Source organism: Cyanistes caeruleus, chromosome 4, assembly GCF_971803275.1.
Source record: "Cyanistes caeruleus chromosome 4, bCyaCae1.hap1.1, whole genome shotgun sequence".
NCBI lineage: Eukaryota > Metazoa > Chordata > Aves > Passeriformes > Paridae > Cyanistes > Cyanistes caeruleus.
In genome coordinates this window covers 47157911-47302089 of record NC_141704.1, presented here as the reverse complement: position 1 = coordinate 47302089, position 144179 = coordinate 47157911, and the positions used below count along the sequence as shown (strand labels likewise).

Genomic DNA, 144179 nt, shown 5'->3' with positions numbered 1-144179 from the left:
GGGGAGGGCTGCCAAGCTGAACTGTGGCGTACGCTACGCTTATTATTTGAGGCTCTTCTACTGTTGCTTGGAGTGATTTTGGTTACACCAGTACTGCTCACGCTCTCCCAAAACAAATTAATCAGATGGAGTCTGTGATCCTCCACAATTTTTAAAAGCCATGCTGCAGGTGATGTGAAACTGGGTAAAGGAAACTGTGATCACTTGTTCAAAGACTTTTCAGCTGTCCAATTTATTTAAGATCCCTCCTTGCAAAATAGGGGAACCAAGGAAAAAAACCTTTGGTAAAGCAAGTTAAAGCCTGCAGACAAAAAATGTTTAGGTATTGTAAGACTTAGCTCTCAATGAAGAATTTCCTTCCTTCTGAGTGAGATTGCTGTGCCATCCCATCTAGATTGCCATCATTACTTTTCTCTCCTGTACTTTCCTGCTTTTGACATATTTTTTACTATTTTTGAGAGTAGAAAAGACCTTACAGTGACCTCTTTACAAGGATATTAATAATTTAAACTCTCTGAGAATGAAACTCCTTTTGTCACTTATCCTCAGCCTCACATAAAGGACTTTCTTAGGATTTGCAATTTGATCTCCCCTTAGTCTCTTCTTGTGGCCTGAATTTCCTCTTTCATGTCCTCTCTTGCATTTTAACACTGGGGATTGTTTGAAGCCAGCAACAACCTACAGAAGTTTTTTGCTGCTAGAATTTCTTTTTCAAAGAAGCCTTGCTATGGCCACTCCAGTCTCTATTAGCAGAGAAGGCCTTTGAAATGCATGAGGCTCCACAGCGTGGTGGCAGTAATGATGAGCATACATGCACACACAGACACACACACACATACACAAACCCCAAACAAAAACCAAACACACACATAAAAAAAGAACTGTTTGTTTTAACTGTTGGTAGCCACCATATAATTAAAGTGATGAGAAGGTCTGGAGTCTGTTTGTCTTTTAAAGGAAGGTTACTCATACAGTGGTTTCTGCTTTACTACAGTTGGGTCAGCTATAGCCCTGCAACTCATGCTGTGACTGTCTTGTTATTTATTGTTCCCCAGATGGATTTGGCTCTTGCATCTTGTCACAGCCTCAGTGTTTCCCCATTAACCTGTGACTGTCTCCTGCCCAGTAAATGTGAGGTTACCCGTGCAGTGCAATGGACTGGGAGTCTTCCACTGACCTTAGGGGCCAACAGAGACAGGACAGACCCAGAGGTGCTTTGGCCCTGGCCCCAAGGGAGTTTCTGTCCTTCAGCAAAGCAGGTACAAGCTACAAATACCCCCCTGGGTGCTCAGAAGCCATGTGATGGGCACAGAGTGAGGAGGGCAAGGGCCCTAGTATGTGGGCAAGGTCCTGGAGAGGTGCTTCACTTCTTGGCCCGGTGTCCTGCCAGTGGCCACCCCACCCTGTGCAGGAGCAGGCAGGTGCTGGCAGCAAGGGACTGACTGGAGATGTAGTTAGAACATATTTGTTTCTCTTGATGAGCCTTCAGCTACTGAACCTGGCTGACAGACCCCTCCAGGGGGTGAGACCTCACCACAGCCTCAAGCCAACACTGAAGACCATAGGTGTAAGTCCCGGGAGAAATAATTTCCAACAAAGTAATGCAAGGAGAACAACGAAAAGAGTCAATCTGTTTCATCCTATCTGTAAGCACACAAAAGTACTCAGTTACTCTGGCAGGTAATCCTGGCCTGGATAGAATTAAGTTTGTTAGTCCCTTCAGTGAAGCAGCATTAGCTAAAATGAGAGCGCATTATATTCAAGCTATCAAGCTAATCTGCTGTGCTAATGCGATAATCTTGGGAAGACAATTTGTGGGAGATCTCTAGGAAGCTGGGGGTTACTTTTGTTTTTCTTCTTGCCATTTTTATGAGAGTTCTAGGGTAAACATGTGAAACAACCACCTACTGAGAAGGTATTGGAGTTAAAAAGGATTAGTAGGAAACAATATAGCTCCATCCATGGAATGACAAATAACTTCATCATTGCAAAATAAGCATTTTGTTACCACTGTGGGAATGCTTTTTTATTGTCCATTTCAGGATGTAGCCATGAAAAATTAGACCAATATACTAATAAGAGAGCAAAATATGAGATTTTACATGAGTGTAGAAGAAAAAAAGCAGCGTGGATTAAACAAACACCGTCTTTCTTGCTCACCCAGGTTAGGCTCTCCACAGCATCTGCCCTGCCCTGTGAAACTCAGCAATAAAGATAGCAAAGCTCACATTTGGAGGTGTCAAGCTTTTTAACTTTGTGGAATTAGGATCAGGCCTGGAGGATCACAGGGCACAAAATGACCTTAACAGAACACTAAGGCATTTTAGAGTTTAATGACATCTGGAGGGAATCACTTCCATGACAAAATGAACCATGATGATACCTCACCGATCCATCTTTGTCGGAGACAGGCAAACACCGTGCTCTGCTTGGCAAACTCAAGGTCTTTTCAATTTCTTCTCATGACCAGGAGACCTGTAGCCAGCACCCACAGCAGTGTCACCCATGTTAGCCTGCCCCTTAATTGTTACCCATAAACTCTTGACTCATCATTCATCTACCCCTAGGCAGTGCTCCACACATTCCAATCGCTCTTTCACATAAGGAGTAGCTCCACCGTTTTATCTTGCTATCCAGTCTTACCTAAAAGGTCTGTGACCATCCATGGCAGCACTCCCACCCTGTGAACTGTGCCACCATATCCCTGTAATTGCAATGAGATTGTGGCACTGTGACTGCACACAGGTCTCTAATTATTCCTGTTTATTCCCTGGGCTGTGTGTCTTGGTGTACAGGCATTTCAGAGAGGTAATCAAGCATCCAGACTTCCCAGGAGGAGTGCAAGAGCATCCACCACACCTGTATACACCCTTGAGGTGGTCTACCCTCTGGCTCCCTTCTAGGGAGGTAGCTAATGAATATTTGTCGCTGCTCTGGCTGGCCTGGCTTATTCCCCAAAAAGCCGCTTTGCATTATTCCCCAGAAATTCCTCAAAACCATTTTGGTAGAGCTGTGCTTCTGTCAGATTATTTAAGCTAGTGTATCCCTATTTGAAGGGACATCTCCAATCCAATATGCTGGGGCTGGAAAACCTGTGTGTGACGTAATCACCTTGAATTCAGTATAGCTGCAGGTGCTCTATACATGTAGCCTATAGCTTTCATGAATCCAACTAGATGGATATGTGAAAATACTTGTATTTTATTCACCAGTGGTATCTGGAACTTGCCGAAATTTTTATTTTCATTAAACATGCAAGAACACTATGTACTGTGGTGTGATTTGAATGTATAATTTAGAGGGAAAATTATTTCTTTATATTTTATGAGGTTATTTGCTGCCATTTCTGCCTAGAGTTTATTAAATCAGATTTTTTTTGTAAAACCAGTTACATATAATGTAATAGAGGATGCAGCATTGCATTTATAGATTCTTTTGCCAAAAGCGATACTAATCACGTACTTACAAAACTTTAAAAATATTTTTGTCCAGCTAAAATCTGTGTTTTTTAGCAAAAAAGAATCTAAAGACTACAAAATGTTGACAAGTAATTCCTGTATAATGCATTCACCAGGTCAAAGTAATATAATAAATACGGATCGCCTGCCCAGATTTTGGCATATGAAATCTCTGAGTCACTTCTGCCTTTACAACTGCAAAGGTTATTTGGTTGGATCCCACATTTTTAGTCTCCCCATTCATCTGAACTTGGGACATTGTTCTGTTGCTTTCTTCTACAATGAAACCCAGCAGAAAATTTCATAGGCCTGTATTGGTTTTGAAATAATCCCATCAGCTGCACTCAATCACATACTGCTCCAGACACTCTAAAAAGCCTTTTTTATCAGGTCACTTACTAGTAGAGTTTACTTTAAGATGAGTGTGCTCACTATGCAGAGACCAGATTGTGAATATTATTATCACTGTATATAATTGCAGTGTTTAGTGTGAAATTCGAAATGCAGGTACAGATATGCACCATAAATCTCTTGCTTCCACAAAGTCCACTGAAGGAAAAAATAATTTTGAAGCTGAGCAAGGCATGATCAAATAAAATCCCCTGACTGATACTCTGGATTTTCAAACTTGCTGAAGTTTTATATGCCTTAGTCAAGTAATTTTCTACAGTTCACAAAATACTAACAGCAACACAGCTGAAAAATATGATCTAAATATGATTTTAAAGGTCTTTCAAATTTTCAGGAAAATACATCACCATGTCATATCTGTTACAATGCACTAACATTGGTGACTATTTTGTTTTGTTTGTTGGATGAACTACCTTATCTAAACTACATTACAATAGCAGAATTTCTACTCTCCTCATTAAGAGGAGAGTATTTTGATTGCAAAAATTTTTGATTACAAAAATTTTTACTAGAAAAAAATAGGACTTAAATTGAGAGGAGGGGGAAAATACCCCTCTATTTTCTTTCAAATTCCATTTTAAAAAGGTAGAAAAGGACAGAAGAAGGTGAAAATAGTGGGAAGGCAAATAGCTTAGCTATCTGTATCTATAGCTATAGCTATAGCTATATCTTTGCTGGAAATGCTGTGTATCACCATGGAGTGCTTGTAGCATTCACTTTTACAAACCTTAACAGAGGAAAAAAATTCTGTTTGGTGTGCAGAGCTAGAGAGGCGATGTAGAACTTGACTTGGTCAAGGGCTTAACTTCAAATGTTTTTTATCTCTTTGAAGATCAGGGAGGATATCCTGGGCCAGATGCAGATGGACATTTTGTCCCAGGACTCAGTATGGTATGCTGAGCACAAGCACCTGGACCTAGCGGGGTCAGGCAGCAGCAGGCAGGGGAGGCAGTGTCCATGGACATCCTCCGGTGTCCTCCCAGGATGTCACACTGCCGCTCAGTCAGCCATGCTCCATGTTCTCACTTGGCAAACAGACCCTTAAATCTGACATGACAGATGACATTTTCCATTTTCCTACTTTTAAGCTCTGCTCTGTCTTTGCTGAACCTTCACTGATGCCAGACCATGGGCTCCTTAAAGGTTTTCTATGATATCACCAAGGTGTTGCCACCAAGCTCTATTGTGCCTAACTGTTGTGTCATGGACAGCCAAATTTAGCTATGTTTATCAAGTGATGCATGATGGGTTGTATTTGTCATTCCCATGCTTTAACATGCGCTGTCATAGCATTAGCAGAACGAGGATTTATTTTGTAGTAACTTTCATGAGGAGGCACTAGAACAGATCCATGTGAGGGGATGCAAAATGCTGTTAAGAGCTGGAAGGATGCCTGAAATTATCTCACTAATACTTCCCATTAGAACGTGGTAATCACAGGGGACTGGGATTATTTATAGATGACTGGATGGGGAGTCTCAGAAATTGTTTTACATCCATGGGGGAAAGTATTCAGGCTGTTTCTGGTTTCAAGATGCTCAAGGAACATGAAAAAGAGCTAATCATTTGGCGAGAAATGATTAAGAACAGACAAATGAGTCGTTTTGAGGCAGCTGACATGATTCAGCAGCTAGAGGCAGTGGCCATGTGATCTCAAACTTAGAACCAAGCTGGAAAGCCCAAAGGCCACCCCTGGCTTTCCCTCGTACCTCCAGCCTCGTGTCCTGCTGTCACCAACGTGTGTCCCTCCCATCTTCCTCCCGGGAGGGAAAGCAGTGTGAAAGGAGAGTGAGGCCACCTGGATGCCTGCTCAGCATGGATGCCCACCCTAATTTGAAGAAGAACATGCCCTTAGCTACCGACAGAGCTGGGTAGCGCAGAGCAGCGGCGGCTGCGGCAGCAGCATCCCTCTGTGTGCGCTGCCAGGCTGTTGGGAGGGATGCTCTGTACTTGCAGCATGTAACTAGAAGGAAACAGACTCGCTTCGGCCCAGCTTACTGCGAGAAGCCATCTCAGCACACGGACGGCATCTCTGGTGGCCAGAGAAACAGCGAGAGGGCCACTAGAGGGCTCAGAAGCTGCTCCTGAGGAGACATCCAAATCCCATAGAGCTGCCACGCACTGCCACTCAGTCATCACTGCTGCCCACACGCCGGTGTGATTTACTGCCGTGTTTACTGCCTGACCACTATCAGGGATAAATGGCATCTGCAAAATATCTTCTTGTGCCTTTGGCTGTTTACCCAGTGATGCATGTCAGCGTCATCGAGCCCTGTCTGCAAGTGCAGGGCATTAATTGTTACTGAAACTGTGTCTTCAGAAGTTGAAAGCAGTTACTTAAGGAGTGAATGAATTCCAAATTTCCACCTACAGGGGATTTCCCATTTTGGAAAAATTTTTACTTTCATCTCCCTGGGAAAAAAAAAAAAAAAAAAAAAAAAAGATAATAATTTGCTGAATACTTCAAAGGTAATACAACAGGGAATTATGTCACAGTTTCGGGTTATATTGTGTGCAGTTTATCTGTTTCTGTTTATCTGTTTCTCAATTACTGAATAAAAAGGCAAGCTGTTGCTCATGTTGAAATTACTGATTTCTGCAATATTTTTTTTTACATCACCTGTGAAAGCTGTTGAAAAGCATTTTGGCTGAACTGTGTTCTGTCATTAAAATATAAATATTTTGCAGGAGTGCTTCAATTTAAAGAAAATAATAGATGAAATTAAAGTCTTACATAAGATTTCATCACATCAAATTTTAATTTTTTTTTATGTTGATTACTAGCTCACTGACAGTACCAGAACATCTCCATTGAATAGCTAAAACTAACTGCTTTTTCTGGGATTCTTCATGGCTCCTAATCTGCTGAGTCCAGACATATAATAATGTGAAGTAATATACCTTTAAAATGCAAAAAAAATATTTCACACAAGGAAATTGCATGACTTGATGTACTCTTATTTATTTTTGCTATTGAAGTAGTAAGTTTAAAGTACAGAGCTCACAGTTCATGTTCTTATTGTCACCTATCCACCTACAAAACAAAGCATTGTCTAAACATCATCAAATTCCTGCTTAATTCTGCAGTCAGGGTGCTTGTGTTTATGTTCATTTTAAATATAGCACAGTGAGCTTTATCAGGAAGACATCATGACATAGTTAAAGAATGTCAAGAGACCCAAGTTTATCAGTGTAAGTAATGTGATTTATTTTATTGCACTTAAAATAAACAGTGACATGTGTGATGGCTTCCATTTCACTTCTTACTATGAAGTGTGTAGGTAGGCATAACACTTTTATTAAATTAGCTGAATTTAATGAACCTACTGTCAGACAAACAGCTCTTATCTCAGTCTAGCAATATTACATCAAAAAACATATTTCCAGCTCTGGGGATTTGGCCCTTATTTGTTAGACCTGCTGGGGATACTGTGTGCTCAAAAGTTTCTCCTAGTTTTTGCAGATGGTTCAACAAAAATATTAGCTCTTTCTGCAAGCATTGGCTTCTACCAGATTTTGGAGCATCATGCTTAAAACACTAGTATGATAGGTATAGTATATAACTAAAACACTGATTTTTTAGTGTTTTAGATAAATAAAACAAAATTTGCTTTCAATATTAATTAAAAAATCCATTTTTGTGCATAATTGATTATTTCTTGTTCACTACTAGTAAATATCCATTTCAGCATTTATATCATCAAAGAAGTGTACTGTGGAATTTTATTTTCTTAGACCTGGGAAGGTTCTTCTCGTGTATAGAGGTCTGAGTACAGAGGTCTGAGTTACAGCCCCTTTTCGTTCATACCAGTAAATTGCACTTCCTTCCCATTATTAAATACTTCACTGAAGTAGCTAAAAATCTAGGACATAATATAAGTAAATTCCAGAGCTTCAATACTGAAAAAACTCAGAGCAAAACTCAGCAGATTCCAGGATTTAACCCTGGTGGAAGGTGCCTACTGCATCACCCCAAGTTATTGCACAATGGCTGTTGACTACAAGACCCTGCTGTGAGCTGCCAACACCAGAGACCTACAGGGACCTAAGCATGGTGCAGAGAATAAAGACAGTCCGTTCTGAGAGGGGTGCTCATGTTAGAGAAAAATTGTGCCATTCCCCTCTGTTTTCTTTCTTGGTCAGCCAGTGAGTGCTGAAGAACCTCACAGTCAACAAGTGACTTTTTTGTTGGTTGCAGGAGAGAAGACAGGCCCTGTGATGCCTCTCAGCATCCTTACAGGGCATTGATTCTATAGTGACTCAGAAGGAAATGTGTCACATAATGAGTCACCTGCATTGCTACTCACAACACCTCTGCTCTAGCAATTTAGGTCTCCCTGTAAACTGACAGTGACCTCATCTTACTTGTGATTCCTTGGGATGGAGAAAGCAAGAGATGTCAGCACTATAAGGCAAAATTATCATGGAGATTGCTCAGCTGTTACTCTGGAGTTTGACATCTGTAGTCCTTTTCACTCTTTTTCCTTTTTTTTTTTTTTTTTTTTTTTTTTTTTTTGGTTTTGTTTTGTTTTTGATAAGGATGAACAACTGCTCAGGTTTTCAAGAAATGAAAACCCAGGACAGCATTTTCAGTACACTGTGGCTACTATCAGGGTAAGAATAAATATTACTTTTGATAAATCATCATACACTTTAGATTATGGATATCTAACTCTGATCCACAGCTGGATAAAAATTGGAAAATACTTCCTTTATTTTTTTCTTTTTTAAAATCTATTAAAAGCATTACTACAAGGAAGAACCAGTTCACTTAAAAAGTAATCTGGAAATTAAAAAGGCTGGGCCATTACAGGAACCTGAATGTGCCCCAAAGAAGCACATATTATTTATTATTATCCTAAATAATATATACTCTTTTGGGGGGAGGACCTAATACAGTAAACAATCTCTTACTTTGCTTCCGTTTAGATAAAGGTTTTGAGTTTTACTATTTAATTTTTTTATTATACTTTTAAATTTAGTATTCCATTTATTTAAAAAAACCCAAAAAACATAAAACCAAACAATCTAAATTTAATTAATTTTAAATTTACATGGGTGGTTTGTTTCCCGTGCTAGTGTTTTTAGCAATTACTCCACCCTCTCTAGTCTGGCTACTCAGAAAACACAAGAAGATACAGTAGCACACTGTTCAGGGAAAGATACTTCTCTAAAAGCTGGTATTTCTAGTAGTAAAATACCATAAAATGTTTTTGCTTCTGCATCTCTTACCAGAAGTGGATCACATTCCCCTGAAGATCTTAAATGTCCTTATTTGAAAAAGCACCAAACCCATTAAGGGCACCTGAAAAATGAGAGCCTGCCATAAGGCGCTGTGTGACCTTTGCCTTGTCACTCCAGACCCCAACCTGGGTGCCACAGAGCAATGACCACTGATGTCTAAAAGATAGCTGAAGTCAAAGAGCATGACCAGAGGTGCTGCTGTGCTGGCATCAGGCATCCTTGCAGAATTTAATCTCCCGATTAAAACACCTCACATAATCAATGAGTTGCACTGTATGAGACAGAATTTCTGAAACATCAGCAGTTTGGTGATGTGCTTTTATGAGACCTCTTATCAGCTACTATGCATATAAAGGCTTTTGATTTTCTAATCAAAAGGATGAATTTATCTTGATTCCCCATATGCTAAGTGAGATTGATTAGTGAAAGATTTAATACATTATAACTTCAGCTGATTAAGACTAAATTATTCATGGCAAAGAAGTTATTTGACAAGTTGGACATTATCCTGTTTCTGAACCAATCAAAAACCAATCTAACATTCTCAAGCTGTATTTTGCAAGTTATTTCCAAGTACTGACAACACAGGACAAAAACATTTCAGAAGATAAACATGTGCACTTATGTTGATTGTCCATCAACTGAAGATGGGTAAGTCTGGGTAACTTGGACTGCTCCTAACAGTTTTACTGAATGTCTGAAAAAATATACAGATACATCTTATGCATCTTCCAGTACAACACTCTTACATATGAATTTTCTGTATCTTACTAGAAGTATTTAGTTATTAAGGAACTTGTTTTTTGTTAGAGGAGGGGCACAGTGAGGCATTTACTAGTGTATTTTTCTGCTTCTGAAGAGGTGTGTCTGAACAGCTGCAGGATGGACAATGGTGGTCAAGACCTTATGGCCTTTTCCAGGTTTTTCATTGACTGCAAGGCTACAATAACCCCTTTCTCTTTTATAAAACCAGATTTACACACAGTAATAGTGAGTTTTTTTCTACCTATAACATCCCAAAGCCTCCTGCTGCTTTCAAAGGATCAATTTAGCAAATGCTTTCTGTATTTCAGACTGACTGGCTCCTAAGGAAGCAGTGTAACATACCAGCTTGCCATGGCCTTGACATACCAGTGGGATGTGGCCCTGGCTTCACCTGCAGAGCTGGGACCAGTAGCCTGCCAACAGCTCTCCAGCTGCCCCCAGCTTCCTTCAGGGCTCGGTAGCCACTAGCTAGGTAACTCTGCTGGAAGGAAACCCAGGAGAGTGAGCAAAGGCCTTTGTAACCCGAAAAGCTACTATTTATTGTGGGGTACCAGGTGTTCTGCAATGCCTGTGTGCTCGAACAACCCCCTGGACCAGCAGCCTGGATGCAGTGGTGCCTGCGATGGAGACAAAGATATCTATGCCTATATTATGACACTGGTTGGTGGCTAAGGCTGGCACAAGCCCTTGCCAGTGGGCTGGATGCCAATGGACAGATGAAAATCAGCAGAGCCGTGCCAGGGATCTGGCTGATTTCATCCCAGGAGCAGCAGCACCGGGGTCAGCAGCATCACACCTGCAAGTTCTTGGTGCCAATGTGCTTGGCTAAAGATGTTAGACTGAGGTTAATAATGCATGGGCCACACGGACAGAGAAGCATGTTTGTGTCACTCCAGGCCAGAAGCAGATTATCCCAGAAATTTTAAGTAGGAGTTTAATGGCTGCATGTGAGAAACTGTTGGATTGAGTTCTTAAACGAACAAAGAAGAAGCAATTATTTGCAAGGAAGGTTTGGGCAGGGGTTTTGTCTCTTGGAGGGTTTTCAGGCTGTCACATTTTTTGCATTTTGGAGTCATCAAATTAGAAATCCTGTTTGAATTCTTCACACTAGAAGATGACTAGTATGATTGGTGTCTGAATTTTGATCAGGTTTTTGAACATTTTTCTTCTTTCAAACCAAAACACCTACATAAATGCATCTTTCAAGGAAAAATGTCACCCAGTTTGTTCATAATTAGAAGGATGTTTCAGGAAAGCAAAAGCTTTTATCTGCCTTTTAAACATGAATGCCATATTTCCATCTGACTAGGAGGGTCATTAGAGTTTGAAACCAAGGTGCATAAAATGCACTTCCAGGAAAAAAACTGCTGTGTTATTGGGCAAGGCTACAGTTATTTAGACCAAATCCTCCTGTCACAGTTCTTTCAGACAGAAAGAAGTAAAGGAGCCACCTACTGTGTATTATGTCTTTTTTATTCTGTCTTTTTCCAGTCTCCTTTTGCAAGAGGAGTGGTTTAAGAGGAGCATAACTGGAAGAGAATTGTGCTCCTCTAAGTATTACGTATCTAGGCTTGCCAAACTCATGTGTGAGGAGCCACTAATAGCAATGCCAGACTTTTTTCTAATCCGAGCACTTTTTTTAGCTGCAGTCCTTCTCACTTCTATGACACAACTTCATGTGTGACACCAAAGCATGGCTGTCAGCAAAGCCAAGGCTGGGGACAGCTGGAGTACATGATGGGCAGCATCCTCGTAAGCCTGAAGCTGCACTCCAGACACCATTGCCTTTGACAGTGAGAGATTTCATGAAGAATAGTCATGGTTGCCACAACCTTGGCCTTGGAGGTGATCCTCCACGATGTGTCATTGTTGGAAAGAAGCAGTTGCCTCTGAGGTGGGGTTCCCAGATGCAAAGGCTTGTTTTGGCATGGCGGGGGACGAGTACAGCCCCTGACATATCAGTGTGCTTGGATGGCACTGAAGAAATCTGTGTACTATACCTTCCCTCTGAGAGCAGCATCATAGCTAAAGGCTCATAAAAATCCTGTCATGCAAAAGAGTAAATAGGAGCTAAAAAGGTCACTAAGACTTCACACTGAGAAGAGAAGGGGGGGATGCTAAAGAAAGTGCTGGATGGAGGCAAGGGTAGAACGCAGAACTACACCAAGCAGGGAACACAAAACAAAGGTCCAAGGAAGCATCCAGGCTAGCAGAGTGTTTGCCAAAATTTGAGACATAGAGAGCCTCTGTCTAAAAGAGGTTTATGGGCAAGAATGCCCTTTTCCACTGGTGAGCCAAATGGAGCTGAAGAAATCATCAAAGGCCAGAGGGAGAAAATAAAAAGAGTCCCTGATAAGATGAAGAGAGCAACCTAGAAGGGAATCCCAGAAGAAGGGGGACGAGGTATGACGAATGGCATCATGAACAATAAAAGTTTATTGACCTAAATCCCAAATAACATTAAAATGCAGTAGGGAAATCAAGCAGAGATTTATATGCTAAATTTCTTATGCTGCTTAAAATGAAATTCAGTTGAACATATTTAATTAATAATTAGTGTTTCCACAAGATTTGCATTCTGGGACAACACAAACCAAACTAGTCGTGTGTATTCAGCGGTTATCACTGCTCCAGTGATGTTCATCACAGCTGTACGGGAGCATCCCACACACAGTTAATAGATCATGATATAGAGATCTATATATCATAAACCTTTACTATCTACACTGACACAGGGTTCCAGAGAGTGGCCTGAAGGGACCAATGGCAGAGGCAGCGCTATGGGTTACCCAGGCCAGGAGAGGCTGGCAACTGCACAGGTCAGTGCTGGCACACAGCACCTAGACACGCAGTGCATGTCCAGCACGGACTTTTGTGTGAGCTTATGACACTCTCCAGCCATTTCATGCAGGATCAGAATTACATTTTGAAAGGTAGATTTAGAATAATTCAATGTTGAATTTATGATTTAGAGAGTACCAATGGATGAAAAAATGTTTCTTTTATAAGACACGAAAAGAAAATCACTTCAGGTCACTCTGTTGAGGAGGTAAACAGGACAATATTTTTATATGTAAGCTATAAACAAAACAGTAATGTATCTACAGTAGAAGCAGAGGTGAGTATCTCTGACATTTTTGTTATGGCATTTTGGTTCATTCTGTATGTGAAGTGGATTTAATTTTTCTGGCAATTTTAACTTAGTGTAAAAGTAGTATTTCAATACTTCCACCACTGACATACAATAATCAGGGTACATCCCCTCTGGAAAAGTTCACAGTCTAAAATAAACAAGAACTTGGACTTGAGAAGTATGTCTGTTGGCCAATGAGTGCAAATGCCAGCTATATCTTGCAGACAAGAGAAATCAGAATGCATTTTTAATATTTTGATTTTACCATTTTTTTCCAGTTAATTGCTATACCAGAATTTCAGGCTGGGAATTTTTGTGTGAAAATTATAACTGAACATCTCTTTTTCTCCATAAACCCAAAAGAAAAAGAAAGAAATGTGGTGTGCAGCATCAAGGATGACTAGTGAGCTTTTGTTTCCATCCCAGGAGATGGGTTTAGAAAGTAGGATCCACAAATTCTCTTTTTTCTCCAGAGAAATGTAACAGTACAGTATTCACACACAAGACACACATGCATGTGACACAGCCCTTAAAACACAATTCTTAGTTATTTTCCTTGCTCTGGGTGGGTAAAGCCTCAATGCTCTTATAAAGAAACGAAAGACTGTTTGCCCAGTTTGTAGAATACAAATGAGGAATTATTCTAAACTAATTCAATAGCTTTTCTTTTCCCCAAACTGCCATAAATTGTAAAATATTTGATAACACTGTAAACAAAGACACCATTGTTTGGACTTTTCCAGATTAATTTGTACAAATTATTGCTATATAATAAATCCACAGGGATTTTAATTATATGTTACAAATTATAAATTCTTTAATGCCTTAGATATGATTAAACTTATGAAAATGCTCAGTGGTGGTAAAAAAAAACCATGTAAAGATACATTTTTATGAGTAGGGTTAATTCCTTCCTCCAACTTAATTTTATCTATAGCATCAGGAACATCTTCTATGGAAACTACTGCGAGGCCAAGACCATTCTCAAGATATTTACTTCCTGATAACTACTGAAAATTTCATCAAATCACGCATTTCTTTTATTTCCAATGGCAACGGATAATGGATGGAAAAGCTGAGGATGGACACTTGCAACAGAGCAACCATCTGGAGAAATGCAGACTTCCGGGGGCAGGGCTAAGTGATCTAGGTGAGGCTTTGCTGAAAAATTATAACCTTGGCTCCATGGCAGCTGGTTGCTTTCAGGGAACCTTTCAGGGCAGGTCCTGACCTAACACACTGCAACCTGTGTTCAGTTTAACACAAATCTTCCACAGGTAATTAGCAATTATAACAATTATAGTACCAATAACAATACCAATAATAGTATTGAATCTTGTCTCCCCAAATCCTGCTTATGAAAGCCTATGGGAATTGCAAGGGCATCTATAAATCTCCTTAGGAAATGTGAATTTACTCATGAAGAGACAAGCCAGCAGAGGTTAATGCCTAGCAATCAGTGTTTTAGTCACAGCTCACACCCAGATGATTTTGGCAATGAGTGTCCTATAATTCATTCCCTTTTATTACTTTGTTGGTTCAACAGCTGGAATTGATGGATACAGATACTGCTTCAATGGTTGATGGGACAGTGAACCCCACATCTGCACCAGAGGAAAGAGCAATGCCACCTCAAGCACCCCAAAGGTTGTTATGATGGCTGACTCAATGCACTTCACACAAGAAAAGGGGGAAGAAGCACAAAGACCAAACTTCCTAGTCCTTCCCTGCACAGCAGAGCAATGCAAGGCAGTGCTCTCAGGGTGGGTCCAGTTGATGTTTTGCAGACAGATGCGAGGCCTCTCCCACAGCTCATCCTCCCTGAAAACAACACAACTTTGTTAGCTGAGCACAGAGATGTGATTATTAGGGTTCCTTGGCTAAGCAGCTTTTCATCAGTTCGCAGTGTGACTAGCTGTGGAAAAAAAGCCCCAACCCAAGACACAGCTATCTACCCTCAGGCTGTGATGTCATCATGCTCATGCTGGATCTATAGATCTATACACTGCTGGATCACTGCACACTCTGGTCCACCCCAGAATGGACTTACTGACCCACACAGAGCCAGTTCAAAGCTTTTCCTGATTTTATGTCGATGGCTGAAGAATGGGACAGTACATGGTCTGGCATGAAGATGGGCTCTTGATTTGGCACAAGGCCAGCTGCCACAAAACTATTCTGTTTACATTTTTCTAAGTAAATATGAACCAACAGAAGAAAGGCCGTTGTCTTTGAGAAATTATATTGGGAATGATGAAGTCAGATTTATTTTCTGACCAAATCTCAGCTGGTTTCAGGGCTCAGAGTACCAACTATCCTTTCACTGGTTGAGCATGAGAAATATCCGTAAGTGTCCTCAATAAAGAAGAGGAGGCTGAGTGGGGAATGTGGCACAGGGCCAGAGTATATCTGGTCCACTGAAGACAGTTCAAATTATCTCATATTTGTACACTTTAAAAAAAAAATAATCATATTTATCAGCCTTTGTTTAGTAGTTTACCTGGGTGCTTGTGCAGATTTCTAACAAGGATGCAGCAACCACAAAATTCCTCCCAAAATCTTTAGCCATTCTAACAATACTAAAAAGAATTAAATTCTTCCTCATTATATTAATTTCTCGTTATTTGATATGTTTGAATATAACTCTGATTTGTCATATTGTTTTTCTCCCAAGGGAACACTTGAGCTGAAAAGGCCAAGCAAACTGTAGGGTAATCTAGTCCATCTGAAGTTCCAGTGACCAGCTTTACCTCCTCACTGGAGCTTGGGAGAGGATACTGTTACATGAATTTTAGCAAGCCACTTCAGTCCTTTTTCATCATCTCCATTTCTGTCTTGTCTGTTTTGACAGTAAGCGCTCAGAAAAGATTGTCCAGCTATGTATTTATAACACTAGAACCTTGATCTCTGGAGCTTGTAATTTAAAATAAATATGTCCTCATGCTAAAAAACCAGACATAACTTAATCAACATGAAAGCAGTGGATGTTTGAGTTGATGCCTACATTTTAAGAAGTAAATAACATTTTCATGTTAAGAAATCATTTTCCTGCAGACGAATTTTCCAGTCCTAAAAAAGGCAGGGTCCTTTTGAAATTTTTTTAGGAACACACATCAGGATTACATTATTTTATATCTAGGATCTTTCTACTAGATTCAATCTTTCAATCAAGAGAATATTTATGATTTTCTTATGCCAATATAGTATTTCACCATATATTTTACCTTATAGTGTACAAAAGAGAGACCTTTGTGCATACTTTCCAAACGTAGGCCTGAGCAACAGTTCTTTGTATTCATGCACAAACTTACTTTTTAGGAAACACTTCCTGAATATACAGAAAAAAAGTAATATTTAGGCTTTTCATTTGAGGAAACAGACTGTACAATTTCTCCCAGCTAGCACCAGCCATCCAAGTGCCTCACACCCAACCTATGTCAGACCCCAGCAGGGACACCCACCTGCAGGAGGTAGCAGAAGGAGTAAAAATTCCCCTCTCTCCCCACTGATTTGCAAGGAGACTGGATTAATAGCTTGGATCACCTTTAGCACCTTCTCAGACAGCTAAAGGTGGTGAGATGAATTGTATCCCTAGCTTTCCAGTTCATCTGACTTCACATCAAAAGAAAATATAAAATAATATAAAATATAAAATATAAAATATAAAATATAAATTAAAAAAAATAAAAAAAAAATAAAATATATTTGTGTACATGACATACATGAATCCTGTCAGTATGTGATACTGTGTCCTTTCAGGTACCATTGGGAACCAGCCTTACTCCATTGGATGGTTAGAAGGGAAAGCACCTGTGCCCAGGCATACCCCACCTGCCACAGGTAGGTATTGTCACATTCTGCCTGAGAAACTGCTGCAGAAATGGGGCTTTAATGTTTCCATTTCTAGCTATCACAATCCATAATGAAACATCCTGGATGCAGATATCATAACCATAAGTTTTACACAATATGAGCCTTGTGTTTCAGGCCTGTAGCAAAATCTGTAGGGGTCCCCAATAGGCACAGAAGTTTGTTTTCTCAGGAGCTACAGCTGGAATGAGGTTAGTCTCTTGTACTAGAAGGATTTGCTGCTTACTGCAAGAATATTTATACCACTGTGCAAGTGATCTCTAAAAGACAGCAACATGAGAGAAAGAGATAAATTGAGAGAGAGAAAGAGAAGGAGAGACAGAGGGAGAAAGAGAGGATCTCTTTGGATCTTCATCTCTGAAGATGCTGCCACTTTCTTCAGTGCCAACCCAAGCAAGAAGCAGAGCTAGGCAAGGAACATGGCTGCAATAGAAACCCTGGGCTCTGCTGGTGGTGATGGGAGCATGGCAGGCCTCTGAATTTAAAATTCTGTACTTCTGCTAAGACCTGTCTGATTGAGGAAGCAGCAAACTGCCTTGGTGAGTTGATCTCCACATGCAGAGCAACTCCTTGCTCTTGGATGTAAGCAGTTCTTCCACTAAAAGTACTGAAAATCACGAGAAGGATTGGAGTGGGAAGAAGTGTGAGAAGTTCAAATATTTATGCATACAATATTTACAGCTGAATTTCTGTATCATGAGACTTCACATTTGGCTTCATAGGAAATGAAAGGCTGAATTTATGGTCCTGAATGGGACCAGAGTAGGGAACCATGTTGGTACGTTGCTGAGGGACATTAAATGATTCACACAAACACTTCTCAGTGTTAGAACAGGAAAGAAGTAACCTTTATTCTCTGACTTCAGTATTTATGGATTCTCAACAATGACCAGGGATTGGACAACTAAGTTACCACCTTCCCATGCATGCAAAATGTCCATCAAAAGACATTTCTTAGAAGGAATGTGAGAAACAACCTATATTTATAGAACTTTCACGGGAAAACAACTAGAACTATGAAAACATTATCAGAAGGCTTTAGTTTTCAGGGTGACACTGGTATCCAAGGTGTTTGGGATAGTTTTAGAAAACACCAGCAACCAATCAGCTGCGGCAAAACTCAGACCCAGGAAACTTTTGGAGGGTTCTGATGTGCACATATTTATATATCTTCTTGGGCAGAGTAATGAAGGTGAATAAGAGGTCAAAAGTAACTGCTGTTTCTCCATTAGAGACCACTATAATCCATGATTGAGTGGTGCTGCTCAGCTGGAAAGGCTCAGTCACAGCCCTGTGATGGTAACGGCTACTGGAGTTTCCCAGAAATGCCAGGGTTTGGGTTTATGTAAGCCAGACTAGAATGTAATACAATTCAGTGTGCTGGCTGCAGACAGAGATCAGCTTTGATGCAGCAAGTTCCCTCTCTCATCAGCCCAGCAACATGTTGCTGGTTGAATTAGCTAAGGAGGTAAGCAACAGCTCTGGACTTAGGATCTGTGTTTCAGCCTTCACTGGCTTTCACAGCCTTCACGCAAGATACACCAGACTGCTGATGTTCAGAGTCAACCAATGTGATGATCAGCATCCCAGCAAAGCTTTCAAAGTAGCTTCATAGATGACTCTCCTTTTCAAGAAAGCACAAAGCTCAGACAAATACTTCTGCAGACAAGTACCCTGTGTCTGTCCACACTTGAAACTATCTGCAGGCTGTGGGGCCAGCATGAGACACTTAAAAGGTACTTAAGAGCACCACTGGGGGGCTCAGGAACCTTTCCCCAAGCATGACCAATCTTCTAATAAAGAAATGAGTTGGCTAATTTGGGCTGTTCAGGCAGCAGTCCCTTGGGGTCTTCTGTAGCTTCATACTCACTACTCACTTGAACAGGGCAGGGGCCATGGGCTCACCAAGCTGCCCAGTGGGACTGTGATACTGGAGTCCTCTGCCTTCTGGTGGGATGGCAGACTATCGTCAGCTGGTGTAGTTAGAGTTCATTTGTTGTGCTCATTAACACTTATTTAGAGGAGAGCACATTTTTTGGAAATAGTCCTGACTGTCAATCTTGAAAAACTGTCAAAAAGCAAGAACTAGAATTCAGCACTTTCCAGCCCCCCAGGCTGTTCCCTTCCCCAGCCGAGACCTGTCATAAGGGAAACTAATCATTCTTTTGCCTTAGATACTCTGATGGCTTTCCTCAGGCTGCTGGTAATATATTTGGCCATCATTTTTAAAAGGACTGCTGCAATAACTCTTTATTCCTAGCTAAACTTTTAATTATGACCATCTTAAACACTTAAGTTTATGTTTTTACAATAGACACTGCAACTTAATGGAGAGAATGTCCTATGTGGCTCCTATTCATTGTAACTATATCAGTTAGTCACATGGGAAAGTCATGCCAGGGAGACCCCAACACCTGAAATAAAATATTGCCTGTCTTTTGACATGATCACAAGTGATGTTCCCTAGGGCTCAGTACTGGGGCCAGTTCTGTTTAATATCTTTATTAATGGTCTGAAGGAGGGGATTGAATGCAGTTTCAGTAAGTTGAATGACACTATGCTGGGTGGGTGTGTTGATCTGCTGAAGGGTAGGAAGGGTCTGCAGAGGAATTTGGGCAGGATGGATCAATGGGCTAAGGCCAATTGTATGAGATTCAACAAGGCAAAATGCCAGGTCCAGCACCTGGGTCACAACGACCCCATGCAGAGGTGCAGGCTGGGAGCAGAGCAGATGGAAAGCTGGTAATGAGAAAAGGTCCTGGATCAACAGCTGGCTGAACATGAGCCAGTGTATGCCCAGGTGGCCAAGAAGGCCAATGGCATCCTGGCCTGTATAAGCAATAATAAGGCCAGCAGGACCAGGGCAGTGACTTGGCACTGGTGAAGACACACCCTGAATCTTGTGTTCAGTTCTGGGCCCCTCACTGCAGGAAGGACCTTAAGGCTCTGGAGCAAGTCTAGAGAAGGGCAACAGAACAGGTGAAGGGTCTGGGTCTGATGAGCAGCAGTTGATAGAGGCGGGGTTGTTTTATCTGGATAAAAGCATGCTTAAGAGAGACCTCACTCCTCTCTACGACTACCTGGAAGGAGTTTGTAGCCAGGTGGAGATTGGTCTCTTCTCCCAAGTAACATGCACCAGGACAAGAGGAAATGGCCTTGAGATGCAACAGGGGAGATTTAGATTGGGTATTATGAAAAATTTCTTTGCTGACAGTCTGGTCAAGCATTGGATCAGATTAATCCAATCTCCCCAATTTCCAATCCAATCCAATTTCCCCAACCAGGGAAATTATCATGGCATTATCTTCCATGAAAGTGTTCAAAGAATGTGAGGAGGTGGCACTTGGGGACACAGGTTAGTGATGAACCTGGCAGTACTGGGTTAACAATTAGACTTTCTGATCTTAAAGGTCTTTTCCAACTTAAGCAATCCTATGATTCCATGATTCAATAATTTCAAAAGAGAAATAGCACTTCTGACCAGGCAGCTCTCCAGTGACCACCAGCTGACTGCAATCTTGAGTACTAAGATAAGAAGGGTTTCTCTTTCACCACTGTCATAACTCCCATCTCTTTGGGGACAATGTTGTTCAGGAATGTCAGTCAGCACCTACTCTAGTACTCGCTTGTGCCTCTAGTGCTTCTCTCTCCCAGAAAACGTATTTCCATCTGCATCATTATTCTTCTCTTTGTCTGAACAAACACTTGAAACTGCTATCTCTAATTCTTGATTTATCCTCTCATTTACTAGCACTCTGGCAGACTTCTTACTTGCTATACAGCAATGTGAAGCATCTTATTTTGAGAAAATGCTACATTTTATCTCCTCTTTGGGGTCATATTATTTTCCAGAATTGGCAGACTTCTTTTTAAACTTGGTATTTTTTTCCCCCTGATACTCTGTTATAATTAGCACTAAATCAGACACTGAAGGCACTAGAGCAGAAGGCTGAGAAAGGGTTTCCTGGTAGTAAAAATATGAAAGACTGAGATAAAGATACTTCTGCTCCCAATATTCCCTCCTGGAAACTACAAATCCAGCAGATGAGAAGCCATCTGTGTGGATACCTTGTGATGCATTTTAACGCTAAAATAGTAATTGAGCTGCACTTCTAGGGCTTCCCTTGCCAGCAGCCATCCCTGGAAATCCCCTGTAGGAGTGAAAGGATAGATAAGGACAGTGCCATGGAAACAGCTGATACTTCCCCTACCTTTCCTAAATACACTATCAACTGGTGACTAACTTGCTAACTAACTAACTAACCAAACCAAAGTCTAACTAACTAACCAAATCTGCACAAATCTCTATATTTAATGTTCAATTTCAGTGTAACAGTTAAAAACTATGAGAAAATACACAAAGAAAATGTGAGGTCTCAGTGCTTTTATTCTTGAAAAAATATGTGTTGTCAACACCTCTTTATGGTGAGATCTCTAATATTAGATTTGGTGTACATTTTGACACACCTTTATACTTGTGTTTTAGAAATATTTAAAAAATCACATAGGCTATACAAATGAAAAAAATCTGCTACGTTCTTCTAGGGAAAAGATTAATGCAAAGATGTGCTGTAACCCCTACAACCTTCCAAAAAACGCAATGGAGAGCCTTTTGAACATCATTCAGTAAGAAAGACATTAGGGAGAAGCTGCAGCTTCAAATTGCAGCTTGAAATGTGAGTCTCACACTCACATTTGTAAGTCCAGCAGAAAACAGAAAACCTGCTCTGTCTTCTGCCAAAGTGGTATTTCACTGTTTTAGCTGATCAAATGCACTTTGCAATCAAGGGGCAGTGTCTTCTGGTTCAAGCTGTTTCTTCCAAGGGGAAGAATCCCTAATCTGGGAAAGAAAAATACAACTTGTTTCACCACTGCTGAAAAGCTGCCAACTCTTGCTCTAGGTGATTGCACTGTATTTGTTTTTCCTGAAGAATATAGTAGGTGGGAGAAAGAAAGAACCCTGATGTGTTGCAATTAACTTTTTTTTGTTCTATTTAGAAACTACTTATTAGGTTGGTAATTCACCATGTTCAGCTTCCACCGATAACTAAGGATGGTGGTCTTGCTATGGTTAATTTAATTTCATGTTTTGGTGAAGTGGAACATTCTAACCCTGCCCTACACACACTCTGGGCAATTTTCCTGACTTCTGTGACTGCCTTGCCCCCATCTGTTGGTGATACTTTGAGTCACCAAACCTACAAACTCTCTGGAGCTAGGCCTCAGAAAAACTGCAGAGAATTCTGAACGAACACTGAGATCCATAAAGCTTTTGGGAATTCTAAGCACACCTGCCTCTCTTGATGACCTCTTCCCAAACTTTCCAGCAAAGTGCTGCAGGCCTTTAGCCTTCTGTAGGTATTAGCAGAAGCATTTAGCCAGTGAAGTCCAAATGGCTGGTAGACAAGTGTTGTGACTGTTTCAGAACACGCGCATTCAGGGCCCAGCTCTCAGGAACATTAGGTAGAAGGCTATGTCAATGGCACCACATAGACTGTTGACTGCTGGGGCCTGCAAACATGGTCACATGCAGGACAGGTTTTCTGTAATCATGCCTTATAGCTCCTTCACCTGTGCTGCTATAGACAAAAGCTTTCAGATTGACTCCTACAGGCATTCTTACACTGATTTCAGATGAATTTGTATCAGCCTAGCCTGTGAAATAAGTCAAAACAAAGAGACCAATGATTAAATTGGAATAAAAATAACAGATGCATATCAGTTTGTAGACAAAGACTTAAAGAAGGAGGTAAAACTGTGCCATCCACGTTACAAAATGGATTACGTCTGTCCACACAAATTAGCAGTCCTTGTATTAAATGAGCTCAGGGCACTTTAATAAAGCAGATTCAAGTATGGGAAACAGGCCTCACCTTTGTAGCAAAATGTATTGAGTCAAGACTAAAAGCAGCAAATGCATGTACACATACTTGACAATACACCTTCTTTATTGGTGGCCTTGAATGTTATTTTAACACATTAAAATACTAAATGCTTTCACTTTCTTTAAGAAAACAAAAGAGGAAGTAGAATACACAACTACTACAGCTTGAGTAACGAACTTCCTCGACTAAACACAGTCCTAGGCAGGACAGGTTAAATTTTTTCAATTAACAGAATTTAAATCACAATTTACACACATTGTGAGTGCTGGTGAGGTTGTTTATAGTAAGCTAACCAGTCTAACCCAAGATAACACACTTTTTTTTCCCATTACCTAGCTCTGTTGAGCTATTCAGGCTTCTTGTCCTGTAAATGTTAATTGATTTGCATGTAAACTGTAATTTTGTAATGGACAGAGAGATCAGTCCATGTAGATGCAATGACATATGAGGTTCCTAAGTTTACTTGCATCATACTGTTGGGTACTGTTGGGTTTCTCTTTTGGAAAATTGAATGAAAATCAGCTTTTGAAAAAGAAACTCAGACCACTGAAGTGTGAAATGAAACACAATGAAGCAAAATGTTTATAAACAGATATAAAAGAATCAGACTACCTAAACACTTACTTAGTATCACTGAAGATTAATAACATTGCTTGTATTTTTCAGTCTAAAAGTACTGCTTTTATATTTGATTTGTGGTAAGAGGAAATGTTTGATTTTTCAGACCGAACAACAAAAGTAGTCCAGAAGTTCATCCTCTAAATAGCATGTCACTTTTGGTACTTTTTAATGATTTGATCCTAGCAAATGCATGAATGTTTGAGTCACAAAAGAAAGGTTTATGATTAGAATAATAAACTGCAGTGCTTTCCTGGATGGTATATATACACATTCATTTCAATGACGTGGCAGCCATGCTCATCACACAATTAAAGCTGGTGGCATTAAGAAACTGGTCTCCTGGCTTAAAAGGAAGACTGCTCTTCTATCTTCAAAGCATATTTATGTTGTGAGACATGTTACTGTAGTACCAATGTTTCTATAAGACATTAGTGCTGTGTAACCTACAGAATTCTTCAGTAATTCTAAATCAAATCTGAGAATAAAGCATACATGTGAAACTATTGGAAGAAACCTGCTATTTCTGCTCATCTCGTTGCTTGAAAATTTAAACTTTATGATGATTTTACAACCAAAGTGTCAGTGCCACTGCTTTTCTCGACGGAGCAGAGAAGCCAGTTCACAAACGATGTTTGCCTTCATCCTGTAAACACTTGTGGACAGGCTTAATTTTATACCATTGACAGTCTCATTGAATTCAAGGGGATTATTTGCATGAGTGTTTTGTGCACCAGTGCTTGCTGCGTTTAAACCATTACTGTAACATACATGTTTTGAGGGTCAATAAATTAGAAGTCCACTTGTGTCGTCTTGTAAATGCTTTCCCACTTTATTAAAAGACAAAGCTGATAGCAGGACCTGTCTCTCCACTGCTACCACACAGCAGACAAAACAGGAACTTTCACACAATTTACCCCATTGTCGGGTCGTTCCAGACCTGAAACCTCCACAGGATAACACACAGCCTGCAGAGAGGCCAGGCCGCTCCTTCTGCGCTCTGCAACCCAAAAGGAGTTGACAGAGCAGGGCCACGGGGGATGGGATATCCCCTCTGGAAGCTGGAGCGCTTCCCAAGGGAGCGCGTCCACGCGGGGTAGGGTAGGTCTCCACAGGCCCCCGGCAGCCCCGGGGGTGCAGGGGAGAGGGGAGGATCGGGGAGCCCCGCTGCGCCCTGACCCTGCTCACCCCCACGCCCCGATCTGGCCCGGCGCTCCAGGCCTGCGCGCCGCCCTCTCCCCTCACAGAACGGGATCGCAGCCGGGCGCGTCCCCAGCCAGCAGCGTCTCAGTGGGGCCGGCGGAGAGCGGCAGCATCCAGCAGCCCCGCGGCCTGCGGGCCCTGCCCCCAGCACTGGGCCGCGTCTCCCGCGGGAGGCGGAGGGAGCGTAGCCGAGAGAGCCTCGTTGCTCCTTCCTCCTCCCCTTCCTCCCCGTCCCCCTCAGCCCCTCCGCAGGGCCGGGCCGTTGCGGGCGGTGCAGCGGCGCTGCCCCCGCCCCTCGGCGCTGGCGGCCGGGCCGAGCGGCGGCGGGGTCACGGCGGCGGCCGGGTCAGAGGGTAAAGGTTGCTCCCCCAGCATCCTCCGTGCTGGATACTCAGCCATCTTGGATTCGCGGGACAAGAAAATTCATGCGGTGAGTCCGGCCCCGGCCGCCCCTCCCCGGCCCCGCCGCCGACCCGGGCCTTGCCGCCGTCTCGGCCGCGGCCCGATGTGGGAGGCCCGGGCGGCGGCGCGGCCCTCGGCGGGGCTCGGTGGGCCTGGGGCCGCCCTGCCGGGTTTCCGTTTGCTTTTGTCTCCGAGGGGGAGCGGGGGGGACGCGCGGCGCCCGAGCCGGGGGCGCAGCCGCAGGCCCGGCCCGGCCTGCCGCCCCCCGCCCTCCTCCGCGGCCGCGGGCGGCGGCGGCCCCTGGGCGCCGCTCTGGGGCCGGGCGAGGCCGCGGCCCGGCGGTGTCCGGGCCCCGCATCCTTGCGGCCGCCGTTGGCAGCTCGCCCTGCGGCCCGCTCGGCCCGCCCGGCCCGCCCGAACGGCTTCTTCCCGCCGCCGCCCCGGCGGCTGCTACCGGGCCTTCCCCGTCCCACCGAGCCCGGCCCTGCGGGGCCGCACGGCCGCCCTCCCCGGGCCCGGCGCCGGGGCAGCGGAACCTGCCGCCCACGGCCGGGGCTACGCCGGCCCCGGGCTCCGCCGAGCGGCCGTGCGGCCTGCGCCGCGGGCCCCGGGCGGAGAAAGGGGGTGAGACGGGGCTGCTGCTGGCTAGCTTTCGGTTGAATTTTAAATTATTTTTTTTTTATTTTTGCCGGCGCCTGTTTCATTCTCCTCCTGGCGGCGGTTAAGGCGGTGTGTAAACAGGTTCTGGCTTTCCCTCGGACGTGTTTGTAAAACAAACTTGAAAGGAGATAGAGCGCGGTCGCCGGAGGAAGGAACCAGCCTTCCCCTGCCCGCCTGAGAGGCAGTGACAAGGTCTGGCGTGAAACTGACCTGTACTGGCAGAGGAGGTGGCACAGGGTGACAGGTTAGGGATAAGAGCGGGGATAGTAGGGCGGTGGGGAAAGATACGAGGGCCAGTGATAGCAGTCTAGTTAATATATGTATGTTCCCGGTGAAAACAAGGTACCAGTTAGTGGATATTCTCGGTTTTAGGCTGTTTTTTTCTTTGTGAAGTTACAGGTAACTTTGTTTTGGAAGCTCTGTAATGTGGGAAAATGAAAATATGCTTGTATAAGGTGTTAGTTGCTTCTGGTGCTGGGTCACATCTAACACAAGCATGTTTAATTTCTGCTGTCTCTTTTATCAGAGAAAAAGTTGTTTCCAACTTTGCACTGTTCTATCCCCAGGGGAGGAGGAGAACTTTCTGTGTATCTTTCGTAAATATATATGTGTGTGTGACTTGAATGTGTGAAGGAGACGCTCCTGTGTGCCTGCACAGCAGCAACATCTGCTGCTGGTGACTGGCTGCTAGTCTTAACTCTTCAGCTGGGGAAAGATAGATTAAGATGATCAAACCTGCTGTCATATCTGTTATTGGAAAACTTTATGTTTTGGGAAAGTTGGATTTGTTTCAGACTGTTAGGACTTGTGAAGACCTGCAAGAGCAAAATAATTGTAGAAGTTTATATTGCAAAGGCATCTTATTTTGGACCTGGAAGAATGGTTGCGTATGTGTTGATGTACTTTGAGTTCTCTTACAAAGACATTAATAGAACATAGCTCACAGGATCAAGTTTTGTGATCCTGAGCATGATGTATCTGTCCCATGCCTGTTTTGCTCTTCTTTTTGCCCCCAACTTCCACTGTTGTTGATGTTGAGTATTCAGCTGGTATGCTAAACTTCAAGGCGTTGACTGCTTCTGATTTTAGAAAGGGATTTGAATACTCACTTATCAAGAGCTGACTGACTTGACTTGCAAGTGTATTTCCGTTTTATTTTCAGGAAGTTGTTGATAAAGCTAAGAGTGTAGTAGTAGATAAACCTTGTCTACATATCTCTTCTAGAAACTTAATACTGCTGTCAAAGTAGTCATTGTTATTGCAACCTATTTGTGTGTCAGTTCCATCAAGAAATGAGAGAAAAGCCCTTGGCTAAACTGAAAATAAAGAAACCCCATAAATTTATAATAAAAAATGGATTTGAATTCTCTTTAAAAGAACCTAATTTTAGATAATTGTTATTTAGTGGAAAAAATAGGACAGTTGGTGTGTCCTGAAGTTTGATGCTAAAAAATTGTCCCTTAAGTGGATGTTTCCACCTGGAAATCTTGGTCTTTACCTCAGTTGTTTCACATGAAAATTTTATGTGCCTGCAGTGGACTAGTAGATCTCAGAAAGTATTTCTTTTTATTTTTTTAAATTTCTAAATCCATTTCTGTCTAGATAAAGATTAACTCTGAAATCAGGAACATTATTGCTTTTTTAGCCTCTGTTGTAGTTTTCTTAAAAATTATCCTAATATTCATGTTGATGCAAGGTCTGTTGTGTAGTAATTGCTAAGTTGTAACCTTATTATGGTTTTAAAGGGACTGTGTATCATAAGTTCCTTTATTCAAAAATATCTTCCACCTCCTTTTTATGACCTCAAGAAGTGAATAGAACTTAAAAATGCACCATAGTTGAATTAAAACAGAGGTGTCTATCACCTGACTTTCTAACTTTATTTGGAAACTGAAGAGAAATATTGAATGGCTTGTTTTCCTATGAGATAGTATAGAAAGTGCACCAAGTACAGAATTTTATTCTGAAGGAAGTAAACCCCTGTATCTAACTTTTTAAAATTGTCTTCTCTTAAAGCTATAATATGCTTGAATAAAAGGCACCTTAAAAAATGTGTTATTTAAAAAAAAATAAATTCTTTAATTCTTGGCAGAATATTTGCCACATTTGTTGTGTGTGCTTATAAATGTTAGCTTAAATAGAAAGCCCTTTACCAGTTTCTATGGAAGTACAGTACTTTTAGGAAGTCAAATCAATATTTTTACTACAGATTTAAATGATTGCTCTGTAAATGATACAGTTTTTCTCATTTTAAATTACTGTTAGTACAGTATGTATGTAAATTTCAAGTATTGACAAAAGCATAGAAGTTGAAGTTAGGTTAACTTCAATTTATCTGAGCTTTTGAGACATAAATAAGTAAAAAAATGTATGTCAGCATTTTACTATACAGAAGAAAGCTGCTAATATATTTATATATTTGCTTGAAATTTATTTTTATGTCTCAGTTGCATTGCACTGAACAGTTCAATACAGCTTGTTTCAGTTGTCCTTTTTGAGTAGAATTGGCCTTTTTTTCCCCCTTGGTTTTTTTTGTTTGTTTGTTGTTTTTTTTCCTTTACAGATGTGCTTTAGCACATAGGTGCTGTGTTTGTTGGTCTCTTGACCTGGAAAAGCATATGAATACCTGAAAGTTTGTGTGTAGTCTCTTTTGACTTAAAAGCACCTGCTTAAATGCTGACAGTGAACTTTGTGCATGAGTTTTCAGGATGGATGGTGTATTTTGACAGCTAACTATGCTTTTATTGGGCATTGTAATAGCGTAGGAAGAATTGTGTCAAATGAAAATGCTACACAGTAGGATATTTTAAATTGTCCTTGTGGAATTATTTTGGTTTTGGAGCAGGTGTGTATATACCAAGCATAGTCTGTGCTAATCAACAGGAGATTCTTACATAGGATTGAAGATATTTTTGTGTTTGTATATGCAAAAATGGAACACAAAAACCTAACCAAAAACCCAGCCATAAAATGTTCATATTGCTTATAATATGTATTTTATCTTTCATTTTTAATACTTCATAAAATAGAATATTTTTGTTGTGGTGGTGTGCACTAGCTCATCTTCTGGTCTGTGTAATAGGCTCTAAGTCAAGGTGTAAGTGGTTCTTGCCTAAAGGGGTTACTGAGAAACCCTTAACTTGTCTTGCTGTAGCATTGGTTATCAGTAGCATTACAGAAAAATGTGGATTATTTTTTCCCCTGACTTGGTTACTCTGCCATCTGATTGCTTTTTGCAGTGCTAATATGTATAATTTCACAACTCTACATATTTCCTAGGAGGATTCCTTTCAAATTATGCTGGTAGGTTAAGATTTGATTATAATGAAGACTTTTTTGAGATACATCCTTCTCTTGTTAAATTGCAGTGCAAGAGTTGTTAATATTGAAATTCAGTAGTAAGTAACCCATTGTTTTTTCCTGTTTTCCTTTTGATTTGGGATAATTTATGGGGGGATATTTTTAGGAATTATTTTTTACCCCATGTCACTTGGGATTTTTTTCCTGATTGTTTTTTTTTGTTTACTGAACTTCAGAAGCATTTTTAAAATCCTGCTTTCAGATTTTTTTGTGCTTGAGATTGATCAATGATGTTTGATTATAGGTGGCTGAAGTCAAGTTATTCATCATAAGGTGTAGTTTATTTAAACTGAAAACTGGTATAAAATGCTGCTGTATTTGTGGTAGATCAAATGGAAACTCTTACTTTGCATTGCTGTTGCTGAGCAGAGAGTAATCCATTGGGCTGAATTGGACTGTGTTTCTGTGTGAGTTACCTACTGAAGTGGTGGGTTACTCTGGGTAAGTCATTTAACCAATTCATGGCCAAGTTCTACTCTGTGGTGGGAGGATAATGGGTTCCTGTGTTTCACTTGCCTGGTTCATGGCTTCTGTGGAACCATGTACCAGTAGCGGTTACTACATATAGTTAGCCAAAACAATGTTAACCCCCCAAAAAGATGGCTCTGTACCAAGTTCAATAGGTGGCAATTGTCTTGTTTGTCCTTATGTGTTTCAGAATGGCATGTCCACAATATTTTCATTACACTCTAAATATGTGTGCATTTGGAAACAATAGCAGGGAGTTATCAGGCACCAAAAAGAGGTGGCCAACTATTTTTAAGATGTTAATATTTAGATTTGTAGGCAATATCTTGGCAAACAAGTTTTTCTGAAGCTGTCTTTGTAACACAGATAATGATATTGTAATATCATATCTTTTCTGTCAGAGGGTTGTAGGAAACGCCTGTTTTGGTGTAAAATGAGCAACTAATGCTTGTGTCAGTGGACTGTGTACTTGTCTTGCAGTCTATACGACTGTGAGTTTTTGCTTTGAGCTTCAATGGAATAGTATTTTTCCCCTTCCAGCTTATGAAAATTGCATTGTTTGGGGCAGAATGACTGTTCCCTGTAAGCATTTTTTACTCGAATTTTGAAAACTATTCTTGCAAAGGAAATGTTGCCAGAGAATTGTAATGATGGAAAAAATGTTTGCCAATGTTCCTTCTGTTGCACTGCTGTGTAGGGGACTTGTTTGGGTATATGCTTGAAGTCTTTTACCATTCAGTAGTGATGAGGTTTGTGAGGAAGTACTTGTTGCATATAAATATTTATTTTTTGGATAAGTTTTAAAAACAGGAAAACATGTGTGAAGCAGGTATTTTATGTAATGACCGAGCAGGCTAAAAAAAATGTATGGAAGAAGGTCATCTCTTGAATGTTTGTACTGTGTGTTGTGATGTGGAGAAGTGGAAATCTGAAAGGTTTTCAAATAGAAATCAGCTGTAAGCAGTGTCAACTTTTGAAAGACTGACAAGGTGATGAGCAGTTCTGAATGTTAAAGTACCTTGTGATGCTGTGTCCAACTGTGAAATGGTTTTACACAAAAAATCATTTTAATGAGATGTTTATTTATTGCAGCATTGGTACTATAGGTCTTGATACTTTGCTGTCTGATGTACTTTTCCTAACATGTCAAAAGCACCATTGTAAGATAGAAGGGTACTTTATGTTGAAATCTTAATTTGTTGGGTTATTTTCTGGATGTGGATGCACATTTCCAGTCAGATCAAATTGATTAAGATCAGCGTTACACATGACAGTAAGTCAGTATCAGTTTTTATTTTATGGTGGAAGTTAAAGTAAATTCAGGAATTCAGGTTCCTTTGCTGCTGTGGTATGGAGTTGGTTTTTTTTTGTTTGTTTGGGTTTTTTTGGGTTTTCTTTTGTGTGTGTTTTGTTTTTTGTTTTTGGAAACTTTGGCATTTTTAGGATGATATGTTTTGGTCAATAAATACATGTTTTGTTTCCCTCAATTTCCTGGAAGTTTAGTTAGGCAAGAGCATAAATGTTGTGAGACATCTATGATGGAGCAGGGACTACAAAAATTTCTTGCAAGGATAAAATTTCATTTTCAGGAATATTGTGGTCTTCTGAGCTTACCTTAGGTTAGTGTATGTTGTGAATACCAGCAGGATATGATTGATGGCAAGTAGTAGTTTCATTGGTATTAGTATTTTAATTAGGAATTGCAAACTCTTAATATTAGATGTGATCCTAATCTTTTATTGTCTCTGAAAGACACAACTAGTTTAAATGTTTTTTGTTTTTTTTTAAAGCAATTGGCTGTTCTTCTATGGTCCACAGGGTAGAGTCAGTTTTTAATCTGAATTAGGTTTTATAGCAAGAGATCAGCAAAGTCTTGAAAACTAGGATGACCAAATGTAGGTCTGGTTGGTAACCAGGAGTGACTCACTAAGAGCAGCATCTTTAACTCCCCCTTAACAATGTGTTCCAGTGTACAGCTGCTGGCCTCTTCTATAGTAATGAATACCTGCTTCTGCTGAGTCCAGTTATTAAAGCAAAACCATTTTGAGCAGTGTATTTTAAAACTTAGTAGACTAAAGGTACTTCACAGGCCCTGGTGTTAATGCTACTTAGGAGGGAGCCTGGAGAAGAGTAACAGAGGCTGAAAATGACTAAACATTGGTAGTAAATGAATAAACAGATAGTAGATATGTTGATATCTAGTAGATAGTAGATATAGTTGATAGTAGAATGTGCTTCATGGATTATTTTATGTTTTTACAAACATAAAAATTTCAAGAAACATAAAAAATTAAAATACAAGAAACAAAAATTTTAAATAAATATATAGGTAACCCAGCTTTTGAGTTAACTCAAAAGTTAAGCATTTAACTGAATTTACATAAATATGCTTCTATATGGAAACTGAAATCAGAAGGAGAAGTTAAGATTCGAATTATGGTCCTACAGACCTCATAAAATCGTGTCTAGGTGAAGGAAGGAATTTCAAATTAGTGCACCCTTTTGGAAAAGAAATAGTCAGACATGATCTGGTATGTATTCGGTAGGATGGCAGCTGATTAAGCTGGTGTAAACACATGCAGACTTTCAGTGTCTGTACCACAACTCTTTTCCTGGATATAGGGGGAAAGTCACAAAGAGACGTGGAAAAGAAGGAAGTTAAGGGTAATCATGGTTTAAGTGTTAAGAAACAGAACAAATATTTAAGAAACTAATTTTTATTAATTCTGCTGCTCATAGCAAAGATTTGTGTGATTAATAGTGTTTTCTTGTGTTTTGGTTTGTTTTTTTCTTTATCTACTGAATGTAAATTAAATTTTATAGTCTCAGATGGTTCAGTATTTTTGTGGCTGTCAGGAGAGAACTTCAGTCTGGATCAAATCTAGTATTGTGCTCCAACTGAGCAATTGTTCTTTGTGCATATTGATGTAACTGTCCATGGCTCTGCAACAGATTCCAGTGCAGTACTTAATTTTGTAATGTGATTCTAAAAATAAGTGCATAGTCTTATGTAACACATCTTGTATTGTTAGCACCTAGAGGCTTCATCCCCACTGGTATGAAGTGGAACACAGCCTACATAATTTTTGATTGTGGGTATTTACATCTGAAATACTTTCTCTGTCAGTGTCTTATGGGCAAAGAGTAGCTTTGTTTTGGGAATCATGTAGTAGTTTTAGGAATATCAGATATCTCATTTGCATGGTGAAGTATGTTACTGCTTTGCCTATCTGAGCAAAACAACAGTTGGAAAGGTACTGTGTAGTTCAGTAGACATTTGTTTCCCTAAAGCAGCTCTGTGGATTCCTGCTTACAGGTATGTGTGCCTTCTCAGAGCCCTCACTTAAAATTGACTCTGCACTGGAACTGTAAGAGTTCTGAAAGTCTGTGGATGCTTCAGACATGAAAATGAGATGTTAATCATATTAGTGCAGCTTTGAGGGCAAACTTGAAATCAGCTTGAAAAGAAGGGTGACATTTATGATCAAATTACACTATTCTGTTAGTTTTTGTACACCGCTTACTGTAGTATTAGCAATGTTTTGATCTCTTTAATGTGGCTTTTCTCATGCTTTTTGAATTCGGGCTGCAAATAACATGTTAAATTAAATGATAAAGTGCCTCATGTCTTGCTGATAGGATGACACCTGTACAGAGCAAATGTATCGTATGTAAATAATTTAAGGGACAGAAATCAAATTTATCAAGAATTACAGCTTTATCTGAGGAACTTGGTTTTTATTTTTCACCACTTCTTGAAGTAGGTGCTGTGCTTTTACATTAAGGGCACAGCTGAAATTTCAGAGGAGAGGATTGAAAGTTCATCTCAAAGTCTGAGGCCTAAACAGAGGCAACCATTCTTTATTCTGTTGGTGTCCCTCTGAAAGTTAATTTTCTATAGTATTGTTTACTGATATCCCAAATGCTTCACTTTACAAGGTCCTTCTCTTCCCCTGAGAGGTCTGATACTTCAGTGGAGAATGAATGCAAAGGGATCTGAGGAAATAGATACTTGTAAAATGAAACAAACAGGTAATCTCTTGATTTGGTTGCATCTTTAACAATAAATGAGATGTTTTTAGATGCTTTTAATGATTGTTTGATCTGAACAATTCAAATTATTCAATTTTCTAGCAATATCTAGGCTAGGTAGATGTAACTTTGGCTAGGTGGATATAACTTTGGGGCAGGGGGAGTGCTGTCCACCCTCAGACTTTCTTGTCAACTATGGGAGTAATCTGGAAAGACTGAAAATATAAAGCTTGATATTTATGACACCAGAAGCCCAAGCTTCAGTGTTAGGATTACCCTTGGCAAAGTATGGGTTACTTCTGTCCATCCTGAGGCCCAACAGCACATATACATATTCAGGTAGTTAGATAGGTGCTATTTCTAGAAGTGTAGGTTTTGTTCTCTTTGTAGAAAGGCTGAGACTGTTCCCCAGCCCCGGTGGAGCAGGCATGCACGATAGGTAAGGAGAAGGTGGGTGAAGGAAGAGGCCTGTGTGCAGACCATGCCATGTTGTTCTGATCCTGGTGTGTCAGCCCAGGCCTAGCCTGTCACTTCATACTGTGCTTGTAGAGAAGAAATGCAGTATTGTTATAGCAAATATGTTTTTCTGCTCCGTCTGGTATTATTTCCTCTTTTTCTGGAGTAAGTGTCCAGGGAGCCAAATGCAAGAATAATGCATTGGTTGTGTATTTCAGCATTTTTGTGCACAGTCTTTTTAAGAGTGTATCCCAGAGTTTGCTCACCACAGCTGTCTGTCATCTGTTTGTTCACTGGTAAGAGAAGACTGCTAATGTGAAGTAGGTCCTGCACTGAGCTGTCTTGGCCTGGTTTGAGTAGGGCTGTGTCAGGAAAATGTTGGTATCACCAGGTTCATGAGGGATTGTTAAGTGAGAGGAGTTTAATGAAAAGAATGTGCCATTTATTTTTGTGTGGAGAATCCGTACACACTATTTTTATTTTAAACACTTAGTTGTCCTGTTAATATAATTTATCATTGTAAAGTTAGTGTGTTATCCCTCACTCATCATATAACTTGATATTTATGAAAAGCTTCAGAGTTTTGTGGAAGATGGCATAACCTCCCTTTCCTGTCTAATTAAGCAAAACTTTGAAGTTTTATGTGAGGTTTATTCAATATCTGCCTTTTCGACTTGCAGCTTATAGAATGAATGGATAGTTATTTAATTGATTAACACAGGGTCAGAATGAGCTCACATCCCTCTAATGTTGCCCTTGCCATGGCATGCTATAAAATTGTGTGGGTATGTTTTGATCTTTCTGAGATATTAATATTTTGGTGATGAACATGTTTTCTGTGAAAACTTTCAGTCACTAATAATTGTAGTGACACTCTAAAGTATCTGTTACTGTTTTTACTGGAAAAGCAAGAAATGCATAACATCACAAGAGAATGACACATTTTGCGTAGAAGGTAAGCTTCTGAGATTGTTATGCATGAAGACCATTCAAAATAATTCAGTTGTCATTAAACTAATGCTGAAGCAGGAAAAAAAGTGAAAATGGTCTTGCTTAATTAGTTGCCTTCATGCTTTGTAGTGTCAAACCCAGAAGACATACCAAGTTTTGCTTTGGTTTGCAGAAGAAAGTTCCCTTTCGTGGTGTGTTTCTTCTGTATGAATGCAATTTCCACAGTTTTGCCCACAGTGTAATTCTCTCATTTTTTCTCTCTCTTCTCTATTTTCCTCTCAGAGGTGAGAGTCCCATGGTGGTAGGGGTGCTGTCTTAGAACAAGACAGACAGCTGCTAATAGAATGGGTTCCACTGCAAGGCCTTGTCGTTCCTGGGAAACATCACCAGGTCCTGCGCCTGTCAGCAGTCTGACTTCTGTGGAAACTGCCAAACTGGCAAAGTAAAATGGGAAAAATCAGAATTATAAATGGCAAGGTTACAGATAAAAACGTGTCCCTTGAGTAAGAACTGGACTCCTAGTGATACCTTGTAATTACACATCCATTATGAGAATCTAATCTAAATTTGAGGTTTGAAGCGATAGAAATCTATGCAACACTGCTGAGATGGTCATATTCTTCACATATTGCTTCTTTAATGTGAATTATGATTTACAGTCTTAGCTAGTAGAAGTTTAAATTTTTTTTCATTTTGTGTGAGAAGCTTTGAGTTGGGTTAGTACATAAACCTGGAGAGCTTGGTTCCATCCAGTCATGAAGGCTTCCCAGTGTTAATACAGGCACATTATGGTGAGGAGTAAAGTTTTGTCTGAAGACAGGGATTTAGGTAAATGCAGGATACTCCAGGTAGCCTTTTTTTGTCTCCTGTACTCCCAGATTGCCTCTCTTTTTTTTGCCTTAGGTATGCTTATGATTTGTTAGTTTGTTTTTGTTTGAGGTTTTTTTGTGCTTTTCTTACTCTTCCATCACTTCTTTTCACTGGGTTTCATTTCTTCCCCTGCAATTTAAGATGGAAAAGTAAAGTTTTGGATCACCTCATTGTTCTTCCTGATGCTTTGTTTTTGTATTGCAGTGTCAGACTTGTCTCATTTTCAGTTCATAAACTGTGAGGGATATAGGTCACTGTTTAAATGACAGTTAGAAGTTTTCTTGCAAACAAACCCCTCCCTTAGTACATAAAACCCTGCTTCAGTGGCCATTAAAATTGCTAACTCAAGGGAATCCGAATTCAGGGAATTCTGGAATGAAGGTTTTCTTTCCCATCTTAACTCAGGTTCCATCTGCATGTCAGTTACACATCAAATTTTGATTTTGATCAAATAGTGTTTTCCCCAGAGCACTCTAATCTCATTGATTAGAGAGGTTTTATGGTGTTCTCACGCTGTGGTTTTTCTTTTTTAATCCCATTGTTCAGATCATGCTATCCAAAATTTTAGGCAAATACAGTATTGTTTTCTCTCCAATTTCTTCATTACAGTTTCATGGAAGTGCTTTATAATATGTTTTTGAAAAGTTATATTTTTATATTGCCTCACTGAAGTGACAGCCATACATTACAAATGGAGAAACTGAGATACTGGCTTAGTATTTCATAACAGAAATACCTTCATTTAATTTGCGGCTGTAAATAGTTAATGCTTCTCCATGGACTCATGAAATATTTCAGGCAGAAGGCACTTGTGAAAATCTGTGTGTGGCTCCTTCAGCATATTTAAAAAAAAAAAAATAAAATACAAACCTTAATGGACAGAAATGAAATTGGTGTACATATGTGGCATTTAAACATCTTAGCTGGACATGTTTTTTTTCTATAGTCTCTGTGTCATTAATTAGCAGAGGATAAAGGTGGATCTTGACAGTGGTCCCTGGTCCATTGGCCAAAAGAATGGGAAAATCCAGAAGGGGTGGGTGCAGGATCTGAGGCTCTGCATGCTGTAGTGTCTGGGTCTTTGGGATTCTCTGCCTACCCATCAGCATCTTACACATCTCTTTCTTCAGTTTCTGTTTCTGTTCCGAACTTCAGTTCTCTTCTGGTTTCTTCCTCCCCTGTGTTATAGCTATTCTCCAGATAGCACCCAAGTGGTATTTAAGACAATGACAAGCATTTCTCAGTCCTAGGATGACTGGTCCTTAGCTATCTCGTGGCTAAGCCTACATCCACACCATCGCACAGCAGTCCTGTGAGGAAGGGGAAGTGTGTTGTAGAACAGCAGAGAGCCTGCGCCGCACGATCTCGGTGTAGCATGTGAGCAGGGTGGTGCAGAGCCTTGCAGCTGAAGCAGATTTGAGGAGGTCTTCATTGGGGTGGTACACAGTGGCTTCCTAAGGAGAGAACATACTGTACTTGTCACTGTTGCACAGCATTCAAGTGCTAGAGCATCCCAACATACTAGATTTTAAAATGTTTCCAGCTGGAGGGGGGTATTTTTCTGTTGAAAAACATTGAACTCTCTTAGCTGCTCTAAAAAATAATAAATTTGATCAGTTGGCCTGTAAGATGGTTAAAGGTTGTGTTTGTTTCTAAAAGGCTTATGCATTCTGTAGTTTGGCCAAGTGAATGAATATGGGGTCATAATGACTACTGTTATACAATACAATATTACTACCTGTGCTTTCTCTAACATTTTAAGTTGGTCTTAATTTAGTTAAGACTGAATTGATATGTTTTCATAGCTTTTTCTTCTTTCAAAGTAGTGCATTTGAAGGTGATTTTAAACAAGGTCCATATTAAAGTGCATTTTGTGTGCATGCAATTTATTGTGCTGTTCTGAACATGAAGCATGAGATGAGCTATAGAAAATTTCTTGAAAATCCTTAGTTTAGAAATGTTTGCTTAAACTTTAAATTACAGGATTTTGTTCAGAATTCCTAACTTTAAAATACACAGTTTTCAGAGGGGGCTATCTGCCCAAGATTTCTTTCGAAAATGGCTCTGGAGTTAAATGCTTAAAAAAATATTTTTTGTTTTTGTTTTATTTTCTGAAAGGAAGTGTCACTTAAGGAGATAAGTTATGTCCATAGGAAAGTTTTTGATATTTTTAGAAATGGATTGGAAAGCAGTTAGCTGTAACTTCATAGTTAAGGAATGAATGCTATTGTTTGTGTTGTAAAATAAAATACTTTCTCTGTAAGGATATAGGAGGATTATGTCATGAGAAAAAGGATGAAGCAATTAAAAGTGAAAGTGTTACAAGATGAGTGAATGTTCTCAGGTGAGGTGAAGATTTTAGTTTTATTTCGTGTGTTCACCTGCATTAAAACCTACTGTGAAAATAGTAAAGATGTTTATTTAACGAATATATGACTCATTTTCTCCACTTTTGTGTTTTACAAGTGAGACCTAATACCCAGACTCAGCTGTAAGTCCTTGGGTGTCAGCTATAAATCCAGATCTGTCCCACATCTTTCTCCACTTAGTTTATTGCTTTATTGCTGTTGAGTCTTCTGGCTTCAGCTGGCTAACGGGTAGGCATGTAGGCCTCTGCAAATCCAGGTGAAGAAGCACGAGAACTTGGGTATCCTTGAAAATGCATGCATACAGAAGTGAGCATTTGCTCTGTTAGTGAACGTGCGTAACTGAAAGAGTGCGTGTTATGGCAATGTGTATAACAGGTCACAGAGACATCATGAATATTGCTGTACCCTTGTCTTCCTTTTCAGACTGTGCTTGTGCCAATACACATGCAGCCAGTCTTAATGTTGTGCAGATAAGCTGCAAATAATCAGGGATTTTCACTAGGATGGACTTAAAGCGTGTGAGTTGCTGAAATAAAACTTCCTTTTTGTGCTTCAGTTTCCAGATGGGTATTTTTTTGTTATTATGCAGGTCTTGTTTTCTGTGTGTAACCCAAGATTTTGGTAAGAATCTTCTATGTAAATAGGCAGTAGAGCTGTTAGACCTGTGCTAAAGCATAAGAACCCTAATAAACCTGGTATCATTATAGCAATTACAGTATAATAATGATTGAGAAACCTTTGAATGATCTTAGAAAAACCCTGCAAAAACCCAAAACCAAACCCTGTACAACAGTGTATAGTCAGTAGGATCCCTATGGGATTGCACATTTTTTGAAGACTTCCTCTAATGTGCCTGTGTGAGTAGTGATTATCAAAATGTCAAATGAGAATTTGGTTAGCATATTTTCCTGTTAGGGATCAGTTCTTGACTTGTATTTTCGTCTCCCCCACTCTGTCGTCCTTCCTGTGTTATGGTGCTTGTCCTTCTTGGTGAAGGGCCTGTATTGAATTATGGTTTGTTTACAGACTCTTCACAGGCTGCTTACTGCCTGCTTTTTAGGTACAGTGCCTCTGGGATCCTTGCTCTTCAACCTTCTTTGTCTGGCAAAACCAGAGTTTGTACTTCAGAAAATTTATTTAGATTCTTTTGGTTGAGAGATAATTTTTTAATGTATAATTTTATAAGGATGTGCAGTGTTGCTTTTGCAATGTGTGCTTCCTCTTTCAGATGCATATATGAATGTTTACCAGTTCTGACTAAAAAATGTGTTTCAGTTTCATGCTTTTTTTAAAGAAAAATTAATCAGAACGGTATAAATTGGATTAGGAGTAGAACATTCAGAATAAAAAGTATGCAATATATAATTTTTGCTCAATGACTCAGTGTCCTCTCTAATTGTGCACTTCTCTTGAGATCTATTGTGAGAAGGTCCCTACTGGGCCACCATGCTGTCAAGTACAAAGTTAACTCAAGGTGCAGTGTTTGCTTGCAAAAACCTCCTTAAAATATGAGCTGTACTATTTGCCACCAGTTTGTGTGTCCTAAGAAAGTTCAAAATCAGGCTACATTGTTTTCCAGGTTTTTTCAGTGCTTTTTTTATTGTGTTTTTTATTTTATTTTTATTATTTTATTGGGGTTTTTTTTTCTAAGTATGTAATGTATTCAAGAATTATATTACATTACATTATGAATTTTTTCAGTGGTAATTTATCTTTCTGATGTTTTTGTTCTTTAAAATGTCCATTAAGCTTTCTAACTGTAAAAATTATGCTTGATACTGATGGGCTTACATAAACTGGTGGACTTGCATATAAAGAGGTACTTGATTTTGTTTTAAAAAAAGAGTCCTGGATCATTAATAAATGTAATGGAAAAAATCAAATTTTCTGAAAAGAGCTGCATAAATGGTTAAGGGAGCATCCATTAGGGCAGCAGACATACATTATTCCCTTTTACATCACGTAACTGACACATGTTAATCATGGTGTGCTTCAAAGGAGTAAACTACTGATACAACTTCTTTCATTTGGGCTTTTATCTAACTAAACCAGTTAGAAAATATGACACTCTTTCATACTTTATTTAAAACTTAGGTTTCATGTGGTTTTCAAGATTCTTGAAGGGTCAATTCCTTTAAAAGGTGAAATTTCTGTTGTATTACGTGTCAGCCTTGCTGAATTTAATTTCAGTATTTAAACCAATAGTTTCTCAATGTTTAGTTAGCAGTTAATAAATTTAGTTGTGAAGATTCCTTTTGTGTGTGCATGTGTCTTCATCCTCTTACAGAGAAGTTTTGAGATTTCTGGATTTTTTTTTTTCTATTTTTGCTGATTCTTTAGTGAAAAGTATGTGTTAACTCTTAATTTGCAACTGTGAGTTGCAGTCTCCAAATTGATATGCCATCAGGTATATATTCCAAAATTGGACAGTTAGGTTTTTACATACAGATTTTTTTTTTGACGGATTATACAGCCTTAGGTTATGGATATGGTACATTTTCTTTTTTGTAGAATTAAGTAAGCAGTTCTCAAGTGAACATCTTCCTTAGAGAACCTTCTTATGGGAAATACACCAAAATTAAAAGCATGATGCCCATTTAAAAATACCTTTAGCTTGTGTCCAGATAGGAGACAGAGAGTAGTGCCTTCTATTTGTTTCAAAGTATGCCTTTGTTAAGTGAACAGTTTGGATTATTAGGATGCTTAAAATGACCTGATGGACTTTCAAAGTAAGGTTTTGTCTCTAATGTCTCTGTTAACCCATTAAGTAAATAAGGTCTCTGTTAAAGGGTTAACACAGATATTATGTAGGTATTAAGTCTAGGTTTCCTCAGTTAACTTCAAGGAACTTGCCGTAAGTTTGCTGTGAAAAGCAAATGTCCAGAGCCAGGGATTCCACTGTTGTGGCTAAATTAGGAGCAGGAGAACAGATTTGGAATCTCCTGATTTGGCTTTCAGTGTCCTGGGAGGTACTAGCATATACTAGCAGATACCATTAAAGACTGTAAGAAGGGTGTCCCCTGAAAGCTATTTAAGGGTTTATAAAGTGGAATTATTATTATTAATATGTTCTTTATTTATGTGATTTCTCTGATTCTTTGGAGCTGGTCTTGCAGCTCACAATTCCAAGGGCAGAGTGGAGTAAGCTCTTTTAGTATTATTTTTGCTTACCTGTCATATCTTGAGAATGCTGGTTTTAACCATTCATAGTCTGCAAAAGGTACTTTCTACAGGCAGTTGTATTGGGTTTGGCTGAGATGAATTTATTTTCCCACAGCAGCCCTCACAGTGCTGTGCTTTGTATCAGTGGCTGGAAAGGGGCTGATAACACACCAGTGTTTTGGCTACAGCTGAGCAGCTCTGGCACAACATCAGTGCTGTATCTCCAACTTTTCCCCCACATCAGTAGGCTGGGGGTGGGCAAAAAACAGCTGACCCAAAATAATGAAGAGATATTTCATACCATATGAAGTCAGCTCAGATGTAAAAGCTAAGACAAAGAGGAGGAAGGGAGGCGATGGTACTTGTTATTTTACAAAGTTTGCCTTCTGCAGCAGTTGTTACAGGTGCTGAAGCCCTGCTTCCCGGGAAGTGGCTTGCTGATGGGAAGTGGAGAATTAACCATTTTTTTCCTCTTTACTTGTGCACGTGTAAACTTTTGGTTTTGCGTTAATAAACTGAAACTCTAGAGTTGTTTTCCATCTTACTTTCTCTCCCCTGTGAATGTGGGAAGGGAGAGCAACAGAGCAGGTTGGTGGGCACCTGGTATAAAACATATTCTGTGGTGTCAGCCTTCTGACAACGTCTTCCATTGCAGAGGAATGGCTTTGATGCAGCCATGTCTGAGCAAGCTATTTATGATCATTACCAGCACAAAAAGCTTTGTGCTTCCATTTTTCTCTGCCTTCATAAATGCTTCCCGGCGAACAACAGTGTGCCAGCACAGGTACCTGTATGACAGGAAAATGAGCAACTAAACAAACCCAGAAGATCCACCCAGTCAGTAAGCTGGCTAGAAAGTTGCTGTGAGAACCAATGAAGAAGTTGCTTGACAGAGCCTGCTCTGATAAATGAGGAAAGTAAGGGGAAAGTAAATTTTAAACTGTTCCGTGCTAGACAGGCTTGCAAGCACTGCCTCAGGCTATAACAATTATCTCTGTTTTCCAGCAAGGCAGCTGAATTAAAGAGAGCTGCTACATCAGGAAAAGAGGTGCAAGTTTCTAAGAGATACTTGAGGTAGTTTGCTGTGTTTTTTTCCATCTTAAGCATGATCTAGGAAGCTATTACTGTTCTTGGGGGTTCTCACAGAATAAGGCTTTGGAGGTCGTAACTGGGACTGTTCTATAGATGGAACAAGATTGACTCAGCAATTAATTTAAACATATTGAACTAACATGTTTTCGGTCTGCTCGTGGTGTGACTAATGTGATATTTCACAGAGTATCCATTGGAAATTGGCTGAGTTGAAGTGAAGTCCAAGATTCATTCTATATAGGATGCCCTTTTCTGTAACTGTCTGTAGCAAGTATACTTCTTTTGCATATCATTCCCAAAATAAGTTCAGCTTTTTACAAACATCACTTAGTAAACTACTAACCCAAAATAGAATAGTTAAGTTGGGATGAATTTGCAAAATGAGTTATGGCAAAATTAAACTTTATGGAGGAAAATCTTCAAATCTGCCATCTTACATGCCGCTAGTGTTTTTTTAGTTTGGTTTTGTTCAGGTTTTATCTGTATGCATGTCTTATCCAAAGGTAATTTTCTGATACTTTCCTAACAATGAAATTAATTTTCATCTTCAAGTGTGTCTGTTTCCAGGAGCCAAACCTCTGTAGCAGCAAGTCCTAAGTTGAGCTCTTGGCTGCTGTAGCCTGAGTATCCATTATAATAGACTTACAGAATTTATTTTGCTAAGAATAGCAGTTTTTATAGTAAGTTCTGTTTGTCTCTCTTCTCAAACTTTAAATGGAGACAGAAGCTGCATTCTTTGCATTCTATCCATAGTGAGGGAATGAAGGAGGGAACTCATGCCTTTCAGTAAAGACTATAAACCTGGGATTTGCTCTTCTGCATGGCTGCAAAATATTCTAATAATTCCCTGAAACTTTGTTTGTGCTTCTACACTCAGCTGGTTAAGATCTGTCCAGTACTAAAAAAAATCCAGTGCAGAACTTTAGCTTTAGAGACTCTTTGATAATATGCAAAGGAAGGAAAAAACAACTCCTATCGTGTTAAATCTCTTTCCCATCTTAAGGGCTTACAGTATTACCAATCTGTTGCTCTTGGTGTTTAAATGGTACTGTCTGAGATCTTTGAGGTTTCCTCCCTGGTCTCAGTTGCTCTTTATGCTCTTGTCAAAGTGAGCAAAAATGAATATAAGAATGTTCAATTCAACTAAAAGCAAACTCAAAAATAAACGTATTATTTAACCATTTTCTTAATTAAACATGAACTGTTACATTATGCTTTTTTCAAATCTTTTGATTTGTTCTGGTTTTTTTGTTTTTTTTTGTTTTAAGAGTCTGTTGAACTTTCAAAAATAATTTTGCATATTGGTATTGTAACTTAAAACATACCTCAGGGTCCAGATAAGTATAAGAGCAGCGATTATACCAGCGGGTTTTTTTTAATTGATTTGCCATGGAAGGGTTTTGAATACTTATTTGGTTATTGTATTGTTATAGCAGCTATTTTTAAGGGACAAAATGCTGACAAATAGGTAGGAAGAAGTTATTGGAATGTGAGGTAGCTGGGGATGAAAGTATTGGGAAAGCTTCTTGAAAATACTATACATTTTTATATTTAAATTTGTGTAAATATCATAATCTCTAGCCTTGACTTTGGAGCATTATTTGGGTGCTTTTGGATGGTACATACCTTTTAATCTTAATTACAAACAGTCAAGATAATCTCTGGGTGCTCATTTCTAAATGCTTAATTAAAAACTGCAGGGGAAGGATTTAGCATACATAGTAACATTTGTCATAATGAAATTTGACTTAGTCTTAAATATTCTAGTGTATCTTACCTTAAAAGAATGGTTCTTAATATAAAATAAAGGAGTGCTCAGTATAGCTCCGTTTATAAGAGGGCCTGTGTAATGCCACAATTTTAATTACAAGGTCATTGTGCTTTCAGATGTATCTGTGCTTACATTAAAAAGTTTTTTTTTTCTTTAGCTGCCATTTGAATGTTACTAGTGCCTTATGAACTAGTGAGTGGAATTACTGTTCTGGTCCATCAAGAAATTACATGTGGGGTAGCATAGACAATACTGAAGCAATAATTAGACTCAAAGAGTTCTCACATGATCACGTGCAATACATCAAAGAGAAGTTTGCTATTTAGCTATTCCAATTTAAAGAGCAAAAGGCTGAATTGTTCACTGACTTTAGAACTGAGCAGTTTTATGAGAGATTAAATGAATAAACTTCATGTTGTTTCTAGGTACTTTGGATTTAGCAATCAGGAATAAAAAGTTGTTTTCTAATCACAGGCAAAATAACCTGGACACTGATCAGCTGGAAGAGATGTGCAGTTTGCTTGTCAGTACTACTTTGCTCCATTTTATTAAATGAGTGTAAAATCTGGATGGGCCCTGGAAGGAGATAGGCTTATTTTTCATGTTAAGTGCAGTTAGAATTTTTGATTTTTTGATGGAGAATTACAAGTCCTCTGCGAAGACTAAATTGTTTTACCTGTTAACCAGTGCTAAATATAATCAGAAAGTCTAAATTGTAACTATACCTGGCCAAAGACACTTTTCAGTTAAACATTCACTTACAAGAGACAGTGCTGTGATAGTTCATGTGAAACACAACTTTTTTCAAAATTCCCATATTAAGGATATGTTATTACGGGGCAGTTATATATCATGGTGCCTTTTTTTGTATTTTTCTCCTTGATTTTTTCTCCCTTGCTGTCTCTTTAAAACAAGAGGAGGAAAAAATGAAGGGAAAGGTGAAAGTCTCTTCTGCAACCCTCTTTCCTCCCTTAAAAACAAAGGGATGTGGATACAACTTAATTTTCAGACCCTAATTTAAAATAGTCTGGGCCCTGTTGGTATCAGTAAAATTCCCTGTGTGTAAAAGCACTTGCTTTGGGGAAGGCATTGGCCCCAATCCCAAACAAAACATAGCTTGATTTAAGTCATGATTTCTTATTTGACTTCAGTGAGGCTCGTTGTGTATATAGCATTTCCACTTAAGAGTATATTGTGTAAAAATAAAGTAAAAGAGTGATTGAAAGGACACTGCTGATTTGTTTTAAGTTGAGATTTTCCAATAATGCATTTTGAATACTTTACCATAAGATCTTTTTATTTATTAAAATACGCGGTTTTCCCCCTTGCATATCACTTGCTGATTGACAAATAGCTGCAGAAACCTTTGCTGGTCAGCAGAGGTATCTTGCTGTTCTGTTCTCCTGGAGAACCTTGTGCTGTCTCTTCAGGGGCAGGGTTGTTGCCCTTGTTTGTTGCTCTTGTACACTGGTTGGTCTGGGCAGGTGGGAGTGCATGAGGAGAGCACAGCATCCATGGATGAACCACAAAGGGCCTGTAAGAATTAAACCAGTGATCTGCAAAGTGCTCTCAAGCCAAACAAGCAAAAAGGCTAATGATATTTTAAGTTAACTGTCCTCAATGATTTGCATTTGTTTGTTAGCAGGGCTGACAAGAGCATAAACCACTGTTTGATGGTTTAATAAAGCCCATGAGGGGTATTTAGTGAAGTCATGTGCTCTTGATTCTCTACAGATGATGTGTATATTAAGGGTGAAGGCATTATCACCTTGTCTTTGTGTTCCTGAGTCCTACTTAGGGCATATGTAGCTGTTTATCATGAATTGCACTTTTATTTTGCTGTTTCTACTGCATTACTGTAAAGTTGCTCTACTAACAACCTAAAAATAAGGACATTTTGGAGTTAAATTAATGTCCACTTAAACATCAGTGGATAAAATTCTTGAATGCACATGGGATACAACTGTGGTGTTGAGTTAAATGGAGCGATTGGAGAAAAAAAATACACTCGTGTCTGGACTGTGTTGTTCATATAAATTAAACAGAATGGATCTTCATCAGTGCCTGACTGGGCTAGACTAGCACAGGTGTGTGCTTATAGCTCCACATAAATATATGATGCTTGAAGAATTAAATGGGAGAAGAACTGGAGAAGTCAGAATCTATTAGATGAAATAGAATGAAATTCAGTTTCAGTGTATGAATTAGCTTAGCTGCAATGGTGTATAGTGACCAACTCCAAACAAAAAAGCAGGAATATTGCGTATGTGCTCAGATGTGTGCTGAACTCCCAGTGTTCAGGGACTGGATTGTTGCTGCTGGGACTGTCTTGGTTCTGTTTCTGGACAAGTTACGCCAAAGCCTATGTGCTCTTAAGCTGGAGCTTGGATCCTGCATACAACAGTTGGACAAATACTTAGTTAACCTGTCAACTTATTTGCTAAACATCTAATTGAATGTAATACTCCTTTAACTATACTAAACAAACAAAGGAAATATTTTTGCAGGTTTTTAACAGATGTGAAGATTGCTTTGGCTTTGAGGCATGAGTCATCTAGGTGTTCACACTTGTATGCTCACAGCTATTTGAATATTTGACCTCTTCTATTTGTAACGGGTATTTAGCTGGAGTATTCTTGGTGCCTTCCCGTTTGCTGACAACACTTGGCTATTTTTGTTTTCCCCTGAGCTGCGCAGTTTTTTACTTAGAGTTTCTGGCCTTTAAATCTACTTGCTCTTCTTGTCGTTGGCATCTGTGGTAGTGGCTTTGTGGTCTCTTCAAGCTCTGTGTATTGTAGGGCACGGCCTAAAGATGGTGGCAAGGTGTAAAAGCTTCTCAACAGCAGGTGAGATGGATGCTTAGCATGTGCTCCAGGCTGTGGATTTGTGGGGCACAGTAGTGGATCTCTTTCCCACATCATCTGGGAATGAAATAACTCTGTAATACAATACAGGTCTGCAGTCATCTTTGTCTATCAGAGAGAGTTCACAATCTATAGGTGTTAGTAAGATAATGGCTTTGCTTCAAGGATTTAGCTGAAGGCATAGTGATGGCCTGTGTATTAGAAATGGAAGAGGGAAGGGAAGCATCCTACAGCCTCACAGATGCTGGGTGGTAGCTAGATTGGTCTTACCTGCAGGTGTGGCCGAAGCACAGCTCTGCTTCATATCTGATTTCTGTTTCCCTGGCTGTAGGAAAGAAAGGTCAAGAGTTCTAGCCTTCTGGGGGGATGTTTTTGGTGTTGCCTTCATTTCTGGCTGTTTTGACACAACCAGAGAAATTTTAATATAGGGCAGCAATATACCTGTGTTCTGCCAGAGCCCTCATATCTGTTGTAGAGGATCTGCCTATGCTATTTGACCTGAAAACAGATGGTCTCTCATGTTGTCAGGTTTTTCTAGCTGACAGCATCCTTTCTTTTGCCTCTTATTTTTCACTTTTTTTTTTTTCCCAAATAAGACGGCTTTTACACTGCTTGGAGACTTTGGCTTCGGGTTTTCCTTGCTCTCTTTTCAGACATGAAGAAAAATAGTCACAGTTGAAGGCTTTATAAGCTTTACCTCCAGCTCTAGTGACCTCTTTGTATTCACTCTGTTGCTGTCACTGTAGGTGTCCCAGCAAGTTCATATTGCCCACTTCGTCCACCCTGCTTGCAGTTCCCTTTCTCTAAAGTGAAAAAAACCCCAAACCGAACAATCAACCCAAACTCACAACAAACCTACACTCTCTCTCCTGTTCTTGATGCACTTAGCCACTAGTCTTACAGTCATACGTATCCTACAGTTTGTCACTACCTTTATCTTTTTGGAGTCACTGTGGAATTGTGCTGTATCAAATTTCATCACACTACAGAGAGAAAGGATTTTTTGCAGCCTGTTTGTATAATAGCAAAACGGAGGAGAAAGATGAAATAATTTTATCCTGAAGCATTCATCTTCTCTCCCCTTTCCTTCAGGCTTTGTGACTTGCTGTTCTCTTGGCCATTCAGGAAATTAATTGGTGTCTCTATTGATTTCAAGACACTACAGTGGAAATATGAAAGCGAATGACGCAGAGGAAGTACCTTTATTTTTTTAGTGATGCATATCTGCTAACAGTAAAATACCTGATTGATTGGCTTCTTTAAGACACTAAGATATATGGTGATCATGGGAATAAAACAGGGTTCTCTTAACTGGGACTCCAGAAACTGTATTTTTGACTTGAAGCATCCTTAAATTTTTCTTTTTGTCTCAGTGGAAGACTAAACTTCAGGCCCAGTGCCCAGAAATTTTGCCTGTCCTATTCCTCCCCAGATGAAATCTTCAGTGTATGTATGCTCTTCCACATAGTGAGAAAGACATGTGTTTGTGCACAGATCAGAGGTGTTGATTTTAGTTACCTTGTCAGAGGTGCAATATGTGGAGGAATTGAAATTGTAAGTTGTGAAGTCATACAGGCTAATGAAGAATTTTGAAAGGAGTGGTTGAGAAATGCAATTGAATGTCAATATGGTTAGCCAGAAACTGAATATTGTCTTAGGCTTTATGAACTTGAATATTCTTCCATTGCTCTTTGTGATCTTTTCAGGACAGGAAGGATAAAATAAAGCTTACATTATAAGAGTTTTATATTAAAAAAAGTTTTTAAAAATCCTACCAATTGGTAAAGCTTTTGAAATCTGTAGTCTCTTGGGAGATCTTTTTATTGAGGTCTGCATGTACAGACGTGTGTGTGTGTTTTGTTTATATCTTTATATCTCTATCTGTGGATTGTTATGCCCTTGTCCCCTAAGTTTGGTGAAACGAGAATCTTTGTTCTGCTGGGATTGTTAAGTTGTCTGTGTGGCGCAAGTGAACAAGAATGTGTTGTAAGGTACCAAGTTAAGTGGTTCATTTTTGTTTACAAGTATACTTGACAGAAAAGTATACAGAAATGTGCATGGTTTAGGATTATTGCTCCATTAATATGTCAAAGCTATGTTACTTCATAATTATCAGATGTTGACTCTTTCTGAATGGAAACTGTTGTCGTAATTTGGATTTACGTATACAAAGAAAGACAATGGTGATATTATATCATGAAGTGGTTAAAGGGGAAACGGATGCTAGAACAAACTCCAAGCATTTCTTTTTCCCTCCTTGATTTTACCTGGATAGTTAGAAGATTAACTTGGATATTTCTTGCATCTGTACTTGCTAAATGTGACTCTCAAGTCTTGGAGGTAAACTTCTCTGCAGAGTAATGGTGGTTCTGCTTTGAGAGCTGGCTTCCATTCAAGTTAATAGTGGTAGTATCTGTAGTAAAAGATCATTCAAGATGACTGGTCCTTTGTGCTTAATATTTGTTTTCTGTTAGCTGTCTTTTGTGTAGTTATTTTGTGCTCTTGCAAAGTTCTGCATGTTTGAGCAGTTTATAAATAATTTTTGATTGTCCTAAGTGCAGTTCATTGATGCCTGTTCTACTTTAGGCTACAAGTGCTGCATCCTGAGATGCTAATGTCAATGTAGAGCTGTCTTAGGTGACTGTAAGATGCAGTTGAAATAGAATATGGGAGAGAATTAACAAACGAGCTGCAGATAAATAAAGTAAGTGTAAACTTGTAGTTTATTGTGTATGGTTGTTATTCATTTTAGAGGCTTTTTGCATATCTGTGTGACAAATAAAATTATTGTATTCTCTTCAGCATGAGCCGTTAGAACTCTGGTGTGACAAATTTAGTATTATTGGCTTTGTTCCAATCAGTAACATCGGAGGAAACGTGAGGTATGTTCCACTAGATGCAGTGACTAGGTCCACCTCACTTATGTTTAACTACTGCTAACAAGTTGGAAATCTGATTCAGCTGCCTCTTCAGACATCTTTTACAGGCAGTGGCTTGAGATCACTTCAGGTGCAATTCCTTCCCTGGCACTTCTCTTTCCTGTTGGTAAGGCAAACCTAGGTGTTACTTTTGAAAGCAGGATTCTTAATGCAGCTGTTTCTGAGTTCTTCAATTACTGGCAAACAACCTGTACGGCAGACTTGGTTGGTTTGGTGGAGCATACAAAAAGGCCTTATTACCTAGAGAAACCTTTTTTTTTTTATTTATTTATGCATTAGTACACACAGGAGAACAGTGTTATTTTTCTGTAAGGGGAAAAAAAATAATTCTCTGGACAGTTTGTTCCTGAAAATGACCTGAAGTAATTGGGATTAGGATCACTGATCAGATGAAGATTTTTCAGGTGTTTAAAGTCAAAGTAGTATAAGAATATTTGAATTTAAAGAACAGTGGTGGAATAAAATTTATATTCAACTATGGCAAATGCAAATCAAAATTAAAAATAATGAAATTGTCCATCAGTCAAGACTATTGAGTCTGAATCTACAGAGAAAACAGATTTTGAAGTAATTCTTCTACAGGGAAAAATGTAGGCAGTATTCAAAAGGCAAATATTAAACTAATGTATCTCAAATAGAAGCAGACTATAAAAAGCTGTATCTTGAGTTTAGCATAGAGGAAAGTTTGCAAAATGACATGCATATTTTAATGTTCTTCAGTATAAACACTGTTTTGACTGGAATTTTTACGGGAATTTGAAAATTAAATAATGAAATCTTTCCAATAGTGAAATACTTCCTGTTGTCTTTGCTCTGTGTGGACTAAGGTTTTAATGTCAAAAGCATCTTTGTTTTGGCTTTGCATTAATCTGTATTAAAGTTTGAATGCTTGAAGAAACACTTCAGTTTTTCTGGCCCTTATAATGTGGGGTTTTTATTGAGATTTCTTTGTATTGAGACAGTTGTCCAAACTGTATGGTCTGAGATTCAAAGTAAGGCTTGTCAGTGTGAATACTGCATAGTTTTTCTGAAAATCAAATGGAGGAGGGAGGAAGAGGAGCTGTTCTTTGAGAAAATGTTTTAATTTTTTGTTTTATCAAATCTAATGTTAATAGCCATTTTTTCTTTTTATTTTTTATAGATTTTTATTTTATTTTTTTCTATGACCTCTACTCTGTCTTACTTTCTTATAAAGTAAGATGGTTTTTAGGGTGTGTTGTCTTTTTTGGGGTTGTTTTTTTTTGTTTGTTTCTTTGTTTCTTTTTATAATGTTATTGTTAAGATTTTTAAACACCTAGCAATGTTTTTTCTGTGTTAGTTAAAATGGAGGGTGAGTTGCTTGGTTATGGTTTGTAAAGCTAAAGCCAAAACTTCAGTTGCAGTTGGAGTCAGGGTGTTACTCTTGAAGCTTGTTTAGAAAGGTTTTGTACAAAACCAAACTGCTGAAACAATTATGCGTTCTCCAGTGGTGGAGTGAGTGTTTGAGTAGAGAAGCAGTAGATCCTGTATATTTCAACAAGAGCTTTTGGCATAAACTGGTGTAGTCTACATAACTTAGTTAAGGAATTGTGTCATAGACTGAAGCTTTTATAAGTTGTTTGGAAAACTGTAGTATGAATATTTCGCTATGAAACTGTAGAGAAATTCCAGGTTTCGTATGTTTTTCTTGAGCCTAGTACTTTTCAGTACTTTTCCTGAATTATTGGCTGATAGAATAGAAGGTAAATGTATGCACTTTGCATGAAAAGACAAATAGAGAAATGCCAAGCAGTAAAAATGTATGATGAGGAGTACTGCTCAGTTAGCAGGAAAGGAGGCAGTGCTTGCACTGAGCAGTAAGATGTTCAAACCTGCAGTATATTGTGGAGGGAAAGAGGGGAGCTGACACTGTTCTGGGATGTATTCATAGGAGTGCCTGTGTCCAAACACTAGTGAAATACAGTGGCTGCATTCAGTGATGTTAGGACCTCACATGGAACACTGTACAAGAAGTATGTTAACTGTTACAAGGACTGCATTGGAATGATTCTAGCAATTTGGACCAGAAATGGAGAGAGGAAGAACTGGAACTGTGCAAAAGGGAAGTGAGAGGAAAATGTAATGGACAAGATTGTTATAATGCTTTGAATTAAAAGGGTTTTTAGGAAGCTGGAGAGAATTTGGATAGGTGTGTTGAGATGCTGAGGATAGGCACCTCAGGAAGGTTGTATAAGGGCTCTCATGGGTTTGAGAGCCATGGTGTTACCAGTAGATACTGGCTACCTTCTAGAGAACTAAAAGCTCAGGGGCCAGAAACTACCGTGAAGGATATGGCAGCAACTGTTCCTCTTGAGTATGAGGTATTTCTTTGCTAGGGAGAATCTCACATTTCCTGCAAAATTTTTAATCAAGTTAATATCTAAGTTGGAAAAGACAATACAGTTTGATGCACAGCCTTCGGACTGAAGAATTCTCATTTTCTGTAAAACACAGAAAATCAGGCGAAATTAGGGTGATTTTAATGAGACTAGAGTTTTTGTTTGTATAGGTGAAATAGACTAATATTTGGATAAGCAGCTTGTCTTCTTAATATAATATGATTTACATATGTAACAAAATAATGAAGATTGGCATTTTCTCATTCAAAAGGTATTTATTTCCAATTTACTTCGGCTATAGTGCTCTCAAGGCTTATCTATTTTGTTACTTGGAGTAGAGTCCCACTCATGCTTTATCAATCCCTATCGTAGGGATGGTGAGACTGGAGTGTTGTGGAATTTCAACAGTACTGTTTTAATTAGTCTGGTAACATTCACACTGTAATGGTGTGAGATGCCTTTCTTCCATTGGAACTGAACAAAAGGCTGCTTTAGTGTAGTTGTTTGATGCTGTAAAGTGAGGAGAAGGAGGAGCTCCCTGAAACCCAACTCCTGCTGTGACTGCCTAGAGAGGCTTTGCTACCCAAGCCCTTTCCCTTTCTGTAAGACAAATCTAGTTTTGTGTTGAAATTATGACACTTTAGGGATAATACCCCCTTGATACCAGTTGCTTATGCTGTGATTGTTTGCTGTGTCTGTTCAGGGAAATAATATAAGCCTTTCTCTCTAATTTCTCTTACAACTTTATTATTAGTTGCATGCCAGCTATGGTGCATGCTTCCATCAGTAGGTTTATAAGACTCGTTGACAGGAGCAATTCCATGTGTAGCAGGTCTGAACTTAATATAAAAAAGTAAGTAATACAGTCTTAATGATTACAGTGTTAGAAGAAATGCTTAATACTGTTAAGTATAGGGATGCTAGAATTGAAATCATAACATTTTAAGGCAAGTAAAGAAAGCTGCATTAGAGAGTGTGAAGTGAATTTAGGATCTCTCCAGAAGGGAGTTGTGGAAGCTTGAAGTTTTATGTCCTAAATGTTGAAGCTCCTGAAGGATCCAGTCCCTTTCCAGGCAGCAGGAATTGTTCCTGTAAGATTTAAGTGGTATAATTTGTACTTTTTTATAGCCAATGAAATTGTTGTAGAAATATCTTCCCCAAAAAAAGAATCTGATAGGTTTTCCACAGTATTTAATACCACCTCCATTTTTTCAGACAAAGACCCAGCTGTCAGACACATCCTTGTATCCAGCAGTGCCAAGTCCTACTTGCTTTGTGCAGCAGTACTGCTCTTTACTAGTGCTGGTGAAGGGAGAGTGTCTCCGGATCATGTGGTTACAAAACTTGGGAGGCCAGGCTCGTTTGCAGAACCAGGGGCATCTGAAACTTTCTGCAGGCTTTTTTGGTGGTGTACATTGACTTTGCAGCTTTTGTAGGTGGAGGGAGGAAGACAGCAATTTGCCTGCTGTGCTGCTGTTTCTTTGCCGAATGCGATGAGGCTGAGTGTGCTATACATTGGAGACAGCAGCCTGTCCTGCTTTGCTTCCTCCCATTGCCCCACCATTGCCAAGCTGGGTTGTGTTGCATGGTGCACTGGACCTGGGGCTGCAATTGAATTGCTCAGGAGCCACAGGGCTGACTGCTGTGGACCTGGACAACTTGGTTGCTTTCTTCAGGCTTTCTTCTAGGCTGTGTTTGGTGGTAGCCTCCTTGAATAGGTCCTCTACAGTTGTTAGTACTTAGGGAATAATTTCACTGCAGTGTTTTGGTTGAATGCCTTAAAAAATTTTGCAGAATAGCGAATGTTCTTTGAAATGTTGCCACTTTACTGAGGGAAAGTATTGTGAGAAGGGATGATGCAAAATATTTGGTGGAGTTCTACTGTTGAGTGAGCTGCAGGACCCACACTGTTGTGTTATGCCTCTTCTGTGCATCACTCTTACAGGGTGGCTATGCTATTTGGCTTTCAGGTGAAAAAAAATCACAACTTTGTGATTGTGTACAATAGCAGGTTCCTCCTTCAACACCCTGAAAGGTCACCGGCTGCTTTCCCAATTCCTTTTTGGTGATGTTTTGTTTTGTTTGTTTGTTTGTTTGAAATTGTTTCTTATTTTTCTTTCCATTATTTTCTCAATCAACTAAGTTTTGTGTTGGAGGTGCATTTCTGTCGTTCTGTAAGGAGGAGAAGTTCCTTGTAAGGTGGATAATAGAAAGGCTTGTCAGTATTCAGGTTCTGTTGGGGTTAGCAGAAAATAAGTTGCATACAGTTAAAAATAACTTCAGGGGCATTTGTGATTTCTTATGTGGTTTCCTTATGAGGCAAATCTGTATTACTAGAATAACTTGTCTGTACAGGATCAAGGCATCTATGGCTTTCTGTTTGGAGAAAGGGTCTCTAGATATTGTAGATTTAAATCTCTGCAGCCTTTAATTTTATATTTTTTTTCTGTGAAAAGGACCCCAGCACTTACTGCTGATCCATCTTTTTCCTAAATCTTCAAGCAAGTAATAATTTTGTTTTTAAAATTAATTTTTTCTAGTTAATGATTCCTGCTTTAGTTTGAGTGTGGTGATTGTTTTTTTATGGCATTTAGGTTTTGCTTTAAAACTACTCAAACTTTTTAGTTTACTTTCATTTTATTTTTAGTGTATAATATATTTTCAAATGGATTTTTTTCCTGTTTGTGGAACAGTAGGAATTGTAAAAAGGTTAGAAGATAACAATATATTTTACTAATAATGTTTTATCAATCTACTTAATTTACAGGAAGTGGTCATCAGTCAAAATTTGCTTACCTGAGCAGACACAAAAAATTAATGGGCAAAAGTACAGTGTGTAGGTAGGTTGAGATTGTCAGTGTGCTTAAGGTTCTTTGAGGAGAACCTTACTCTAAGGGAGTGGGATTAGCTCTCAAAATACAAGAATTTGGTTTTTAAAATATTTAGTAGATTCAGCAATGAGGTGTTGAAGGAACTGGCTTTTAAGTATATTAATGTGCTCCCTACCTTTTTGAGTTTTTATTAATAAGTGACATGGAATGTTGTGTATATTCGAGTGGTCAAGAGAAATTTTAAAAAGTCTATTTTATATGTACTTTAAAATTTTCTGCAAATGCTTTTCTTTAAGATTTGTAAAGTGTTCCCAAAAGGGATAGTCTTCCCAATTTTGAGCATTACTAATTTATAAAGTGGTTTGGCAGTGGTTTTTATGGACTAGTGTTTTACTACATTTAGTGTATAGAAACATACTGCAACAATTGTTACAATTCAGTCTCATTTACTGCAGTCTGTAATCTTAACAAAAATTAGTCAAGGTTCTGTGACTGTAAATTTCCAGCAGCTCTACCACACAGTGAATGGTTGAGTTCTGCATTTTGGAATATGAATAAGAAACATGTTTTATCTATCCCCTTAAAAAAAAAACCAACCAATAACCTTCATATAAACAGTCTGCTTTACACATAAACATTCTTTGGAATCCCTAGTGTTCCTTCAGCTGAAATGGCAAAGGCTAAAAAGATCCATGAAAAACACCCTTGGTTTTGCTCATACAGAAATATTTGTTGTTAATAATGATATTAAATACTTTGGGATAGCATTGCATTTAATTCAATAAAATCATCTTTGAAGATTAAAGGTTCAATTTCAGGACTGTTTTGTTTTTTATTTTAACATCAATAAGTACCATTTCAGTGGCTTCTTTTTATTGCAAGTCTCAAACTGTGGTGCTATGCAGTATAGCTAGTTTTTGTATTTATGGCCTAAACATAGGGTAGGAGGGAGGTGACGTTTCTAAATTAGGTATTATGCCATTTTAAATGTAAAATTTGTTACGTTCTTCTGAATTAGGGAGGAATTTGGGTGAACTGGACTCTATGGGTTAGTAAAAGCTGACAAATTATTGGGAAAAAAATGAGTATGATAAAGCATTAAGTTAAAAACAGATGAGTTAGCTTTGGGGTTTTGCCAAATTGCATTTGAAAGTATCATGGTCACGTTCCCAGGAACACGTCATGACATGCTTAGGATTCATTAAGCTAAGATGAGCAGAAGAGTAAACCTCAAAAACATCTTACTTTTGTGATTACTCTGCTTTACATTTTGGCAATAAGTGTTTGAATTTAATGATACACTATGGAAAGTCCCAGAAGTGATTTTGAAGAACTTTTCCTTTCTGCTGTCATGTATTGTTTGTTATGCTCACTTAGAATTCAGTTTGAGGATTTGAGTCGAGTGTGAACTTTATTCTGTGGGCTCCTAGCTCTTGCCCCAGAATCCCAAATGGTAGGGAAAAAGTTATACTTGGCATGGGTTGGTTTCTTGTTCCTCAGGGTATTTTATCAGTGTGCTCCTTTTGCTTCCAAGATGGTCTCCAGATTGTTTTGGCTTTCCTAGAGCAAGGCTGGTCAGTAGTTTGCCATTAGGGACTGTGGCCAGTAGTTTCTAAAAATTATTTTTGTGGCAGTGTGTTTTTCCTCAGTCTCTATGTAGTGCTTAAAAGAAGCTGTGACCAGAGAAGCCTGTGGTGTGGAATTGCAGTTCCCTGTGCTGGTGAGAGCCAGTGTTTAAAGTGCAGCAGTGTTGTTTCTCGATATCGTTGGTATCAGGATGACAAAAGTTGTCCTGACTTAACTGATATATATATATATATATATATATACTGAATCAGGCAGTAGGATCCCTTCTTAAAGCCAGTAGTACTTGAGACCCATACAGGTACCAGGGTAGGAGGAATAAGGACTAACAGAGCTTGAGAGCCCCATGGGATGTGATTCAGCTTATTTAAATTTGGACTAGATCTGATACTTAATAAAGCAGTACCAGACAGACCTGTTTTGAAAAACTAGATCCACAGATGAAAAGTTATTCATTTATTGAGAGTAATCTTCAGCTTTGTTCTTTCTGAATCATTCAAATGAGTCTGCCTTGTAAAAGAAACCTTTGGTTGAGCACTTCTATATCCATGTTGTCTCTCATTTCCAGTATAGCACTTTTTATACAAAGGAATTTTACAGAAGCCTCTCATCCAAGACTGTATGGTTTTGTTTCATTTAGAAGTAGGTATTTTAGAACAGGACTTAGAGCTGAAGGATTACTTTTGAAGAACATTTTCAGTTGTAGATATTTTTTTTGGTGTTAAATCCTTTGTTGATTTGAACAAGAATGAGAAAGTTGTATTTCAGGGCCCGTGATTCAGAAGACACACTTGTCCCCTGTGAGGGAGCAAACGGGTAAAGTTCTGCTTTATGTTGAAGTGCAAGGCCAGTTACAAAATTTAATAAACTTTACAGAAAAGGAACGGAAAATGACTATAGAGAACCGCATGCGTACTTTGCTCTTGAGAAGAAATTCAGAAATATCAATGCAGTGCAGATTAGGTAAGTATTGGAAGTCACAAAGCTCCCAGAGTGGCTCCTGTCTTTCTCCTGACCAGGCTGAGTTGCAGCTTTTCTTCCTTGTTTGTTGAATCACTATAAGTGATATTTTAAGTAATTTTTCCTCTGAAATTTATCAACATTTTAAGAAAGAAGGCTGTTAAACTGGAAAACAGTAAGAAAAGGAGAAAAATAGAAGTAACCAAGGATGTTTCTACACAGAAAGTAGAAAACCTAAAGGCTTTCATTTCAATCTTTTGTCATTTAATCTGACTATAGACTTCACAGGAATCCTATAGAAATGAACACACAAAGGATTCAGAGAATACTTTCCAAGTGCACAAAACCATAGTATAGTGGAAGTCTTTGTAAAATTAATTCTTCATAAATAACTCGAAATGTAGAAGCTTGTACGTCCTTTTTAGAAGAAAATTTACAACTTAATTTTATCTGCTAAACTAGGGCTTTGCAGGCCCAGACTAGCTAGCTAAGCATTTAATCTAAAGTTTAGCAAATTTCTTTTTTAACCAAAAAAGGTACTTCAGATCATGCATCTTTTCTCTGTATGCTCCTAATAGCTTGCTGACAGATTATTTTCCTTTAGTATTTTTCAATCATTAATTAACCGGCATTGGTCAGTATTTTGTTCTTTTCAATTGAAATTTTAGACTGGAGGCTAATTTTGACATTATGTGAGAAGTTAACAGTAGTTAAAATCTTTTAGTACCTGTGGGTTTATTAGGGTTTTGTTGTCATTCTTTCCCAGTGAAAAGACAATTGAGCCAATAAAGGAAACCATACTGGCTGCCAACTGGCATCCTGTGCAGGGAAAGTGTGGTGGTGCATGTTTGACTCAACTGTGCTCTTACTCCTGTCCCAGAGATGTCTGTACTTGCTCTAGGGATGGAAATCCTGTGTGAATTCTAGTATAACCTACCAGAAGTAATTTGGTACCTCAGTTGCTACTTGTGTTTGTAGCTTTCAGCAGCCCCTGTGGAACAGGCATGATGGAAAAATTTAGGATGGCAACTTCATTGGTCACCCTAGTTCAATTTTACCATCACAGATGATTAGTAACTTAGTATACTTGCTTAATAGTGTTTTCCATCATACAAGAATTCATCCTTTTGATAAAGTGAATATAGACAACAGGGTGCTTGCCTTGATCTTCAGATACAGTTTATTGGCTGTTAAGATACTGTAAATTTGGGCTGTGGCTATTACATTGTCCCACCTGCTATGGCATAGTGTAACCATGGCTGTAACCACACAGCACAGCTAGACCAAGAACCCAGCTGGCTAAAAACACAAGGAGCCAGCCAAGAGCAGGACTGTGGCAGTAGATGTCACTGCTGTGAAACTGTGCCTTGTGAAAATTCCGCTCAGTGGTGATTCACACTGTAGTGAATCTTTCATTATAAAACATTAATTAAAATCTTCCTGTTCAAAGCTTTAGTAGTAAAATTATATTCTTAATGTAAGAATTGTCCACTGAATGTGCAGGTTTCTCTCTGTCACTTCAAAATCCAAAAATCTTGCTTATCATTAAAATTTTGTGGTTGCAGCCTGTAGTGGATCATGATTATATTTTTATATTCCAGCTTCCTGTAAGTGATTTACTTTCACTTTTATACTAGTATCAAAGTATCCTATACAACTTTATGTTCAAAGAATGCTTTGAGACTTAAGTAAATGTCAGTCTACCAGCTATCTGTAGTATATCTGTTTTTCCTTGTTCTGCTCTCAAAGCTTTTGTTAGGTGTTTAATTTATTGAATCATTGAGACTTTTTTTTGCAGTTGCTTAAAAACATTCACATCCTTAGTAGATCTTCATTTCCAGGAGTCTCCAGTATTGGAGGCAGATGGTTTGTATGCATTAGAATTTGTTTGATAGCTGTTTAAGTTCAGATTCTTTTTAAAAAAATCATGTGTTTGTGATTGATTCTTTTCCTGCATTTCACTTAGATGTGGGCGATACAGTCTTGTCAAGGTCTTTCTCTGTTAATAAGCAAAAAATTTCTGGTACACGATATATATCCAGTTCCTATATGAAACACATATTTCTGGCTCTATTATGTTTACCTTTATACATTAATAGTATTGCAATTTCTGAACTACTTTGAAGATAAATTCTGGTCAGAGCTAGGAAGACATTTTCTTGTGTGTGGCTAGGGCTTGGGAGTTACAAATTGTGCACCATGCTTGCTCTATAGGCTGTTTATGTATGCTGCCTTATTGTTCGTCCCAATAAGCATTTCGTTAAGTTCCCTTTTAAGAAGCTGGGAAGGGTTAAAAAAAGCTGCAAGGAATATATTTAACAGAAAAAACTTATGGCATCACAGAGATAGATAAACAATTTTTTAAAAAATGGCAGTATGGAATGAGATCAAACACAAAGAATACTTCAGTGTTTGTAAACGCTTTTGGCATTTGCAGTTTTTGAGAGCTAGTTACTGTATGCTTCACTTAGAGAGCTGCAGTATCTGGGTGGTATTTTGTTTAAATTAAGAATAACTATAGACTTAGGCAACATGTAGCTGCCTTCAGTTATATGGTATATAGGTTCATGATGAAATGTTTCACCCTCCATATCCTCCATATCAGACCAGCCTGATGCCAAGAGAAAGACATATTCATGACTTTACTGTATTCATTTAGATTTTGAAAAAATGGTAAATAAATCAGTTTTTATCTTAACTGAAAAAAGGAAATTCTGGAGTGCTGTTTCTTTTTGAAACAAAACTTCTAAGATTCTGCTTCAAAACTGTGCAGGCAGCGGGAGGGCAGGAAAGGGATTGCATCACTCAAGAAGCAAGAACTTCTTTCAGGACTTGGCTGACCCTGAGAATACTTCAAAGAATTTGGCATCAGATTGTGGTGTAGTGATTTAAATCTTCTGCTTTCCCCATCTGCAGTACTGGTAAAATATGTTGAGACTAAAATTCATTTGAGTATTTTGCTATTGTAAGTTTAGATGAAAGTGAAGTAATGCTGCTGGTCAGGATAACTTCTGAATCTTGTGAAATCAGAAGTTGGGACTGTGACCAAAATGTATACATTAGCTGAAGATTGAGTAGTCCCAATTTCAGTAAAAGTACTTTTTAAATTGAGACCAGAATAACAGGAAGCAATGCCCTGTTGCTTGTTGTACTCCAAGTTGTTGAGGCACTAAACATTGCTGTGCAGCTCTATATATACAGCTGTTTTCTGAGAAGCTCTGTGGAAGGTATGAGATGGAGGGGACCATCCCATGTCTGGGGCTTGGGCCAGGTCTCAGCAACATTTGCAGTCTGAGCTTAGACTGCCAATTTGAGGTAGCTCAGTTTCAAAACGTTGTGGCGTAAAGTCTGTCCGTTCCAAGAGGAGTTGCTTTTAATTTAAAATGGGTATGTTATTTCAGTTTCTGACATTTGAACAAAGTTTAGAGCATAAAGCCAGTTTTTTACAATATAGGAATCTGACTAAAGTCCATGTGCATAAATCAGAGGGTACAGAGCTAGTCTAATTCAATTTTTGACAGCTTTAATGGACAACAGAGTGATTGGAGAGATTTAAATTAAACATGTGGAAGATTAGTACAGTGGAAAGGCATGATAGGTGCATTTACCACTTCCTTAATTTTACTTGTTGATTGTATTTGTGACAGCATGCTAGGGAGCTCAGTCTATAATTTATCTTTTCCACTGTGGAGTAGTATCACTTAACACTTAAATAATGAAAAATAACAAGGATTTGCAGTTCAGAAATTTAAAGTCTTAAATAATTCCAGTACTTTTACTGGATCAGCAGTTTTTTCCAAGACTGATTTGGCCTTGTACTTCAGATATGATGTAAAAACATTCAAAGTTGTTTTGTCATACTTTATTTTATGTCAGCCTGGTACAGCTGTAATCACGACACAGTGTGGCTGTGTAATCAAAAGGTTACAAGAAACAGGCCCTCAAATATTTAGGAAGCATCTGAAGAGTTTCATTTAATAAAAACCACAGTAAATAAATAACCAAAGGGTAAAAGTCTGTAATTTTGATTTGGATTTTTGCATTTGGCCTGAAGAGTCAGAGACTCATACATACGTTTTAGGAGGACACTCCAATAACCCATAAATTAATTAAACTTTAACCTGTCTGTGCTCCTGGGAAATGTTTCGGCTTTTGCAGACTGTAACATTAGTCTGGAGGAGAGTCACTGAGAGGCAAGTATGCTGCCAGGAGGTTGTGGCAGTTCATAAATACTTCTTTGCCATCAAGGATTCAATATATTAAACATACTTACTGTTTTGAATTTTCCAGTTGTATTTTAAGGTAAGACAAGATGTTTGATGTGCTGTGTGTGCAGAATAATTTTTTTTGCCAGAATATTGTCATCTATTTCTATTTTTAAAATACCTTTGGGAGAATAAAAAAGAAAGCCCAAACCAAAGCGAAGCCTGTTTTTTTAAAAATTGAACTTGAATTAAAAGTAATGTTATTACCTCTTTCTTGAGGTGCTTCAAACAAATTGTTAGCAGCTTACATTAAATACTGTATGTGTGAATGTACTGATAGAAGATAAAAAGTAGCTGCTCTCTTACTCAGTTAAAAGATTTATCTACCTTGTGCTCCGTGTACAAAAAACCCCCCTCCCTCCCAAAACAACAACACACCTTCCCAGACCCCCAAATGCATTTAGTATTGATTTATTTAATGTCAACAAACTCCATCAGAGTAATGAAAGAAAGATGTATTCTGTTGTTACTCTGTTAATTATACTGTACATCTCACTGTAAAGTGCTTAACAACAGGAAATGCTCAAGAAAACAGGGCTTATTTAAAAGACAACATTTTAGATTAACCAAACATGAAACTTTTGACTCTATCCAGGAAGAAATAGGAAAGCAGTGCAGCTGTTTCAAAAAGTTAGTGGAATTAGTGCTGTGCTTAAAAAAAAAATAATAAAAAAAATAAAAAAACACAAAAAAATCAGTATTCCTGGAAAGAGGAGTCCGTTCAAAATCATCATGGAAATGTCCCAGCTGGAGCAATGGTTTCCCTTTTAGCTGAAGTATCGATGCAGAAATCTAGCTGTCTGGCTGAGAGTTTTAGCTGAAAGCAAATAAAAAGTCAAAGGAGTTCTTTAATTTTTAATCTTTTATTCTTCTCATACAATAAATGAGATTTGACGTGATGAAAACACCTAGATCATGTGATTATGAACCAAACTTGAATTAGCACTTCAAAATCTGTTTTATCCATTTGGTTTACGAGCCTTTATTATCTCCATGTCTGATATAGTGCAAAAGTTTTTAAATAGTAAATGAACCAACAAAAAACATTGTCCAGTGAACAGGTGCAGAAAACCTAATAGATATTGTAACATAGATCATCTAATAAGACTTTAATATTTTTTAGGACTACAGACCTAAATAGTTTATCAATGGGCATTTGTGCTTTCAACTGATTTGGTTGTGTTGAAATGTTAAATATTGCTTGAACAGTATGTAAGGTAATGACTACAGAGATAATTTCATCTGCTAAGTGCCTCCATCTCTGTCAGCTTGGCTTAGGTGTAGTGTAAGGAACCACAGCAAAATTTAAGAGAAATGGGAAAATCCCCACTCTCCCAGCAACAGAGCAGGCATGTGGTCATGGTACTTCCTCACTGACAAGCATATCAACACTGTCCTTGCAGCCATCTTCCCTTGCCTGTGAGGCCAAGCTGACCTTCATGTTTCCAGCTAATCTGCTCCCATCCCCATGCTACCACCTCCTACCCTGACAGTGTCCTTGATGCAGGCCATTTTCACTTTTATTTTCCTGGAGGGATACAGCTTCCCTAAAATCTGAGAGTGTTGTTTCCTCTTCTCTTACGCTAACTTTCCTTGTAAAAAATTCTGATTTGGCAAATTCTGATGTAAATGAGTGTAAATGTTAGGATGTTACTCCACCAGGGGTCTTCTTTTGTTTTGATAGCTTCTTAGAGGACTCATCAGCATTAAAGGTTTTTGAGATGCTTCTTATAATGAAGCCTTTGTATCATTTCTTTTATACTGGGAGCAGTTATCTCTGCTTCAGAAGTCAGACTGTAGTGCTGGCTTGGAGTAGACAAGGACCTGGTTTGTTTTCCAGTTTAAGCAGTGTTGGTTCATTTGTGCATCGTCTGTGTTGACTGGTGTTTGTGGGAAATATTGTTGAGCAGCTGTGAATGATACCAAACATCAGAGGTGGCAAAGTATGTCATGCTGATATCAAAGCTGTAACACTTAATAGAGTAAATACTTTAGCACTGCAGGTCTCTTAATTGTGAAGCTGGAGTCCAAACTACTTAATCTTACTTAGTTAACTTTTATTATAATTACTATTAAAAATGTCTTTTTTGAGTATGTGATGACTCTTAAATACCAGCAATAAATGAAAAAATCTTTAAAGTGTGGTTTTTTTAAAATTCCAGAACGGTTCTAAGCTTCTTCTGAAAAGTCATGCTGTATTTCATTGTATTTTTAAACATATTTGACCTATCTGGGGATTCAGTGAGTTAAGATGCTAGAATTCCAAACCTGGCTTATGGGCTGTCTGATTATCACTTAACCTGCTTACCTCTCTTCATAGGAGTGCGTTTATGTCCCTTAAGAATCTTTTCTCTGCTACATGCCCATACACGTGTTGTGAAACACGTATTAAACAACTGCCCTGTTCTGGTGCATTCTAGCAAAGGAGGAGTATTAGCTGAAAAGAGGACCAGTACTCTGAGGTGAGAATGGTCTGTCCCTGTTAAAATCCCATTTTGTGTTGCCAGTACAAGCTCCAACACATTTTTTCAGGCTTCTTATTCCCTATATCTGTTTTGCTTCGTCTTGGCACCCCTGTGAGTTTTAAGCTGAAGTTACTTATAACCAGTTCTATGACTTATTTCTTACAAAAATGAATTTTTAGAGTAGGAAGTACAAACTTCTTTGAACTGTTGGCTTTGGTCACAATTTCCTTTTTTGCTTTCATGAGAAATTTATAGAATCTGTTAAATTTCTAAGTACTGCATAACAGTGTGCATGTGCTTAGTGTGATTTTACTTCGTGGATTCATTTCCCCATTTACCTGATCCTTTTAGCTTTCAGACGGCACATGGATCTTCTGAGTTTGGCCATATGCACAGTTTGCTGCAACAGAATTTTGCTGAGCACAGAAGTTGCATTTTTATCAGTTTGCTCTGAGGATCAAAAATGCCAAATTCCAACTTCTTTCTCTGGAGCCTGGAGGGAATGGTAGGATTTTGTTATTTCTGAAGAATTTAGTGTAGTAGGAATTTTCTGATCTTTTATAGCTTGGCTTTACAATTGTATATGCTCTGTTAAGGAAGTCTTCAGAGGGTATCTGACTAGATCCAGAATTTCTAATTGGGTAAAGTGTCTTTTTATTTATTTTATTTATGCCACAAAGCAACAAAAAAGGCATGCCGAGGTATGAATAGTTTTTCGAACTCCTCCTGTGCTGTTCTATTTCAGGAGTGTTTTAAAATGTTTATTTCATAATAGTTAAAGATGGTTAAAAACAGTTACCATGTTGATCTTGCAGGAGAATTTCTGTAGCTTGTTTGATGTTAGGGACTGCATTTCTTGGATATAGTTTGCATGCAGCATAGATTCATGGTTTTAGTGTAGCTTTTGAAAGCATTATTATACTTCATAGAATACTTATAAAACTTCACCCTGATTGTTCTTGAGAGTAGGAGTGAAGGGTAGTCTAAAATCATAGCCATATGTCTTGTATTTCTCTGATGCTCAACATTTTTGTGTGGAGTTCCTGCATGTAGGTTGCTGTGCATCTTGTCTGTCATAGTGACTTTTTGAAAGGAAAGACTATGCCATGTTTTAAAGAGATCGCTAACATCTTCAGCTACTTGGAGACTTGACCTGTGTAAGTCTGTAATTGCTGTTATTTTCTACAGTGTTACGTGAATTTGGAAAATAATCAGTTTACCATATGACACAAGTACCTGCAGTTTATTCTAAAGACTATCGAACTTAGAAGTTTTTTGACAGATTTGTCTCTCGTTTTGGTGGCCTTTTAGTCTTCCATGTTTCTGAGATTGAAACTTCCTTAACTTAAAGGAATATGAAGCCAGTTGTTAAAGGTCACAGAATCATTAGGGTTGGAAGGGATTTCTAGGAGTCATCTAGTCCAACCCCTTGCCAAGGCAGGGTCACCCAGAGCAGGTCACACAGAAACAAAGCATGGACAAAATACCTGTTATACTATTGTATTCTTGCAGTAGGTACAAAATGGTGCCAGTATTGAGCTAATCAAGGAAAAAACCCAACTTTTTAACAAAAAGAGACATATAGTGAAATACTCTGTTTGCCATGATGATGTTCTTTTGGTACTACAAAGTTGTTGTTTGAGGGACTATCGTAGCATGATACAGTGTACTGGTAGAGGTTATCATTCACCTTGAAGAAGTGGACAAACTGTGATTATGAAATGAGAGAACAAAGGATCTCAACTTCTAGTTTTGTTTTGTCTCTTTTCATTTTGTAGAAAATGAAATCTATTTGTACCAGTGTACTTTTAATATTTTTATTTAATAGCTTTAACTTATCACCAAAGGTGTGGATTTGAAAGGTTCTTTTGCATTTGTTGCAAATTTGGTAATATATATTCTATTGTATATCAGTTCCACTTAAAGTTAAATAGGAATTATCTTTGACACTGAGAAATAGGACTGTCAACCCTAGTAGTTTTTGCTGTAAATTGAATTTATGCTAGCAAACCAGCTGATGGAATTCCAGATTCTGTATTTTGACTTAAATTGCAGGCTCACTTGGTGGTTCATGTGATTTTTGATAGGCATTTTGAGAGACACTTAATTCTCACTGAAAGGTTCATTAAGGGTCACATTTGTAGATACTTCCAATGTGCAACTATGTTATCTTCTGTGATTTGTGACAGAAAAGCAACAGAGTAAATTACTGCCTTTGCTTATTAAGACCTAGGCAGCAACATCAGAAGCAATAGGATAAAAATGGGTATATAATAGTATATAAACGGGTAGAAGCTTCTTTTAATTGCTACCATGTAATGGTAGCATGCCTGTTGACAAACACTGTAGTCACTGGTGAGGCAGGAAAGGGAAGATATTGCTAGAATTCCTAAACTGTTTTTGTTGGGGTTTTTTTCCAACTTGTATTACTGTGTGTAGTTTTAATCTCTCACAAAGACATTGGGTTTAATCAGTTGTAGTTCAATGTTGGTTTTTCTACTCTATGGAAAATTAAAAGTATTCATTCCCTTGTGAGATTTATAGTATCACCTTAGTTTAGATTTGGCTATGTTAATGGCCTGTGTTAATCCTTGGGCACTGCATATATAATATGGCAAAACAAAAAATATAATTAGTTTTCATTTTTAATAGTATAATTTTCTTTAGGCAGTTATAGTTTTTAACTGTACTGTTAAAATACACTTTATAAATAAATTCTGAATATTTTCTTGCAGCTTAAGACAAAATTTTTAAAAATTTTTCCATACAAATTCAGTTTGAGTAAGATATTTTCAGTTATTGGTGAGACATTTTTGTGTGCTGAGTTATACTATACTGCAGTGTTCCTCATAATTAAAAATATTTATCTTAAAATCTTTTTTAAATAAGTATTGATTGTTGTTTTGTATTATTTTCTCAGCTGAAGGATAGTGGTCAATGACCACAGCAAACTGGTTATTAGATCCTTCAAGTTTGTAACATTTGTATAGTGCTTCTAGTTCTGTAGTGGTTGTTAGGAAATGTTTGACAGAAGAATTTAAAGATCTTAGGAGGTTTCTGATGGCATTTTGCTTGATGAAAGTTAGCTTGAAGTTGTGAGTTTCATACATAGAATCATAGAATGGCCTAGACTAGAAGGGACCTTAAAGATTTTCTGTTTCCAGACCCCTGCCACGGCAGAGATACTTTCCACTAGACCAAGTTGCTCACAAGCCCATCCAGCCTGAAAAGTCTGGGGATGGGGCATCTACAGCTTCTCTGGGCAGCCTATGCCAGTGCCTCATTACCCTCACAGTAAGGAATTTCTTCTTAACATTAGTCTAAACCTAATGCTGTCAGTTTAAAGCCATTCCCTCTTGTCCTGTCACTACATGATCCGTATTTTCTGTAGGCTCCCTTCAGGTGCTGGAAGGCCACAATTAAAATAACCCCAAACCTTCTCTTTTCCAGGCTGAATAATTTCATTTCTCTCAGCCTTTCCTCATAGGAGAGCTCCATCCCTGTAATCATCTTATGATTGATTCATCACCCCTTGGGGCGATGTCCTTCCCATCCCAGGAACCCCAGAGCTGGATGCAGCATTCCAGGAGGGGGCCTCACTAGAGCAGAGGGGCAGAATCCCCTCCCTCACCTTGCTGGCCATGCTGCTTTGGATAGCCAAGATGCAGTTGGCATTCTGGTCTGTGAGTGCACACTGCTGGGTCATGTCCAGCCTCTCATTCATCAATACACCCTAGTCCTTCTTGGCAGGGTTGCTCTCGATCTGTTTGTCCCCCAGCCTGTGTTGATACCAAGGGTTGCCCTGACCCAGGTGCAGCTCATGCTTTGAAAGAAGCACATGTGTTCACTTCATCAGAAGGACATGGTTTGTGGCCATGTGGCCATGGTTAGTTCTCTGAACTCCATCCTAAGGTGTAGTTTCTTCCCTTTCTTTCCTCTATCACCATGAATAATTTCTAATAATATTTTGCATGGGTCTACCAGTGGGAGTTGTAAGTACTTCTGCAACATTATGCTAAAGAATGGATTGACCCAAGTGCACTGTTTTTACATCTTTAATGAATGGTTATGCTGCCAGTGTGCTTTATGCAACAGAGAACTGAGTTCCCACAGTAGAACAGGAAGAGTAATTAGAGGATTAGGAGAGGGATCTGCATGACTTTAGTCTGAGAGACAAGAATTCTTTGCGTAATAAAATTGCCATGCAACTGGCATGCCACTTCTGTGAGATAGTGGGCATATATATATATATATATATATGTGTGTGTGTGTGTGTATGTATATGAAAGAGGAACTTAAATAAGAGCTGATTTCTTTTCTTCGCCTCACCAGTCTAAAACCTCAAGTCACTGTTAGTTCCCAAAGGGTTTTAAAATCTATTAAAATCTATTTGTAAGGGCTTCATGAACTTTGCTGTATTTACATTCATAGCTGATTGGGCAGTGATCTGTCAGTCTGTGAAAAGGGAGCTGCAGTCTGTGTCTGAGGTTTCCTGGTAGCTTCTTGTCCTAGGAAATACGCAACTGAGTTCCATCTGCAGATCTGCCTGCTTTTGGCACAGACCCAGTTATTCTCACACCTTCTTACGAAGAGTACCACAACAGTGTTGTTCCAATATCTGTGCATATGCCTGTAGCATGAGTGACTAATGAGTGTGTTAGTGAGTACTGGAATAAGTAAGCATGGATCAAAAGGTGCCTGCTGCTAACCTGGCAACAGTATGACATTGTCATTGCATAAACCTGCTGTAATATAAAAGTCTGCATGGGGATAAGTGCTCTGATCCAGAAGTCTGCCAGCTGTTTACTGTCACCATTGACTATTGGGAAGTAGATAAATTGGCTGCTGGTTTTAGCTTCAAAATGAGCACAAAGTAAGCAACCTGGCTACAGCAGCTGCATCTTAAGTCTCTAATCCCGTTCCTGGTCTTTCTCTTGTTATTGTGCTGTTAGTTTTGTGACAGGGCTGGATAGCGGTGTGAATTGTACCACCACATTTCTCTGCTGTGATCTGTGCTGCAGTTCACCCTACGAACAAGTGACAACCCTTTCTAGTGGAGTGGAGTCCTGTTAGGGGTGCAGGCAGTTTCCAGAATGCCCTCCAGTGCCACGATCACCTCCCTCAGTGGGAGTTCAGACTACTTGAGCACTGCATGTGACTGCTTCACTTTGCACTGTTGAACAACATAAAATCACATACAAAAATGCTGTTGTGAGGAAGTGTCAGTGTCTGCAAAAAGTCTTCAGAGGTTTTCAGCGTAGTTGGGTGCAGTGATGCAGCTGGGGTGTGGACAGGAACACTGCAGGCTCCTCAGCCTTCCCCTCTTCCCCTACAGCTGCAACTTGCTCTGTTCTCTGGAGTTCATCAGCACAGTTCTGTTAGGTGTCATGTAGAAATATGGATTTCCAATAGAAGTATCATTATATATATGATTATTAAAAGTTTTACTAATTTCTTTCTTTATAACCATGCTCTTGTCAGACTCCATATTAATATAATTGTACTTCATCAGTCTTTGGGGAATAGTTTTGATTAGTTTTCTGGGCCACTGTCATATATGATTATCAGTATAGAAAATAATCTTTTAGAAAGTTTGAATTTAGTGGAGAATTTAAAATATCCTTCAGCTTTTCAGTAGAAAGACTATATTTGGACATACTAACTTCCTTGCAGCAGCTATAGATACATATTTTGAGAGCTGTGACCCACTGACTCAGAAATCTTTGCAGTGCATATGTGGCGAGCCACGTGTAAACCTTAGCAGAAATATGATCAAAATCTGCAGGGTCAAAGACAGAATAGCCATTTCCCCTTACATGGCTCCTGTATTGTAGCTCAGGGTTGCTTATTACATTAGTACAGTACCATGTACGCATCAGTGACTTGCTTTCTATCACAGTTCAGTTGTTGTTCTGATGATGTATCACAAGAGAAGGTTCTGTGGCAAAAAAATAATCCTTTTCTTATCCCACATATTGTTAAAGGAGCACCAAAGAATTATTTGGGACTTGTGAGAAGCTGCTTTTCTGCTTCTTAAGAGCAGTAGTGGGGTGAGACTCCAGCTCCTCTTCATTGCTGAGGATAGCTTCGCCAAAGCATTTCACTATCCTTTTTACTGCAGTTAAAGGCAACTGCTCATCTCTCTGCACTTTACTCAGGCAGAGCAAAGGACAAGATAATCCCCTTAGCCTGTTAAATGCTCCATCCCATCTGGTAGGTGATAATTGCATTGTAAGGGGATTAACACAGTGGGATATGCTTACAGTGTAATGAAAGCTTCATTGTAAGTGTGAAAGTCAGCTGATTGCATTCTAGCACTTGGGGACCTTACATTTGCACATATTTTGTAAAAAACATAAAAGACAAATTTCATTTGGGAAAGGTATATACATGCCATCTTTCACATATTTGTAACAGATTTTATGTTTGTTCTGGAATATCAGTAGTCTGAATATCTAAAATCCTCTTGTAGGAGTAGTGCAATAGAATTTTGTTTAGCCAAATGTTTTGAGATTATTCAGTGGACTATAGCTATATTAAATGCATCCCAGGTGTTGACTGCCGTTAATCAAAAGTACTATGAATCTGAAATCACGGGGTTTAATTGTTACCAGTCTAGGAATAGCTATGTTATTTAAACACTGCCTAGAAATCTTTGTCAGTAAAGGTGAAATTTGAATAAACCACACTGTGAGGAGTATCACAGTAATTTTGTGTCAACAAGAATTTCTGTCAAGAGCATTTCTGGCTGAAAGTAACTCTTCTTGCAGCCTACCAAAATAAATATTTTGAAATTTCAGTTTCAAGCATGAGCCTAAGGTAGTGCAAACTGACTCTTCTTTTAAAAAAGTTTTTTAAATGTTTTTTCCTATTTTTTAAAAATTTATCTAATGCTATAGTGAAGAAAGTAAATCGTAAGGTTCAGAGCATTTCATAAGCTAACTGTACCTTAGCTTCCTTACCTTTCAAGATGACAGAGATCCTTGTGAAGATAAGTTATGTAGGGCAGTAGCTCAGGGTTGATTATCACCCTGTTCATTTCACTCTCTCCAGTCTCCATAGTGTACAAGAAACTGGGCAAGTTGCTCTGTGCTGACCTGCATGTGCTGCTTCACTTGTTCAAACATTAACCTGTTTGATTAAAACAGGGTTTGGTTAGTGTACACTGTGCTGGGATGTAGCTTCATAGTCAGATGATTAAATGAGTGTCAGGTGTAGTAGTATGCACTGTGTGCAGTGGATGCTTTAGTGACATTGTATGACCTTGCTGCAGGATTAAATTTTCTAATGAAGTGAGGTTCTGTGACCAGCTGTGTGGCTGCTGTTTCTCTGGTTTCAGTTTCCTGACTTAGCAGCTCCGTGTGCATCTTCTGGGAGTAAGGGTAAAATAAAATCTGGTGGGTTTTTATTGGCTGTCTGAAGTAACTTTGCCAGTCTGTGATGAGGTTGTTGTGTGTGGTTAAGCTCAACCTTCTCCTAATCATGGATCTGATGAGTGGGGTCAAGTAGGAAGCTGGTTTTCCAAGTTCTGGTAATGAGACGTGGAAGATTTCAGATTTTTTTTCCTTCCCTTTTATTTTTGTTATTTCTTTTAAGGTGACTGAGCTCTAAAGAACATTCTTAATTATTTCCTTCTAGGCTGAAAATGTTTACCTGAGGAGAGGAAAACTAGGGAAGTTGGCTCTTTTATTTTCTGACATGCTGTAGTTTAAAATAAGCTTGGGTGTAAGGTCATAGAACTCAAAAAATAAACATAACAACACCCTTCCAAAAAATGAAACCATGTCTCCTTTCCCCTCCTCAGTTGTTTCTGGAAAATGAGTTTATGTCACATGAAAATCCCTCTCGAAAGAGTCATTACAGTGGCAATATATAGAAAGTATTTTTAAGAGGAATTTTCAGATATTCGGAAATGGGTTTTTAACAGTCCTTCCATATATATTTAAAATATATACCAGCTATGTAGCAAACCAAACCACATATGGTATATAATGAGTTTTCTTCTTATTTAGGTGACAAACAGCATGTTTGGTGCTTCAAGGAAGAAGTTTGTAGAGGGGGTTGATGGTGACTACCATGATGAGAACATGTACTACAGCCAATCATCGATGTTCCCACATCGGTCAGAAAAAGATGTAAGTTGAATAAGCTTATTTTTTCTCCTTTCAGTATTGAGATACATTTCACATATTTGAAATTAAGTGAGGAACGACTTCTTTTAGCTTTAAGCTGTACATGGCTGTTTCCAGTGCCAAGTGCTTTAGTTTCAGTGAATTTATTTGTGTAAACTTCAGCCATATGCTTGCCAGTGTTGTTGGTTTTTTTCATCTTAAAGCATTGTATTTGTAATTTCAATTGAGTTACTGATTATATCTTGTGCTTCCATGCAGTGTCTACAGTTTTTTTTTGTATCTCCAGCCATTTTTAGTTCTGAAAATGCTTTGTGCAATTTGCTGAAACATTTTAAGTTACATATTTCTCCTATTTGGAATGCCATAAAGTTATGAAACTAGTAATTCCTAAACATTTTTCCCCCTTGGTAATGACAAATTGTATGTTAGAGCTGCATTGACATTACTGAAGCTCTGCGGCTTCTTAACAAAGATAAATATATTAGGCAGCAAAATACTGTACTTTTATATGGAGTCACATGGAGAATTACATGGAGGACTTGAAAGTGTGACTTGAAGTTCATGTCACCTGCAGGTCAGTAATATCATCTCATGGCAGGCTTGCATTTAATATGTGGGGGAAACATATTCTTTGTAATAAAAAAAAAATCTGTTCAAGTCTTAAAAAAGGTGCAAGTGCTTAAAGTCTGCCTCCAAGACTGTCCAGAAATATACTTTATAGCAGTTGTGAACATAGTCTTGGTAAACCTCGACCTGTATCAGCATAAGCATTTCCTACAGACTCTTAGCTAAATTTTAATTTAGATTTTTCGAAGAGAAGGAAGTAGGTTTAGAGAATAGAAGGCCTTGTCAAACAAAATGAAACAAAACAAAACAAAAACCAAACGAACAACAGCAACAACAAAAAGCGTAAATGCAGCTTTCCAGTTTAGTTTCATAAATTGATAAGAAATTTCAGGTGAACCAGCAAAGGATTAAAATGCAGTACTGTGCAAACAAAACTAAATGGGCTGCTCTTTTCTCTTTATGTTGATTACATGTGTACATGTACCACAGATGCACATAGGCACAATGGAATATTTATGATGTTGAATATACATCCTGTCTCTGATCACTGAGAGGTGCTGCTAGCATTCTCAAAAACAACAAAGTGATTTTTGTACGTTAAATCCTCACTTTTAGATTTGATGCACTGGCAGAAAAATCATTATGGTGTAGTGAGAAAGGTAAAGTGAGATAAATGCTATGCTGCACGGTGTATGCAGTGAAAACTGATGGCTTGGTACATTGTTGACACAGTGAATGTTTTAGTTGCCTACTTTTTCTGTAGGCAGAGTTGCAGAAGTGGATCTTAGAATGGCACATCAAGAGAAGGAAGGTGGGTGTTCCAGACACCAGGAATGACAAATGAGAAATCTTGAAAGCCTGTGGGAGAAGTGGCCCAAATGGGGCATAGAAGTCTGCTGTTGTTGGCAGAAGAATGATGTTATTTTGACAGGAAAATAGAAGAATGGATTTGCAAAAGCTTTTTAAATTTTAATTCCAAATTATTTTTAAGATTTTCCGAGCTCCTGTAGCTGCACTATTGACCATTATGATTTTCTGAGTTTTTGCTTATGAAATTCTAAACTGTTATATGCTATTCTAATTTTTTTATAAATTTATGAAAATAAATTTGTGGTGGTAATAATGACTGTACATTATTGATCACTCATGTATAGCTAAATGCATATTGTGTGTTGCATGTTCTATTTGCTGTTTCATTTAGCTCACAGTAGGTAAGGAGGATTGGAATGGTTGTTACATTCTCTTAGTTTCCAACTTTCACCTCTTTGTAAGCCTTTTCCTGTTGAAAATAACCATGTTTTCAAGTAGTCTTTCAACTAGAATTCAGCTAAGAATGTTGTATATGAAAGTAAAATAAATTTATTGACTCTGTTGTTTAGATAACAGTATTGACAGGCTAAAATAAAATTGCTCAGAAGTTTTTCTAAGAAAGCTAATAAAAACTAATGTTCAAAACCTAGATACAGTTTTATGAATACCTGGGGTGAAAATTCCAGCATTCTAGATCTTGAAGTACTTTGAATCTTTCTGTATTCACATCTGCTATGGGAATAAAATAAAGGTAGAAGAAATTTGGGGAAGAAGCAAATCACTCTTATTATCTAAACAAGGTGCAGTTTTATTTCAATTTACATTATTCCTCTTCTTTCATTTTCCGCTTCGTTTATGTCTTTACTGATAAAATTAACGTTGCAGGGTTTTGCAACTGACCTGTGAAAAAATTACTGAAATGTTAATTTTTTTCTCTCCAGTGTATGTATGAATGCAGAGCAATTCCTTCGTTTATGCTTCATGTATCTGCTAGAGTTAGTTCTTCAAACTGAAACAGAATGGTTTTGGTGGAAGCCTCTGAATGGCCTCCTTAAATACTGTTTCTCAGGAAGGGCTAAAGCTTGTTTAGTATTTACCCTTATACTGGATACAGCTAGGTGTTTCTGTTTTTCATTTTGTTGAAGTTTTACTGATTCTGATCTTGAAAGTTACTACTTTCCAAGGAACTGTTGCTGCTCATATGTATGTATACTCCAAGCTGAGGAACGTAGGGAATGGTGAAATCCTAAAATTCAGAGTAAGGGCTATTAATGCAATTGTATTTGTATGAACTTCAAAACTTACTTCTCACTTTATTTTTACGGTAAAGTCAAGCCAAATACTGTCTTAAATTTCAAAGACTTTTAACATGGGCAAAGAGCTAGTAGCAAATAATTTTGGACGTGTTACTTTTATTTCAGCCTCAGTGTAGCAAAGAGCTTAAAGTTTTAATTTAAATTACCTGGTCTTTGTTCACTAGAGAAAGCAGTTGTAGATAAACAGGACTAATATGGTAATGGAAATGGAAAAGTTGCATGTTACTCACATGGCACAAGTGCTTCCAAGATCATACAGATTGGATAAGTTATTTTAGGCCCGCAATTATGGTTCCTTAAATGAAATTACATCTTTCTCAAGCTATTTTATGCTTCTTTTTTACTAAATAAGTTGCTTTGACTTGAGTCATGCTTGCTAAGTAGGGAAGAGAGGAGCAGAGTATACGCATGAATGCTCTGTGAGTTTTTCTTCACTTGGTCAGTGCCTTATAGCCAGCTCAATAGTCCTTTGGCAGAGAAATTAGGTGCTTTCTAGTACTTTCAGAACACAGAACAGGTTAAGAAAATAGTATAGGTTTTTGCTGGCAACAAGTGGGGTCTTCATAATATAAATTGACAAGATGATGCGCTGGGTGCCCACAAAACAATTGCAGAGCTTACTTGTGGCTAATTTCATCAACTTAATTGAGCTGTCTGTGCACTCAGCAAAATAATTTTCAGATCATGGATACATGTATTTTTATTTGGATAGAGTGAGAGTGGTAGAAATTGATAACTCAAGGCCCTCATGTACTTCTGAAACTACAGTTGTTAAATGAACAAAACAAAAATGCAGATGAGCTTTGAGAAAAGATTGAACTGATTCAGTTTGAACTGCATTGATTTCTCATGTATGAGAATGTAAGAAGGGCTCCACAGGGTTTGACCAACCTAGCCCAATCCACTGAAAATGTGTACATGAGAGTATAAGAGTAGGGCAGCTTTTGCTGCTCTGAACTGTAGCCATAAATACGACAGTAGACACACGTGTTTTAATTAAGGTCTACCCAATCAGAAAAGTTAGGAGATTTTTTCAATTAGTTTTTTTTCAAATCTTGGCCCAGTCCTTTGCTGTTCATTTTCTTTTCCAGTTGCTCAACAGATAGTAAAATGCTTGCAATAAGGTAGCAGTAATACTTCTGATTTGTACTTTTAATTGTGGCAGATGAGATCTAGCTTGAAGATTAGATTTGTCTCACTGCAATTGTTTATCTAGCTCCCTAGCACTAGGAAGTCCTCAGGTTTGGATATTGAGTACAGAAAAATGGATTGTTGATTCTGAGAGCCTGCTTTCCTGAGTTTCCTTCTGAAAGCTGAAGCATGTCTGTAATGGATGAAATTCAGAGGTTCCTCTGTCATGAGATGGTTGCACAAAGACAGATGTTAATGCTGATACAACAAAGGGTGGTCATAGGCCTTTTACTGTGATTTTATTAAACTGATTTCTAGAACCTTTATTTTTACTGTGTTTTGAAATACTTGGCCTTATAAGGGGATGGTACTTCTACAAGAGAGAAAATGCTGAAGGTCATTGTGGTTGAGATACAGAATCTTACTAAGTTTTGGAAACTGAGTGTGTAAGAGTTTAATCAGTTTTCTGGTGACAACTTAGACTTTAATGCTGCTGGACATCATTGATCCAGATGAATTGATGACTTAAATGCTATTATTTCAAGATTCTGAGGAAATCTATGGTATCTTGTTTTCTAAGGTATCTTTCTTGCCTTAGTCATAATTTTACTTTAGATGCTTCATATGGAGTTGCATGTATTTAAGAATTCCTATGAAACCCCTTTGTGTTAGGAGCAGTTGTAGCATTCACACTAATGCTGGTTGGCTGAACAGAGAATACTGTACATTAACCTTACTTCTAATTGTCTGAATAGTTTTGATCCATTTGTGAAGTGAGAAAAAACCCTGAAGTTTATTTTGAGAAATAAATATATTCTTGTCTTCATTATAAATGGCAAATGAGTATTTTCACGTGCATTACTTTGCACATAAACGTTCTAGTAGATTTGACTGAATAGTGAGCTGGTTTGCCCTGCTCGCTTTGTGAAAAACATGATTTAGGCTTCGCTCTTCGAAGTGTGAGTTACAAAGCAACAGAGTTACTTTTCACCTTCCAGAACACTGATTGAACATTCCTTGCAGGTATTACTGAGTACACAATAAGGTTTTTTTTAAAAAAGCCTCAAACAACCCACAGAAGAAAAATAAAAAACCAAAAACCCTAATGGAAACAAACTTTAAATGTATGAAAATTGCAATGCCATTGATAGTGGCAAATGTGGCAAAATAGTTGGAAGGATTTGCAGAGATTCCATACTGTGTGAAATAGCATAAACACACACTTTTGTCTCTTAAGTTCTTTCAGTTGAAGGAACTTCGTGTTTTAGTGCAGTTCCCTTTCAGAGCCTATCATCATTCTGCCTATAATGTGCATTTTCATAAGAAAGTTACACAGTATGCCGAAAAAACAAAAAGTTTTAAATACAAAATGCGCCCATTACTATATCACCTATAAGTTTGTACCTGAACGGATTTATCAAATTAAACAATGCATGATAAATTAATTTTGTTTAGCGACAAAAGTGTGTTTTTATACCATTTCACACAGTGTGCAAGTATGTATCTAAAAATATATATATCTGAATATAAATTACTTCACATCCCTTTACAATTTGGAATTATGTCACAAGGAAATTAATTTTGCCATTAATGACTGTAGTATAATTTTCACTATGATTGTGTTGGTATTTAGGCTTTTTATAGAATAATTGAATGACTGTGGTAGGTGTTCTATACTTTGCTTCATCTTCACTTCATCTAGAAGCTTTATTTTACTGCATCTCTACTTCACAATATATAGTAGTTTTTCTACGTTATCTCTAGCTTTTGAAGTGGTGCCTTTCACTAGATTAATTCCATACATAAAATCATGTGCATTTGCTAGAACGGGAAGGTAGGTTATGGTTTCTTACCCAGTAACTCAGTTCATTGAACATGCTGCTTTGTTATATTGATGGTTTATGAGCTTAGTGTTGGGCATTTTGTTTGGTTTTTGGTTACTTGTATGCATCTGGTTATTTAGTTGGTATAAATTATTTGCTTTGTTGTCCTAGTTCTTAATTGCTTTGGCATTTTTTGTAGCATATTTCAATGAGCTTTCAGTAGTCATTTGGCTCATTGATAAACTGTACTGTCAAACCATGTCTCTACACAGGGAGAATTTGTTTTTACTTGGGTAGGCCATGTTGACCTCACAGTAATAATGTCATTGTCATTCAAAAGCAGCAGCTTGTCCCTAAGATCTTGAGATATTGTGCCATCAGCAGTGTGGTCTTACCTCCTTGTGCTCTCCAAGTGCTGCTGGAGGCAGAAGATCATAACAAACCAGAAATTACTGAATCTGATAAACTGAATAAAATTTCATTTATTTTACAGTACTGTGTTTGGGTTTATATTGCACAAATTATTTACCTCAGTAATAATTTTCACTGGCAGATAATACCCTTTATTTATATATGTATACAAGGTTTTCATTGATTTATGATACTGAGATTTGGAAATACTTTCTTGCAACATGGTAATTTTGTGAGTGCTGTATTAAAAGGTGGTGTAAAGAGGAAGACTAATAGCACTACTAAAAAACTGTCAGAGTCTAGAAAAATATGTATTTTTAGCTGGTTTTTTTTACTTGTTTTACTACTTTTTTTTACATCAACATAACACTTTCTTCTTTTGAGGCTGTGGGTCAGATGTTGTTATTAAATAGTGCAGCACAGATGGGAGATACCAGAAATAAAGTAATGTAAATACAAAATAATGCTGATGTTTGCATCTGTGTGAAACCCATCATTTATCAGGCCAGGTATTCCTCACAAACTTGCTTATTCTACCACATTTTGCTTCTAGGAGTTGACTGTAGTGCTAAATCAATATATTTTAGCTACAGCTTCCCTCATGTTCAAGAAAGTAGCTTTGGGCTGTAACTACATGATGTAGCAGCCTTCAAAGAATTGCTTTACTGAATTTTCTTGGTGCCACCCTGCTGACGTGTGGTACCTTGGCAGTGATGGGTCCCACGCTGAGCTGGGGCTTTGCTTGGAGCAGGCAGGATGCTGCAGTGCACCGGGAGGCAGGAACCTGTTCAGCCAGCGCTGCTGCTGGACGTCCCTCCCACCACCTGCTTGCTGCAGCCTATGTTCTCCACTCTCTCAGGAGGATTGTAAAGTGCAGTGTTTTCTTCACAGTTCTGGCAAATTTAAGCATTTTTGGTGCTGGGGGTTTTTTTTGAGATTTGTTGACATTTTCAAATGAACTGAAACTGATCAAGAGTAATGAAAGCAGTTACAGTAAAACGTCTCAGCACTAGAGATAGGAAATTGATAGCCCCTTGCAGCTTATTGATTCTTGGTGTGGACCAGTCCAGAAGAATTGGGCCATCTGCTTGCATCATCATTTTGAGTTTAAATGCATAATCTTCCATGATCAAAATTGTGCTGTCACTGTTTGAGACTCATGAGTAAAATGATGTCCATGTCTTGAGTGTCATGAACTCAGCCTTTCATCCTGCCAGTACTGAGTGTTGGTCTTTTTTGCATCCTGGCAAAATAAAGCGCAGCCTTCATGTTACACATGTCTCTTTGCTCAGTAGTCCCCCTGTCCCATGGGAGGCAAATCTTAGGCCTCCTCTGTCTCCTAATAACAACATAGGGAAAGCTAATTGGAAAAAAATCTGCTTAGTTCAGTGATACAACTTCGGAATAGAAGCAGAAATCCCATGCTGGGTTTTGTGGCTGTTAACCTCTAGCAAATTGATTTAGGTTGTTACAACTGTAATGAGTATTTTTTCCCTAAGATTCTAACATAATTGGGTAAAGCTTAATAGGTCTTAACAACTGGAAGAGGCTTTAGTCACCTTAAGGCTTAGACTGCTTTGGTTTTTATTAAGGTTATGACTTTTGGCTGTTATAGACAAATTCAAGTGACTTCCAGTCGCAGTTGCAAGTATGCTCTTGGGAGAGTTGTTATATTTTCTGTGTCATGTAGCAGGTAGCCCAGTGAGATTGAAATAATGATTGCAAAATGACAGAAGAAATGTTTTTAGTATTACAAAACCATTCATCTTGAATCTTCATTATCGTTGCTAGACCAAGTTTGAGTAGACTATAATAGTGACTCAGAGACTTTGAAAGCAAGTCAAGGTTCTGGTAATATAGGATAAGGTTTTGTGGAATTTAACCTCCGTTGTTGATCTAAATTGTATGGAAATAATAAAAAAAAAAGACAGTTTTAAACTGTTCCTTACTTAGATATGACATAAAAAGGGTGTTTAATGAAGTAGAGATGGAATAAGTGAGATTCCCCTACAGTGTATCTCCTGATATTGAGAAAGGCTTCATTTAATCTGCCTGGAACAGATCTACAGGATTTTTTATTGATTTTTTTTTTTTCTTGAGGCTTGTTATCTTTGATGTTCTAAGTATGTTATGACATTAAATTATCAGACTTACTGAATTTAACACCTGGCCTTTATTAGGGTTTTCTATAAAGGTTTCTCTACAAGTCATTTTGCAATTAACTTTTCATGTAAAAGTAAGTTGCACAATAGATGTGACCTACTTTGCAATGTTTCAGAAGAAAACCTTTCTAATAAGCAGTGTTGAATAAATATTATTTGCTACTACTTTTAGCTGAATTTAAAAAATCAAGTAGTACTCATTGTACAAGAAGTGGGATTCTTTTTTCTCTCTTTAAAGTAATCTATTGCCTCTTAGGGGTTTTCTAATTATGTTTTTTTTTACGCCAAATTAACATTATAAATAAAAGATTGTATACTGAGTTCTGTAACATTTTCTGCTTATTGTACCATATACCATCACAGTAATTTTTTAGTTCCCCGAGCATCCATACTTATGGGGTATTCTTTTTTGGCTTAACTGTTTTGCCTACCTGTCCTAAAGCTGGTAGTACTTTTTGACTGATGTTTCTAGCACAGTGTCTGGTGTGTTGACTTCTATTTTTGAACTTGTGTGCCTTTATCATTGTCTCAGAAGGTGTCCAAAAACATTCTGCCTCTCATTTTTTCCCATAGAATTACAATTTATTACACCCAGAAACATGTTCTAGGATTTTCCAACTTGTCAAACTTGAATATTCATTTCTTTAACCTCACCATTTTATTTTGTGTTTCCTTTCTTAAAACATACTATGTCATCTTGTTTTGTCAGTGTTTAATTAACATAATTTGTTATTTTGGTGGGGGGGGAAGTGTGCTTTTAAATCTTGTCTTGCAAGTGTCCCCACTTCAGCAGGCTTTGTTCCATGTTGCAGACAATGTTGATGTGAGTGAATTTTATTCCTTCTGAATGAAAACAGGTTGCAAGAGATGCTTCAGCACTGCATCAGACATGTATCACTCGCTAGTGGGCATCTAGTCCATGGCATCAAGTGTTATAGTTAAGAAAGCATACAGTAGCTGGTAGGCTTCCAGAACCAACTTTCTTTTTTACAAATGTGCTTCCCTCTTGCTGCGTCACTTCCTGATGCAGGTATGGCCTGTGAACCTGGTTGTATGAATGCTGAGCTGAAGCCACTGGATGTTATTTAAAGCGGGTTTTTATTCACAGTGAGTTTTTCACTAAAAAAGATCTTAGAGTCTTGCAATTTCAAACCTCTTTGTACACTAGTGTGGATGTTAGTTCCTGTAGTTGCTTACTATCGAATACCTGCACTTTGTTCTTAATATGTGTGAGTAAAATGTAGGCTGAGTTAGATTCTGATACATTTTCTGATGGTCTACAGTAATTTCCTGCTCTAATTTCTTCTTTCATGTCTTCTGTATATATTAAAAAAAAACAAAAAAAAAACCCATAAATACTTTGTAATTTACGGATATGAGTGCTACTTTTAATACTTAGTGACTTACCCTGCATGTCTTCTTTCTCATTTCTACCATCTGGATTTTGCCCCAGTATAGACGACTAGCAAATTCAGTTTATAAGGTTTGTTTGAATTTTACTAAATTCAAAAGTGATAAGTGATATCAACAAAACAATTTGCAGTTTATCACAGTAAAGTTACTTCGATTTGAGTTCTTTAGTCTCAAGTTGAAAATCCTTGAAATTGCCTTATGTTTCAGAATCTAGACATTCCTTTCCTTGAAACCATCCTAAAATTCAGTCCGGGTACAGACTAATTCACTCAACAAGCAGCTATTTGCCCATGTGTCACTAAGTAGAAGTAGCATGCTCTTTTGTGGATGGAGGGATTAGGTCAACTAATAACTCTTCTTGCTCCAGGGGGACAATCAGCTATACCTAGTATTGGTGAACAGAAAGTGTGTACAGGGTTGGATATTCCAATATTTAACTTCCCTTAAGATTACAAAGGGTTTTTTTCCAAGTGTTTAGATTATATGTCCTGTTTCTCAAATTTATTAATACTTTACATTTCTTCAGAAGCATGGAGAACAGTATATTCTCTTTTAGAACAATGACTGGAAATCTGGTATCAAGTGCCTACATTAGTTGCCTTCTTTCTGGGGTATGCAAACCCAAATCGCCATCTTTTTTAATTGAGGGTGATGGTGAAGTTATTTTATGGGTTTGTCTTTTGGTTCTTTGTGGTGTTTTTGGTTTTTTGGTTTTTTGTTTCATTTTTGGGGTTTTTTAAGTTCTTAACTCTTCCCAAGAGTCACTATAATTTTTCACATTTCTGGTGTGTTGTCTGAAAGTTGATAAAGAAGGTTTTAATGGAAATACTTGGTAATATGTAATTTCTCTAAAGTGGGTGGGCATGGTAGAGGAGGAAATACTGCTTCTGACATTTGTACTTCCTGTTAATATCTGTGGACAAGCACGAAGCCAGCTTTTAGGGCAGTATATTATAATTTTAACATTGGAATCTTACCTGAAGTTCATATTTGTTTGTATATACCTGCTGCTACCTGTCCACTCATACTGTAAGTCATAATATGAAACTCTCATTTGCTGAGCACGAAAGGATCTGGTTATATGAGGCATGTTTTGCAGAGGAAAAGGACCTGTCATTTAAGTAAAGGAGTATTTCTTTCTTCTGTAACAATGGGTCTTCTAGCTGCAAGGGTCAAAAGCCTGAAAGCTTTTAGATCTTGTGTGCTCTTTGTTGCAAGTCTGTGTTTATACAGGTAAAGTCATTTTTATTGTTGTGTAATATACTGTTACAGGTGTTACTGTGCAGATATTTTGGGGAGTTCGTAAAATTTTTCATGACTTTGAATGAGTTTTCAGTTGTTTTGGTTTTCTTGGCATAACATAGTGTTGTTCCAGAGCAAGATAGCGTGGTATCTTTGTGTCTTTAATAACCTCTTATTCTTCTTTCTTACGTTTTAGATGCTGGCATCACCATCAACATCAGGTCAGCTGTCTCAGTTTGGGGCAAGTTTATACGGGCAACAAAGTAAGAATTGTTTTTGTTAATAACATTTATTTTATGTTAAATATATTACAGTTTGACATTCTGGAACATGCAGATGGCTTTGTTTTCTGGTGATTATAAAAATGACAGTATGTCTCCTTATGTACAATTATTTTAAGATACATTTTGCTTTGCTTAGTATGCTTTTTTGCAGTGTTTAGTGTGCAAAATGTCATATTGTCACTTTATAACTGCTAAATATCTAAATACAATCATACTATAAAATTTTTCTGTGATTTAACAGACTCTCTGAAGGAAAACCTAAAGGAAGAAAGCTGAGCCAAAATGAGCCTAGTTCAGAAAACTATGTAAGGAAGAGAAGGAAATTATACTTTAAATATAACTGATACTTCACGTTCTACAGGAGCACAAGAAATCTTGTGTATGTGCTTGGCAACTTGCATTTGGCAAAGAGCTATGCCATTAAAATTATTCTTTCTGCATCACTGTTTTTTTCTTTCTGGTAGCTTAATGATTTCATGTGTCTGCCAGTCATATGGGCAGCGTTGCAATAGAAGAGCTATAGGGCAGTGGTCACGATGTAATGCTAACTTAAGGACCACCTAACTTATGGCCAGTGTTGAGAACTGCACCTCCTGGTAACTGAGAGGTGCACTCAGGCAGTGACTCAGAATATCTGAGTTAGATACAGTTCCACAAGTAAAACTGGTTGTGAATATCATCTCTCCTGTGTCACTGTATGCTTTTAAATGTTTTCTGCTCTCTTGCTAAGTGCATCTGACTCAGATTCCAAGAAGTGTCTTCAGAGTACTTTAGAGAGTCTGGACTTTATCTAGACAAACTAAAAGCTGTGTTTGCTAGATGCATAGCTTTCCCAACTTCTTTTGGCTTTCTTCAAATGGTTTAAAAAATACAGTGGAGTTTTGGGGTTTTCTTTGGTTTGTTTTTTTTTGGTGGCAGTGGTTCTTTTGGAAGCTTTTTTTTTCCCTCAGTGGCTGTTGATGAGTGACCCTGTAATGTAAACTGCCATTTTATTATGCTACTGAGATTTATATGAGCAGCTTCTAGCCAGTCCGAGAGTCACATTTGGCTTTTATGTGATGATTCTGCCACTGTTGAACCTTTCATACTTCACTGTATACAGATGCTGAAATAGTTTATTCATTCTGTTTATCAAAGTTATTTCTTGTTAATTTTTTAATGTAATTTTTTAGTCACCTTGGTTTTTCATTCACTTGGTTGCTGTACCTAGGATGTAATCTCTGTAACATGGAGACATGCCTAAAACCTTGAATGTGAATATTATCAGGTATCAGTTTCTACCAGGTCTTGAGAAAAAGGGGAAGAGACTTTTTTGTTGAAGTCATGCTTATGATTAAAATACTCTTTAGGAAAAACAAAGGTGATAAGTGCCTATGTACTTTTAATGATTGGTAGCTGTCAGTCATTAAGCACGATACTATGTTACAGCATTAATGTAACTTAAACTTGACTAGTAGGAAGGAAATTGGCCATTTCATTGGTCTTCCTCCAACATAGCCCATGTAGATCTGGTCTCAATTAGAAAAGTGGAAAAAGAAAGTGTAAGAAAAAAGGGGTTGGGATTTTTTCTTTCTTCTTACAGCGAGTATATCGACTTCCCCTCCTTGCCAGGAATATGGTTCTACTTCACTGTAACAACCCTCATTTAAAGAAAGCCAATAAGAAGAAATAACTATCAGTCTAAAACTGGCTTTGCTAAAACAAATGCTTACACAAAATTAAGTTGAATATCCTAATTGTTTTTTGCTGTGCTATATCTAGTTTGGAAGTGTATGTATTTTTTCTTTACCATTTTATTTTTAAAATCCTATGTAACTGTTAATCAACATGAAATATTATTTACAATACATATTTATACTCATTGAAATTATTCTGATGCAGCAAATTGCCAAAATATTTATAGTGAATACTTTGATGTAATCAACTTTTAATGAAATGTTAGGATGCTTGTTGTAGCAAGTCAGGCTACCTCTTAATCTGAATGTATAGAGATAAATTCAAGTTTTACACATTTGAGTTTTATTGCAAACTCCCTGGATTTGCAAACTGTAGGGTAGGACACAGACTGGAATTCTTACAGTGTAAAAGCTGAATGACTGGAGATTTCTTCAGACCTTGTCCATGATAATAATTTGAACATATGCTGTGTCTGTTCTTTGCATTCTTAGTATTTAACCACGTTATACATTGGCAAGTTCTGCTGGGGTGTTCTACCATGGGAGAGTGCTGATCCATCAGAATTTTCTTTTGTTTGGTCTGCAAGATGAGGTTTTGAGTTCTGTCACAGTAGCCTTCTGCCAAAGCAGTGGGAGCTGTCACAGCCATAATTTTTTATATGCTAAGTTTTTTATTATTGCTTTATTGCACTAAATGACGTTGTCTTGTCTTTGAACATAATTCAGAAACTTCTTAAGCCCAGAAGAGTGATGTGAGAATGATGAAAAGCTTAATAAAGTTTTTAGACATTTTGAAACAGGGCAGTAACTGGTGATTTTCTGCTGTTCTCAGTTACAGTAATTTAATTTTTTACCTCACTGAAGTATTTGCTTTATTCTGTCACACACAGTTGTTTGTGTGGAAAATACTTCTGATCACATTGTTAAAACCATTCTGTATGTTTTTAAATGCTAATAGAGAGCTGTTAAAATTATGTTTGCTTTCTTTTTTGATAAGGTCAAACTTGATCACAGACACTGAAGTATTGTTGCTGTAAAGAAGCAACTTAAACTGTAAAGAGAGAATTGGCCTCAAATGTTGCTTTCATTGTCCTAAAAACAGTGTTACTGTTAATTAAAGATCCATCCCTTTCTTTTTTGTAACAGATTTGCTTAATTTTTAGCAAGACAAATCAGTGTTCTAAATACTGGTCAAATGCATACTTATTTATTCAAAAGTAATTAGCATATTTCTTGAATGCAGTTACTGATTTTCCTAAAATGCTGCCTTCTTTTGAGATAATTTGTAGATTTTTATGTTCTTTCTGAAAAACTCAAAATTCGACCTTTCATTTACAGTATATGTCTCGAAGGAAACAAAATTTTCTAAGTGACTTCAGAGAAATTCCTTAACGAGCCTTTCCAAAATAAAACAGAAATGGGGCTAAATTTGGTAATAGTTTCTACTATCCAAACGAGGACTTAATTTTTACACTGCACTTTCCTTCAGTCTTTACACTTTTTTGTACATTGTCGGCATAAATTGTTTCCATCTATACCTGATGGAGAAGACCTTGTTCCTGATTGCTCTATATCTCCACCCCTCTGAATTTTTTTTCAATAGGTGCACTAGGCCTTCCAATGAGGGGAATGAGCAACAATACCCCTCAGTTAAATCGCAGCTTATCACAAGGCACTCAGTTACCGAGCCACGTAACGCCAACAACAGGGGTACCAACAATGTCACTTCACACGCCTCCATCTCCGAGCAGGTATTTATCAATAGCCGATATTTCTGCAATTGTGTCTTACTGCAGAGCTCCTGTTGAATGTTCTGCATATTTTGCCTCATACTTTACAGTCTGATAAATTAAAAAAAAAAAAAAGAAAAAAGAAAAAAAGTGATTTCTATGGACCACTGCCTGTGTTAGGGAAATATTACTATAAAAAAAGTAAGGATTTACTGTAAGACAGTATTTTTGTACTTGAAGGACAAATTGCTGGCAAATTCTGCTTCAGAATGTAAGAGGTTGTTATTTGATTGTACAGTTAAAATTCTGCTATGATGTCATACACTGCATAAGAATATAAAGATAATAGGTCTGAAGTGCTCATTAGAAAAGAGCAGTAATATCTTTTCATATGTATAATACTTGGGTGTTTATCTAAACCTGATTAAGGACTTGATTAGCATATAATGGGTCATTTGGTAATTCTGAAGAAATCCAGAACTGCATTAATTATAGAGAGTAATCCAAACACGTTATTTGGTCGCTAAGCACAAATTAAGTTGCAACAACTTGGAGTCCGTCCTGCGTTAGTAATCTAAATGAGTAGCCAAATACTGTTGTACAGATTCATCTCTGTGGATGATTTTTCTCTTTCAGGGGGATATTGCCTATGAATCCTAGGAATATGATGAACCACTCCCAGGTTGGTCAGGGCATTGGAATTCCCAGCAGGACAAACAGCATGAGCAGTTCAGGGTTAGGCAGCCCCAACAGAAGCTCTCCAAGCATAATATGTATGCCAAAGCAGCAACCCTCTCGACAACCTTTTACTGTGAACAGGTAAGGCTCTTTAATGAGACCATCCCTGTACACCCATAGACATCTGGAAATGTAATTTTTGTCCATTAGAATAAATCTTGAAATCTGTGTCGTGTACTCATATCTGGGCAATAAACTTCGACGTTCCTTGTAATGTTCTGTCAGGTCTTTAAAGCTCTTAACCTAAGTTCTCTTTCTGACTATTCAATTTCTGTTGCATCCGCTTTAAAGTATGTGATGTTTCTCATGTAATTCCCAAGATTATTTTTGAAACATAGCTTGAATTTTCAGTTTATGCATCTGGTTTAAAATTATTCATCCAGACCTTTGGGTGGAAGTAAGGCAAAATTTAAAAACATGTTACTCTGGAAGAGTAGTAAACTGATTCAGACACAGTAAGGATCTGCTATTTTACTCTTTGAATTCTGGAATGATACAGAGAACAGTGGCTTGCTATTTGTTAAAGGATTTTGTGCTCTTTTGGATGCCAGAAGTTTTTCAATTGCTTATTCTCTTTTTCTAACTGGGCAGGATACTAACATCATAAATCATTAGTCTTTAACTGTGTTAGAGTGCTGTGTTTATGCTTCATTCATATTGATAAACTTGTAGTAAGCAGTGTCTTAGTTCTAATTATTTAATGTGTGTAGTTACAGCTTAGCATGGCTGACTGCTTTTGAAGCTCAGTTCCATTACCTCATGATGCCTGTGCTCCCAGTTAAGCCCTTTTTCTTCCTTCAGGCCCTTGCTTAGAGGTGTGACTATTAGACGGAGCACAAACAAGCTCATGGTGGTCAGGTGCCACCACTAACCCAATCTAGTATTTTACAAAATAGATAAAGGAAAGTGAAGGCAAACGTCACAGTTACCTGAATCTTAATCAGATTGTTTGGTTTAGTAGTTTCACACTGATACAGGCATACAGATACTGTTCTCAAGCACAGCAAAATAGTGACCTGGTAATAGAAGTTTATGGTCTTGGAGCGTGAAAAGACTTTGTATCTTGCCTCTGATTATACAGAATTTGCCTTTTCCATCCTGTCTAGTGGCAAGCAGAGCTGATAATTTAAAAATATTTTAAATTATTTTAATACTTTAAAGTATTTTTGAAAATAAAATAAGTATTTTAAAGTATTTTTGAAATTTGAGATCACAAACAGATAAAATAGTAATATACTTAAAAACTCTGTGTGTAGAGGACAATGATTCTGGATATGTTTAAATATCATTCAGCTGTAGGGTAGATAAAAGAATCCCTGTGTGTAGGAACATTTAAATTAAAATGCTCATCTTTTACTGTTTGCATTTCTCACTTTCAATAAGCTACAAGTTTTACAAATTGAGAAGGAAATATCTCTGAAACAATGACTGGCTCTTATTCCACAGTTTATTAACCTATGGAAGTATAGTAGTAGTACATTCCCAATGGCTAATTCGCGTGTTTAACAAAATTTTGAAATTACTCTTGGAGACAAGAATTTATGGCATTTACTTGTCAGGTGCATGAATTATGTGACTTTCAAGAAGCATTTTCTGAATAGTTGCTTAGTTGGAGCAATGAAAGTTTTTAGGTTAGGTTTTTGAACATGAATCATTTTTGAAGGTATTTCAAACTAGAGTTAAATGCTTCAGATTTGTAACTGTAAGAAGTTTGCATAGGTAAAATTTCCACTGGGGAACCATTTCTTATTTCTATTTATGGAAACTTCCAAAATATCAGCTTCTATCCTGTTACAGGAGAAAAGTGGATGTTGTGATTTCCCACAGGGCAGCCATTCAGAATTTCACTCAGCTGGGGGCCTACCTTTGGGCTTCTCGACATCTCCGGCTCCCATGGGATGAAACGGATTATTTGTGAAGGTGTCTGTGCAACAACAGTAGTCCTATATGATATTTAGATGTTTTCAAACGTTTTTGCTTGACTATACAAAACTTCAGCTCGTGTCCTTGTATCACAGAGACCATCCCTCTGCTCACATTAATGCCATTTGTACATGGTCATGATTGCACACCATTAACCGTTCAGCTTATAAAGGAGTCATGACAAACTTGGTCATTTTCATTATCCAGCTTACCACCAGCCAATGAATGGATTACAGCCTGACTTTTAACTACTGCATTTAATGCTGCTTCATTTTTGTATATGAAATTATTGAGTAATGATCATGTTAGTCATAACTTGTTTGTTGGGAGATGTCTTAATACACAATGGCTGTTTAAAAACTAAGCTATTTTGAAGTCATTCCAATTAACCTGATTGAGCAGTGCGTGTTGCTGCTGCTCAGTGTTTTCAGAAAATAATTAAAAACCAAGTTCAGGCTAATATGGGTTGCTTAGGCTTGAAATAATTTCAGGTTTTTTCCCCCATAATATCTTCCACTAGAAGTGCAAAGTATGTATATCCTTTTGTCTGACTTCCTGGATTTTTTTCACAGTATGTCTGGATTTGGGATGAACAGGAATCAGGCATTTGGAATGAATAACTCCTTATCAAGTAACATTTTTAATGGAACGGGTGAGTTTACTCTCTTTAATGTTGACCTTAAACAACAGTATTTTTTTTTCAGTAAGTCTAATTAAAATACTTTCTTCTGCTGGAGTGCAACTTTCTAATAATTTTCAGATGTTCCATAGAAACACCGCTCCAAGAGCAGCACTAGATTAACTGGTGCTACTTTATAGCAGTGGATTTTCATACTTTTGAAGACAAAGTGAAAGTAGTTCTGTAGTATATTTGCTGTATGTCACATGCCTATAGATTATACTTACTCAGTTAGAAATGCAGAACAGCTCTTGAATTTGAAAAGGGTATTGGAGAAGAAAAGATTTATCCATATTCTATGAAAACATTAGGTATGTAAAAGCAGTGGGAAAGCATTTTTTTTAGTCTCCAACTCCTTTTGAACAGCTGGTTTATCATGTGATCCTTTCAGTCAGTTTAAAGTGTGATTTTTCTCTGGGAATTACTTCTTCACCTGAATTTAATGAACTAGAGAGGGGAAAATATCTTTGTCCATAAACAATTTAGGTTGATGTGTGGTGACATTTCTGTATGTGGCTGCACATTTGAAAGAAGCTGAGGTGCCGGTGATGTCACAAGAGTGGAAGGTTTGGGCATTCCGTAGGACACTGTGACATTTTTATAGAGCTGCAGCTCTAGCCTCACCTACGTAGCATTTCCTGCTGCAAATCAGAAAGTGTTCCCATGTAACTTGCACTGCATTGGCTTTCAGCTGCTTCGGCTTTATCTTACCTTACCTAAGGACAATAGAGCTCTTTGATGCTGCTGCTAATATGGGTTATTCTCTCAAATTTCTTCTTGATCTTCAAATTTAAAACAGATTTTAAAAAAATTCAATACCTATTCTAGAACTGTAATTTTGATAGTTTGCCTGTATTTTACATGTACAGTCTTTAATGCAAGAGGAGTAGACCTTACTAAATGCTACTGAATAGTTGTTGTTTGAATGCAAGCTTCATACTTGTGCTCTTTAGTCTTATAACACAAAGACTGCACTTATTTGTAATAATTACAGAATGAGTAAAAAGATCAACTTGAATGAAAATATGACCTACATTTATCTTGCTCATAATGAAGTCTTTGAAAAAAGTACCTAAGGGAGTACATAAAAATACCTGTTTTTATTGTAGATGGAAGTGAAAATGTGACAGGACTGGACCTCTCAGATTTTCCAGCACTAGCAGACAGAAACAGAAGGGAAGGAAGTGGCAATCCAACTCCATTAATAAATCCTTTAGCTGGAAGGGCACCCTATGGTAAGACCATACTTTTGAAAGCTCTTAGAATGAAATGAAATTTGCTTGGTTCACCTTTTGCTGTTTTTAAGTTAATAAACAGTTTTTTCAAAAATGCCAGACAAGTGAGCTGCTAAGACTCATTTTTAAAAATGAAAAATCAACTGATTGGAGACTCCCTTTCATAAGTATTAGAACTCATCTGTTTTAGTTTTACTGTCAGCAGGGATTGTTGGGGGTTTTGGTCTGTGTGGTATGATTGCTCTAAGACTGCTCACTCTATAAATTTCTTTGGGAATAGGTTTTATTCAAATTGCATGTTTACAAGAGCTGTTGATGTCTGAGTAGCAAATTGCAGGAATAGTATTTTATTAGTAGGTGTGTTACTGTGTAAAAAGTCATAAGCTGTAAACATACTGTAAACTTTTGCTGTTTATTGATAGTATTTGTTGTTGTACTGTTCAGTGTCACACTTATGATGAACATCAGATTTCAAAAAATAACCTGTAAGCATCAATTATTACCACTCAGATTCCAAGTATGTGTCATATAATTCTTGCTGTACAGGTTAAAAATAATAAAAGGAAAAACCTTTAGGTGGATACAATTCTTATTATTTGGGTCTTGAAAAAATTCAGGTAAGCTTAGCGTGAGGCACAAAACTTTCTTTTTGTTACTGCTTTAGTAGATTTTGTTACGCATGTTGCATCAGCTACTGTGAAAAGCTGCTTTTATAACCATAAGTTATTTTTGTGACACTTGTCAAATTCTGAACCAAAAATAACCTAGTGTTTTCTAACTATAAAACGCTAGTGTCTTTCAGAGATAGCTCCTACTGTAGTTGGACAAAATAGATACCACATTATCAAGAGCAAGTAGCCTCATGGATTTGGCATAACCAGGGCCCTCTGCATAAGATAGCTGTGAGAAAGAGTTAAACAAGTTAAACTGAATTATTAAACACAGGAAAAAAGTGACTTCCCCACATAAAGACACTTAAAACTCAGACCAAGCATGAGTGGAGACTTAGTACAGTTAGGGGCTTATGTAAGACTTTGTCCAACATAAAATGGCTTGGGTTGGAAGGAACCTTAAAGACCATGTAGTTCCAGCTCTGAAAAAAGAAGACAGTATGTGAAAGACTGGTAGAATATAGAAGGGAGATGCACACAGATGTACTTCCAGCACAGAACTTGAATTCAGTATTAAACAGCACTGCAGCATTAAAATACCTGTAATTGCTCTTGTGCTTAGACTGTTTCCCCATTTTGGTGCTAGCATAGCTGTTTGCATGACTGCATGATAAACCACAAAAAAAAGTTCTCTAAAGAACCACCCTGAGCACCTACTTAGTGCAGCAGATATGTATGGAGGTAGAAACAACCAAAAAATTAAAATGTGAAATACGTTGGATGTTGTCATCCAGCACAAAATATGGAGAGCACTTTTGGTTGTGGACAAGAAAGAGAAGGTTTGAAACACAGCAGAGACCTACTTTTCTCATGCTTAGTTATTCAGAAAAACTATACTTCAAATACCTTTGAGATGGAATAAGAATATCCATTAAAGTTAATTCATTATCAATTTTATTCGTGCAGTGGAAGAAATAGTAATAACTCTGGATGAAAAGACAGAACAGCAGAAACAAGATTAACTCAGTGTTGGGTTTTTTTCTTAAATAAAGGAACTTTGATCTTTAATTCCAGAACACTGAAGAAAGTCATATGTTGTCACCTGAACCATTTTAGTCCTATCCATGTACTAAGAATCTTCAAAAAACAGGATCTAGACTTCCTTCTGTCTTCTGTTCCTCTAGTGCAGTGTTCTTTGCTACCAAATCGTTGTATTATGTCTCAGCAAAATCCAGTCACCCTCGAGTGTGTGGTGTGGTGGCTTGTTTGGTTTGGTTTTAATTGGCATTTAAAAAAGTTCCTGTTCACGTGTCAGAATCCACATTCCAATGTGACTGGGCTGCTTTTTTTTAAGTTAGGGTCAGAGCACTGAGAGTTGCAGGGTAAATGTTTTCAGTTTTCTTACTGAAAGTAGGAGTCATTTTTTTATATCGCTGGCAAGTATTTCATTGTTGGCATGTTCTGCTGCAAGTTAGCTGGTTGTCCTTAGAGAATATGTGCTTCTGAAGAGATATGCAAAAAAATTCTTCATGCACTTAGGGGTCAGAGAAAAAATGTATTATACTTTTAAAAGCAGTACATCCTTCATCAGTGGATTTACCTAAATGCAGCTTTAACAATGCCTGTAAAGATTATTTGATTATTTAGATGTGCAAAACAGGTGCAGTGGATGTGTCTATGAATTTAACCCAGAGTGTTTCTCAGCTCACACTTAAATTAGGCTTTAGTCTAATATGTGTGGATGTTTTGAATGAATATGCTTTGTTTTGCTTTACCTGTTTCTTAAGTCATCGCTATACAGCTTGCACCTAATGAAAATGGACAGTAAGCAAGATCAGCCAAAAAAATACAATTTTTGCTTAGTGGTCATTTAATGTTTTTCTTGTTTTCATTTTGATGATAGTTGGAATGGTAACAAAACCAGCAAGTGAGCAGTCCCAGGACTTTTCAATACACAATGAAGATTTTCCAGCATTACCAGGCTCCAGCTACAAAGATCCAACATCGAGTAATGATGACAATAAATCTGTAAGTGAACCTTAAATCTTCTCTTACTTTCAGTGTTCATGCTTCTCTTGATGATTGTATTTTAAAATGGTCTGTGATTGTATTTGTAATAACAGATTTTCCAATTTAACCCTCTAAATTAATGAGAGATTTTGTATAAACAGCATTTGAAATGTAACTATGTAAATGGAATTTTTCAGCAATATTTTTGGTCCAAAGTCACCCTGCTTGGACATGTCAAAACTTATTTTTGAGAATTTATAATACTTTTTAAGTTTGCGATTTTCTATCAGTTGTAGCTCATTTTTTTGCTACTGATGCCTCTCATCGGTAGTAGTAATCTACACATGATAAGATTTTTCTTCAAAGTTGTCCAATTGCTTTAAAAATTAGGTGGTACAATATCACACATGGAGATGTGGACTCAGCGGGAACAAGGTCTTTTAATAGAGAGCGTTGATCACTATAGTGTAGACTGGTGAGGTACATTATAACTTAAGTATCGATAAAATTATTGTGCATTAGATATATAGCTTAGAGCACAAGATTATTAGCTTTTCTTCATTGTTTACTCTGAAAGCTTTGTAATAAAAAAATGCTATTTTATGCAAATGAAAGGTGAATAAAATGTGGATATCAGAAGACACTTTCTATAGGATTTGACAAAATATTCTAGTTTCTGATCATATTTTTTGAAATTAGAAGTAATAAAACATTAATGACAGTGGCATAAATACTGGTGAATAAGTAGTAGACATGACTACAAACTCATGTAAGAACTAGAAAATTAACTGTTCAAAAAAAAGGACATGAGAAAGTCTGGCCCCCAAGTGTTGTGGGCAGTTTTATCATCAAGAAGGTGTTCTGATACAGTTAGTACTGTGTACAGTAAGGAGAGAGAGTGAATGTGATTAACTGTATAATTGTAGACTTTTTATAAAGGATATTAAAGCATAAGAAATTATACATATGGCAAATGCATTTTGTCAGTATATAGTTTCCTGAAGCATAGTCCGTTTTCTTGCCAGACATAGTCTGGCATAGTGTTTATATCACACATAGTGTTTACATGTCTTTCCTGATAGCTGTAAATGTGCTAATTGTATGTTGCTTGCACCTGAAATTGGCTTGAGTATTATCTGTTACTGTGTCATGGAGTGTTATGCAGGAGCAAGACTATGGGGAAAATCCATGATTTGATGAGTCCAAAAGAACCTCTAGTCACAGGCACTTGGGATGTCCACTGTCTATTCCAGCTCGAGTGTAAAATAATTAATTCCTTTAGACTGCAAACTTTTAGCCTATGAATAGTAATTCTGTATGACAGGTATACTTGGGAAAATGGTAAATAGTACATAAGGTTTGTCAGCAGAACTCAGGGGCTTTAACTTGATGCCATTTATTGGAGTGACTTGATGTACTGGATTAAGAGTGCTCGACTGAAAAGATACGGTCAATAAGTATTTCTGTTTTGGTTTGTTTTCGTCATATCAACTGTGCAAATTATTTTTGATAGAATTTGAGTACATCAGGCAAAACATCATCCAGCACAGATGGGCCCAAGTTTCCTGGAGATAAAAGTTCCACTACGCAAAACAACAACCAGCAGAAAAAAGGGATCCAGGTGTTACCTGATGGTATGTGTCATTCCACTTTTTCTGCTTTAAAAGTTTTGAAAGTCATTTAGATAAACTTGTTGATTCCTCCACTTCTTAAAAGGAGAAAATTAATTTGTTCTTCCTGCCCAGGTCGGGTTACCAACATTCCTCAAGGGATGGTGACGGACCAGTTTGGAATGATTGGCTTGTTAACTTTCATCAGGGCAGCAGAGACAGATCCAGGAATGGTACATCTTGCATTAGGAAGTGATTTAACAACACTAGGTCTCAATCTCAACTCTCCTGAGTAAGTTTCTGGGTTTTAATCCTGTCTTCACTTTTGGTTTTTTACACTGTCATTCACAGTCCATTCACTTAATTCACTTGCCTATCAAACCCACAAGCTAATTTGCCAAACAAAATTTGAAAATGTAATGACTGTAAAATAAAATTTTCATAACAAAGAGAATTGTGCTTCAGGGCAAACTTTCAGTAAACCTAGTGGCTTTTCTTATTCTCTTGACTTCTTTAGGACTTTCCTCAAGGAATTGACTATATTGTTTATAAATGTAATGTATACTTTCCTTCTCTAATAATAGCATTCCTTGGAGATAGCTGCAGTTAACTCTCAGCAGTTTGGGGATAAATTAGATTTATATAGTGTAATGATGAACATAACACCTGCAGTGTTAGGATGCACTGAAGATTAATTTCAATGAAAGTGTAGTTTTTATAGTTAACTTCAGTGACTCAGTTCACCCAAGTGAGCTACTTTAGTCATCTTAGTTTGCTATAGAGGCACTGGGGAGAAAAGTAGTTGGTGACTGCACTAATGGTAGGAGAAGTGCTTAAGACAGGTGAGATGAATAACCAGCCAACCCAGGGTGCCTGTCTTTCTCCATTACTTACAGAAGGAACTCAGATCAGTTTGGACAAAACTGGTGTCTTTTAGGTGCCTGCAGTTGTGAGAAAAAACTAATTCCTAGTGCTTTGACTTTCAGCTGAAAATCTCACACCTTTTTGTTTCATCACAGATTTATATAGTGTTAGCCTTATGGACAGAGTAGTATAAGTATTTTAAGGTTTGCACTTACTATATTAAAAAAAACAAAGACCAGACAGCATTCATACATAGTTTCCATCTTTCATGATGAATGTGGGTATCAAGCACAGGAAAAATAGCTCCTTGCTATTCTGCTTTTCTAAGTAGCTATGCTGTAGATATCTGTATTTCTGGTATTTAATTACTGTATATAGTATATTTAGGCTCCTGGATGGAGAGGATAGGGTTAACATTGGATGCAGACAGTTCCTGTACTATAAAGCTTGTTTTACTTTATGCCGCAGAAAAAGCTTTGAAAACAACCCATGCAGACCTTGGTAGCTGGCCTGCTATCTTTCCTTATGTTAAATGTTCTTCACTTGCTCTCTAGATTGTTGATTAAAAAACTAAAACAATGTCACATACGAAAAGGCAAATTTTTCTGCCCTGTGTGGTAGTTTGGTTGGAAAAAAAAACCTGTGTGACATAAAAACTTAGCACAATAACTGTTCTTTTAGAAACAAAATTTTAGAATTCTGTATATATTGCCAGTGGTTTAAATTATCCCTTCTAACTCCTGTTTTGAAGAAGAATAAAATCTTTACTGGTAAGTTTTAAAAAGCAACCTGCCAGTATAATTTTTTCCACCCCTTTTAAATCATAGGCTAATAAATCAGAACCCACCAGGTTTTGTGACAGCTATTCCTAGTTAAATTGAAACCCAGCATAATAACACTGGATACCTGAAAAAGACCAGGACCTCTGGTGCCTAACTTGAAGGAAAGATAGATTCAAAATGAAATCTTGACCCTGTAGTTTCCCAAGGCAGTTTAAATGCAGCCTTGCTCTACATATGAAAAAGAAAATAAATAAATATAACTGCTTTAGTTTCCTTCTTCCTTCTCACCCCAGCTAGTGACAGCTTTTAGGTATTTGAAATGGATTATGGAGGGGCTTTTTTCTTTGGTTGGTTTGGAGGTTAATTTTTATAAATAGATGCTTTTCTTCTCCTTTCAGAAATCTTTATCCCAAATTTGCATCCCCATGGGCATCATCACCTTGTCGACCTCAAGACATAGGTAAGAGAGAAATAACTATTAAATTCAATAATAATATTTGCAAATTATATTCATTTACATGTCTTAATAGTTGCATCAATTCCGATTCTTTTTTAGACTTCCATGTTCCATCTGAATACTTAACTAACATTCACATTAGGGATAAGGTGAGTACGTGTGTGTGTGTGTGTGTGTGCATTTTTTGTTAATGTATTACCAGTAATTTTCTTAATTTTCTTTCAGATAGATAATGTTCAAAATCAGTCCATTTTTGCATGTCCTCAGTCTTTCTAGAAGCAGAAGTATGTTAACAGGCTGATTGGACACATGAAGCACCCATTTTATCTTACAAAAAGAGAATGGCCGTGCAAAAAAATAGCTAAAAAGCACAGTATGTTTTTAAGAGTTTGCCCTTTGTGTGAAGTTGAAGATTTTGTGATATAATTCAAATAGCAAATTAAATGGAGGTATTTCTTCTTGAGATAAGCTCAGAATTGTGTTCTCATTTATCTGATGGATTCTGTATCTACATGAAAAGGGATTTTTTTGAGATACGTTTTCTTTAAACTGTTTCTAGGGATCATTGAGAAGTAGCATAAGAAATTTTAGTAGTGTAACTTAGTAGGATGTGAAAGGAGAAAATACATGCAAGAACTTGTTTTTTTGGGTTTTTTCAAATAAAATAAGTAGATGGGAATACACAAATACAGGGAGAAAATTCTGTCTTGCTGGTTTGTTACATCTGTATTTTTCTGTTGTATTCTTTAACTTGGAAAGGTTAACAAAAGGTGAAGAAAAACAGATTATGTTAATAATTATTACTCCTGTTGTATTAGAATATCATTTTCAACACACTTAGAAGGATGGAAGTTCTGGATGTATCCTTGTGTTATTTAAGTGGGGTAGTGTGTTTTAAAAACATTTATCTATTGTGATTTTTCATCCTCATTTTCTTCAATCTTTTGCAGCTGGCTGCAATAAAACTTGGCCGATATGGAGAAGATCTCCTGTTTTATCTCTATTACATGAATGGAGGAGATGTATTACAGCTATTAGCAGCAGTAGAGCTGTACGTGCAAACTATTTTGTCAGTCTTATATGAGTTAATCTATTGCAATAATGAAATGGCAGATGTTAAAAAACAAAACAAAACACAGAACACCCAAACAAGCTAAACATTGAAAGCAAGAAGTTTAGTCAATCTTGAACTGTAAATCTTTTTTTTAAAATACCTCCTCCAACCTTGGTGCCATTCTGTACAGTTTTTTTACATTTCTGTAGTGGAAATCAAAAGCCCATCTCATGTATTTTGCATTATGAAGCAATGTGGGAAAAATGGCAGGTGCCAGTCATTATTGAATGTGTAACTTACTTGTCACCAACAAAACAAGAACCAGTAAATACTCATAAAAAGAATTTGTTGTTACTACCTACCAGACTTGAAGTTATGCGTGTGTTTTAGTTTGAGGTGTAATAACTATATGGAAGAGGTATGAAATCACAGGTTTAACCATGTCGTAGAAATTTTGTTTGGGTTTGAATACATTGTACAGTTCTGATTGAAACCTTTAAAGTTAGTTAATTAAGTTGATTTCAGATAACTAACACTAAGAATTATTTTTCCTTTCTATTACAAATGAAAGATTTAACCGGGATTGGAGATACCACAAAGAAGAGCGAGTATGGATCACCAGGGCACCCGGCATGGAGCCAACAATGAAAACCAATACGTACGAGAGGGGAACATATTACTTCTTTGACTGTCTTAACTGGAGGAAAGTAGCTAAGGTATCTCTTTTCCCTTGAGTAGATATTTTAGATCTGTCAGCCATGTATTTTTATGAAGACAAGAGTACAACACAAAAATCTTCACAAAAATCTCAAACTTTTTAATCTCCTATTATTTAGGTTCATTACCTTAATTTCTGATGTCTGAGAGAAAAAGTTGTCTGAAACACTGGCTTGCTTGTGGAAAATATGGAGCTGCCTTTCTTATTTCTAGTTTTCTTTGGGAGGTAGAAGGACATAAGACTTCTTTTAGGAGTTTGGTTAAAATTGAAAGCTCTTCCCACAGCATAGATTTGAAGAATGGAAAGCATTATTTGACATTTTAGAAGTCATACTTGCAAATATTTTATTACTTTGCTTTTGAAAATTAAATAGGATGCCACCGCACCTCACTTAGGAATTTAAAATGGATGTGGGATGGGTGCAGGGAATGCTTTTCTGGTTTTTGGGTACAGTCTCTCCTTAACCATACTTAGGAATTCCATGCTCTGTTGTTTGAAAATCAGAGTTTTTTGAAATAAATAGCTTCTTCTGAAGAGGAGACATATTTCCATCATGCTTTTTTTCTATATTGTAGACCAAGAGGGCATTAAAAAATCAGAAAGCTATGGCTTTTTCTCATCCCAGCTGTCATAATCTATTTGTCCCGTTCTGTCCATTAATACTGTCAATAATATTCTATGTCAGACAATCTGTAGGTCCTGTATCACACTCTTGTTTTCTCTAAAAAAACAACACATCAAATCAGATTAACCTTGAGGCCTTGAACTCATTAGATGTCATTCCAGCATGTTGTAACTATACTTTGTGGTTCTATGTGCTTAGGCTGTTTCATAGAGTAAGAAATCTTTTCACCTGCAGCCCAGCTTATGAATTGTTTGCTGAAAAGGCATTTCATTTCTGTGGGCAAGTTGTATCTATACACTTGGAGATTAGGGAACATTGCATAAAATAGTTACATGTCTGTTGATATGTTTTGAAACATCCATTTTAAAGATGGTAAAGTTTAGTGTCCTTTTGTCTATACAGCAGTTCGCCATCTAGACATAACTTGATACATGCTCTTTTTATTTCCTTCCCCACTTCCTCCAGCCAGTAATTTTGCATAGTTGATGCAAACTCCCTCAGGAATTAACATTCTAGTTCCCCTGAAGGATATGGGAGGTTCTTTAGTCCAATTGCATGTGTGACTCCTTGCTTCTGCTGCCACAGGAAAACCCAAGAACCTGTAGCTGACAGTTCTAGTGGTGAGCCCTGCTTTTATGGTTTTCCTAAATGCAAGGTAATTCCAAAACCTCTAAACAAAAGCACCACTCCTCAAAAACAAAACAAAAACAAAAGGAAAGTTTTTGTTTCTACTTGAATTATTAATTTGCTGCATGGTATACTTCCTTAGTTTCCCCAAGATGCTGTGAAAAGCTATTTTATTATTGCCCAAGATCATCAGAGGGGAAGTAATTACGTTTTGAAAGAATAGATTTCTTTTCTGGAGTCAGCTGAGCGTGTTCCATTTATTTTTGAGCAACAAGCCCGGTGTAGTTTCACATATCAATGGAATTGTGGTTTTTGCTTGTGTGGACACACAACATTTCTTTTTCCTAGGAGGAGGTGGTGCCCATTGTGTAAGGATAGTAACCTCTTCAGTGTCTCCTTTTTCTAACTGTAGTAAATGTATGCAGCTGCTATTGATGCTTGGCATTACTTTTTAAGACCGTATTGTGTCTGTTTGGAATCCCGAGTGCTATTCTGAAACTCAGCCTCCAGTGCTTGAGTGATGTACACTCTATCCTCCTGTTGGGCATTCCTCAGATACTGGAGAGATAGGAAAACTGCTGTTCTCTGAATGGTTTTTCACAAGATCTACATAGCTTCTCTTCTTATTTGCATGCTGAAGGTAATTCCCCCCAACATTAAGAAGCAATTGATAGCTAGTAAGGAGAGGGATAGTACTTTATAAAGTTTTGCACTTGAAGTGGTATTGCAACAAGGAATATGATTATTTTATTTATCCCCCCCACCAATGTCCACAAGAAGCAATAATATATTTTCTTCTAGGCTTGTGTATTCCATAATGCAAAAAAATTTAACGGGAATATTACTTTGAAATTTTTATTTAACTTTGAGCAGGCAAATTGAGCATTGATCACAGGAAGCTAGAGAATGATTTTGGGGCAAATTGAGATTTTTGTTGCATGGAAAAGGAGTTGCATACTAGAAGTAATTCTGTGACATTTTCACCTTTGATAAATAAGTGCAAACTTTAGGTGCATGTCATGTAATCTTAGCATTGTGTCATAATGTTGTTACTCTGTTGTTGCTCTGGTATTAATCTCTGGAGTAGACATTTCCTCTGAGGAGGACTAACACAGACCCACCCTAACAAGAACAGCAGTAGTTGGTAACACTGTGTTGCTTTGCATGCAAAGAGCAGCATGGCCAAGGAATTTTTTTCTAAGAAATGCAGAAGCATTAATAAATATTTCAGGAAATTAGACATATAAGGAGCTGGATAAAAAGGAATTCTGATAAATTGCAATCTCTTATTATAACTGTTATATTATTAGCGGATGCTGGGAATATCGAGTCTTTAGAAGGCCACAATAATAATTGCTTCTTAACAGTTCCACTAGTCCTTTTTTGAAGCAGGCATACAGGAATACTTGCACGTAAATAACTGTCTTATATGTGCATATTCAGTTATTTTTCAAGGTGCTTTATAAATTTGGTTCTTGTTCTAGTGTAGGTGCTCAAATACAGGGCAGCACATACTCTAATGTGTTGTGCTTTTCAGACATAGTGTATTTTGCATTATGAGCTTACATATTTATTGTCCCTATTTTAAATTGCACTGCAGTGTGAACTATTGCTGCAGTGAAATACAGCAGGTTGCCTTAGATAACACAGCTAAATCTTAAGACTTAACGTTTGTAAAAACATAAACTAGTTGTGATCTAGTAGATTTAGTGTTCTGGATTGGTTTTAATGAAAGTAAAGAAGGCTGAATAACTTCCTTCAAGAAAAATCAAATAATATATTAATCTTTTTTATTAAACTGTAGGCTCTACTTTTATATTCTTAATAGATAATAATAGACTGAAGAAGGAAATTCAGCAAAGTAGCTGAGTCATGAGAATTCCTGAAGTATTAGGAAATAAAATCAAATTGATTCTGACATACGGTAGTAAAAAGTGAAAAAATGTGGATGACAAACTTTAAATTCACCTTAAATGCAAAGTTAAAAAGTAGACAAATTTGGATTACGGATGTTTGTTTATGGTTTTTCATCCTATGACATGTGGGAAGTATGCTGAGATAAATACATTGATTTTTTTTCACTGAGGTTTTGGCTGTAGTTTGCTGCTGTTGAGGAGACATAAGAGAGAAAGGGAAGTAGCTCTGACACCAAAAGTGCTTTCTCCAATTGCACATTTACTGAAATCCTGACTTAAGTTATCTGAAGTAAGCTGCTTGAATTTCTCCTCCTTACTTTTCAGTAAGGAGAATTAATTTAAGTACAAGATTTTAAAAGCTTTTTACATTGATGTTATAGTTCTAAAATATGGATTTTGTTATGGGAGAGAATATTAAATTTTTAAGTGTTTATTTGCTTGTCAGGGCTGCTGTCCAGATGAAATTATTCCCTATCCTGTCAAGATCAGTATTAATTGAAATAGTTTCATAATTACTAGAAAGTTAAATTTATTATTCCAGTAAAGATGTAGCATAGGATTTCATCTCAGCCACTAAAGTGGGTCTTTGCTTCCATCTTTAAGTCAGTATAAATGCTACTTTTAAGTTCCATTTTGATTTTTTTAAGCTAGCCATGGTATTTCTACCCTCTGCTCTCATGGATTTACATAATCCCAGGTATTTTGTCCTTTGGATACTACCTACTCTGCTGACTTCTTTGTCGAGTTTTACTGTAACTGCTATTGATCATCCTAAGCAATCCTCTCCTACCTTAGGTATCCTTGCCTGTTACTGTTTGTACATGTACAGACTGATTAACTTTGCTATCAAAGCAAGTTTTCAGGATGACATGAGAAGTGTTTATTTTCTTTGCATAGAACAACTTATTCAGTGTCACACATGCTGTAAGTTTTCACACACATTCAGTATTATAATTAATAAAAGATATAAGTTTTAATTATTACCTCCATGTGGAAAAGAAAGCAATTTAACACATTTATCAATGGATAAATAGAATATTCTTACATTTTATTTCTATCTGTTTATGTTAAATAATAACACTGCTGCAGTTGGCATCCTAAAGCACAGTGGCAAAAGCAAAAACGTAAAGCTTACCTGTAATGTAAGTATTTGCCCCTATGTAATAAATAACTGATTTTTAGTTTCCAGAAATACTGGACAATTAATTATTTTTTAGGTGTTGTTAGATAGAACTTCAGGTGTTCTTATATGCTACTGGATATTGAATTTTAGCTTTACTGACACTGGGATCCAAATCAAGAAGACTGTTTTAAGTCTGTTAATTTTAGCAGTCAATTACAGTTTGAAGGATGAACTCACATCTAGAGAAAATTTGGTAGGGAAACATACTCCTTCTGAAGGAGGGACTTCCAGTTTGTGGGACACAAAGGATTGCTCAGCCCACCTGAGCATTCATTCCAGACACTTTGTTTGCATCTCCCGCTGCCAATAGAGGCTCACAACAACCTTAAGTTTGGAAAACCCTTTTTTAGCATACTGATCCTGTCTGGTTTCTTGCTCTATCTTACCAGTTTAATTAGCAACTTTCCATGGGTAGTTTCAAAGGCATTGCAGAGCTTGTGGAAGTTCAGTTAACTGACTGAAGCTGACCATTGGTTGATAGTATCTGCAGGCTCTTCCATGATTATGTGAAAGACAGAAACTTTGGCAGCCATGAAGGGCAGAGGAAGCTTGAGTGGTATCTTTTCTATTATAAAATGACTGCAGAATTACTGGAGGTCATGGAATCATAGAATGATTTGGGTTGGAAGAAACATTAAAGATCATCTAGTTCAACTGCTGTACCATGGACAAGAACATTTTCCACTAGACCAGATTGCTCAAAGCCCCATCTGACCTGGTTTTAAACACTTGCAGGGATGGGGTAGCCACAGCTTCTCTGGGTAGCCGGTTCCAGTGCCTCACTACCCTCATAGTAAAGAATTTATTTCTAATACCCAATCTAAATGCTGCTGCTCTTTAGTTTAAAGCCACTTTCCCTTGTCCTGTCACTATGTGCCTTTGCAAAAAGTCTCTCTCAACCCTTCCTGTAGGCCCCCTAAGATCCCCCCAACCTAATCCAGCCTTTGACACCGAAGTACATGTATGGACTTATACCCTTTGATCTTGCTTCTTACCCGAGGGGGTAGTAGCATCTCTTCAGTCTCAGCATATGTGTATCTGCTCAAAAAGAGAACATACACCAACTGGCATGCAGTTCTTACTAGGAATGCCAGAAACAATTCACTTTAGTATATATGACCTAAAAAAGTCCAAACAAACAAACACACCACCTAAATAAATAAATATACAACCCCCAAAACACAATCAACCAAAAAAACCTGCACAAACAAAAAAACCCCAAAAAATACCAAAAAAAATCCTTGGTAGGAGTAGAGAGGCAGGAACTAGAGATGAAGCAGATGTGCAACATTTCAGTGCAGATGGCTGTAACCTCTCATAGGTTTTGCTAGGGTTTTTCAGTCTTAGGGACAGTATTCTCAGGGGAGTACAGAATGCTTCACATTTTCCACTGTTCTGTTTCCTTACCATGCTGAATGTTTTTTCTATGCTAAATGGACCTTGTTTTTCATTGAAAGAAGAGAGGTCTGAGAGTTGGATTTCCTAGATTTTATTTCTGTTCTTGCATTAATTTAGCACAGATTTACGTGTACCGAAATACTATACAATTTAATCACTTTGGAGAATATTCTAAAATAATCTCTTCATTACTTAAGTGTTTTCATCTCCGTGTGAAAATAACAGGCTAAGTTTGCTTTGCAGATACAGATGATGTTCTGCTGAGGTTCTCCACCAAGTTAGATAAAATAAATTACTGTGCACATCCAAAGTTTTTGTTATTGAATTACCAAGAATTACCTCTAAAGAACAGTTCTGAAGCTTCTGCTTATCCTGTTTCTTGAATGAAGATAAAATAGGGATGAGACACAGTTAAGCGGATGAAAGGGTCTGAAAAATACAAGATTTCAGGTTTGATGGGTCTGGGGCTTAAATACGAGTATGAAGTGTGGAGAAATATTTTGATGAATTTTGGCTGAAGTGAGTTTGGACATTTTCACAGAATCATTTAGGTTAGAAAAGTCCTCCAAGGTCAAATCCAGCCTTTGATTACCACCATGTCAAACAGACCTTAGCAATAAGTCCAGTTGTTTCTTGAACACTTCCCTGATATCCAACGTGAACCTCCCCTGGTGCATCATGAAGCTATTTGGTCTGGTAGTGTGATATAAAAATATTCCCAAACTTTGGTTCATCCAGAATAAACCTCTGTACTCCTGACATGTTAAAATACAACTTCTGTTTATAATTCAGCTCATGCTGCAATTGTGTATTTGTGTTTTGTGTATGAGCATATATAAAATTGTTTGAGATTATAACAAGGATTCTGAGGGTCATGTAGCATTCAAAAGAATAGGAGAGCCTACATGTTGCAGGTGTAATGCCTTAGGATTGTTGTAACTTACTGATTTTTTTCTCCTTAAAATACAGAATTCAAGATAGCAAAGTTCTGTGGTTTAACTTAGGATATGTTAGTACTTGATCTCCTCTGTACTTCTGCTTTTCAAGTATGGCTGGTAGACCATATCTTGACAGGTAAATGATACATTATTTTATTTGAGTTTGTCTTTTTCTTTCCTTTTTTTTTTTCAACTGCAGGAGTTCCACCTGGAATATGACAAATTAGAAGAAAGGCCTCATCTGCCATCAACCTTCAACTACAACCCTGCTCAGCAAGCCTTCTAAAGACTTCCCTTTTCTTGGGGTATGGCTGTCTCAGCACAATACTCAACATAACTGCAGAACTGATGTGGCTCAGGCATCCTGGTTTTAATTCCTTGAGGATCTGGCAATTGGCTCATGCGAAGGGTCACCATTTGAGGTCCTGCCTTACTAATTATGTGCTGCCCAACAACTAAATTTGTAATTGTTTTTCTTTAGTTTGAGCAGGGTCTGAATTTTTGTTTCTGTTTTCTTTTTTGCCAGCAGACAAGCTTGGGTCTGTAAAGACAAGCGAGTACACTGACAAAAGTTTACCACTTAGTTTTCCAAAATGTAAAAACAAAAAAAAAGAAAAAAGACAAAAAATTAGACAACAAAATTTGCATTGTTCATTGTAGCACTATTGGTAATAAAAAATGTTTGTGCATTTTTATGTGAAGATCCTTCTCGTATTTCATTTGGAAAGATGAGCAAGGTTTGCTTCCTTCATTTTACTTCCCCTTCTGTTTTTGAAAGGCAGTTTTCGCCAAGCTTAATGCAAGAATATCTGACTGTTTAGAAGAAAGATATTGCCACAGTCTCTGGTTAGTTTCCAGAGTTGTGTATTACTGAGCTTCATCTTTCCAGAATGAGCAAAACACTGTCCAGTCTTTGTTACGATTTTGTAATAAATGTGTACATTTTTTTTAAATTTTTGGACATCACATGAATAAAGGTATGTATGTACGAATGTGTATATATTATATATATGACATCTATTTTGGAAAATGTTTGCCCTGCTGTACCTCATTTTTAGGAGGTGTGCATGGATGCAATATATGAAAACGGGACATTCTGGAACTGCTGGTCAGGGGACTACTTTGTCGCCCTGTGCACTAAAGGGCCAGATTTTCAGCAGCCAAGGACATCCATACCCAAGTGAATGTGATGGGACTTAAAGAAGTGAACTGAGACAATTCACTCTGGCTGTTTGAACAGCAGCGTTTCATAGGAAGAGAAAAAAAAAAAAAAGATCAATCTTGTATTTTCTGACCACATAAAGGCTTCTTCTCTTTGTAATAAAGTAGAAAAGCTCTCCTCACTGCAGTGTTGACTTTGATTTGAGATTGTGAAATTATTTCTTCAACAGTGAAAAATGGAGAAAAAAATTGAAGTATTAAAACTATCAAGCTGTACAGTGGTTAAGACACTTGAAGAGTCTTTTTGCTGCTGACAAGTAAATTTATGAGAATTTCATATTCTTTTCCACAGTAACATTTCCACGGCCAAAAACTTTGGTTAACCTTTGTTTCAGATCCCCTCTCTATAATAGCAGATAATTTTTAGAAAAATGGGTGGGTACAATGTCAAATGATGGAAAGATGCTTCATGAATTTGTCACTTGGGTGAAGTTTGGGTTAGGAGGTTGGAACTGATCACAGCTTAGTTCCATGTTATTTTCCCACTTAAAACAGAAATACATTTCATTTGGTGATTGCTATTACTTGAACTTCCAGATGCAAATAAATGTGAATATGGACTGGTTCTGAAAACTTTAACTGTTCTGAATGGAGAAAGAAAAACCTGAACTGTTGGGATGGTTTTTTCTAGATACGATTGCCACTTCTCACTAAGTTGCCTCTGGCGATGCAGATGATTAAAAAATACCTGAAATTACCAAAGCAAGGAAAGACATGTTAGTGACTCCTGGGATTTTGTTTTTCCATTTTGACCCCTTTTTCTGTGTAGTGCAAAAGCAGCTTGTTTGCATGTATTGAATTGTGCTTGGAAATTGAACCATTAGTGGCCTTGCTGTGGTTCTGTATCAGGTGTATGGCGAATCTTAAATTCTGAACTTTTTCTAATATCTATTTTAAGATGGTAAACATAAAAACATAAGCCTGTTGATTATATTTTTTTCTATTATTAAAGCAACGTTTTCCCAGCGTGGACAAAGAGAATGGTTATAACCTGTATAACTAACACAGCTGAAAAAGGTGGTTTTTCCTTTTCCTCAGACCAAAATAGATTCAAACATATATCTGATTATCCAAACATAAATTCATAAATTTTCACAACAATAATTTTCCAAAAGAATCTTGTTCCCTCCACAATTAAATTTAATTGTTTCTCATGTTGCTAAATTCTCAAAAAAATTCTTGATGATACAGTTGTATTCAACTGCCTAGTCTTTTGAAAATGTAAAATGCCTGATTTGGGGAAATTTCTCACCTGTGAGCACAGAACTGATGATTTGCTCCTTCCAGGTGGAAGAACAGTCTGGCTCTCATTTATCAATTAAATAAGCATATATGGAGACTTTAAAATCTGTGACTTGATTTCATATTTCACTCTGGGTTGAAGCAAGAGAAACAGATATAGACAGAAAACAAGGTGTAAGATTGAAACCGCTTCTTAATGATACCATATTAATTTTAAACATTGAAAAAAAGAATATACTGCTTTTTTTACTGAAAGGAGGAAAACCTCAGTCCTCATTTACAAACTCATGGCAAACTGGTGACTGAACTGCCCTATAGATTTTCAGACTGACAGTTAAGGTCTGAGGCTTATTTAATGTTTTTACATTCCACTAACGCTATAAATAGGGAGATACTAGAATGCTGTTTTTAAAATACCTTTATTTGAGATGGGTCTTTTTCCCTATAACTAGTTTTTTACGACAATGTGCAAGGTAAGTTCTGAGTAGAAAACCCAGTGTTTTTGGAAAGAAGTAGTATTCCTTTTTCTGGCCTGTCCAACATGCTCTCTCATGGTCATTGTTGCATATTGTTTACAAATCTTTTTTGAATAGTTAGCTCCACTTTCTCTGCAAATCCACTACCTTCAACTTCCAGGGTTAACTTTCACTGATTTGACCTGGTATTGCAGAAAACACTTTGTATTTTAACAACAGTCACTCAGATCACCCTGCTTGTGGAAAAATCAAGGGTACCAGAGAGTCATGGAGGAAAGAGTTAAGGGTGCTCCACTGGGGTGTTTAAAAATGAACAAACAAAAAAACCACCCAGCACTCATCTCCTCCACCTTAGTGCCTGCTGCCACAAATACATAAGCATGTGAGAACCTTCATGGGCTTGATTAATCTAATTGAAGACCCAAGTAATCCCGAGAAGCCTGCAAATACTCACATGGGTAAAAACATTTTTCACGTGACTGACCTTCAGTGAAGTGTCAACTTCACCTGTGTGGGGATTCATAACTGACCACACCACTCCCTCATGGCTGTGACATTTCTACACTGCAAAGATGTATGATGATATCACTTGGCTGCATGCCATGTCTGAAATCTGTCCCCAAGCCAGTACTTCTTGTAATTGGCTGTTTGTTTTACAGTTTCCACGAAAATAGGGAGAACATACCCAAATAAGAATTCGTGTATTGTAGTCAGATGCAAGATTTTTGCAGACTCTTGAGGGACTGTTTCTCTTGGCCATGAAGAGACCAGAAGCAGTCTTTGGCATGACCTAGGCAGTGCTGGGAAACAGAGGTCTGGGGCCATCAAGCTTGGTCCTGAGTGGCTCCTAGGTGACCATGGAAGAAGGCTGCCCATCCTCTAAATAATACTGTTTAAAGTTACTAGTCGCCTAAAAGAAACTTCTCCCTGTCCTCCTCACCCCTGAAATTCCTGGTAATTTCCAGTTGAAAATACTTCTGTGGGTGAACGTTGAATGAAACAAAAGGAAAAACGGGTAGTTTATCTGTCACACTCCAGCCTCTAAATGCACAGCTGCCACCCTAAGCATGGCATAGTTAGACAGTGCTTTTGGTTAAAAATCCTAAATACAACAATTGCTATTAAAGCCAAATTTTGCAGTGTGCTTAGTTTTCAAGTACCTTTTCATTGTGTCCCTCAAAATTTGCCACTGCCCAAAATTAATGCTAGTAGATGTTGAATTCTGGTAATGCAGATTGGACCAAGAAGTTAGTCTGGATTGACAGTTTATGCTTTTCATATATGGTATGTGAATTAAGTTTTTGTTTCTCTATGATAAGTATGCGTGCTCTCATTTCCATAAATCTGAAAGCTTACATTACATTAAAAGAACTGAGGAAATGCAACTGGATAACTTACTTTGAAATTTTGGCTTTAATAATTTCAGTAGCTTTACCAGGTTAACACTGCTTCACTGTCGGAGGTAAACTTTATTTTTTTGAAAATAAAGCACATTGAACAATAGTTTTGCTTGTTACTGATTCAGCTCACTTCTGGATTAGCAGTGCTAACCAAGTTTCTGTATTATTTTTCTAGGCTTCAGTTTCTCATTTGCATTTCATATTATCTTCCTGATATTAATGAGCTGATATTTGTGGGTATATGTCAGGTTTTTCTGCTGAAACGACCAAAATAATTTTCTGTAAGATCGCTTTTGAATTCCCAAGCAATCCAGCGAAGTATCCAGTTTTCATGACTGGAGCATCCTGCATCAGCTGTAAACAGTCCTGATGTGGAGCAAAAGGAAGGCAGGTGTCCCAAAGCTGCTGTGGTGCAGACATTCCTGAACATCCGTGGAAACCCTTTCGTGCTCTCTAAGCTTATTCTCAACGAAATGGTTGGTTTGGTTGTTCCAGAGGTCTCTCTTACCTTGGAAGGCCAGTTTACTTTCTGGTGGGCATCACAGTATTGGTTTTAAAAAGGCATTCTATTGTTTATTATATAGACTTGTTCTTGGAAAAGGCAGTTAATTACTGACATTTTCCTGGAAGAGCTGCAGTCAGCATCCCAAGGACCAGCACTAGGCTTGTGCAAGGAAACAGGGAGGTGTGAGCCCAGGCTCGATGAGCAGCCTGGGTGGCTGCCCAACCTCCAGGTGCCTGACCAAGGCAGGGGTGTTCTCTGCACTGCCTGTACCAGGTGGGCCAGCTGCAGTGGGCCTCAGGTAAGGCTGTCCCTTGGCAATGGGGCAAGGAAGGGCCCAAAAGAACAGGCCTGAACCTGTTCTCCTACAGTTGAGATTTTCATCCAGACATTGTATGCCAGCTTTCTCAGCCCTGGTGGTTCGTGGGCAGCCTGTGGTCCTGGAGCCAGCATCCCCACTCCTGCCCTCAGCAGGTAACAGCAGAGCTACAATCTTCACAACAGGCCCCCTTTCATCTGCTACAACAATCGGGCATTGATGATCATTTTTCACTTCCAATTGATCCAGATAAACTTTGAGTTTTGGCTGAGTCATTTGTGCTGTTCAGAATCTGTGAGATTACCTGGTGAATGCTAAGGACCATTCCCAGTTAAAATGCAGCTTCAGCATCTCCCCAGCTGTGGATGATGTGGGGATTGGATGCACACAGGAGGACTGACTCAGGGTTGCTCTGTCACCCAGTGAGCTGTTGCCTTAATTTCCGTCTGACAGCACTTTATGTACAAGGGATTGCAGGGAGTTGAACCAAGTATGGAAGGCCAGCTGTTCAGGAGGTAAGACAGAAAGAAGCTGCAGCTCATTTACACTGAAGAGCAGAGCTGGACCTTTCAGGACCTTTCAGGTCCTTTCAGGTGATAAGTCACCAATCAACCTGATTATCATTTTATTTTTTATATTATGAAAACTCCATGCAACAAGCCTCCACCATTGGAGACTGCTGTCACCACAAGTGCTGGAAGCAAAACCTGCTGTGGGAATAGATGGACAGAGCCAAGAACTAAGCAAAATGAGTTCAGTTTCTAGTATAAACACCTATAGCAGGTTTAAGTAAAAAACCTGTAGTCCCTGGCTCAGAGCTGGTTTACTTTTTCAGAAATCCTTTGATAATCAGGGCAGGCTACTGCGAAGCAGCTGGCTTGAGAGGAGTGTGGTAGTGCACTTGTGCAAGCAAGGACAATATTTGCATCCATCTGTATTCATGGCACAGTGTGGACTCTTAATAGCCCTCCTGCCAAACCTTGCTCAATAGTCCATTTGGAGAACCTATGGATCAGCTTCATTTATAAAAGTTTGACATTGCACTCTGCAGCAGGAAAGCAATTGAAAAAGGAAAGTGCTATTTCCCAAACTTCTGTGTTTCTATACCTTCTTGTCTGCTGTGTCATCAAGTTCATCTATCAGCTCTGAGGCTCACATTTTGTTCTACCTAATTGCCTGTGATAAAGACAACAGAATACAAATATAAGTATTGCTTATGGTACTTTGGCACAAAGAGTTTGTTGTGTTGCCACAGTGGGAAATGCTGGGTAATAACCAAATTTTATTTGCTAAATAAATATATTTTCTTGAATCAGCTGCTTTTCTTGCAAAGCTGCTTGGAAGAGACCATTTCTTAGGGTGAATCTTCAAAGGTCAATACTTCCTATTCAGACCAATTCCTGTGTGTGATCATCTTGCTCATCTCTTATCTCTGTCCCTTGCTGTGCAGATGCTGGTTTTGGGGCTGGCCAGAACACTTTACCCTGCACCCCACAAAAGTTACCATTTGGCCAATTCTCATTATGTCCCTTCTCAATAAATAAGGTAAAAATACAAGCTGCCTTCTCACATGTAGATATTTAATTCCTTTAATTTCAGATCAGTTTCCTCCTGTGTAGATAGAGATGTTGCAGACTTTGATGCCCAGGGGTACTGAACAGGACTTTAAGCAAGATCTCCAGGATTTAACCAAGCCAGGGGTGAGATGCTGCCTTGGAGGTGTGCCACAATGCACCCAAAGGACCCTACCCACCCACCCTCTTCCAGATACTGTACATTGCATGATGGTACCCGGTATTAATCCGGACTAGCCCTCCACACAGCAAATCTCCAGAGTCAGATAATCCCCTTGCAAGCTGTCCCTTTCCACCCCCGGAGGGCCCTGAATTAGGTCAGACGGGATTAAATTTGCATTTTATTTATTTATATTTTTCTTTTTTCTTTTTTCTTTTTTCTTTTTTTTTTTTTTTTTTTTTTTGCGTGCTAGTTACACGCACAGTCAGCCTCGGAGGAGGCGGGGAGGGAGGCGGGGAGCGGCGGGAGCTTTAGCCGATGGCAGTGGCTGATGCCCGGCGGCGGATGCCAGCGGCAGCCGGGCGATGGCGAGGAGCCGGGCGGCTTACGAGTACACGGAGGCGGAGGACAAGAGCATGCGGCTGGGTTTCCTCCTCATCGCCGCCGGCTTGCTTTCCCTCTTGGGTTTGGGCTGTTGCTGGCTTCGCCCGGCGCTGCAGGAGCGGGGCGGCGGCGGCTCCGCCAACTGCACGGTGCTGGCGGTGCGGCAGCTGGGGGAGCGCTTCGCCTGCACCTTCTCCTGCGGGGCCGCCTGCCGCGGCACCGCCCGCTACCCCTGCCTGCAGGTCCTGGTCCGCACCTCCCGCTCCTCCGCACCCGCCCTGCTCCACGAGGACGAGCGGCAGCTGCGCACCAACCCCAAGGTGAGACCCGCGGACGCCCTCCTCTCCCAAAATGCGGGGCGGTGGTCCCGCGGTGATGCCCATTCACTGCTCCTGGCGCCCGCCCTTCTGTTCGGTGCGGGGCTTTCTCCTTTGGGAGGCGGGGGGGTGCTAAGAGAAGAGCGGGAGCATCCGTCCGAAATGCCGCTCTGCTTGTTGCTCAGCAAAAAGTAGTGCATCTAGTATGTCTCTGTAGTGTATATCTATAAATATACTATACACTGTACAGCTTTATTTATATATTGTGTTTATATATATATACACACATATATCTAAGTATAGGTAGAGATACATATATATATATATATATATATATATAGCATCTCAGGGGAAGTCTAGGCTCGGTACTAGGAAAAGGTTTTTCACTCAGCGGGTGGTTGGCCACTGGAACGGGCTCCCCAGGGAAGTGATCACAGCACCAAAGCAGACAGAGTTCAAGAAGCGTTTGCTCTCAAACACATGGTGTGACTCTTGGGGCTGTCCTGTGCCGGGCCAGGAGCTGGTCTTGATGATCACAGTGGGTGCCTTCCAAATGGGGATAATTTACGAATCTATATAGCATAGTATAACATACTGTGTATAAGGTATAGTGTACTATATAGTGTATTACACTGTGATATATACTATACTTAGTGTGATACACACGCACACACACACGCTCCCAGCCCCTTTCCCAGCCCGTCCCGCCCGCCTCCGGAGCGCAGCTGGCGGGCGGCAGCGCAGCGGGAGCGGCCGAGGCTCCGCTGCTGTTCCCCGGGCCGGCCCGCCGGAGCCCCGGGACAGCCGTGGGGAGACAAGGAGAAACTCCTGCTGCCGGCGGGGAGGTCTGTGTGCTCGGGCAGTGCTGCGTTGCTCGTCCCGGAGGGTGGGGGACTTGCCAGTGCCGCTCCCCGAAGCGCACGGAGAAATGTTAATGGAGCCGCTGCTGGCGGGGCGCTGGGGAAGGGGCTGCACCAGAACAGAAGTTTCCTCCGTGCTGGTTTGATTCTTAAACTCCTCCATCACCTACACGAAAAAGGACCAAATGAAGAATTTGTGAAAGTTGCATCTTCCAGCAAGCTGGGGAAGTCTGAAGGCGATGTGTGACTCGTGCTTTCCTTTTCTTTAAAGGCAGCTATTCTGCCTTCTCCTTTGATTTTTTATGCTGTGTAAAGATGGTCTTGACAACACAGACCTGAGTGGAGGAGATCTTATTAAGCAGTTTGAAGAATTAAAAAAATGCGTTGGAATCCTCCTACTCCTGAAAGAATTTGAAACTGGGAGTGTGCTGGAGAAGGAAATTTCAGCTCTTTGACCGAGATACGGATGTACCACAGTGCCAAGGGCTAAGGGCTCTGTTTGCAGGGCTGGCAAGCGTGCTTGGGTGTCCAGATGGGATGTGCAGCCTCACATCTCCCCAGTCATACGTGTGCTGGTGTGCTCCATCCCTTGGAAGGCAGGTTAAGTTTCACACTCAGGGCTTGAGGGTTGCTTTTATCCCCTTGGCAGCTTGGAAAGGTGGTTGGGGTAAAAATCAGCAGAGTAAGTAGCAGGATGGTAAGTCTGACAGCATTTGGATTAAATTGCTGGCACCGCTCAGAGGTGATGAGTGATTGAAGCTGCAGTTCTGGATGGAGCCCGATCACAAAGCAGATGAAATGTTGGACTGTGAGGGAGCTTTGCAAATCTTTTCCTGGGAGCGCTGCTGCCAGGCTCCCTGTGGAGAGGGCTGTGGTGCCAGAGGTGTGCCGGGAGCGCCCTGGCTGTCCGAGCTGCAGGACTTCTCTAAACATCTCTCCATTTGCAGGTGGGCAGGGGGGAGCTCTAAAATGCAGGAGAAAAGTCACCCCTTTGCTATGGGGTGAAGAGGAGGTGGCTGTGCAGAGGGTGCAGCGTGGCTCTCCCCAGCACAGCCTATGGCTCTTGTGGCCATCTCCAGCAAGGGGGGGAGCTGGGAGAAGGGAGGGGAGTGCTGACTGCCAGCAGAATCCCAGGGCTCTGCAACTCTGGCAACATCTGCAGGTTCAGCAGCAGCTTTCAAATTGGACGGTGACAGCAATACCTTTCTGAGTAGTTCAAGTGTTTTGTTTTGGGTTTGCTTCTTAACCCTATTTTCTTCTGCATTTCTGGAAGTGTGGTGGGAAGAGAAGGATTGCACCTGCCCAAGGGCTAAATTGCAATTGCAGGGAGACACTCAGAGCTTCAGAAGTAATGTCTGTAAATGTCACTCAGAAAGCTATTTTTATTTAACAATTAATTTTATGTAAACTCTTAATAACAAAACTCTTAATAACATCAGGGCTGTTGGCAGTGTGTGGTACTTTGCTGCTTTTACAAATATAATCTGTATCCTTTACCTTCCACCTTGCATCTTTAGGTGTGGGCTGTTTACCCTGGGATATTGATTGCTGAGAATTAAATCTGATTTACTAGATGTGATCAAGCAGAAAGGATGCATTTTTTTGATGTAACAGCATTCTTTGGTAGTAATTGAATTTATCTCAGTGGAAAACTCTGTAGAAAAAAAATGTGCTGTAATTATTTTCCCTACTTTAAGAAGCTTATGTAAAACAAATACAAAATAAGAAGAAAAGTTGGTTAGGTCTCATCAGGAAAACATACCTTTGTAAGAGACTGAACTCTGTATCTGTTGCTTTGGTTCTCCCATTTTTTCCCTAGTTCAGCATCTGCAGATCCAAACAGTTATATTCTCCTTTAATGTTTGATTTAAAATCTCACTGTTTTTAAAAGCTTTCAGGATTTTATGCTGAAATACATTAGTTAGAGCCACAGAGTAGGAATCTGCTGGATTTAATGCTCTGGATCCTGTATGTATTTATGAAAAAACACTTAGAGAGCTGTTTAACCCTTCCTGTTCCCATCACATTTTTGCACTATGCTTCCTTGTGTTCATGCACTTAGATGTACACATAACATGTTAATTTGTTCCAACTAGCTAAAAGGGAAAAAAAAGACCAATTTTGTTTTGAACAGTTTTAAAATGTTACTTTCTCCTTGCATTTCTTTGTAGGGTAGCAGTTTTTCCCTGTAAATCAATAGTGTGGAACAGGCATAGCTCTGGCTCCTTACAACACACAATACTAAATCAGTTAGCAGCTTCACTCCCCCCAAAAATCCCCAGCATATTTGATTAAAAATCTACTTTCTGTAGTGGAGTGGGCTGACATATAAACATATCACAGATATGAATGTCTGTTCTAGTGAGGAAAAACATTTTTCTAGATGCAGGAAAAAGAATTTTTTTTTCTCCTCTTGCTTTCTAAGATAATCACATCATTGTACAGCCCAGGATTCATTTTAGCTCTTAAAAGATTATATAGCTGGGTCAGAGTTAATCCAGGAATGTATATATAAAGCACCGGACACGATTACATTTGTGTTCAGTCTGAGTGATCTGTGGATTTTATTTTTTTTTTTTAATTTTTATTTTTTGATTGCTGTCTCAGAGGAAGAAATTTATTGGAATGACAGTAGCCTTTCTTCAGCTGCCTTGATGGCAATAATAATCTCTGAGATAAGGCTTAAGAGGGATTAATTCCAAAGTCAATTTGTCGCTATCACTCTCCGGCCATCGGGTACGCCGGTGGTGCATACAGCCAGCGCAGGCACCAGGCACAGCTCTGCCTGGGGAAAACCACAGGGGAGTCTGTCAGCTGCTAAAAAGGTCTGATTTCTGGTGTTTTAGGCATTTCCCTTCCGACATCTGCAGTTAAGTGTAGGGTTGGAAGAAGTTGCCCCCTGTTTTGCCAAAGAAACTCTTAGGGGAGTGGCTGGTTAGACAGATGTTAGCAGCTGTGCAGCAGGACCTGGTTCTCCACATCTTTGTCCCCAGGCAAGGGAGCAAACCAGCTGCTGCCCCTTGTCTGCATTCCACACCTGGCCCCTGCTCCTGTCACACTGCTCTGTGTAATGGCTCCACCTGACAAGCTGATGTGCAGTCATCTCTTCTGTGCTCCTGTAAATAGAATTTGGTTTAGTTTTTGGACTCCCTTAAATATGAACCATGAGGAGGCTTCATAACAAAATATAACTTCACAATAATTTTGTGAGAGTCTGGTGCCTCTGGTGAAGCATTCAGATCTGTGTTTGGGCTGGTACCTGCGACAGGCAAACTACGCAGACGCTGCCTAGCAATTCCTCTGGAAGCGGGCCCAGGGGCCATGGATAAACCCTATCACCCACTCATCTCACCTGGGGCACCACTCCCTGCCTCGAGCCTCTGTGAGGGGTCAGGGTTTGATCACTCCTGGTGGGTTGTGCTGATGATGATCATCTGCACTGCCAGATGCAGGTAGAAACCAGACACAGAACTCAGCTCCAATTCCCTCAGGACACTCAGCTGGGAGGGGGAAATCTTTTGTAGTAAAGATGAACTAGTCCACCTGCTCATGTCCTGCTCCAGTGGGATGGCTGTGGCAGCACTTCCTCCCTCCCACACCTTGAAGGTAACCCAGTAGTGAATGCAGACACACACAAAGTTAGGAGACTCATATATTGCTTGGTGTGGTGGGTTGTTCCTGGCTGGACTTCAGGTCCCCACCAAGCTGCTGTATCACTCCTCAGGGAGAAAAAATATAATGAAAGGCTTGGGTTGAGACAAGGACAGGGAGAGATCACTCACCCTTTATGGGAAAAATTCACCCATCATGGGAAAAATGGACTTGACTCAGGGAAATTTATATGCTTTACTGCCAATTAAATCAGAGAAGGGTACTGCATAAATAAAATCAAATCTAAAAATGCCTTTCCCCTACCCATCTGTTCTTCCTGAGCTTAACTTCGCTCCTGGTTTTCTTTACCTCCTCCTTCCCACCAGCACAGAGGGACAGGGAATGTGGGCTGTGGTCAGTCCATCACACATCTGCACACCTTCCTCTTCACACTCTTTCCTTGCTCCAGTGTGGGGTCTTTCCCACTGGAGACAGTTCTCCATTACCTTCTCCAGTGTGGGTCCTTCCCACAAGCTGCAGTTCTTTATGAAGTGCTCCAGCATTGGTCCCCCACAGGATCACAGGTCCTTCCAGGACCCTGCTCCCATGTGGGCTTCCCTCAGAGCCACAACCTCCTCTGGGCATCCCTTTGCTGTGGTGTGGGGTCCACCAGGGCTGCAGGTGGATCTCTACTCCAGCACATGTTGTGGGGCTTTTCCACACCAAACAAATGGTACATGCTCTGTCCCACAGCTCACCAGGAGCCAGGAGGATGGTCCTCCACGTGTCACTTGGAAACTGAGTTTGAAGTCGTGCTCCTGAATTACCTTGGTTTGTCTTCTGTTAGGCTGAATCCTTTGAGCCAGGATGTCTCTTCACCTTTGAAACTTTCTCGTAGTCTACGAAGTCTGTCTATTTTTATTAAAAATGTGACTGACTTTGGCAAGAATTGATCTTTGAAAAGAACAAAATGCAACCTGAAACTTAAACCATGGTCAAGAGCTCATGAATCTGTTATTTCTCTGTGATATGGAAGAATATCTGCCCACATGAAGTGTTCAGAAAGACCAGGAATCTTCCCAGGTATCTGCAGGGAGACTGAAGTGGGAGCATCCAGCAGCAAACACAGATATAAATCCTACAAAACCTTGGTGTAAAGATGTATTAGCTGTTCACTGACATTTTTACTGCTGTCCTAGCTTGCTTTCAGTTGGCATTTGTTTATGTTTTGATGCCAGTATTTCATGCCATGTCTTGTAAAGGAGTACTACGGAATTAATGTTTCTGAAACTGCCTGTTGCCAAAGTGGAAGTTATTTCACATTCATCCATCAACTCACAGCAGCAAAATTTGTGTGGATATGATTCCCTTTTATCTGCCTGATGAATCTGCTTTGGAAGGTGATAGAGCTGGTCAAGCAAAGTGCCCTAGGAGTGTGCTTGGGAGGCTGAGTAAAGAGAGATCCCCCCCTACGTGCATTGGAAAGGGACAGAAAGCACCTCGGGTTGGTGGGGACTGTGCTGGCATCCTGGGGAGGCAGACAAGCTCCAGTGTTCGTGCAGCAGCTGATACATTCACACTGGGATTGCACCTTGGGTGTTTTCTGTGGCTCAAGTTCTTTGTCACGTTTTGTTGCTGTTTCAGGGTGGCCCCTGGGATTCATATTTGGACAGGGACCACTCCTCTCTTCAAGATTGTTAATCCTCGACGGGCTGAAGCAGTGAGGCCACATCAATTTATGGCAAGACCCTGGGTGTCTCCTTTGTGTTTTCCACATGAAGATAAAGAGGAAGAGGTAGAAATGTGTCCAGCATACTTTCTGTCCACTGGGATTACTTGTGCAGAGAACGGTGTGAAGTTTGAGCTATGGAAAGCATTCACTGTTGTGCCCAACTTCCAGTGTCCCTCCTGTAGGCACTGGCAGTACTCCCATATGCTGTCCTGCTTTGGCAGGAGAAAATACAGAAGTGTTGGCTGGAGAAACTGTCTGTGGGGCCCTTTACATCTTCCAAACCGAGAAAAATCCCTGCCCTGAAAAACTCAATATCTTCATACTGAGCTAGCAGCACAGGGTCTGATGGGAAAAAATGTGAAGCACTCTGTGATGAAATGTCCTGGGAGACTGTTAAAGCTTGATATTTGTCTTTCAGATGGACATCTCTTGGGAAAAGAGACCTCTCTGGTTGTTTCTAAGCCTGAAACTCAGGATGGGGCTAATGAGCAGTTCACCAGGGTATGAACTTTGTGAAGGATTCAAGTAATGTTTTGTGGGGGTGGAAGGTCTCTGAAGGGTCCAGAGAAAGTTTAACCAGGACTGGTGGGGCGATTGCACTTTCATAGCAGAGGACAGCAGTAGGCTTAGCCAGGAGGAAGAAACATTTCAGAGGATAGAGAAAATATGTGTACTGGAGCCAGTAACACAGGAATGGGAGTTCTCAGCTAGCTGAGTGAGTTTTGGCAACATAATATCTATTGGTACTCAGCTGTTTTGTCTAGCTCTGCATTTTGTGTGCTGGCTAAATAGTGGCTGGTTTGGGAGCTCTTTCTAGAGCCCCTAAGAGCAAGCTGGGGGCTTGGGAAGAGCAGGGGGTGATTACAGTCAGATGTAGGCAGTGAGTGCACAGCTTGTGGGATATGGTGCCATTTCCAAAGCAGGAAATGCTCCGTAAAGGAAAGCATCAGAGTGGAGGAAGTGCTGGACCCCAGGCCAAGCAGGGAGGAGGGGACGGTGCTGGTGCTGTCAGGGGGTCACAGCAGAGCCAGCCGTGCTCTCAGGTGTCTTTGTGCCAAATTTTCTGACTCTGCCCAGCTGCTGCACAGATGTGTTTATGCACTGGGAGTGTGGAGAGAAAAAAGGGGGTGTTTGATGCTTCCAAAGCAGAGAACCAAACCAGAAATTTTGCTGACCAAGGAGTATTATCTAAGACAATAACAGTATGTGATAAATCCTGCATTCTGGTTTATGAAGTAGAGTGGTGTTGCTGCTCATTTCTGTCCTTCGCCATCAGCACTGGGACAATCCTTGTTTAGGCTCCTGTGAACATGGAGCTCTGTGCCATGTCAACACCAGACAGGAGTCCATGTGAAAATGGGGATCCTTGCATCTGGAAAAGGTAGGTTTCACTTTGGAAGCAGCAAGGAAGACCTTGCAGATTCTTTCATTCTGAAGTATGCAAGACTTGCAAGTGCTGACATGCTGATTTTACATGATCAGGGAATAAAATCCTGAGATTTCTCCCTTGCTCTTGGAATGGCAAACCTTTAAGCTGTTGTATGGTGAACATGGACCTGTAGGTCTGTACATCTTTGGTATAGTGTGCAGCTGTGGGCAAGGTAGGCCCCTGTGAAACCTCTGCAGAAGGAGAGGAAGCACTCACTAGGCACAGTCAGTCATGGTGATCTTTATTGTCATGTTAGAGAGGGTATCACTCTCCTTGCTGATACTGCCTTCAGGATACTGGGGAGAAATTAATGTTGGGATCATATGTGGGCCCCCAATTTAGGGGCTTCCCACACCCTTCATCTCCTGCTTCCTCATCCTTCCTAAGTAGGAGGCATTTTAGCTACCTTCCCAGTCACTTTTTATTGTTTGCACCTCCCAGTTTTAAAGGAATTAAAATTCAGCATGTGCACCTGGAGCCTTGGCGTCCCCACGTCCTGCAGGGTGAAAAGCCTCTGTGCTATGGGAGGATCAGCTGTGTTCCTCAGTGTGGTTCAACATCTCCTGCCATGATCTCCTGTGTGTATGCCTGGTAAAAACAAGAGGGATTATGCTTGGACACTGAACTCTGATAGTGTTGATACTTGATTCAGTGCACAGTTTGTTTTCTGTTGTTTAACTGCCTGTGGCTAGGAATTAAGGGTGGTGTGTCAAAGACTCGGGAACAAGGTGGGTGTGGGGGTGTGGATGTGTCCCAAAGGGAAGCCTCTGAAGGCCCAGTCCCAAGGGCACCAAGCTGGGGGACGGATTTCCCTTGATCTCTGGGCTTCGAAGCAGATGTCTGAGGATGAGATCTGCAGATAGCTCAGCTGCATGCTCAACTCTCCTTGACTTCTCTACAGCAATGCTGAACCTTTCTACTGAAGCAGGGCTGTGAACTGTTTTTCCTTGTGATGTAACAGTGGAAGGATACCTTCTTTGTTCAGTGGACATCAGCCAGATATCCCATCATCTGGGAAAGCGCGCTGCACTCTTTGGGTTATTTATTAGCATGGTACTTAACAAACCTTGTGATTATGTGCCTCACTGGAAATAGGAAGTTAATCAAATCTAATCCCTGCAGCTGGCTAGGAATACATCAAAATGAAATGATCATTTTCATATTCATTATGCCAAACCCCAAGATGTTATGAGGTGGTTTGGTTTAAGAGTGGAACAAACCTGGCAAAGCCTTTATTTTCTTTCTGAATACTATTATATTCCTTTCCAGTACCTGTACAGAATAATTAGCAGTTGAAGTGACTATCAGCTAATATTTCTTTTCTGTTTCTTTGGAGCTTTTGCTTATTATTCTCTGTCCATTTCAGTCACGCTGGTATCATGAGGAAAGCGCAGAGAAGTGATGTCCTGCGTTCCTGAGCACAGCAGTAACTCTGTTCTGCAATGTGTCTTGGCAGTGTTCATACATCCCTCCCTGTGCAAGAGACGATCAGGAGAACTCTGAGAACGTCACGTACAAGCAGAAATACTGGAAAGAGAAAGTGGGTTCTCAACCATTTACATGCTATTTTAACCAGCACTTGAGGTGAGTAATCTCCATTTGGCTAGGCAGGAGTGCTTATGCATCTGCTTAACAGCTGTCCATTGGTTCTGCTTGAAAATATAGATAAATGCATGCATATGTATATACACACACAGAGACCCCCTCCAAGGCAATGTGGTTTAATCACACAGAGCTCACTGGTGCAAAAATTTGCAAGACAGCTCTGTTGATGAAAAGCTATATGGAAAGGAAAGGAATATTTTTACCACTTAAAGTAAAAACACAAAACTCGGAGAAAAGTTTTCTTTAAAACATGCCATTTTTATAGCAAAAAGCATCTTGGCTTTTAACACTCAGATGGCAGATTTCTGGTGTGGATATTAGCATTCCTTTCCTTCACAGAAAAGAAACCCTACTGTGTTCAATGGGAAAAGGGGAGATCAGTAAACACTACAAACTAACTCAGTAATTGTGTTCATAGAGCATTAATGGGTCAGATATGTGTAGTAAACAGCAACAGAACTTCCAGTTTTCATGCATGCTTGCAGAGTAGAAAGCTGTAACCTAAAGCATCTCCCCATCTGTTTCAGTTCTTACTTTTATTGCCAGTGTTGATGTGACTTCCATGTGTGTCAGGGTGACGTGTGGTTTCCTTCCTTCACTAAACAGAAAGGGGAGGGAGTCCTTTTTCCTGTCTCTTTCTGATGGTGATAAGCCAGGAAAAAAAAGGTAATGTGGCTGCAGGAGGTTAGTCCTATCCCACAAACACTTGGAAGTTAAATAAATGAGGGAATAGCTCATGACTTGCAGGTGCAATTCAGGGCTCAGTGTGGGAGTGTTGGCACCAGATATTTCAGTTCAGAAAGACAAACAGGAGGAAAATGGATGGCAGGTGGAGAAATGCCTGACTCTCTTGTGGGTGTCCTGCTGAGTACCCTGGGGGCTTCAGGTTTGTCTTAGGCTGGCTATAATAGTTGTCTCCTTGGAGAGACTGTAGACCCAGTCAGCATGCCCAGGATGCCCAGTTCGTTGTCCCTGGTTAACTCTTTGCAGAGGGACACCACCAAGAATTTGTAGCTATTTTTTTTTCCTTTAGAGGGGAAAGAGGCATTGCTTACAGCATGCAGAGATTAAAATTTAGGGTACTCTGTGTGATGACATCAGACCCGTCAGGGACCTTTTTGGGAGTCCTTTGGTCCACAAGATGCTAATGTTTGCAGATGGTAACCAGGAGTTGAGTCATGATTTTGGTTTTTCTGGGCAGGCAGGTACTTCTGAGAATTGGGACTTGCAGCACCCGCTGCCCAAGTGAGCAGGAGATTCAGAAACATGGAATTGTCTGCAGGAGAAGTCATGGCTAGGATATATCTAAACTGGTGTAGAAAGTGAAAATTAACTTTTTTAGTCAGTGGAGAGATACAGGAGCCTTATATGTGACCCCAAAGTAAATACCTGACACAGGTCAGATGCCCAGAGATGTTTATTTCTCTCCTGCAAAGGAGTGCAGGGTGGTAGGTGTCCAGAGCTGTGTGAGCTGATTCTCACATTACATTTTGGTGAAGCAAAGACAAAGCTTTTCTGAGGCTGCATGCTGCCTAGTGTCTGACATTTATGTAAGCTGGCACTGAGGAATTGTGCAGCACTCAGGAAGGGTGTTTTTTTCCCTAAAGATGCTGAATCCTATACTGCTAAAAGTTCTTGCCAGCGCAATGGCTGCCTTGAAACACTGCCTTTTGCTGATCATACCACAATTCATACACAGCATTAGAGAGGCTTGCTGCCAGAGATACCAGAAGACAGTCTAAGCCAAAATGTGTACACCATCTATTTTCTTCTGGAGATAGCAAAGAGCTTTGGGAGATAAGTTCTGCTGACTAGGAATGTGCTTGCTTGGGTATACTTTTAGAGCAATGATGACTAAGCAGCTTGCAAAGCAGTAAAAAGAAACCATAACAATCTGAGGGAGAAATCTGTTCCCTTCAAAACAGAAGTGTGCATATTTTCTGACAGTATTTTTTTCACTATATAGATAAGCTAACTGTTCTCTGTCAGTCTGTATAAAACATATAGTAAATAGTTCCTTAGAGAATGTGGTATTTGTAATATTAATACTCCCTCTTTTGAAACAGCAGAATAAAATTTAGGTAAGTATACAGGGAATGAATGAACATCATCTCCTCTTCATCAAATTTACTTCATGGTCAGAACTGTTGCTGCATGCAGAGTGTACTGTTGGGTAACATCTCCCTTTCAGTTTGGTGGTGTCAACAGGTTACTTTGAAAAGGTGTAAAAACGGGGTGCCATTCTTACAGTTCAAAGTTATACAAAAGGGATGAGAAGCAGACTCGGCAATTTCAACCATTCTTAATTACTGTAAATGAAACTGCCCAGCAAAATTAGCTGTCTGACATTTGTTTTAGGGAACCAAAGTGCAGCTTATCCTGGAGCTCAGTGCTTAGCTGAAGAGTGAGGTTTTGCTTTGCCACTGCAGGCACTCAGCTTTCCTGTCCCACTCTTCTCTGACAAGCTTTGGGACAAGGTGTTCAAGCTGCATGGGGAAGTTTGCTTTTCTGGATCTCTGGTGAAGGTGTCTGTCTGTTGACATGGTGATACCCCAGTGTGAAAGAAACCCAGCACAGCAAAAAACAGCCTTCAGTGTTTCTGACTCTAAAGGACAAACTCAGACAAAGTTCTCAGGCTGTTGCCAAAGGTTTGAGAAGGCTCTGAGCTCCAGGGTTTTGGTGCTCTGGATCTCCCACCAAGTGACCCAGGGGTCTGCCATCATGACCTCATGCAAACAAGGGCCACAGCTGCATGCCCTGAAGTGCCAGGCCTGTGGGAACAGGCAGGATGGGGGAGATCCTGTTGGTTTATTTTTTCATGTTCTCATTGACATCCATGGCAAGAACAAAAAGAGAGAAACTAAGATTGCCATGAGCTCAGACCTCATTGTCTCACACCATGCAGAGACAGGCAGAGCAAGCTGTGTCAAGTAATTTCTCCTTAGTGTCTGATTTATGTGGTGTTACTGCTTATTAACTCTGGGTTTGTGCCACATGCAAGAACACTCTGTGTTTCCTTTGCTGTGGCACAGCAGGTGAGCCAGCCATACTTCAGCCTCCTCTGTGCTTGCTGCAGGATGCCGTACACAAATTCATCAGGGTTTTGGAAAGCAAACCCTGTCAAGTGATTAGTGACAACCTGTATGTTTTTTGGTGCCCTGCAGGGTCCCCACTTATCTCAGAATAATTAAGTGTGTAAGCCAAGGGTGCCCAGGTAGTAGGGCTGTTCATCTGTAAAATGTTGGAACATAAATCCTGGTTTACTCTGTTACTTCTAAATTAATTCCCTCCACCTGTGGAGCAGTGCTTGGGCCTGAGGAGGAGAGGACTTTACTGTCAATAAGACACTGTGCTGCCTCTGCATGCAGCCATCCAGTTGAGGATCTCTGCATCTTGCAACACTAAGGGAAAAAATGACTGCTTGTCAGAGCAAAGGGATGTGAATATCCCTGGGGAAAATATCAGTGTATTGCAAACATCTTTAAATACAGATAGTTTGAATACAAAAATATTTGTTAGGTTTCCCTATCCTGTGCCTGAACCTCTGTCAGTTATTGTTGTGTGGCAGAAGGTTCGCAGTGTGGTTCATTAGTGATGACTGAAATGTTTATGTGCTTGTAACTTTTTGATCCCATATGACCTTTTGAAAATCCCTGCACTGCAGTTCTCCCCATGGTGTTCAGTAATTGCTCTGAAGGCTCTGATGGAGGCCTGTGTTACCTGGTGTCTGCTTGAGCTACCTGGCAGAACCTAACAGGGGTGTGCTGTATTACACAACAACTAATCCAGTTAGCCCTGCTCAAAGCTCCACAAGGGTCTAGCCCCGAGCTCAAAGTCCTGCTAAAAATAAGTCCTGGTCTCACCTTTTAGGAATGAAAACAAAATTCCTTCTTCCTGGTCTGTACAGTGAAAGGGAAAGCTGTGTTTTCAGGGTTAAGGTAAAGGCTTCTCCAGGATTTTTTTTTTTCAGTTTGTTTGTTGTTTCACCCTGGGACTGCTGCTGGGCAGTGGTGATGCAGCACAGTGGCCATCACTGTTTGCAGCAAGAACCAGGTCTGAACGCCTGAGCATGGCTTGCAATCATTGGGGGTTTCCCCCCTTTTGTCCCACTAGGTCTCTCTCTTCTCTCTGTTGCTGTTTTATGCACAGATAACCGGAGTTAGGATTTTGGGTGCATCCCCTCAAGAGGCTTTGTATTTACTAAAAACCTGAATGGCAGCATTGCTAGAAAGAAGACTGCCAATAATCAAGCTTAGGGGGAATATGCACAACCCCTCTGCCAACATCTTTGAACTGAAGTACTATATAAAGTCACAGAGCATCTATAAATTTTTTAAAGACACTACTTACAGGAGCAAGGCAACCAATTTAATTATATCTGCTGATTTTCACAGGGAAAAGAAACATGTTTCTAGGCATGATGTACCTCCTTTGGGTTCAAGGTCACTGCCTCAGCACCAGGGGACTGATGCCCTTAGGCCTTCCAGCAAAGACAGGTCTTTGCCATGAGAAGTCTTCCCCCGGGGACAGAGCACCTTTTCTTTTCCATTTCCAAGTAAAACAACATGCCTTCAGACTGTGGGAGCAGGCAGGTCTCCTTTAAAAAAGTAGCATGAAAAGTCAAAACTTCTAGCTTTGCCAAGCAAACTGAGAGTAGTTACATTACTGTGTTTCAAGTGCCAGAATCACAGATCGCTGAATTGGAAGGCACCCACAGGGATCACTGAATCCAGCTAATGACCCTGCACAGCACCATCCCCAGGAGTCACACTGTGTGCTCAAGAGCACTGTCCAATTGCTTCTTCAACTCAGTCAGGTTTGGTGCTCTGACACTTCCCTGGAGACCCTGTTCCACACTCTGGGTGAAGAACCTTTTTCTGATATCCAACCTGAACCTCCCCTGACAACCTGAGGCCATTCCCTTGGGTTCTGTCACTGTCACCACCAGAGAAGAGATCAGTGCCTGCCCCTCCTCTTCCCCTTGAGAGGAGCTACAGCGAGGTCTCTCCTCAATCTTCTCCACACTGAACAAAGTGTCCTCAGCCACTCCTCACAAGGCTTCCCCTCAAGGCCCTTCACCATCCTCATGTCTCTTCTTTGGACTCTCTCCAACACCTTAACATCTTTCTTATATTGTGGCACCCAAAACTGCCCACAGCAATCAAGGTGAAGCCACACCAGTGTGCAGGGACTCTTGCTGTACCTAAAAATAGCAGTAATACCCATCTAAAGTGAAACCTCAGCTCAAGACTTACTAAAAGGCTTTGTCTTTGATTCTTTTCCACAGCGGAAACTTTTTTAAATTACTAAGTCACAATCACATCTATAATGGGTGTTTGACATCCATCACTGCTACCTTTGGTACCTATGATTTTCAAAACATTTAAGATTCAGTCAAAAGGATGTCTTCCTTTCCCCAGTCACACTTTCTTTCCTTTAATTGAATCCAATTCTCTAGGTTTTTGCTTGTCCCTTATTTTTGAACTAACATCTGCTTTTAAAAAAATACTTAAAATTCAATGTCACTAATAAGTTCAAAGCTGTGAAGACTGAGTGTTGCCTATTTATGGCCTCCTTGCCAATTAGCACTGTTGCATTCACATGTGATGACACAGTAACTGTGAGGGAGCAGGCTCAGACCTCCTGTGAAGGGATTTCTCTGTTCAGGTGCACAGGTTAGTGAGTTTGCACCCATAAAATTAATACTGCTTTATTCAATTTATAGTCTGCACTATGTGCCTGCTTATATATCTGGAGGATTTTGGTTGTGCAGAATTCATGCATTCGACTGCTGAATACACCTGAGATTCTTTTGATATCTTTTTATGCTGCTGAATTTCAAATTTTATATAGCAGAGCTGCTCACAATCAGAGTTTTACTCTGCTCCTAACTACAGAAACAAAGATAGATGCATGGTGCCGGCCTTGGGGACTTTCAGGCTGGCACAGTGCAGAGGATTCTCCGCACAGAAATTTTGGGTGAGAGATCCCCAAATGCAAATGCAGGTGTAATTAAATCTGGCATCAGACATAGCTTTGGCAGTCTGGCTCCAGTAGCTCCTTAAGGATGGATAAAACTGTATATTTGCAAGCATCTCCATTCAATGTCTCACTGAAGGAAAACTGAGTTCTTTCCTTATCCCTGACAGAGAATTATTTCTTAGCGCTACTTTCTGGTCAGGACAAAGCTATTGTGAGAGAGACAGCACAGTCATTGAACAGGTATCTGCTCCCATGTGCCACTGTGCTAGGAGACCTTGATTCCCTGGACATTTTGGGTGAGCCTGGGTTGCCAGGATTTCAGGCTGTGAGGTTTGTTGCTCCAAGAAGTGAGAGTCAGGTGGTGCTGGCCAAGCAACATGTGATGGGAGTGATAAATATAAGTGAGGACCAACATGAGTCAAGACTATAGATATTTTTATAGTTGGAGAAAGTCTGTTTCTCTCCTTTACAGATAGTTTTCCAGCAGACTGCGTGTCTCTGGCTGTAGATGGGAAAGCAAGAGCAAAATGCAAATGCTGCAAGATTAATTTAATAACTATTAAACTGCAAGGGAGAGCAGAAAGAGCCAGAGCTGAGGAAAACCTGCCATTACATTTCCCAAACAACACCCCAGACTTGGAAGAGGCAGATGGACAGCACACCTTTCAGACACGTGGCACAGATAAATTTCCAAATGTCTCGAGATGTGCCCACCTGCAATTCTCCTGCTCCCTCTGTTTCCCTTTGGAAATGCATAAACCTGTCACAGACCCCACCAGAACTGTGTATTAGATGCTGCTGGTGGAGGCAAGGAGGTTCAGACCTTCGTGGGAGTCTTGCCAAGTTGTCCCTGTAGGAGCTGCAGAGTCTCCTGAGGCACTGCTGTCTGCAGCCCCAAATCACAGCTCATTGCCAAAACAGCCACCGCTGGGAAGGAGCTGAGTGGGGAGCCTTGGACACCCCGGGGCAGGCTGCAGTCCTTGTGGGGATAGATTTTGTGCAGGCTGCTGCCTGCAAGTGCAGCTGGGCTAGCCTGGGCCATCAGCTCCCTGCCCAGACCCAAACCACAGCCAGGGCTTGCTTCCTCAGGAGCCTTCATGTAGCCCATGGACACAGCAGTGCTCAAAGCTAAAAGCAAAGCTTTAATTACTGTTAAAATCCATTTCATGGGGCCGATAACATTTGAGGTAGAAATGCTGTATAAATGTATAAATGCTGCCTGGTACTGTGTGTTAGCCAGAGTGGTTTTGCAATCCATGGTCACTGTGACACTGTGTCTCTCATGGCTGTCTGAGATGACCACGTTCTCTGGAAGATGTAAAGCACCAACACTTCTTTTATTTTTATTTTTTTAATCTAGATGAACTTGTTGGCCTGTAAACACTGCAAGTGGAAAGCTCTCACAATCTGCCATGAGTGCTGGTGGCAAAAGTCAAATGCAAGCAGTGAACGAAATGGTCCACTTAGCCTTTGGCAAATAAAGCACCTTTACTTATACCATGTTAGATGACTCCCACTTATGATGAATTGATGATATTATATTGATTTCTATTTTCTCCATCTTCTGTTCCTCCTCTTCACAGGCCGGATGATGTGATGCTGAAGCGCACCCATGATGAGACTGTTCTCTTGCACTGCTTCCTCTGGCCTGTGGTGACTTTCCTGGTTGGAGTCCTCATTGTGGTCCTGACCATCTGTGCCAAGAGCTTGGCTGTCAGGGCAGAGGCAATAAAAAAGAAGAAGCATTTGTGAGTGGCAAGGCTGCTCATGGAAAAGAAAAACCTGCAAGACGGTCTCAGGTGGGGCAACCTGACACCCCTGCAGGGGCACCCGGCTGCATCTCCTTCCAGGGCCTGATCTGTGGTGGAGTTGCTCTTGTCTCAGGATTGTTCTTGGGAGATTTCCCCATGAAATGCCAGCTAAATGCTTCTTCTGCTATGGCACTAAATAAGTATATTCTACCAAAAACAAAGAGAAAATCTACATGCATCAAATATGCTGTACACTGCACCAAATATCCTGTGTGCTGTTAGTGCTGAAGAGCAGCTATCCAGAAGTTGAGACAGTTTATAAAACTCCCTGATGATGTTACTTTCATTTCCACAAAGTGATCTTTGCTAATGTTTAATATTAAATATTTAAAATCCTTACTTTAGATAGAACTTATTTCCAAAATAATAAAATTTTATTGTTTTGGGAGTTTTAACTTTTGGGGTTTTTGTGGTTTTTTTTTTGGTTGTTGTTTTTGTGGGTTTTTTTCTTTTCTCTTTTTTTTTTTTTTTTTAAGCTGTAAGGCAAACGTAACATTGTGCTGATTTGGGTTTTTTTCTGCTGTGTAGAACTTAATTTTAAAATTCAAACTTTTCTTTCTGTTTAGACAAAATCTTTCATCTTTGCCCATTCACTGTGATGAAATGTAGAAATCTCTCAGAAATACTACTTCTAAAAAAAATATGAAACATTATTGGAAAAGATGATTAAATACTGGATCTAACTTTATTGCCTCAGTGGTATTCAGTCCCTACAGTTTTTCTTGCCCCCTCTCAGATGTCCTCTTCACGAATGCTCCAGCTGCAAGGATTTTACAGTTGATGGTTTTACATGAATATATTTTACCAGCATCTTGCCCAAATCGTGGAGTGCCTGAGTGCTTGCTGAGGAGAGCCTGTGTGTTCTTGCTGTGGCTCACACCACCAGAGAAGGACATCAGCTCCTTGTAGGGCTGTGGGTGTTTGCTGCTGAACTGCCTGTCCCAGTCACAGCAGCTCCACGAAGGCCCCTCCGCTGGGATGCTGCAGGAAACACACGGCAGAGTGGCCCCAGAGTCCTGCTGGGTCTGCTTTCTCTGCCTGCCCAGCTCCTTGCTGTGTGTGATGGGAGTACCAGCTCTAGTCCACTTGCTCAGCACAGAGAGTTCCATATTCCTGGCAGTCTCCCAGGGCACATTTTTGTGTGCCATAGTCAGGGGCTGGGGCCAGAGCAGTTTCATGGCACTTGTCATTGTCCCCACAGGGCTGGCCCCCCCTGGGACCAGCTGTGCAGCTTGGCAGCGCTGGCGTGCAGCAAAAAAGAAAAACCATGTGGCTCGGGCAGGAAAGTGAGTGATTACTGGCAAAGCACTTTAATCTACATTAACAATTCTGCAATTCTGAACATACTGTGCACTGTGCTAATCTCTGATATTCTTAGTATTATGTGTAAATACCTTGGGGTTTTTTGTGATTTTAACACATAGCAGAAAAATTTCCTGAGGATGAGAAAAGTGCTAGATTTGAAAGCCTGAAAGCATAGCTGGCACAAAAGCATGATAACAAACCTGCTTGTATTGCCCAGTGTCCTTTTCAGATTAATTGTGTTGTGTGTTTTAGAACTGATTTCCATAAGAACTCTTGGACGTACTGGTGCCCAGTGATGAAGGTGATGCATGGCAAAGGCAGCAGAGTGACTGGAGGTCATTCACTGCTTCCCTGTGACTTTTGGAGTGTCCTCTGGTCCCAGTCCACACTGGCATAGCTGTTCCTTCAAGGCAAGTTAAGGAAATACGTTTTTAGGGGCAGAAACTTGATGCTTCTTGGCACATTACTCTGTATGAAAGACCCAGCTGGCATTGGTTGCATATGTTCAAGCACCTCCAACCCTGTAGGTGAAAAACACCTCTTGTAAGAGAAATTTCCAATTCTATGTGTTAAGCATCACCACTTTGAAGGTGCCTGCTGTCCAGCTCACACTGGTACCTTCTGTCTCAGCCTACTGAAAAGAGCAGTGCTGGATATACTGAGTGCAGAGAGGTTGTGAGCTCCCAGACTCAGAGGAAAGCCTGCAAACTTCTGAAAGAGCTGTCCTGCAAAGGACACTGTGTTTTGTTTCACTCATGTCTCACTGCTGTGGCCTGGTTTGCATATATTGCAACTCTCTTGCCTCAGCAACCCACAGAAACACTGCATTGTGTGTCTGATTTGGGGGCTTGGTTGCAATTTTTTAATTTATATTTTGCTTATTCCCACTCTGCAAATCACATAAAGCCGCTGGTGTGGGGTGGTTTGGTTATCTGAGTAAGGTGATGCCAAATTCTCTTCATTTATTTCTCTTTGGTAGCTTCTACAGTTAAGAGGAATAAGCCTGATTTTCTATATTCATCCATCCTTTGTTTTCCCAAAGGAGAAGGAAATACACAGTGACACAGATTCATCATGAAATTTTAAACCAGTAGCTTGGGGTTCACAAATCCAGATTAACAAAATCCTCTCTTGCTTTGCTCCAGAAGCTTTTGTGAGGGAATTGTACAGCTGGATCTCTGAGCAAAAGGCAAGAAGGAAATTGAGCAGATGCAGCTCACTTGATTGGCAATCATATATTTAAATCTGTTGGAAATGCCTTTTGCAAAGGCCTCTGGAAGAAGGTAATGGCTACCAAGGTAATGTTAAATTATTTTTCTGGGAGATTAGCAGGCCAAGCTAAGTATCTAAACTGATGTCCAAAGACCAGCAGTAGGTATATGCCTGGCATGGCAGTAAGTGATGCTAAGGGGAAAATTAAAAATCCTAACATTCAGTCTTCTGTCTCATCCTGTCCCTCACTGATTTAGAAATGTCTTTGTATTCCCTGTACTTGATTGTGGAAGCTGGGGATTTCCCTCTAGCAGATTATTCACTGATTTCCTCCTTGGCTTTGCAGATTTCCAGGTTCTGTGGTGTATTCTCTGAAACATATTTGCAGCCAGAGCGGCTGCTTTTCCCAAAGCCATCTGCAGAGTTGGCTTTTGCATTTTATTCAATATTTATATGTCATTGCTTTGAGGAATTTTGTTCTGGCATGCTGTCTGCTGCTCTGCTTTAGCAAGACCTGCCTTCTCTTTCATGTAGTGCAATTAAATCAATTTGTTTATACAGTATCTTTCTCTGTTAGTTCCTTATGCTCATTTTTAAAGTTGAATTCTTCTTTAAAGAAGCATTTTTTGTTGCCTTTTTCTTGCTTATGTCTTTCTGTGTTGCCAGTAAGAGACAAGATTTCAGAAAGTTGGAAAATCTATCTGTTGAATGAACAGCGTAATTCAAACTGAGCAGATGAGGGGTGTCATGGGAGAGTCCAGGGGCATTTTGGAAGATCATTGCCCACAATCTTTGCTATAAACACAGCCCTTTGACAGGGTCCAGCACAGACTGCTGGATTTGAAGGACTTTTTTCATCTCAGCTCCAGTGGGTGCTGCAGGATGCAGGTTGGCAGGTGCAGTGGGGGGGTAGAACAGGTCTCAGTTTCCAGACTTGCACTTCCAAGTGTGTTTTGAGGGATTTGTCCTAGGACAGAACAAAGACATCTGCGAGGTGTGAGAGTGCAGAGCTCTCCATGCTGCTGCTGCCCTGGCTCAGCCTGCTGTGCCCACCCCAGCCCTGGTGCTGCTGCCTGGGGTTTCCCTGTCTGCAGTTTGCTTCTGGGAGCTCTCCTCGCTGAGCCAGGTGTGTCACAGGAGCAGGTATGCCACACAGCTCAGCTCATTTCACACACAACACAAAATCATCCATCAAGTGTGTGTTACCCAGAGTCCAGCTGGGAAATGTGGAAGGGGAAACGCTGGTCAATGTTTAAATCCTTTTAATAGATAAAGTGGTAGGGCTTCAGTATTCTTGAGGAAGTGTCAATGCAATTTGCTAAGGCTTACTTGAGAAAGGAAAAGTATTTAAAATTGGCAGTGGGGCTGGGGTGACAGTGGGACGATGTGGATTGCCTGTGAACAGAAGGGAAGTGCTGTGCAAGCATCTTTGCTCAGCATTGCAAACATGGGAGCTGCCAGCCAAATCAGGGTTTCTGCAAACTTTAGCCTAAATGGCCAAAGTATAAAGAGAAAACACATGGAAGAGGAGACACCTAGAACAGTGTTTAATAAGAAAAGAGAAACACTCATGCCATGGCTTGTATTTCAATAATCAGATGAGAGGAGGCATAGATGAATTTCTAATTATGACATCTATCATATCATGCAAATGTGGTCTTTCAATCCCTGACAGAAATCCCATAGCCAGAGTTATCAAAAAATCAGCTTATTCCTGTGTGTGGTTTTCTCTGAGAATCAAAGCCTGTTTGATTTGGGATTTTTTTCCCCTCAGTGTGGAACAGCTGCTGTTGCTCCATTAATTGTCACTCAGAAACCAACTGCTTCCCTTTCTGGCATCTTAAGAGGCTGCTATGCTGATCTGTCAAGCTAACAATCTTTGCTGCAGAAAGCATGAGCAGGAAAACCTCTGAGGGAATATGTGTGCAATTAATCATACTGCCTTGTCAGGTCACAGACCCGCTGAATGAATCAGCCCCAAAGTTTGACATGTGAGAGGCTGCGCAATTCTCGTTCCGGTTTGATACGCGAGCCCGAACGCTGCCATTGCTTGCACGGTGTTTAATTCACAGCTCTTTGGTTTGAAGTCTGGTAAGCCAAAAAAATCACTCTGTGTGCAGTGCATGCATGGCTGGAGATGTTATCAAAAGAAAAAAAGAATAGCTTATTATGCTATATAGCTGTAATTTGCCTGTAAAATTATATTATAAAATATGCTGGCATAGCTGTAAAATTGCATACACACCTACAGTACACAATCCCCAAACAGCAAATACAGCAATCAATCAAAAATAACTCTCCCAGAAATTCAGTACTACTTCTGACACTGCATTAAATTAAAAGAAGAAAAAAAGCGAACTCTGTAATTTAATTTAATGAGCTAATGGAGCGTCAGACTTTACTTTTAATAATATAACTTCTTCATAATGTTTCAGCTAGAATAAGTTCTATCCTTATTTTTATTTGCACGCCAATTGCCATTCACTAAAAGCAGTTGGAAAAAAACCCCAACCAGTAAGCTCTTTCACATAATTGCTTGTTCAGCAACTGAGGGTTTCTGGACAAAATACTTCAGCACTTTGGACCCCATACAGCAGAACCAATTCCTTTCCCCTATTGCAGCAGGCTGGTTTGTCTCATGGTTCCCACAGGAGAGGGAGTGGGGCAGCCACCCAATCTCCATCCAACATCTGTGTCCATCCAGCAGCATCTCCAGGATGTAATATCTGGCATTTTCCAGGGGCCTGGATTTCAGGAGCACTGCCAGGCTGTGGGGCTGTGGGGAGGGAAGCATGACCCAGGGGCATGACCCAGGGGCAGCAGGGAGAGAGCTCCCACCTCGGGCAAGTGTGAAGCGTTGGAAGGGGCATGGGTTTGGCTAAGAATGAAATCTTCCGTGGAATCCAAAGGGCTGAGCTGTATTTTCCCCACACTATTCCTCTGAAGAATAATGTTTGAGACTATTAAAAATAACTGTGAAAATTTCAGGAAATCTGTTCTTAGGCAGGGGGAAGAGTAGTTTGGAAGGACCAAATATACAACAGCCAGCACACCTAAACAGCAGGTAGCCTCGATCCTTACTGTTTCTTTCTGAAAAATCATGAAAAATGGGTCTGATACAAAAGGGAAAAATATATGGAAATTATGGAGTTAGCTAGTGTCTCTTGCTTTTAATGGAGTAATTTTAAATCCTTAGCAAAAATATAGAGCATATGTTATGAATCTGCAAGTATCTGGACAAGTGAATCACAGGCACTAAATGATTCTGTTGTATTGAACATAAACAGTGCCCTGTGAACTTCCCTGGTTTTTTTTTTGCTAATGGGGATATATATGGGAAGCAATACATCATAAGGAGCATTTAAAATATTATCTCAAGATCTTATTGATAAAGTTAATTCAGTTCAGGCTGGCAGCAACAGAGAGGAGACTGAAAATGGGCTGCAGAATTGTCAGCACTAAGCAATAATGAAGAGTGAGCTATCAAGCACAGGTGTGGGATGAGGCGTCTCAGTAACTTTTTTCATTATATTAAATGGCAAGATAAAGGGCAAATTAATTGCATTTTTAAAAATATGCCAGATCAGGAGATTTATGAGCTTCAGTTTGATGGGCAGGTGATTCAATAACAAATATAAGGAACTAAGAATACCAACAGAAGAATAAAATATCTTGTCAATTATTGGAAAATATAAGGTAATAAATAAAGATAAAATGTACAGATCAAATTTTTTGGTGGAAGGAAACGTCTCAGCAAGGAAAACTTTGCCTGTAAAGCCTTCTGATAGCTGCTAAAAAACACACTGGTACTAGCTAACCTTGGGTTTTGATGGCATTTAGCCGATTGTTTGGGGCTGAAACTGTAGCCTTTTCTCCTGTAGCTGTCACTAGGTGACATTATGGGGACATGTACGGGTACCATGTTTTTTTAACCTGTTTCAACCTATTTTTTTCACCTGTTTTGCTCAGAGCAATGTATTTCCCACTCTTTTTTTTGTGCCAAAATTTCTGAGAAGTTGATAGCAGTGTTGCATGGCATTGTTTACAGCAATTTGAATGTTTTCTGGTGCCTGAGGAAGGATCTGAAGCAGGCAGAACCCAATGGAAATAGCTCCACCTTGTCTGGGTCCAGGTAAAACAGAGTAGCAAATTCTACTGCCAGCTTCAAGCTCTGCCAATGCAGCATCAGAACCATCACATGGATTTTTGTTTCCAAAAAGCAACACAGTTCTGCTGCAAAGCCATGCATGACCAGAGGACCCCTGCCTAAACTCTTGCCAGGGGAAGGAAGTTTGCACAACTGGATGCAGCAAGCAGAACATTTCTGGGGATGAACATCTCAATGCTCACTGGTGTCAACGTCAACATCTGGTTTGGGGAACTCCAGACTTCTTTTGGGCAAAAGCCATATTTTCAGTCACACAAGTTACTTAACAGTAACCTGTCTTCCCCACTGACAGTACATGTACTTTTGACCACAGAATTCTTGCTATGCCAAGCAAAGCAAAATTGAAAATGGTTTAGGCAATACTCCATATTTCAAGTCAGTTTTTAAATAATGCCTTGACCTATATTGAAAATTTGTGGGAATTACTTGGTTTTGTTTATAATACCTATACAGATTTACAGCCTGTTTGGTAGGAATAGAATGACTAATGTATGGCTGCATAGTGGAAGCTCATTGCAGCACTAACTGTGCCTCAAAGTAAGATGGATTGGAAGTTCTTCCTTCCCTGCATCCTGCTATTGGAGTGACGCACACACGCTTCGATTTCCCTCCGTTGCTTCCTTGTTAAGCAACCTCTCTCCAGGCACACAAATACATATGTATTGTGCAGTAAGTGTTTACCAAACTCATCATTATTCTGCATTCATGCACACTGAGCTGTCTTTCTCAATAATTAGCTTTGTAATGATCAAAGACATTCTGTACTCTCTTGCATTCCTCCTCATTTTATTGTTCCTCCATCACTCCTAACTCTTCTTATGTTACATTTTCAAGGTTGCTTTTATTGATAACTAAAACAAAAAGGTAAACATTAAAAATGAAAAGCCAAATTTATTACTTTTTTATTTATTTTGCAAAGACATTAACATGAACTTTTAATTTTGTTTGATGTACATTCTGTGCTTTGCTAAATAACCTTGAAGACTGTGCTGCCAAATCAAGCTTTGCTATTAGCAATACTCATTCTGTAGTCCAAAAGTGTTACGATAGTTTGTCCCTCTTCATTTAAACGATACCTTTTATACCCTATGACATTTGAGGAAAAAAAAAAACCCACATAAGAGCTGCAGTCTTGTTGACAGTGAAGCATTTTTCACAAGAGTAGAAAAAAGAAGCATCTTTCACAAGAGTAAATTTCTGGCAAATGTATCATATTAAAATGTACTCTGTCCTTGGATGAGGAAGAGGGCTGGCAGTAGAGTTATTAATTGAAGTGAGGTCTCCTCAGAACTCCAGGAAGCAAGAATTTCTTTTACAAGAAGCTGAACTATTACATGCAGAGGTCAGGTTTTTTATGAAACAGAGACAGATACAAACTGCAGGGATCCTGGTTCCTCAAACCCTGCCTCAGAGACTAGCCTGGTTCCTGTCCTTTGCTGGAGACATCTGTGGGAAGGTGCAGGTTTCATAGAGCAATTCAATGTTTTTGCACATCAGCAGCCCAGTTGAATGCTGAAAATGCTCTGGGAAACTGGCTGTGCAGGCCAGGGTGTGAGTGGCAGTGCTTGCTGCTGCTTCCACTGGATGCTAGCATGACAATGAAGATGCGGTTCTCCATGCTGGCTGGGGTTGGTACTCACACATCTGAGGGGAAGGGAGACAGCTTTTCCTGCCTTTTCCTCCTTCCCCCCATTGCTTTATCCCTTACTGTTCCTCTGAACAATGCCCTTGCAGTTTGAACTCATTTTCTTTGAACTGCAGGCACTGCATAACTTACACTTCTGCCTGCTATTCCATCCCTAAACATCTGCCATTATTTATCTGGATGGTTTAAACTCTTTATGTTAGATTTATTAGTCTCTCTGAGAATTACCTCCAGCTTTGTGTGGAAATATGTTCAGCAGTGGAAACAGCTGCAGGGCTCCCCAGCTCCTCTTGTGATGGATTCCATTACGAGGCGACCTCCACCGTTCAGAGGGTGGGATCTGATGACTGTGCCATTTTCCTGGACAGAGGCTGCAGCTAATCTCTTTTACCGCCTAGGTGTTGAGTGAAGATGCTTTTAATGCAGATCCAGAGGTGAATGTCACTGGTGAACACCTTTCCTCAGTTATGCTGGCAGAAGAGCTCCCGTTTCCCTGTCCTGCTGGATGTGCTGCAGTGGGCTCCTGCTACACAGTGCTCCTCCAGCACGTCTGGGACATTTGTGCTGCCAGCAGCTCTGGCACCTTGTCCTCACCCAGCCTTGTCCACCGTGGTCTTAAATGTAAGGAAGACAGGGGGAGAAGAGGCTTAGAGCCCCACACAGATTAATGATCTCCTCTTTTTGGTGTCTTTTCCCCTTACATTTCAGACTTGTGATAAACTGAAGCGCTTGTTTCAGGGCTCCATCTTTCCCACATGCCATATTTCCTACCACTGTCAGTTACCAAAGACCTGGTTACGTCACACCACATTCTGTGGCAAATTAGACCAGCCACAGTGTTTGTGGGAAAGCTTGATTTGGATACTTAATTTTGAGTATCAAGTTGAAGGCTGGAGGCCATTCATCCTTCTGCTTAAAGGTCATTGCATGAACAGCCTTTGAAGTTCAATTACTTCAAGGCCCATATACAACCCAAATCTGTCTGCGTCTCTGCTGCAAGGTTTAAAATGCACCACTGTTTTCTATAGCATCTTGAATGCCATCTGTTTTCCAAATCACTTTCCTCAGCTGCATAATTTAATTACTGAGATAACAACTAGAGGGGGGAGGACATGGAGAAAAATGGGAAATTTGTTTGTGAAGCCTCTGCTTCACAAACAGGTTTTTTTTTAACTGGAAGTACCCTTTCAGTGTGTGGGTACTAGAAGATGTAAAGTGGCACTTCAGGAGCAAAGGGGACCTGGTCACACTAACAAGACTGTCAGCTTCCCCATCTCCCTGGAGAAGGCTGACACAGGGAATGAAGTCTCACCATGATGAGCTTTCGTGTGCTTGGCATAACACAGTGCATGAAACTGTATCCATCCTCCTCCTGCTATCCAGAGCCACTTCCTTGGGGACAGCAGCATCTCATGCAGACAATGCCAGTGTAGCTTCCCCAGGCGAGGCTGAGCGAGGAAGAAGTGGGTGTCCCCTTGGTGCAAGGACCTCATGGGCGAGGTGAATGTGCCCCTGCACTGCGTGATCTCGTCAGCTCAGCCCCCTGCTCAGAGCACAGCGGAGACCGTCCCCTGCGATCACACCATATGGTCCTTCATTTTTTTTCCTCTGGTCTCTTGACAGTGTGCTGGATAGAGAAGGGGAAATAAATAGAAGATGTTACCACAATACTGTTGGAGGTCTTTGGTGGCTTTATCCTTCTTCCTAGCTGCCTTCCCACCCCAGCAGGGGATGTGTGTGTTTTTCCCCACTGAAATGCATGCATCTTCCCTAGACAAGAACAGAAAAATATTCACTCACCACATTTTCTGGCTTTTCTCCTTTTTCTCTCATGGCCTCAGTTCAATAAGATGTTTAGATCTAATCCCAGCAAAGCAAACACAAATCCATGGTGAAGAATATTTCCAGGGCATGGATCTGAAATTTTCTTACCTGCCTTGGTTCAACAACCACAACATAGTTGACATTAGCACTTCTTTTTGTTTTTTCCCTTCTCCACTTTCGTAATTGAAAGCTCTGGCATTTTAGAGGCAAGATTTCACCCTGGGAACTGCTGGAGGGTTCTGGGACAGTTGTTTGTTCACCAGAATGTTTCCAGAAAATTTGTCACAGCCTGACCAGATCTCATTGGCATGATGTGTAAAGAAACCTTGGATATTTTTAGTATTCTCCAACCTTTCTAGCACAGAACTGTTAGGCATTAATTAATTCCAGTTGTCTGCCAGTTCATTCTCTCAAAGCTGGATTCTCACAAATAATTTGGCTCCAGGTGTCTTTTAGATCCAATGATGAGACAACAGGATGCTGGCATTTATCATGTGTGGTGTCTTGAGCGTATCTTTTCTGATGTTTGATACTTTGGACATTATACATCTCTTTATTGCCTTTGAAACTATCCATCTTTTTCTCCTAGTGGTTTCATTACTGCAACTTTAGTCATTGACAGGCAGGAGAAATGCCCCCAATTAACAGATGGACCTTTCTGTAGCTGTCTTCTGTTTGTACAACATTTTTTCCCTAGCTAAGATGCATGGAGCATTCTGAACATCTTCACTTTGCTTTCTGCATCCAATTATTTTTACTCTGTGTTTTTACAGTGGAGCTCCATTCATACCAAACCTATTTGGGTAGCTTTACTACAGGCCATATGGTCGGCATTTGATTTTCCAGGAAGTTTGGGTGTTCTTATCCAGAATGCCCCTAGTCCCTTTTTTAATTTCAGGATTCTTTACTCCCTGTGGTTTGGAAAACAGAATTGGAGGGCCTTCTTCCTGTGCTGGCCACACTACAGCCTCAAGCGCCATCTGGGCAAAAACCAGATACATTTATCCCATGTATCCAACAGGACTGGGAGAGATCTTGTGATTACAGTGGGAAGAATTAATTCTTCAACTTTCTATTACTAAGTTTCCAAAGTAAACATTTCTGAGCTAGAAGGGGAGGCAAGGATTTAGAGACAAGAAGGAAGTACCAGATCAAAGCCAAATTTATGCTCTTGATAACCCACCAAAGGGTTTTTATGAAGGTGTTATAGCAGCCTCATATTCAGTTTCCTTCAGCTCAAGTTTTGGACCTATGCATGAGGATGCACTTGGGCATTGCTCAGCAAAATATGGATAGTTTTAATGCTTTGTGCAAACCAGTCCAGCCTAGACAGATACACAGAAAAACTTTCATGAGATTCAGCCTTTGAAAAAGGGCTGCTGGGAGACATAGACTCCCAGGAGGGTTCACTCAGTTCATCCCTTTATACCTGCCCTTCTTTGAAAAGAAGAGTTCCTCTTATTGAAAAATGGGTTAAGATTTGTAGGAGCAGAAATACCCAGGTTTGGGCCCCTTCTTGTCCTGTGAGGACTAAAACTGCAAGTCTCGGGTGTCCCCTGCCAACCAGGTCTCACTGCTGTGGGGAGAGTGGGAAACCTCTGCCATTATCCTTGGTAAGAAGTAGCTTCTCTACCTGCTGCTGGTTTGCTTTTGCACATCAGCAAGCAACTACCAAAGGCAAGGAAGGACACTATGTGTGATTTGGCATGGATTTTGGCAAGAGTGTGCAAAATGCTGTGTACAATGATGTCTGGCCAAGCTGGCGCAGCAGTGGCACTTGGAGCCTGGCGTTTGGCTGCTGCACAGGGCCACGGCTGTTGCCCTCTTGGCCTGGCTCTTGGCACTGAGCTCACGCTTTGGGCCTCTGGAGTGTACAGATCTCTGTGAGCCTTGGGATGGGGGCACTGATAGAGCTGGAGTGTCCCCATCCTGAGCCTCTGCCGTCCCCACCACGCGCTGTGGCCCCACAGTTCAGTGACTGAAGGCCTCAGCACGGAGGGAGGAACACACCAGTGCTGAATCCCAGCTGGGCTACCTCACAGTTTCCTCTCTCCTTGAACCCTGAAGCTGTGTGCAGCCACCTGGAGCACCTTGTTGGCTAGGACATGCTTCTGCCACCCTTTCTGACTGGGAATTTGAGTCAGGAGGGGTGGGGAGCGCAGCCTGCAACTGGGCTTGGAGCCTCCCTGTGCTGACAGTGGGGACCCTGCTTGGTCAGTGGGAGACCTCAGGTGAATTTTAGCCTCTTTTGGGGGACCTGGGACCTCTGCAACAGCAAAACTGTGGGTGCTGAGGTGATATTTTCCCTGGAGATTTAAAGGCTTTGAGGTTCACAAAACACTTAGCCCTCTTGGACCAAGGTGCCTTCGTGCTGCTGACTACTACTCCAGATCTCTGGGAGCTCGGGCCATCTCTCATCCCAAGGAAAGCTGCTCATTGTGTGGGGTTCTGCATGTTGCAGTAAACACCACTGGGGTATGAAGAGGATGCCAGGCACCTGCAGGAGTCAGACCCCAAGAAGCTGCAGCTTTGGCCTTTGGAGAACCAACAGCAGGTCAGTTCCAGGGGGGGGCCATGGGCGGCTCAGTGACCAATCCAGCCCAGCCATGGCTGCCTCCTGACTTGCCCATGGCCTGCCCAGCCACTGCCTCACCCTGGCAACAGGAGAAGGGCTTCATGCTTTTGGAACATCTCCACAAGTTAATTTAAATGCTTTTTTCTCCTCTTTTCTGCTGTGATGGTTTCTTGGTTTTTGTTTGTTGTTTTTTTGGTTTTTTTTACAGGTTGGGAGTGGTATTTTACCAGGGCGATGTGCAAAGCCTTGGCTGGTTACATCTAAAATTTTCCCTTGTGGTATTTGCTGACATAACAGCATCACCATGTCCTGCCTGCCATAAGACATCTAAGCAG

At 39.4% G+C, this 144179-nt stretch overlaps 3 protein-coding genes and 1 long non-coding RNA gene across 15 annotated transcripts in view; 2 read left to right on the top strand and 2 right to left on the bottom strand.

Moving 5' to 3' along the window:
• Window positions 1–24514: 24514 nt before the first annotated feature.
• On the top strand, window positions 24515–107853 carry CNOT2 (CCR4-NOT transcription complex subunit 2). Of its 9 annotated transcripts, none has more exons than XM_086884423.1 (16): window positions 24515–25017; window positions 72458–72580; window positions 83649–83715; window positions 87016–87163; window positions 87779–87961; window positions 90376–90455; window positions 91592–91717; window positions 94232–94356; window positions 95852–95972; window positions 96084–96240; window positions 97993–98054; window positions 98151–98200; window positions 99002–99102; window positions 99677–99821; window positions 106710–106815; window positions 107569–107853. In XM_086884423.1, the coding sequence occupies exons 2-15, from the start codon at window positions 72470–72472 to the stop codon at window positions 106794–106796; spliced, it is 1563 nt and encodes a 520-aa protein (XP_086740549.1). In that variant the 5' UTR covers window positions 24515–25017; window positions 72458–72469; the 3' UTR covers window positions 106797–106815; window positions 107569–107853. The 9 variants fall into 9 exon arrangements, with proteins under 9 accessions (XP_086740549.1, XP_086740546.1, XP_086740553.1 ...); XM_086884427.1 differs by adding an exon at window positions 73908–73955 and having other exon boundaries at window positions 24832–25017; window positions 106710–107853; XM_086884425.1 differs by lacking the exon at window positions 24515–25017 and adding an exon at window positions 25603–25841.
• On the bottom strand, window positions 85739–91017 carry LOC111932806 (uncharacterized). The gene is made up of 2 exons (XR_002866349.2): window positions 90710–91017; window positions 85739–87253 (listed from the first exon to the last, which is right to left on the bottom strand). It is a non-coding gene; the product is annotated as an uncharacterized LOC111932806 (long non-coding RNA).
• Window positions 107854–113671: 5818 nt separating the features above from the next.
• Window positions 113672–134251, top strand: KCNMB4 (potassium calcium-activated channel subfamily M regulatory beta subunit 4). Of its 3 annotated transcripts, none has more exons than XM_086884419.1 (4): window positions 113672–114108; window positions 123174–123301; window positions 130888–131103; window positions 132673–134251. In XM_086884419.1, exons 1-3 carry the CDS (start codon window positions 113770–113772, stop codon window positions 131054–131056), a joined length of 636 nt encoding a protein of 211 aa, XP_086740545.1. In that variant the 5' UTR covers window positions 113672–113769; the 3' UTR covers window positions 131057–131103; window positions 132673–134251. The 3 variants fall into 3 exon arrangements, with proteins under 3 accessions (XP_086740545.1, XP_086740544.1, XP_086740543.1); XM_086884418.1 differs by lacking the exon at window positions 132673–134251 and adding an exon at window positions 131682–131798; XM_086884417.1 differs by lacking the exon at window positions 132673–134251 and having other exon boundaries at window positions 130888–131798.
• Window positions 134252–140911: 6660 nt separating this feature from the next.
• PTPRB (protein tyrosine phosphatase receptor type B) overlaps window positions 140912–144179 on the bottom strand; it is a 66325-nt gene continuing 63057 nt past the window's right edge. Inside the window, exon 34 of one of the 2 annotated variants that reach the window (XM_086884413.1) lies at window positions 140912–141072. In XM_086884413.1, coding sequence (XP_086740539.1) covers window positions 141023–141072 — 50 coding nt within the window. In that variant the 3' untranslated portion in view covers window positions 140912–141022. The remainder of the gene's footprint in view (window positions 141073–144179) is intronic. The other variant, XM_086884414.1, reaches the window with a different exon arrangement.

Excerpts from the sequence above, each read along its gene's own strand:
- CNOT2 (XM_086884427.1), top strand. The coding sequence starts at position 72,470 with ATGTTTGGTGCTTCAAGGAAGAAGTTTGTAGAGGGGGTTGATGGTGAC. Across the intron at positions 83,716-87,015 it reads AAGTTTATACGGGCAACAAA|GTGCACTAGGCCTTCCAATG; the intron begins GTAAGAATTGTT and ends TTTTTTCAATAG. Across the intron at positions 87,164-87,778 it reads ACGCCTCCATCTCCGAGCAG|GGGGATATTGCCTATGAATC; the intron begins GTATTTATCAAT and ends TTTCTCTTTCAG.
- KCNMB4 (XM_086884419.1), top strand. The coding sequence starts at position 113,770 with ATGGCGAGGAGCCGGGCGGCTTACGAGTACACGGAGGCGGAGGACAAG. Across the intron at positions 114,109-123,173 it reads AGCTGCGCACCAACCCCAAG|TGTTCATACATCCCTCCCTG; the intron begins GTGAGACCCGCG and ends GTGTCTTGGCAG. Across the intron at positions 123,302-130,887 it reads TATTTTAACCAGCACTTGAG|GCCGGATGATGTGATGCTGA; the intron begins GTGAGTAATCTC and ends TCCTCTTCACAG.